At 52.8% G+C, this 138587-nt stretch overlaps 5 protein-coding genes across 8 annotated transcripts in view; 4 read left to right on the forward strand and 1 right to left on the reverse strand.

Moving 5' to 3' along the window:
- Nucleotides 1-7303, forward strand: part of SPATA2 (spermatogenesis associated 2) — a 7748-nt gene extending 445 nt beyond the window's left edge. The window contains exons 2-3 of the mRNA XM_064391086.1: nucleotides 1889-2326; nucleotides 3531-7303. Of these exons, the coding sequence (XP_064247156.1) occupies nucleotides 2009-2326; nucleotides 3531-4784 (1572 nt within the window). The 5' untranslated portion in view covers nucleotides 1889-2008 and the 3' untranslated portion in view covers nucleotides 4785-7303. The remainder of the gene's footprint in view (nucleotides 1-1888; nucleotides 2327-3530) is intronic.
- Nucleotides 7304-18513: 11210 nt separating this feature from the next.
- Nucleotides 18514-28351, forward strand: LOC135282103 (opsin-5-like). The gene is made up of 6 exons (XM_064391605.1): nucleotides 18514-18674; nucleotides 21990-22077; nucleotides 23394-23556; nucleotides 24022-24149; nucleotides 25837-26165; nucleotides 27320-28351. Exons 2-6 carry the CDS (start codon nucleotides 21990-21992, stop codon nucleotides 27812-27814), a joined length of 1203 nt encoding a protein of 400 aa, XP_064247675.1. The 5' UTR covers nucleotides 18514-18674; the 3' UTR covers nucleotides 27815-28351.
- Nucleotides 28352-32607: 4256 nt separating this feature from the next.
- On the reverse strand, nucleotides 32608-51004 carry SLC9A8 (solute carrier family 9 member A8). Of its 2 annotated transcripts, XM_064391300.1 has the most exons (16): nucleotides 50892-51004; nucleotides 50105-50283; nucleotides 49720-49800; nucleotides 45685-45743; nucleotides 44268-44351; nucleotides 43236-43337; nucleotides 42408-42442; nucleotides 41704-41847; nucleotides 40348-40486; nucleotides 39075-39180; nucleotides 38807-38923; nucleotides 38052-38134; nucleotides 36750-36861; nucleotides 36118-36338; nucleotides 35383-35529; nucleotides 32608-34069 (listed from the first exon to the last, which is right to left on the reverse strand). In XM_064391300.1, exons 1-16 carry the CDS (start codon nucleotides 50897-50899, stop codon nucleotides 33938-33940), a joined length of 1749 nt encoding a protein of 582 aa, XP_064247370.1. In that variant the 5' UTR covers nucleotides 50900-51004; the 3' UTR covers nucleotides 32608-33937. The 2 variants fall into 2 exon arrangements, with proteins under 2 accessions (XP_064247370.1, XP_064247371.1); XM_064391301.1 differs by lacking the exons at nucleotides 49720-49800; nucleotides 50105-50283; nucleotides 50892-51004 and adding an exon at nucleotides 47368-47458.
- Nucleotides 51005-69520: 18516 nt separating this feature from the next.
- Nucleotides 69521-102814, forward strand: B4GALT5 (beta-1,4-galactosyltransferase 5). Its single transcript, XM_064391355.1, has 9 exons — nucleotides 69521-69764; nucleotides 91746-91880; nucleotides 94295-94408; nucleotides 95157-95281; nucleotides 95685-95801; nucleotides 96497-96684; nucleotides 96900-97022; nucleotides 97970-98071; nucleotides 99886-102814. Exons 1-9 carry the CDS (start codon nucleotides 69638-69640, stop codon nucleotides 100031-100033), a joined length of 1179 nt encoding a protein of 392 aa, XP_064247425.1. The 5' UTR covers nucleotides 69521-69637; the 3' UTR covers nucleotides 100034-102814.
- Nucleotides 102815-118148: 15334 nt separating this feature from the next.
- Nucleotides 118149-138587, forward strand: part of KCNB1 (potassium voltage-gated channel subfamily B member 1) — a 99698-nt gene continuing 79259 nt past the window's right edge. For 2 of the 3 annotated variants that reach the window (XR_010348564.1, XM_064391999.1), the window contains exons 1-2: nucleotides 118460-118988; nucleotides 119777-120439. Coding sequence is in view for 2 of the 3 variants with exons in the window: in XM_064391999.1 (XP_064248069.1) it covers nucleotides 119873-120439 (567 nt within the window). In the remaining variant the exon portion in view is untranslated. Of the gene's footprint in view, nucleotides 118285-118459; nucleotides 118989-119776; nucleotides 120440-138587 lie in introns of those variants that run through there. The other variant, XM_064392000.1, reaches the window with a different exon arrangement.

Here is a 138587-nt window from a genome sequence, read left to right on the forward strand (position 1 = left end):
GGGAACGCTCCCTCGGCTCCACGGCCGGCGCTGGGCTCCGGTCAGCGGTTACCGGTCCCGCATCGCCGGGAAGCGTTGGCCCGGGGAGCACCCTGCAGCAGAGCGGCCTCGTTCCCTCGCGGGCTGCCAGCCGGAGCTGCTCACACCTATATTTATCCGTGCCTGCTCGCAGCGTGCGCTCTGCGGAGCCCGTAACCATGGATGTGCTGCTGGGTGGGCTGCCGGCAGGGGAGGCCGTGCTGCCCGCGGCTCCGTGCTGGAACGGCCCTGGCAGGGCTGCCAGGCTGGGCCCTGGCACTGTGTGCTGTGCCCTGGCAGGGCTGCCAGGCTGGGCCCTGGCACTGTGTGCTGTGCCCTGGCTCTCTGTGCTGTGCCCTGCAGCCCTGCCAGGCTGTGCCCTGGCACTGTGTGCCCTGCCCTGGCACTGTGTGCCCTGCCCTGGCACTGAGTGCTGTGCCCTGGCTCTGTGTGCCCTGCCCTGGCTCGGGTGCCAGGCACGGGGCACACTCAGGGCTGCAGGGGCTCTGGGAGCCTCGAGGGGCTCTCCTGCCCCCGGGGCTCCCTGGCCCTGCCGCGTGGCCAGGCGCTGTGTTGGTGGCTGTTGGCACTGGGCATGGCAGGGCTGTGGTGCTGCACGCAGCTCCTTGCCAGCACAGGATCACTCCGTGTCCTGGGGGTGTTCTGCTGACGTGCCAGACAAAGATCTCTCCCTGCAGTTCTCTTCTTGCCAAGGAACAGACTCTGCTGTCTCTGTCCACAGACTCCATCCTGCACAACTTGCGGAGGAACGTGGGGAGGGAAGGGGCTGCTCCTGGCCCTTATGCTCAGATGTTAATTTAGCACTGCACATTTCCTGTGATTCACAGCCTGTCTCTTGACAGGAGCGCGTGTGCCTTGCAGGAGAAGCTGAACTGCTTCTTAACTTTCCCCACTCGGGGCTGGCTCTGAGCACAGCCTTTCATCAAGGAATGCTAACTGCCAGCCTGCTGGCTTTGTTGTTTGTTTCCCTGGCCTCTTGGTTGCTGGTATTTTGTGTTTTGGCTCCTTTCCTTCAGTGGGGAAGTCATTTTCCTCTAACACGAGTGTTGATTGTTGTTCTAGCAGCTGCAGTTAATGCTGGGTGAGGAGTCTTTTCTGGAATGCTGTTTGACACTGACTGCATCTGAAACAGTGCACTGGCTTCTCCCAGCTCCTCTCCCCTCAGGTCAAGAGCTGCTTTGTCTTTCCATGTGGTAAAGGCTGTGGTCTGCTTTGTGATGGCAGGTTCCTGAGGCCTTGCAGATGGAGTCCTGGCCTGTGAATTGCCTTGGTTCTGGTAGAGCAGCGTTTGGGAGATTCATCACCAGCTATGTGAGCTCAGTGCCCTGAAACTGCAGATCAGGATACCCATAAAAACAGCTGTCCCTGCAAACACAGGGAATGGTTTTACCCAGTCCCATGACGCAGCTGAAGGTGGCAGGTGTAGCTTTCGTGCCAGAAGGATCCCAGTGGTGTTGGCAGCTGCCAGCTTTCACTGGAATTCGGGCTGTGCCTTGCAGCAGTCGGGAGTGGGTCCTCTGGAGGTGGCTGCAGAGCCACCTGGGGTACCAGCAGCAGGAGGGTCAGTGAGAATGCCTTTGCCTTTTGATTTCTGCCAATCAGCCTGCCCAGCCTAGGGACAGTCCTGTGCCACAAGAGGCGAGGGGGAAGAGCAGATGCTTTCACAGAATGGGCAGGGACCAGGAAAAGGAGCGGGGAGTGGCGCTGGAAAGCAGGACAGGGGCACTGCTGTGCCTTTCCAGAGTCCTGCAGAGGCTGTGGGGGAGCTGCAGCTCTGTGGGCTGGTACAGAGCCCCAGGGGCAGGCGTGGCTGGGTGTGCGCCCCGGGGTGACTTGTGTTTGTTTTCAGTCTTGATTCCAGGACAGCTGCCACTGCTGGAGATCCCTAACGCCGGATGCCAACCCGCTGCCAGGGCACCATGGAAGAGAGGAGCTAGCTGCCCCCAGCGCGAGGGAAAAGCTGATTTCAATGGATACAAAATATAAAGACGATTTATTTAGGAAGTATGTACAGTTCCACGAGTGCAAACTGAATGCCTCTGACAACAAGCAGCGTCCTATTAACGATGAGTACTTGCGAGTGGCAGCAGCAGCCTTACTCTGCCTTCCCAAAATTGATCCCTTTTATAGATTCCGGTTGATAAAATTTTATGAGATGGCAGAAAACTCACTGAGATCTGTGAAATCCTCAAGTTTACATTGTCTCCATAATGCATTCAACATGCTTGAGACAGTTGGAATTAATCTCTTTCTGTACCCCTGGAAAAAGGAGTTCAAAAACATTAAGGTAAGACTTTTTATGTAGCCATAGTGAGAACATGACTTATTTTTTCTTTCTGTGAAGGCATTTCATTTGTTTCTTTTAAAGACTTCTCTTTTTTCCATTTATAGCATTTTATATATATACATATAAATAACAGTAGGTAAACAGAAGGCATAGGAAAGTTCCCATGTAAAATAAGTGAAGTTTGTGCTGATGAGAGTATCCCAGAGCAGAAGTACGAGCACTTTCTGCAATTAGAATGTGTATAAAATCAGAGAAGAGCTTATTTAAGGTTGTTGTTCAGCCTCCCCTGCTGCACTGTTTTATTTCTACTTGGAGAGGCTTTCACTGTGGTGAGTGGTCAAGCTGGATTTAAGCTGACTGAGTTTGATTTGTCTAGCCACAGCTGTTACTGGACACAAGTATTAAACCAGGGCATGTGTTCAAGTGGATGCTCTGCTGAGGTTCCCACAAGTTGTATGATAATGGTGAAGGAACTTCTGCAAAGGAGGTGTTTTCAGGGTATCTTTGATCTGCTTGTCAGAGCTCAGTTCCTGATGGTGGTTTGTCTTTTGCCTGTGGTGAGCAGGCTGCTCCTGCCTGCACTCAGAACAGGCTGGAGTGGGCTAAGCACATCCCTCAGGTGTGCCAGATGCTGTGCCAGAAACTCATATCTCTGCTTTTGGGGCTCTTTTATTGAAGAGTTTTTTAATTAATATTAAATTAAATAAAGCTAACATTCAAAACTGTGTGGTAACAGCACAAAAAGAAGGGTGCACCTCAAGTATATTTAAAGCTGAATTGGGCTTTGGCACTCCTGCAGTAATTCTGAGTTCCTGTTAGCTGCAGCTTGTCCCTGTGTGGGGTAGTTCCCAAATCCTGGCCTTTTTGCCTTTCATGTAGACTTTCTGTAAATTGAAACATGTCCGGTATGCATTAAAGTTAATGTCAGAGCAGAGTGATTTAAATCACCAGGGAGGACATTATGCTAATCAGGATTTTAAATTGAATGAAAACTCTCCTACTTTGAATTTCCCTCATGTGGCATTTCCATCTGCTGAGCGGGAGGGATGCAGAAATGGAGCTCATCTTGCCAAGGCAGTTGCCTGTGTTCAGAGTCGTTATTGTTGTATTTAATTATATGGTCTCTGTCACTGAATTATCTGAACATCTAGTCCACCACTGAATGTGTAACCTAGTTTTCCTTTCGTTCCCCCGGGCCCCTCAGACCTACACTGGACCCTTTGTGTATTATGTGAAGGCTGCTCTGACGGAGGATGACGTGAGGCAGATTCTGAACTACATGGGCTACATCCAGGAGCTGGGGACCACGTTTAAGCTCAAAGAGCAGGTGGACGCCATCCAGGTGAAAATGATCGCGTTCGAGCTCTTCCTGGCCAAAGTGGAGTGCGAGCAGCTGCTGGAGATCCACCTGCAGGTGAAGGATAAGGGTTACTCGGAGGTGGACGTGGTGAAGGAGCGCCGCAGCAGCAGCGAGGACGCGCGGGGCTGCGCGGAGGCCATGCGGCGGCGCCTGGAGTGCAAGGAGAGCCTGAACGCCTCCATGGCGCGCATGGTGCTCCAGAAGTCCGCCAGCGAGCGCGCCTCCAAGGACTACTACAAGCCAAAGGTCAGCAAGCCTTCCAAGTCCGTGGACGCGTACGACAGTTACTGGGAGAGCAAGAAGCCGCCTCTGATGAGCTCGCTGAGCCTCAGGAAGGAGCCCATTCTGGTCGACGCGGAAGACGACATTAAAGATGAGATTATCCGTCCGTCGCCCTCTCTGCTCACCATGTCCAGCTCCCCACACGGGTGTTCGGATGAATACTTGCCACCTTCCTCTCATCACAATGGCATGCTAAGAACCAATGTCCCTTACAGCTCCTATTTTTCTGCTCAAGAGGACTTAGATTTATATACTGACCCTGATTCTAGAAGCGTGTTAAATTTTAAAAGACAAGACGCTATTAAGCCCGATGTATGGCTGCTAAAAAGCGATGCCAACCCTGTTTACCACAAACGCACCCACCTAGCCAAAGAGACAGCTTCCTCCAAGTGCCAGAACTGTGGCATACCCTGCGGCGCTTCCGTGTGCCAGAAGTGTGACAGCCTGTTCGGCTCGAGGCAGGAGTACCCGCCGGTGAAGCAGAGCTCCTACTCCATCAAAGCGCTCCCGAGCGACGCCTTGTCTCCTGCCTCGGCTCTGAGGGAGAAATCCCAGTACACGTCACAGACTCAGAGTCAAGACAGAGCTGCCCAGTTCGGCTCCAAGTCCAAGGCCTCGGGCAGCTCGCGCTGCGGCTTCTGCAACCGCTCGGGCGCGGCCAACACGTGCACCTTCTGCTCCAAGGTCTCGTGCGACTCCTGCCTCAGCGCCTACTACTACGACCCGTGCTGCAGGAAGAGCGACCTGCACCGGTTCCTGCCCAACAACCAGCTAAACTACAAATCATCCCAGCTGTCCCACGTGGTTTACAGATAGGCTGCGCCAGTCTCTTAGGGAAGGGAAGGGGGAGAGGAAAGGGCTATCCTAACTAATGTTCTGACTCCACACTGACCTCTTGCCAAAATCACACGTCCAGATATTTGGAACCATGGTTCAGTGATCAGGTGCCAGTTCTTGATTTTTGTGGCTTCACAGATGCTGCAGATCCATTCGATTTCATGCTGCTATAATTTAGGTAACTCCTAAACGAGCATTGCTTTTTCACTTACATGGGGGAGAAGAGCACATTTTTCCTTAAAACTTGGCAGCTGTTGTATTTTTAAAAAGTGACATCATACCTTCCTATTATATCATATCTTGGCCAAATAAAACCAGGCAGTATTTGAAAATAAAATCAGAGAATTAAGATTCTCGTTTTCTATGAGTGATGAAACCACTGCCAGTTTTTGATAAAGTATGACTTCAAAATGTGCAGGAAATATGAGAATGGCTTGTTTTGCCAACAAGGACTATTTTTTGATGTGTGTCTGCATTTCTTGATCTCCAAAATGCAAACACCATAACCTCTCTTCCTTTTGTCTTTGTTTCCTCCTTCTCCCCTTCTCTCTGGTTGTTTTTCTCGAGCTTACATAACCTGGATCTGGACAATATGTGCTTTATTTTCCATTGTTGCCAACATCATCCTTCTGGGTTTCACTGTATGGTATTTCAAAGAGGTGATCCTGTATCTGTGTCACTCAGATGATGCCTGGAGTGTTGTCCTCTCAGATGAGTGTCCATTTTCTTTCTGTTGCACATGGTTTAAGTACTGTTCTTTGTACTGTAAATAGGTGATTTGGAAACAGTTTATTTTTAATAAATATTTAAAATGTTGAGTTCTTAAAAGTGGTAGAATCATTATAACTATGAAGTCTCTCTGGGTTATTCGTTCAGGTGACTTTTTGTTTTTCCTTGTACTGTATTTCATAGCTTATTATAGCCACTGTGGCAGAATGATGTTCTTGGCTCTGATCAGTTCTTGGGTTTTAATCTGACATTTTTTTCCCTCTGATAAGGCTGGCGCTCATCTGAGTGGAGTCTTGTCTCAGAATTGCAGGATTTTGCTCTCAGTGCACGCTTTTCCTTTGTGGTTATGGGAATTGTAAGTATCAATGTTCTGCTTGCTCCCAAATTCACTGCCAGTCTGTCTGTAGTGTAGTCCAGCAAGTAAAGCACTGGCCTGGTTAAAACTCCGAGCTCATTTGTGACTCCTGTTCAAGTGACCCCGTCAGTTATGGGTGTGAATCAGATGAAAACCTGTGTCTCTTGCTGTAGCACTTGGGAAGCCTGGCTGAGAACCAGGACTGCCTTGTGCTGCCTCTGTACAGTCTGACCCCCAAACACCGCCTGGTTATGAATAGACTTTAGTTTTTTATTAAAAGAAAACCCCTAAGAATCCTCACTCCCTTATTCCAACTATAGCTAGTTAGCACAAAGTATCAGGCAACCTAATCTGATGTGCAGAATTAAATGTGTTTAAAATATCTGTAAAGAACTCTAGCTGAGATGTAAACTGTAGTCCACCTTGCACTGAAATGATTCACTTTGGGGTTTTTAATCACTGTTAGAGTCTAGGCTTCTCAACTCCAGTGTCCATCACTCCCTGTGTGACAGGAACATGCATGAATGATCCTTTGTCTTACATTTTTTGGGGTGGGGGGGCTTCAGGTAGGTAGAGGGGAAAATTACATAGGCTAGTGTTGTAAAATAGCTAAAATCATTTTAGCCATAACTGGGTGTCAGAAGCATTATGGAAATAAGATGAAACCTGGGTCTTACAGAGGGCTGAGAACAATAAGTTACTGTCCAGTTTGCACTAAGAAACAAAGTGAACAGAGTGTGTTGAACAATCAGGGAAATTCTGAATCAAGGGACTGCAGCTGAGCATCGTGTCAAGGGCAAGTACTGCCTTGCTGACCCTGAAGGTTGGGGTGAATATTGTTTAAGTGAATGATTTTAAGGTTTTCAATCTTGTATGTTTTTTATAAATATATATATATATAAATATGACACAAATGTAGATACATTATGTATATAGTGAAGAATTTAAAAACAATTTTACTATTAAAACGCAGTCTAAGGGTGGTTTTAATTTCGGTGGTTATTTGGGTTTTGTTCACCTTCTGCAGTTTCATGCCTGTTTGGCTGCTCTAGTGTATCTCCTAGTTCACCAGTTCAATTTCCATATGGCTCCTCACACTACAGTGAATAACTAAAACTGTGATGCCACGTAATTTTTATGGTGACCAGGGCAGGGGCTGTACCTGCTCTGAAAAAGAGAAGTCCTCTGTATATATGTCCTGGAATCCTGTAGTACAAACCTGTGTTGGATTGAAGTGATACCATGCTCTATTTTTGTGTATCTTACTGTATGAGGTTGCTGTGATTGATACAGTAAAATATATGCGAATTTAAAATGCAGGTGTTTTGCATCTGATTTGTTTAAATTAATTTATGTTTTGAAGGAATTTAAAAATAAAGAGGCCTTTAAGAAAAGGCTTCACTCTTTTCTTAAAGTGGCGTGTGCATGTGGCTGTCTGTTCAGGTGCGCTTGCATGCTCGTGGGCAGCCTGCAGAGCTGCTCACCCCAGCCCTGCTTGGTTTCCAGCCCCAGCAGCCTGCCTCAGTGCTCCTGCAGCACTCTGCACAGGCTCAGGTGGGGTGGCTGCAGGAGCTGGGGCCACGTGGAGCTGCTCCATGGATCCAGCCTTGGCTCTCGTGCTTGCCTGACGAGCTTCCCGAGCGAAGCTGCAGCTCCAGAGGAGGTGTGATACTGCTGGGGAACATTTGGCACTTGAATTAGGCCTCCTGGCTCCCTCTGCATCCTGCTAGCTCTGGAGCAGGATAACTCCTCAAGTTCCAAACTAGATCATCCTTTTGTTTGTTCCTTGTGTTAGAAAGCATGTCAGGTGAATGCTGAAGTGTTCTGCGAGTGCTTTATGCTCTGTTGTGGCTGCTGGAAGTACCAGGGAGGATTATAAAAATCAGGCTCCAGGTAACTCAAATATTCGTGCAGGAAATCTTGCCTCACGCCGTGATGCTTCTTGAGCTGACGTATTTCTGGTGCATATAGAACAAGGCTGTAAGCTGTGTTGCTGCCTGGCATCTCTGATTACAGACTCTAAGCTTGTTTGCTGCTTTGGCTTTCAACAGAAGCTTAAAGGTTCCATCCACGGTTAAGTAGTTTAGACTTGATGATTTGAACTGACAGCTCCTTGAAGTTATTTTCTGGAAGATGACTGTAGGTTACGAGCAGTTAGTGCCCATTGCTAACTATGCTGTAGAATGTTTATAGGTGAAGAGATTCACCTTTCCAGTATTTGTTTAGAAACAGGAGCTAATCTGAGCATGGTGGTAATTGATACACTGCCAGAGGCTGGGAGAAGAGCAGGAGGGACTCTGGATGTACCTGCTTGTGCTCTGAAATCAGAGGGAATTGGGCATTTTAGCATGATCATTACCATGGTATCTCAGCAGCAACTGGGCTGGGCTGCAAATGTCCCTGCTTGTTATTTCTGAAGGGTGTTCTGTGATTCCATCTGAAAAGCATGGAATGTGGCTGTGTTCGTCTAAGATTGTAATTTTCATTTTGATTTTCATTTTTACAGTTGATCATATTCCCCTGGGAAAGGTTTTCTGTGACTGTTCTTGCCAGTGTGAAAATGTAGGGTCAGGGGATCAGTAACTGAGCCGGTTTGTGGTTTTGTGCACCCTCTGTGAAAAACCAACTGGGAGCAACGTGGAAATGGAGAGGATGCAGCACATCTCCCAGCGAGGAAGGCAAGGGGTTAAGGCCCCTGATGGGCTGCCCTGCTCCTGCTGCCCTGGCAGAGCAGCAAAAGTCATCCTGACACCCAGCAGCCTCCCGTGCCAGGCACGGGCTTGCAATGAATGTGGAAAGGCTTTGTGCAGAAAAAAGGTGGACAGGTGAAATGTTCCAGATAAAAATGAAACAACCTGCTCTGATTTTTTCCCCCCTTAGCATCAAGAAGAAATTTCTCTTCCAGCATTCAGAGTCTGGGAGGCACTGAAGTGATTTTGCAGAGAACTTTACATGAGGTTAGAGATTGCTTTAATTATTGATGTTTCTTATTGATGAGATCTTTTCTGAGTGCTACAAATCCTGAATGTGAGTGATGGTGATTCTGGAGCTTCTGCTCTGGCTGGGCGTTATCATACACAGCTCCTGCTTTGAGATCAGGGTGTGAAATACCTTCTGACTTGGGCAATAGCTCCCATTTGTTCTTCCTGTCTTTTCTGGGCTCTGCACTGTGCAGGTCTCAGCACTGAAGGCAGTGTCAGAGTTCCAATGGCTGTAAGTGGTGCAGGAGCAGCCCTGGCAACTTGTGTGTGGCAGCTGCTTCTGCTGTTGTGGGTGTGGGGCTGTCATGCTTCCTGCTTTAGAAATCATTCTCATGATAGTCATACTGTTCTGAGATTTTTCATCATCAACCTGCTTTAAAAAAAGAAAAAGAAAAATCAACCCACAACTGCTCATCAACTCCTTAGAGAAAAATGCTGCTTTCTCCCAAAGTAAGTAAAATCTGCTCTGTAGCTTTGTGCCAAGGTGCTTGAATTTGACTGCCTTACCTGGAATTTTCCCAGCACCTTTCTACAGCTTGGCTGGCTGTGGTGAGCTGCCTTTGCTGCAGGAGCAGCCTCTGTGACTCCCCCATTGCAGGTGTGCAAACCCAGACACAGAAATGAGCTGTTCATGGGAAGACATGCTGCCTTCCAGCAAGTCTGGGGAGGAGCAGCCTCCTCAGGTCCCAGTGCACCAACGCTGGCTGGTGCACCCCTGCTGAACCTCCCCACAGGGCAGGCTGGGTCAGGGGAGGCCTCCTGCTCCTCTCCTGTGTGCCCGTGGCTGTGTGAATTCACTGCCCACAGCAGTGCCCACAGAAGGGCTCTATGGATTTACTGCCCACAGCAGTGCCTGGTGTGCCCATGGAAGGGCTCTATGGATTTACTGCCCACAGCTGGCACGGGCTGACTCAGTGGCAGAAGCAGAAGGGGACAAGGACAGCACCTGCCCCATCTCCTGTTCCAAGCCTTTTTCCTCAGCTCAGGGCCAGCCTTTGTGTCTTGAGGGCTCAGCACTGCTGTGAAACCCCTCCCAGGAGCTCAGTCACCCTTGGGAAGTGCTGGTGAAGGCTCATCTACTGGTCTTGGGATGTGCTCTGAGGGGACGCTGCCATTTCCAGCTCTTTCTGCTTTATACTTTGTTCCTGGCCCTCAAGCTGCAAACGCCTGTGGCATTGTTTGCCCTGGTATTAATGGAGATGTGCTCTCAGAGCTGTTCCCAGCCTGCTTTATGCTGGCTTTGGGCCACCTCAGCAGCAATCAGTGGGCTGTGTGCATATGTTCTGCTTCTCCTTTTTTGGGGAGAGTGGGGGAGAGGGGCTCAGCTCCCCACGCTCTGCCTCTCACTCCTGGAGAAGTAAAACCCCTCTCAGAGACCAAATTCTCATTCTTCAGAGCCCAAGGACAGAAGCTGCTCTGAGGGATGATCCCAATGACAGGAAGGAGAAGGAGGTGCCTGGTTCCTGCTCTGCTGGGGAGCTCCGTGCAGCAGCTGTGGATGGCACTGTGGGCTGGCCACTGCTGGCCACTGCTGGCCACTGCTAGTCACTGCTGGCCACTGATGGTCAGTGCTGGTCAGTGCTGGCCACTGCTGGCCACGGCTGGTCACTGCTGGTCACTGCTGGTCATTGCTGGTCCTTGCTGGCCACTGCTAGTCACTGATGGTCACTGCTGGTCAGTGCTGGCCACTGCTGGTCAGTGCTGGCCACTGCTGGTCAGTGCTGGTCGCTGCTGGTCACTGCTGGTCAGTGCTGGCCACTGCTGGTCAGTGCTGGCCACTGCTGGTCAGTGCTGGTCAGTGCTGGTCAGTGCTGGCCACTGCTGGTCACTGCTGGTCACTGCTGGTCAGTGCTGGTCACTGCTGGTCAGTGCTGGTCAGTGCTGGTGGCTGCCCGTGGCTGCCTTGTGCTGGGGCCAGAGCAGGGTGACCCTGGCTTGGGGCAGTCAGCTCAGGAGGAGAGGTGTGAACTGCTGCAGCAAACCCGGGGTGGGCGAGGCTGCAGGCACAGGGAGGAAGGGCAGGAAGGAGCTCAAGGAGGGAGAGGAAGAGGAGCATCCTCACACAGGAATGGTGTTTGCTGCTGTGCACCTTGTCACAGACCCTGCTTCCACGTAGGTGAGCTGGTGTTTTGTGTGCTGTGTTGATAAGGATCTCGGGGAACTTTGTGCTTGTTTCAGGGATGTTTCCTCGGCCTGCCCAGGCTCCCCTGCCCTGAGCAGTGCTGGAGTCAGTGGTGCCCCACAGCAGCAAAGGGACAGGCTGCAGGGGAGCTGTGAGCTGAGCAGAGGGTGCTGTTAGACTCTGGCACCCACTCCTGGCTCTGCAGTGGAGAATTCCAGCCTGGAACACAAAACCTCTTCATGCAAATCAGTCACAGAAATGGGACTTACAATGGGTCAGAGACCAAGTTTGGTCTGTGTGTGGTCCTTGTCCTGCCAGGGAGAGTTTTGCATCTTCAGAGACCAAACCTGAAAGGTCAGTCTCAGAAATCCCTTTTTCCCCTTTCTTACTCCTGCATTTCCATATTCAGGTGGAGAGTCACTGAGTCATGTGGAATGTGTTCTCTCCTCCCAGGACCATGGCTGGGCTCTGGAAGAGTCTGCCACGTGGAGCCTCCAAACCTCCCTTCGGCCTCCTCTAGGACTTCTGCCTCCTTCAGGAATCCAGGTCTGATTCACTTTCCTTTGTGCCTCGTAAAGTCTTGGACTACTTAGAGGCATATCAAAAATTAAAATAATCTCTTTTGACAGCATCGAAGCCTGTGGTGTTTGAATCTTTGATATGAAGATTTCTCCTGCTTGGAGAACAGCTCATTTTTAATGCTGTGAAATAGAGCATGATAACTGTGCTGCTGTCTGTACTACAGCGAGCCTTATGTGCTGCTTAATAAAATGGTGCTCCTCTCCAAGAGCTCTCTTTTGTAATGAAGGAAGGGGCAGTATTCAGATGTTGGTAACTCACACCAAAAAACTTTCTGCACAAATTTGTCTTTGGTGCAGATTTTCTGCCTGCAGCTGGTCCCTGCTCCAGTGCTCACAGCTTAAAATACAACCTGTTAAATATTGCAATGGCCCAGGTACCTCTGGGACCTATTTTCTGTCTGGTCTTGCTCTGCAGAGGGTTTGCAGTGCAATGAGAAGCTGAGGGAGAACTTTTGAGGTGTGCTGAAACACTGTGAGGTCTATGAACAAGACCTGGGGGAAAGAAAGATGGGAGACCCTGGGAAGCAAACGCAGCTGCAGGAGTGCAAAACCTACAGGATTTTGCCACTCTGTCAGCCAGGCAGGATCAAACAGAAACGTTCCTGCTGTAGTACAAACCCAGGCACAACCCCTGTCTCTGCCTCCTGGCTGCTCCTGGGTCTGCAGCTCAGATTGTAGACATCTTCTGGTACGTTTCAGAGCATGATGTAAAAATCCTTTCCCCTCCTTCACTGTACTTCCTGCTTTTCAACAGGCTCAAAGCCTCTTGGCAAAATCACTTTTACTGAGCACAAGCAGGATGCTCACACGTCTTTGAGTGAATGTGGATTTGACACTGATTTGATTCTGCTTTTTCTGCCTGAAGGTTTTCACTCGGGCTCTCCAGTGAAGGACATTATTTCCTCTGTGGAATATATTCCATATGACTAAATAATGGCCAGGGGCTGTGATTTTTGTGTCAGTGCTTGGCACTGTGGGTTTCTGCTCAGAAATCAGATGGATGTGTGAGAAGTGGTCCTAAAAACAAGCACTGCTTGTTCAGAGTGACAGGGTAAAATGAGCTGAGCAGGTATTTTTATTTCCATGGCACTTACAATTTGTCCTTTTTTCCCAACAAATTTGAAGTCGCAAGGAGGTTCATTCACTGTCAGCAGACACCTTCCCTGCCAGACTGGAAGTCTCGTCCCGGTTTCTCCGTTTCCTCCACGCTCTCCTGGAGCTGGCGAGGAGCAGCAGCTCAGCTGCAGAGTTCAGAGCTCCTCCTCGCCAGGAGCAGGAGCTGTCCCTGCAGCACGACAGCAGCCCTGCCCCACCAGGAGCTTGCTGCAGGGCAGCCTGGTTTCCAGCCCTGTGGGCCAAGGGCTCCCCTGCTGCCAGCAGGCAAAGGGGCTTCTAGCTGGGGCTGTGTTTGGGGAAAACATTCAATTCCAAACCTGCTTGGCACCCCCATGGAGGCACGCCCTGGGGTCACTGCCTCATTCCAAAAACAAAACAGAGGCAGGCTCCCAAACCTGCCAGGTTTGTGCTGGGGAGCGCCGACTGCACGTGCTTAAACCTGATCTGTGCAGCAGGGAGAGGAGCTGAGGGCACAGAATGCATGCCAGATAAAACCACGGTGTGGAAGGCTCATTTAAAACTGTCAGGCTGTGGAGTAAAGAAATGTGGGAAAGCAATTATACCAGTGCCAAGAAGGAGAATGAGTAGGAAGATAAGGGGAGAAAGTTATTGGCCTGACAGTCCTTCAGAGAAGAGGAGGAAAAATTGGCTTAAAAATTGAGCCTGATAATGGTGTCTGATTACTACACACAAAAGTGACTGTTCCTTGGAATACTAGTTTTATAACCTAATGCAGAAAAGCTAGGTAGCAGCAAAGAAAGTTGATAGATTTCAAAGGGAATATTAATTAGGAACAATTTGAAAGTCTAGCTAAAGACCTATTTAAATTGGTGCATTTTTAATGCAAATTAATCTTCCATAACTTGGAAATAAAATAATAAGATACAAAGTCTGAATGTGTTCAAAGAAAAGAACATTAGAAAAGAATAAACCAAAAATTAAAGGAATTCACTCGAGAGTATCAGGCATGCAGCCCTTCCCAGCAGTGCTGCTCTCAGGGCTGGGAACACCCAGAGCTGGGAGACAGGAGGGCTGGGTGCAGGTTCCTGTGTCTCTCCACGACGTTTTGAGCAAAACAGAGATTTTTGTAGTGTGTTTAGAGGGGGCACAGGCTGTGTGCAGCTCGGTACCAGAGGGGTTCTGTACTGGGAGGCTGTGGGGCTCGCAGTGCCAGCTCAGCTGGCTCCCTCTGCAGTGCCAGCTGAGCCCGGCTGGGGGCTGGTGGATCTGCACACGTGCAGAGGCTTGGCAGAAATTCAGACCTGCAGGGGCAATGGGACCTGTGCCTGGAGCGTGCCATCCTTTGGGGATTGCTGGGCACAGCAGGCAGCTGGGTGGTGTGATGTGGTGTGGTGTGGTGTGGTGTGGTGTGGTGTGGTGTGGTGTGGTGTGGCGTGGTGTGGTGTGGTGTGGTGTGGTGTGGTGTGGAGGAGGCAGCACAGTGCAAGCTGTGCTGTGCTGGGCTACAAAAGGCTGGGCTGGAAGCTCCTTGATCTGAGCACATCTTTCCTTTGGGATAACCTCTGGAACACGGGACCTTGCCCCACTCACAGCAGCCAGCCCTTGTCCCTGTCCTCGTCCTGGCTGTGAAAGCTGAGAGCTGTGGCAGCCTCCTCTGCAGGCTGTTTGCAGGAGCTGTCCTGTGTTTGCTGTGGGGGGATAACCCCAGGCTCTGTGGGTGCTGCTTGGAGTGCTGCCCTGCTGTATGTGGGGCTTACACCCGCTGCTCTCTGTGCTTTCAGCCAGGTGTCCACCAGCAGGGCTCGCCCTGACTGCCAGCACAGAGCCAGCTCCAGGACCTGCAGCCTGTCCCTCCACACATCTCCTGCTCCCCTCAGTCTGCTCCTGCAGGGCGAGGCTCCCTCCGTGCAGGGAGGGTGGAGAGGGAGCAGCCTGCTGGGCTGAGCTGGGTGGGATGCAGCCCCAGGGAGGCTTTGCAGGGCCCTGCCCGGCTGTGGAGCTGAGCAGGGCTGACTCAGCCTGGAGAGCATCCTGAAAGCCAAGGGTTAAGCTCTGGCCAGCTGGACTTTAGAGACAGGCAGCATTCAAAGCAGAGAGGACAAGTGGGATGTGAGAAGCCAGAATTTGCAGGCAGGGGGAATTGTGGGTGGCACTGAAAAGCCAAATACATGAACAGAAAGACATGTATTTAATATATATTTCCATTACAGTCACAAGCACAAATTGTGAGGGGGGAAGTGCATCTCGAGAGCAACATATGTGTTACCTCATGCCTCCTGCTAAGTATACAAGCATGGGAATAATGTCTATTTAACACAGGGCTGAAAGCTTGGTGTCCAGATGGTAGGAAGTTGGGCAACCGCCTGTGTAGCTTGAGTCTGTCCTACGTGAATGGCACCACCCAGCATTGTTTCTCACTAAATGCCACCCTTCAGATCCCTCCCTGACCCACCTGCAAAGATGCTGAGCTGCCCCTTCAGCACAGGAGTGCTCAGGAAATTATGGGTGTGTGAGCTCAGCTGGGCTAGGTGAGAATGCAGGGACGATAAAATGAGATGAGAACAGAAAGAGGTGGGAGAAACCTGGGCTGATAAAACCAGCCAGTGGGCCCAAACCTTGTCAGACAAGTGTGGGGTTTCTCCCTCCCCTTAAGGTCAGACACAGGAAGCATGGACACAGACACCTGTGAGTCACTTGAGAGTGAGGCACACGGGCTGATGGGTTGGATTAGCAGGTACAAAATGTGCCTGGGAGATACTGAAGGAGGAAATGTGACTGGCGTGCCAAAAAACCCATTGCATGCAGATTTCAGAGCTGTGCAATGAGCAGAACTCTACCCCACGGTGTGAAATAAACACCATTAATGCTGTGTGCAGGTGGGGAACAGAGGCCTGGGGAGGTGACAGGAATCATGAAAAGCACTGCAATAGGACTGGAAGTAATGCTTGCCAGATTAATTTCATTAGTGTGATGCACTGTGGCTGCTTTGGTACATCCCTGCTGCAGCCAAGTAACCAGAGGGTCCTGGGAGGGGAGGGAGGAGGCTTCACAGAGATCATACTCTGCATTCAGGCAATTGTTTTCAGAATCTTCCTCTGTGCCTATTTATGGTGATCATTTTTGTCTTAAATAAATAAATAAATCTGACCTAGTCCACCTTTCAATCTGCTGTGATTGAGGTCAAATCTTAGGAGCACGCTTTTAGGGAAATATTTCTGCCCTCATTGATTATGTCAAGCTCTGTCTGTTCCAAAGCTTAGGACACTGTCTGCTTTATGAATGCAATTGGAATTGGTGCTTTGAGCCTCTGCTGTCTCTTGGCTCTCTAGAATTAAATGCTCTCGTGGTCTGAGTGGAAGCCAGGAGTGGTACTGTGCAAGGCTTCAGCTGCAGCTGCCTGCCTGGGAGACCTCAAACTGATCTTCACAAGTTCTCTGCCACTGGGGACAGCAGCACTGTGCTCAGGTGCCCTGCTCACGCAGGAGGTGACTTGCAGAGCCTCTGCTGTGTTTAACCCCTTGGCCTCTCTGCAAGGGGCAAACCCCAGCCACGTGAGCAGAGTGCAAAGCCCCCTTCAGCCCCATCTGAGTGGTCAGCACAGACATTCCCTCGGGCTGCACCACGAGCAGTCTGTGAGCAGGTGAGTGATGGTTTAGGATGGCTTGTTTGGCCTCACAGGGCCTTTCCTGCCCCCACAAAGTGCTGACAGAGCAGTGAGTCCTCCTGGGGGCCTCAGCTGAAGTGTGTCCATTGTCCAGAGGGGTCTGGCTGCAGCTTGCTGCTGGCTGTGCACAAAGAGCACCAAACAAGGCAGAAGTGAGTCCTTACAAGGATGCTGGGCAGGATTCCCCCTTTGGTTCTGACTCTGGATGTGGCTGGCCAAGTGAGTGAGCACATCAGACCTTTCTGCCCCACGTGTGGTGGTTTGGTGCTGCCCTCTTGCTCTGTCTGAGCTGCCAGGGCTCTCCCCTCCCTGCACTGCCACTGCTGGCTGCCAGAGTGCTGCCAGCACTTCAGGGGGGGCTCCCAGGGAAGGCTCCTGTGTCTGGTGCTTTCTCAGAGGCAGAGGGGTAAGAGTTTCAGGTTTCTCCCACCATCTGGAGTTCAGAAATGCTAAGGAGCAGCTGGGCTGCACTGTCCCTTCCTCACCTGGTGCAGGAGTGACACCACATCCCCACGGAGCAGCTGGGGAGCAGGAGAGGCAGCCCTGGGGCAGAGCAGGGAGGTCTGGCATGGGCACCCCTCACCCCCCTGCCAGCTTCCCTTGGCTGAAGAAGAGTCCAGACACACATTTGGAAGAGCCACAGTAGTTTGATTTTGTTTGTTTCCATTTTCAAGTTCTTTGTAAGAAAAGGAGTCCATAATCTTAATTTCAGAGGTGGAATTTGGAATGCTTGCTCCTGGAACCTGGCATTGTTAAAGCAGATGTTCCAGCTGCTGAAAGGATGAAGAAGGGAGAACTTAGAAAACAAAATTAGTTGCTTGAGATAACAAAGACTACACCAGCATCTCCAGGATTCACAGCCAAGAATTATGCTTCAGGTCAGTTTTGGTTTCCAGAAGACAATCTGCTGGTTAACTCCCAGGTCAAAAGGACCCTTTGAAGACTCTCTGCCTTGACCATGCCATAAAAAGCAATGTTAAAAGGGTGGTGGGCCTGGGCTTGAGCACAGCTCTCTGTGTGCTCAGGCCTAAGAAGAAAAAGCTGCTCCATGGACAAGCAAGCGTGTAGAGTCTGGTTTCCTGCAGGTTTGGTTTCCTGTCCCATCACCTCCACAAGCCCTGGCTCCTCCATCTCTTCTGAGAAAACTCTTGCAGACATGAGGGGAAGCAGCAAACTGGGGTCTGTGTGTGCTCCATGGCATCTCCCCTGGCTTCCTCCCCTTCTCACACAGCTCCCCCGCCTCACAATCCAGAGCTCAATTATCCCAAAGGCTTCATTGCCTCTTCCCAGGCTGCGTGAGAAGGGTGCTGGATGCAGCGCTGCTGGGGAGCAGAGCTGCTCTTGGGGAAAGACACACTGGGAAGGAGGAGGGTTCCCAAGGACAGCTGTGCTAAAGCAGCAGTGCAGGGCTGCAGTGTGCCCACAAAGGGAAGGAGGAGGGTTCCCAAGGACAGCCGTGCTAAAGCAGCAGTGCAGGGCTGCAGCTGTGCCCACACTGGGAAGGAGGAGGGTTCCCAAGGACAGCCGTGCTAAAGCAGCAGTGCAGGGCTGCAGCTGTGCCCACAAAGGGAAGGCTGGTTCCCAAGGACAGCCGTGCTAAAGCAGCAGTGCAGGGCTGCAGTGTGCCCACAAAGGGCAGTAACGCTGGCAGTGCCATGGGGAGTGGAAAGTGCTGCTGCTCTTGTGTGAGATCCTAGATCCTGGGAACTCCCTGTCCCGTGGGGGACACTGAACATCTTCCTCAAGTCCCCTCCAGGTGAAAGGGAGAAAGTGGGGCACATTCCCTGGCCATGTTGGGATTTCTGGGTTAATTCTGGACATGTGCAGAGGCTGCACAGCGGGGCCTCAGACTTGGCTGGGACCTTTTGTATTTCTGGAACATAAACGACAAATAACTTTCAGTTTATAACAATCTCAGTATGCATCTATTTACATAGCTGGTGAGTCCATAAATTATTCTCTTTCACACATGTAGGTACACAAAGCTATTGATGTGCATCTCTCCAGCTTTGGATTTCCTTTCTGAAGCAAATTTAGGCACCTGGATCCAAGCTGACCAGTAGTCCTGGCAGTATTTGGAGCTCTAAAAATTAATATTAGGATTTTTATATCATTCCAATTTCTTCCTGGCAACCAGGGGAAAGCTCTTGGTGTGGAGGATATTAACAAAATTAAGTGATGGTTGTGACTCGTGTTCTGCCAAGCAGAGACAGATCAAATGCTTTGGGTGGAAACAAAACCCAGCTCCGACTGACAGCAGACTCAGTGCGACGATCCCCACGTCACTCTGAGCATGTCCCTGGAGCCCCTCAGAGCCCGCCAGGGTCCTGCCCGCCGGCCAGCCGGGTCTGCAGGGACAGGTGAGCCAGTGACCGGCCTGTTTTCCTCGGGGCACAGGAGGGGGGTGGCCAAGCAGGGTTAAAGCCAGCCCGGGAACGCTGAGGCCATGGAGAGCTCTTTAAAACACCCTCTCGGTGCCTCAGTTTCCCTTGCCGTGAAAACCGCGGCTCCAGGGTCGGTTATGGGGTCACCGGGCTGAGGGGCGGGCACGGGCGGCCGTGGAGGCGGTGTCCCCTGTCCCTCAGCCGGGACAGAGCGGGACAGAACGGGACAGAGCGGGACAGAGCAGTGCGGGAGGGACAGAGCGGGCCAGAGCGGGCCAGAGCGGGACAGAGCGGGACAGAGCGGGACAGAGCGGGACAGAGCGGGCCAGAGCGGGCCAGAGCGGGACAGAGCGGGACAGAGCAGTGCGGGAGGGACAGAGCGGGCAGGGAGGGACAGAGCGGGACAGAGCGGGCAGGGAGGGACAGAGCGGGACAGAGCGGGACAGAGCGGGCAGGGAGGGACAGAGCGAGCAGGGAGGGACAGAGCGGGCAGGGAGGGACAGAGCGGGCAGGGAGGGACAGAGCGGGACAGAGCGGGACAGAGCGGGCAGGGAGGGACAGAGCGGGACAGAGCGGGCAGGGAGGGACAGAGCGGGACAGAGCGGGACAGAGCGGGACAGAGCGGGACAGAGCGGGCAGGGAGGGACAGAGCGGGACAGAGCGGGACAGAGCGGGCAGGGAGGGACAGAGCGGGCAGGGAGGGACAGAGCGGGACAGAGCGGGACAGAGCGGGCAGGGAGGGACAGAGCGGGCAGGGAGGGACAGAGCGGGCAGGGAGGGACAGAGCGGGACAGAGCGGGACAGAGCGGGCAGGGAGGGACACAGAGCAGGCAGGGAGGGACAGCGCGGTGCGGACAGTTCAGCTCAGCTCAGCTCAGTTCAGTTCAGTTCAGTTCAGCTCAGCTCAGCTCAGCTCGGCTCAGCTCAGCTCGGCTCGGCTCAGCTCAGCTCAGCTCAGCTCGGCTCGGCTCAGTTCAGCTCAGCTCAGCTCAGCTCAGCTCGGCTCGGCTCAGCTCAGCTCGGCTCGGCTCAGCTCGGCTCGGCTCGGCTCAGCCCGGCTCAGCGCGGTGCCAGCGGAGCTGTCCGTCGCGGCGGTGCTGAGCGGTGGCGGAGCCGCGGCCCCGCGGAGCCCCGGTGAGTCCCTGGGCGGGGAGAGGAGCGGGCAGCGCCGGGGACTCCTCCGGGACCCGCACCCCGAGCGCTGCCCAGCTGTGCGCTCCTGCGCTCTGTGACTTTCTAAAGCCTGCGCTGTTTGCTAGGAAGGCAACAGTGCCTGAGCTTCCCTGTGCTGGGAATTGCAGAAATTGAATTCTGCCGTTGGCCATTGGAAGAGTCTGGGGTCAGGAGAGTTTCCAGGCTCATCAGGTTTCTTCCTCCGCTCCAAGGCAGACTCTGGCTTTGTAGCACGTCTGCTGAAGGAAAGCAGCTGTTCAAGTCTGGAGGAGAAAAGGGCAAAGCTGACAATCACACAAAATGAAAGCAGGGTTTTCCATGTAGAGTGCACGTGATCAGGCCAGCCCAGCCACGCCAGTGTCCTCCCAGGTGCCCGACACGGACACGGGGTGTAGGTTTGGGTCTGATTCTTCCTGTGAGCACGGCAATAAGGGCTGGGGTGCACAATACAAGGGCTTCCTGGTAATGTACCTCTGGCAGCAGCTGCTTGGAAAACTTCATCTCGTTTTGAAGTCTGATTAAATTGAGGGGAAAGGAGCTTTCACAGTCTGTCTCTTCTCAGAACAGAGTCTGAGCAATGGAGCTCAAATCAAATTCAGCAGCTCTGTGTGCCCAGAGACGACGTGGCTCAGCAGTTTGATGGGGAAGGGCTGCTCAGTGCTGGCTGTGCCCCTGAGGACAGTCTAGGCTGAATCCCCCCGAGGAGTCACAGATTTAGTCTTGACTGAGCACAGTCATGTGTTTGGAACATTTCTGAGTTGGACGGAAACTCCTGTAGCTGTTTCTGTCAGAAATCATTGTGGATGTGTTTGGTACCTGGGCTGATATTTCTGCAGTGTGTGACTCCCCACTAAAGGATGTGCCTGTGCAGGCATCCCCACCAAATGCTCACCTGAGGGAGCACCTTGATGGGAGGATCCCATTTATCATTTCCTTTTGGACACAGAAGGGATAGCTCTCCACATTTCTATAAAACTGATTCACTGTCTATGTGTCAGTGACATCAGCACATTGATCACAGCAAGAGATGCATTTTCATCAGTTCTGTATTAGAATGAGAGAGGTGTGCTTTACAGGCAGCTCAAGCACAGTCATAAAAACAGAGTTTATCATAAATAATATGTCAGAAATAGAAATTCCTCCCCTGTGATTATTGGTCCTTTTTGCCAGCCTGATCTCACAGGACACTTGCTCCCCTGGTGTATCCCTGCAGGATGGAGACCTGCCAGGGATCTGAAGGAAATCAAATCCTACAAGCTTTGCCAGTTCTCTCCTCTGCTGCATGTGTGCTGAGGAGCAGGAACAATCCCTTCCAGACTGTTTATGCTGGGCCTTGCCCTGTCTGGTCACCAGTGCAGCTGTGTGGCCACAGTCCCTCCTTTTTCCTGGCTCTGTGCTCTGAATGCACAGACGCTTTCCCAAAGCCTTGCAGAGGTGATGTGCACGTGCTGTGTTCAGCCTGGCTGCTTCCAAAGCTCCTGAGGAAGATCAGCTGTGGCCCTGGGGAGAACTGTGCATCATGAGAAATCCAGGAGTGACTTGCTCAGCTCTAAATGAAGGTTGTTTCCAATCAGGTTAATGAAGAACATCGTTCTCATGTCCAGAGTCACTTGGTCTGTACAGGGATATATAAATCCCCTATCCCTGTACACAGACACTCTGAAAAGCACAGGACAGTAAAAAAGATAATTTCCACTGGGCTGTGAAGAATTGAGCACCCAGGGTGGGAGGAGATGAGCCCAGAGCCCCCTTCCACCACTGGCCCTGTGTCCTGCTGCCACCCATCAGCCCTGGGGCTGCCAGCTGGGGTGTCCTGGGCTGCTCAAGCAGCCAGTCCCTGTGTCCCAACACGCCGTGCCTGCTGCAGTCACACAGGGCCAGGACTTGCCCAGAGAGCTGCCATGCAAAGGCTGGTGCTCATCAGTGAAAGGCTGAAGCAATGACAGCCACGTGGGGTTACCAGCCTGCTCCCACCCAGGCTGCTCAGTGCCACAGGCAGCGCTGGCCAGAGGATCCTGCTGGCCAGGCGTGTGTCACCGTGTCCTCTGGGGCACTCGGGCAGCTGGGCACTCCTCAGGCACAATTCACTCTCACCCCCATGTGTGTCTTGCTTTACAGATGGGGAACACGTCCAACACCTCAGTGTTCACCTCCACCTTATCGGAGACAGAAGATCTGATTTTTGGCACTCTCTATTTGATCTTTGGTAAGGAACGATGGCCTGTTGATCCCCATGTCCAGCTGCCTGCCAGAGACACTCAGGCCTTTTCAGTCACTGGTGCTTCCAGAAGTGTCCAGTCATTAGCAGATTAATCAAACTGACCCTTCCCATGTTACCCAAAAGTATGGTCTGGTGACTGCATTCCCCTCTCAGGTGAATTGCAAGTTCCTGTTATGGTTTTAAATATTTGAAAAGTTGAATAACTTTGAGGAACGTCCTGTTACTCCTACCACATCCACCTGAGGTGACACAGGCAAGGGCTCTGTTGGTGCCACCAGCTTCAGGTCCATTGAAGAGGATTTGGAGCTCGAGCTGGCCCTTGATTTCAGCATGAGCTGGAAAAGCTAATAAAGTGTACTTAGCACAGATGTGAGACTTGCTCTGTGGGAAAAATATCTTGTGAGGCTGGGAAGAAGGATAAACACCTCAATACTCTGCTCTCCAGTGACTCCAAAGCCTGCAGAGCTCTGGATTTGCCCAGATCCCACGTGGGAGTCCTGTTCCCTGAGGGGAACTCAGAGTTGGCCACTCAGTGGCTTTGGAAGTGGGTTCCTGCCATGAGATTTAATTTGCAGCCTAATCCATTAGGGAGGAACTCTTATCCTGCTCAACCTTCCCCAAAAGCAGCAAAGATTCCCCTTCTGAGGACACTGAAACCTCTTTTCCATGAAATCACAATTATGTAATGAAAAAGAGAAAGCCCTTATTATAAAACTTAAATCACCACTGTTGATTTAAATACATTAATAGCAAACAAAGAGCCTTCTTTTGTTTAGTCTGGATTTTCCTTGATCTTCATAATGCCTTTCTTCTTGTTTGTTTTGTTACCATGATGTGGGGCAGTGCAGACTCACAGGAGTGCCATTGCCAGGAAGGAATTGCGAAGGCCAAGGGGCCCGGCTCCCTGGCCCCACATCAGAGGAGCAGTCTCTCAGAGCTCCTGCTGTTTATCTAGCTGGAGGAAGTGCCCCTTGCTCCTCCAGCTGCAGCAAGGGACTGTGCCAGACCCTGCACCCCGAGCCTGCTGCAGTCTCATCCCATCTCTGCCCTCCCACCAAACGCCTCTGCAGGATCTCGGGGAGGGGAAGGGATCCGATCCAATGTAAAGGAGCTCCAGATGTGCTCACAGAGCTCTGTGGGTCCCGTGGGCCCCCCTGCTCAGCCCACCCCAGAGAGGGAAGCCTGGAGCCCTCTCCACTCTCTGCAGAATTCTGCGGTGTTTCCCTCCAAACATCTCAGGATGCTCCTGGTTCCTTTCCTGGCTCTGTCACACTCAGCACCATCCTCTGCCTCCTCCACAGGCGTCCTGTCCCTGTCTGGGAACTCACTGCTGCTGCTGGTGGCCCATCAGAAGAGGTCCCTGCTGAAACCTGCCGAGCTCTTCATCGTCAACCTGGCCATCAGTGACCTGAGCATGACGGTGACGCTCTTCCCGCTGGCCACCGCGTCCTTCTTTGCTCACAGGTACCTCGTGGGGCTGCCCTGCCCTGGCGTGCACTGTCTGCGGGCCAGGAGAGCCCTGGCAGGGGCACAGGGGCTCGGGGGGGCACACGGGAGCTCCCAGGCAGCCATCCCACAGCTCCTGCTTTGCTGCTCCCCGTCCCTGCAGCTCCTCACTGCAGAGGGGTCTGCTGGTGGGTGCCCAAGCTGGCACTGCAGTGCTGGCAGCTGCTGTGGGTCAGGGCAGCTCCTGCACGCCCAGCTCCACCCACGGGCACCTTCGGGGTGCTCAGGGAACAAATCAGGGCGAGGCCGTGCCCATATTTGCTGCTCGGGGCTGGCAGCGTGCAGCCCACTGGAACCTCCCTGCCCTGCCCAGCCCTGCCGCAGGACCGGGACCATCCTCGGGGAGACTCCCACACCGGAGAAGCCCAGAGCAGCCGCGGGCAGGCTGCCGGGGGGACGGGCTCACTGCCGGTGTCCTTGCAGGTGGCTCTTCGAGCAGGCGGTGTGCACGCTGTACGCCTTCTGCGGGCTCCTGCTCGGGCTGGGCAGCCTGGGCAGCCTGGCGGCGCTCAGCGCGGTCTGCTGCCTCAAGGTGTGCTACCCGGCCTACGGTACGTGCTGGGATGTGCTGCCCGATCCCCACCCTCCCTGCTAACACAGCCCTTCTCCTTTCATGAGCCCCCTCCACCTTTCAGGGAAAGCTCTGCCCCAGGGCAACCTATTCCCAGTCAATATTTTGTCACAGGATCGCAGAAACAAGTTTAGGCTGGAAAATGTCTTTAAGGTCGTTGCGTCCAGCTGTTACCGCAGCACTCCCAAGTCCAGCTCTAAACCATGTCCCAGTCTGTGTGGCTGTATTGCAGGTTTTTGAATGTCCATATAAGAGTTGAGCTTAGGCTAGAGCAGACTGCAGCTGGGAGCCACAAGCTCTGGCAGAGCAGCAAGAGCTGCTTTCCCTGGTGGGAGAGCCAGAGGCTTAATGTATTTCATTCACTGAAATAATTAATACAGGAGGGCTGGGGTTGCAGTGTCACAGCTCATGTCTGTAGCCCTGTTTTCACGTGCATGTCCTCCACAGAGCTAAGGTGAATGATTGCACTGCAGAGAGCCCCTGAGGAAGTGAGGGAGCCCATGGACGTTCCTTCCACAGCTCCTACTCCAATTTGGAGTCCTTAATTTCCTCAGCTCAGCTGCTAATCCTCCCTCTAGCATTTATCTTCAGAACAGACTTTCCATTAAAGACCAAAACCAGAAACAAAATGGGAAATCACACGTAGCAGTTTGGTTTGCAGACCAGCACCCCAGGGTCCCTCCTCTCCCCCTCTCCCCCCACTCACTGCCCATGTGCTCAGAGCCAGTGGCTGCTGCCGGCCACCAGTGTGTCCCCAGCAGCTCTCAGTGCCTCAGGGACAATGCTGGAGCAGAGTCACCTTGGTTTTGTGCCAGCACTACAGCTCAGGAGGTGGCTAAGAGGTGGGAGGAAAGATGGAGATGTAGGCTGGCTGTGGAAAGGCAGCCCAGGTGGCAGTGGCTTTTCCCTGCACAGCCTCTGCTCTTGATCAGCCAGTGCTTGGCAGCCTGGCACTGGGGCTCATCTACAGCCCAGCCCATCTTCTGTGAGGAAATGCAGAGTCACATTGTGCTCTTAGTTGCTTAGTTTCAAAGCAAAATGTAATCTCTATGTATGTCTGAAGATACAGCGCTTTATGGTGAGCTGTAAGATCAGAGAATTTGAGATTCGATGGGGGCTGGGACAAAAATGAAAACAAAACATCTCCCCCAGGGCTTCGCTGCAGGAAGGGAAAAGTCCCTCAGGTGGCAGGGTCAGGGTGGCCTGGAGGGGCCCTGGCAGTGGGCACAGATACCCTGGCAGTGCCCATGAGCACAGAAACCCTGGCTATGAGCCCAGGATCCCTGGCAGTGCCCATGAGCCCAGGATCCCTGGCAGTGCCCATGAGCCCAGGAGCCCTGGCAGTGGGCACAGGAGCCCTGGCAGTGCCCATGAGCACAGGAGCCCTGGCAGTGCCCATGAGCACAGGAGCTCCAGCAGTGCTCATGAGCCCAGGAGCCCTGGCTATGAGCCCAGAAGCCCTGGCAGTGAGCACAGGAGCCCTGGCTATGAGCCCAGAAGCCCTGGCTATGAGCCCAGGAGCCTGGGCATTGCTCCGCAGCCCCGAGGGGAGCACGCCCAGCCCATGCCAGACCCCATTGCCTCGCCGGGCTCCCGTGCCAGGCCGGGGCTGTGGGTGAGCTCCCTGCGCGCTGCCCCACGCCCTGTGAGCGCTCCCCTCGCCGCAGGGAGCAGGTTCTCGCGGGGCCACGCCGCGGGGCTGCTGCTGGCCCTGTGGCTGTACGCCCTGGCCTTCGCCGGCGCGCCGCTGGCCCGCTGGGGCAGCTACGGCCCCGAGCCCTACGGGACAGCCTGCTGCCTCTCCTGGGAGGCCTCCGGCCGCGCCGCCACGCTCTACATCCTCGCCCTCCTCATCTGCTGCTACCTGCTGCCCTGCCTGCTCATCCTGGCCTCCTACGCGCTCATCCTCTGGACGGTGTGGGCCTCGCGGAGAGCCGTGAGGCAGCACACGTGCCCCCGGCGCGGGGCCCGCGGCCCACACGGGCTGCTGCTCAGGGTACGGGAAATGGGAACGGGGCTGCTGCTCAGGGTACGGGGAAATGGGAACGGGGCTGCTGCTCAGGGTACGGGGAAATGGGAACGGGGCTGCTGCTCAGGGTACGGGGAAAATGGGGAACGGGGCTGCTGCTCAGGGTACGGGGAAATGGGGAACGGGGCTGCTGCTCAGGGTACAGGGAAATGGGGAACGGGGCTGCTGCTCAGGGTACGGGAACACGGGGAACACGGGGAACAGGGAAACACAGGGAATGGGGCTGCTCCTCAGGGTACAGGGAACATGGGGCTGCTCCTCAAGGAACAGGGTAATGGGGGCTGTTCCTCAAAGAACAGGGGAATGGGGCTGCTGGTCAAGGTGCCAGGAGCTGGGGGCTGTGGGGTCTCGGGGTGCCCTGCCCAGCCCACTGCCCATGGGCAGGTGAGCAGCAGGGCCCCTCCTGCTGTTCCTGAGGAATTCTCCAGGTGTTTGTGTCAGTGTGGGTAACAACACATTGCTCCTCATTTAAAGTCATCAGGTGGAGGAGTTTTCATCTTAAATTACATTGGTAAAGATCATAAAGGAGCTTGCATGAGTCATTGTTCCCCAGACTACAAGCTAATACTATAATTTACCAAGAATATGTAAAAAACCCCGAATAACCTTTAAAAAACACAGTATGAAAGAAAACAACTTGCAAGCTTGGCTTCAAAGGAAACATCCACATCCATGCAGGGGAGGGGGGCTGAGCACAGCCCATTTCCAGGCCTCCCAAGCCACGCAGGTTGCAGGAGGGATTTGCAGTGCTGCCAAAAGCTGTTGGGGTCCGATGTTGAGCCGGTCCTGCCAGGTCACTGGTCCTTTGTGCCCACCTGGCTGAGGCCATTCCTGAGTTCCCCAGGTGGGACAGGGTGTGAGTGGCCTGAAGCAGGAGCAGGTCTATGCACGGGCTGTGCTGGGTTGCTGCCCTGCTCTCCCACATTCCAGTGCAGGTCCAGAAGGCTGAGCACCTTTCCCTGGGGCTGTGAGGGCTGCTCAGGGTCTGCTGCATGTGGCTGGGTTTGGGGGTGTCGGTGTCCCCCGAGTGCTCAGGGTCTGCTGCATGTGGCTGGGTTTGGGGGTGTCGGTGTCCCCCGAGTGCTCAGGAGGCTCACGGTGCTGCTCTGCTCCTTCTGCAGCTGAGCATGGCCGTGTGCCTGGGGTTCCTGGCTGCCTGGACTCCCTACGCCGTGCTGGCGCTGTGGGCGCTGCTCGGGGACACCAGCCAGCTGCCAGCGCTGGCCTTCGTGCTCCCAGCTGTCCTTGCCAAGTCCTCGACGCTCTACAACCCGCTGGTGTACCTGCTGCTCAAGCCCAGCTTCCACGAGCTCCTGGCCAAGGACAGGGCGCCGCTGCAGGCCCTGCTCACCCTCCTGTGCTGCGGCTGCCGGGGCACCGCGCTCCAGCCGCTCCCGGCCGCGGGCTGCAGGGGCTGCAGGGAGGTTTTTGAGGGCTCCAGCGGCTGCCCCAGGTGCCACGCTCCTGCCCAGCTGCCCGGCGGGGCCGCGGGGCAGCCGGGGCTCGGCAGGACGGTGCAGCTGGTGGTGCTGCTCGCACGGAGCCGGTCAGGCCCGGGCACTGCCAGCGTGGCACGGGAGGCCCTGCCCTCGGCCACGGCCAAGGAGCTGCTCTGAGCCCAGCCCTGCCCAGCTGTGTCCAGCAGAGCGCTGGAACACAAACCCAAACGCAGCATCCTCTCACCCCGTGCCCCGCGGGGCCCGACGTTCCACACCCGCAGTGACCAGATGTCAGACCAACCCCTCCGAAGTGACATGAAGACGTCAGACCAACCCCTGGCTCCTGCAGCTCCGAGCCTGGTGTTTGCACTCGCAAGAACAAGAACAAAACCAGACCCCAGTGCCTGAGATGTGCCCAGGGTGCAGCCCAGGTTACAGCCTCTCCTGCACTTTGCTCTCTGGGCCCTTGGCCTTTGTTTTTCCAACCTGGTGCTCTGATGGCCAAGTAGGAACTTGGTTGTCTTAAAAATCGTGCCTGGCAGGGCGGGCTGGGGGCCAGGAGGCCCCAAGGGGAATCTACCTCCAGTGCCAGCTCCTGCAGCCCCCACTGCCACCTCCTGTCCTGCTGGGGAGGGCACCGTCCACACAGCTACCTCACCTGGGGTGAGGAAGCACCTGGTGCAGAGCCACCCACAGCATAACCCCACCTGGAAAGATCCTGTGGCCCGTCCCCAGCCCTCCGGGACAGAGGCCATCACGCAGGGTCCCCAGTGACCATCCCTCGTGTTCCAGCTGTCAGTTCTAAAGTAAATCCACTCATGCAAAACCAGCGTCCGACTCAGCTCCGTGTTGGTGGCTGCACTCCAGGATAACGGGGATGCGGATGGGGATGGTGCAGAGCGTGCCCGGGCTGGGTGCCAGGGGCCAGCAGGCAGAGAGGGGCACAGCCCACGGGCTGGGCACGGGCACCTGGCAGCAGCAAACCTGCTCTGCCCGGCAGCCAGGCCGGGGGTAGGGTCACAAAACACACTGTGCCCGGCAGCAACGGGACCCTGCCACGGCCCTGCGTGTGCCCTGGGCCATCCTGGGCCACCCCGGGCCACCCCGGGCCACCCCGGGCCATCCCGGGCCATCCTGGGCCGCCCCGGGCCACCCTGCTGCTGCCCGTGGAGAGGAGCCTCCAGGAAGGGAGCGGGCCGATTTAGGACACAAACACGAAGGGCTGCTGCCATCTCCTGGGGGTTCTCAGGGCATGGCCTCGGGATGGACAGGGACCGAGGGGTGGCCAGCCAGGCTGGGCACGGGGCTGTGCCAGGCCTGGGGACAGAGCACGGGGTCCCTGCTCCTCCTGCCAGCCCCCCCGGCCGACGGCTTTGGCCCCTGCTGCCTAAAACTCCGGTGGTCCAGGGATCATCTGAAGAAGACAGGGAGAAAGATAATGACCTGCCAATCGCTCAGGTCCTTTATTAGCCCAGAAAACCTCCAGATCAGTGTTTTCATGTCACAGGTCGGTGTGAGCATGCCCAACACTGAGAGCCCCAGTGCTGGGGGGTTTAATCTCCATTCCCAGACATGCCAAGGGCAGAGGAGCTGCAGCCCCCCAGCCAACCCCAACCAGGCCAAACAGCCAGTGCAGGGCCTGGCACTGCCCAGGCTGGCTCCATCCCGGGGGGCATGGCACAGCTGGGGCCGTGTCCCCAGCTGGGAATGGTGCTGGCAGCTGCCTCCAGTTACTGAGGATTAGGGACAACCCCTCTTTAGGGCAGCTCCCCTGGGCTGAGCCTGAGAAGAGGTGGTGGCTTCACCCTCGAGCTGAGGCCAGCAGGGTTTGGAAGGGGGTTCCTGCTTGCAAGAACCAATTTCCTTGGGTTTGGTCCTGCTGCAGTTCTGCAGTGCTGCATTGCTGCTCGGTGAGAGCCTGGGCCTGGAGCAGGAATGGAGCCAGGGCTGCCTTGGGGGGGTTTGGTGCCTGGGGGCTGCACTGTGGGTGCTGCATTTCCCACTCTGTGCCCACTCGGGAGTCTGAGGGCACAGCTACAATGCCAAGGTGGCAGGGACACCCTCTGTCCTAGGAAAGGAAAAATGGGGAATAAGGTGACTGTTAAGGAAAGTCAGCAAAATCATACATGAATGTGAAAACTGAACAGAGCAGAAATTTCTTGCTGTGGTTCTGTGTAGGTTAATGTGTAGTTTGAGGGAAAGTGAAGCTTTAACTCTGAGTTGTGCAAATGTGGTGATATTTTAGTGCAGTTGCTTTTTAAATAGCTCCCCCACCCCCATTGCTCCAGCTTCATTGCCTCAGATGATTTAATTCCTTCTGCCTGTGGTGGGTGATTGAAGGTAAAAATGCTTCCAGTTGGGGCTCTCAGCTCCTTTCCTGGTGCTGTTCTAGCCCTGGGGCAGGGCTGGGGGCAGGACCAGCCTCCCCAGCAGCTCTGTGCTCCAGCAGGACCCCAAAGCTCCAGTCTGGAGGGTGAAGCCCTGATGGAAATCCCACCAGCTCAAACCAGAGCTGCCCCCAGTGATGCCCAGGGAGGCTTTGCAGTCAGGCCCTTCTGTACCTCCAGAACTGGCTGCTGCACGAAGCTGAGGGTGGCCCTGCTCCTGCTCTGTGTCCCCTCCTGTGGCCTCAGCCTGTGCCACTGAGCCTTCAGTGCGGTCCCAGAGCTGGAAACCTCCCCTCAGGTGGGAGCTCACCCATGGGGAAAAGCCAAAAGGTGTTCAATCAGCACAGTCAGAGCTCTGCTCTGGCTTCCCAACGGCTGAGCTCCTGAAGGGCAGGTGAGGACTCCTGGCGGTGGCAGCTTTGGAAGCAGCCCGGAGGTGCTCTGGTGTGCAAAGGAGCACCTCTGCAGCCTGGGGGATCAGCCAGAGCTCACCCAGCAGCAGCACCGGGGCTCTGCAGGCAGCAGCCCCTGCTTCAGCTGCTGGGGTGCTTAGCTGAGAACGTTAAGGAATCAAGTTCACTCTTGCACAGGTTTGCAGGTGACATCAAGTTAGGATGGAGGAGCTAACTTGTGGAAAGAGAGTTAGGGTTTAATATTGGTCTGATAAAATAGGAAATTATATAAAGTAACTGCCAGAAATATCAATAAAGAATAATTTTATTTTTTAAGCATATTAAGTGAACAACTCCAAACGGAGAAATGACTGACAGAAAAGCCATTGTATTGATAAATGAATATAAGCATTGGGCACTGTGGTAAAAGCTTCTTTTGGTTCCTAAATGAGGGAGTTAGCTTTGCTCTCTCAGAATACACACGTAATTCCAAGTTTTAATAAGCGCAATATTATGTTAAGTTTCAGAGTAGCTGGTTTTCAGCCCAGCCATCCCCAGTGCCTTCACCGGGCTGGCCCAGAGCGATCCCGGCGCGCTGCCGCCCGCGGCCGCCAGAGGGCGGCGGAGAGCAGCGCACCTGGGGGGGAACGGAGCACCTGGGGGGGAACGGGGCACCTGGGGGAGAACAGAGCACCTGGGGGAGAACAGAGCACCTGGGGGGGAACGGGGCACCTGGGGGGGAACGGAGCACCTGGGGGGGAACGGGGCACCTGGGGGAGAACGGGGCACCTGGGGGAGAACGGGGCACCTGGGGGGGAACGGGGCACCTGGGGGAGAACAGAGCACCTGGGGGAGAACAGAGCACCTGGGGGAGAACAGAGCACCTGGGGGGGAACAGAGCACCTGGGGGAGAACGGGGCACCTGGGGGGGAACAGAGCACCTGGGGGAGAACGGGGCACCTGGGGGGGAACAGAGCACCTGGGGGAGAACGGGGCACCTGGGGGAGAGCGGGGCACCTGGGGGGGAACGGGGCACCTGGGGGAGAACGGGGCACCTGGGGGGGAACGGGGCACCTGGGGGGGAACGGGGCACCTGGGGGGGAACGGGGCACCTGGGGGGGAACAGAGCACCTGGGGGGGAACAGAGCACCTGGTGGAGAACAGAGCACCTGGGGGGGAACGGGGCACCTGGGGGAGAACGGGGCACCTGGAGGGGAACGGGGCACCTGGAGGGGAACGGGGCACCTGGTGGAGAACAGAGCACCTGGGGGGGAACGGGGCACCTGGGGGAGAACGGGGCACCTGGGGGGGAACGGGGCACCTGGGGGGGAACAGAGCACCTGGGGGGGAACAGAGCACCTGGTGGAGAACAGAGCACCTGGGGGGGAACGGGGCACCTGGGGGAGAACGGGGCACCTGGAGGGGAACGGGGCACCTGGAGGGGAACGGGGCACCTGGGGGGGAACGGGGCACCTGGGGGAGAACAGAGCACCTGGTGGAGAACAGAGCACCTGGGGGGGAACGGGGCACCTGGGGGGGAACAGAGCACCTGGTGGAGAACAGAGCACCTGGGGGGGAACGGGGCACCTGGGGGGGAACAGAGCACCTGGGGGGGAACGGGGCACCTGGGGGGGAACGGGGCACCTGGGGGGGAACGGGGCACCTGGGGGGGAACAGAGCACCTGGGGGAGAACAGAGCACCTGGGGGGGAACGGGGCACCTGGGGGGGAACGGGGCACCTGGGGGAGAACAGCGCACCTGGAGGGGAACAGCACACCTGGTGGCGGGGGTGGCACCACCAGGCCTCGCGTCGGGAACCACCGGGGGCCACGGCCCTCTGGTACATCAGTGGGACAGAGGCAGTGTGGCACCCCCGGAGGAACAGCAGCTCCACCACTGAACACCCGAGGAGCTCTCAGGGACCTTCCAGCAGCTCCTGGGCGTGAAGGTGAGAAAGGCAGTAGGAGTGATGGGTAACTGAAGTTGAATGCAGGCTGCTGGGGTCTAGAGGGTGACAAAAGGGTGATGTGCACAGATCCCCCAAGGATGAAATGGCACCGATGGCTTTCACAGCCTGCTCAGCCCCAGCTGTGTGTCCCAGCCCCAGGACAGCGAGGCCCCTTCCACAGGCAGGGGAAGGGCAGCAGGGGACAAGATGTGGTATTTTGAAAAACTGCTCGGACAACAGATGCAGGATTTTGAATACATTCTTGAACTTTTATTCTCTCGGTAGGTAAGCAGTGGATTAAAAAAATCAGTAGCAAAACCAGACCAAAACAAAGTCTCCTGTCTTCAGAACCAAACACGCACGTTTGCATGTCAGAGGTGGGTGCTGAACTGTAATTCACATCCTGACAGTGGATATGCAAACCACCACGGAGGAATTTGGCAGTGGGAGCAAACTGCTGCATGTGTCACCATGGCAAATGTGCAACAAACACGTTCAGGTGTTGGCAAGGCTGAGCAAACACTGGGCCATGGAGAACAAATGCAGGGGTAACAGATTCTGAAACAGCGTAAGCAGAAGAGAAAAATGGGACAGCTTAATGGAGGCTGTTTGGCACTTCCCAGCAGAGGCTGCTTCAGCCACGTGCAGTATTAATCCTTCTGTACCTGGATTAGATTTTGTAGGCTCTTTTTCCTTATGTATGTCCTGCTTTTGCTTCCACTGAAGCTTAAAAATTCCACAGGTGAATTCTGGAGTGTTAGGGACACTTCATAAATTAGGCAAAACAGAAGCTGCTCTTTTCTAAGATTTGAAGCCAAAGTGCCAGCAAGGAGCAATTGCCAATTATAGAAACCCAACTGCAACTGGCTTTAGCCAAAGAAAGGAAACTACAATTTCAAACGCAGTTCTGTGCTGTCACAGACCCCCACTTCCCCAAAACCATGCTATAATCAGTACTGTGGATCAGATCCCTTACTATAAAAACCAGAAAATCCCATAGAACAGAAATCAAGGATTTCTTAAGTGACAAAACTACATTCTCAGAGGTGATTCCCTGTATGTGCAACATCTGCTCTTGTCAAGGTATGCATCTTTTCTGGGTTCAAAATGTGCAAATTCCATAAATTATGTTTTTTCCAGTCAGATTCCCTTACTAGTGCTGAAACGAATTCACAGTATAAACTGTCAAGACTCTTCATGCTGTGAATGAATATATTTATATATATATATAAAAGGTAAAGTGCAATTTGTTGTTTTGCAGAGCCACAGACGGGCCCTGTACTGCAGCGTGTGGTCGCAGCAGGTTTTGGGATGGGAAGAAGCCCATCCTCATTGACAATGTCATCATTTCATGGCAGATGGTTCTGCTCTCCAACGGGCTGCCTGCAATTTGCTGTGCAGTGCAGTCTGAGCAAAAGGTTCTCCCTTCAGCCCCCCGGCGTCCCACCCTTGAGGGTTTCCCCCCCTGGGCAGCGGCAGCAGAGCTGTGGGTTCACCTGCACAGGGAGCAGAGGGGCAGGCCCAGCCTGGCTCAGCAGCTGCCCTGCAGTGTGGGCCCTGGCAGGCCCTGAGCTCAGCGTGGCCCGGCCCCGCTCTGCTGCAGCAGCTCCTGCTCGTCGTCCTCGGAGCCCGAGGGGCCCTGGCGCACCTCCTCGTACCACTTGTTGGTCAGGGTCTTCATCTGGATGCGCCCATCGTGCAGGTCCTGGCAAAGCAGAGCACAGCACTGGCCCCTGCTGCTGCACCAGCCTGTGCCAGGGCAGCTCACACCCCTCAGGAAAGCATCTGCCCTGCCCCGTGAGCACGCTCTGCTTCCCAGCAGAGAACACTGCTCAGGGGCTCAGTCAGGAATTACTGCTACACACGACAGCTCTGGTGATGGGTGTGTTTACCTGTGCTCTCTACACAGTCCTGACAGTTCTGGTGATGGGTGTGTTTACCTGTGCTCTCTACACAGTCCTGACAGCTCTGGTGATGGGTGTGTTTACCTGTGCTCTCTACACAGTCCTGACAGTTCTGGTGATGGGTGTGTTTACCTGTGCTCTCCAGACAGTCCTGCTCTGTGTGTTTCAACAATCCCAATGCTGTCTGCAGGGCCTGGCTTTGTCTCTCCCCCTCGTGCTCCCAGGGACACTGGGATGCTTGTGGCCTGCCACGGTGATTCACATGCTTGTTTTTCCAGCCTTTGGCTGCAATCTGGATGGCAGCCTGTGCTTTTGGCTACCAGCTACGAATCAGATGCTTACTTTGGTTTCTTGATTCCTTTCTGGTTTTGCAATAAATGACTTTAGTTTTTGTAGGAAAGTGCTGAAATGGTACTTTTGAAAAGTACAAAACAAGAGGAAAAACAGTACTTTTGAGCAGGCTAGGAAGATGGAATGTGCACTAACACAAAATTATCAACTCCACAGCCAAAATGCTTCCATGGGAAATTGGAAAAACAGTGAATTCTGTGACTAAGTAGCCTCAGATTTCTGAAGCATGGGAGTGAAAAAGGCACAGTATTTACACCTTGGGGCCACTCAGTGTTAAGTTACTGTCAGGTGATGTTCTGCATGTACAGCCTCAGAGCCCTGTCTCTGAAAGTGAACAGTCTGGAAAGCACACGGTGCAGTGCCCATGTCCAAGACAGAAACTGCACTCTGCAGCCACAGCACAGCTCCAGAAGGCACAGGACCACTGACAGTAGGAGGCAGGAACTGTGTGTGACAGCACTTTAAAAACTCTGCCCGAGTGGCAGCAGCAGCAGCCAGTGACTCCTGATGCCCTTCATGGCTCCCTGCACGATGAAGGGCGAGTTCAGCAAACCCACACACCCGGTTTAACTGGGGGAGCTCTGAGATGCTCATTTAACCCACCTTACAGAGCAGCTGCTCATTACAGCTGCTCTCTCTATGCATGAGCAATACACAGATGTCCCTCTGTCCCCACACAAGTCATGTGCACCATGAGCCCTGTGTGGTACTGAGGACAACCAACTCGACCAGTTTCTTTCTTCAAGAAAATAAGAAGACTTACTTCTTGTGTGAGTCTTCTGGTGAAGAAAGGATTCAAGTACTCCACATCGAGCCGCATAAACCCTTTGAGGTTCTGGCGTTTTATGTACTGGGCTTCGTATTCCTCCTCTGTGAGCTCTGACAAATGCTCAGATTCTATAGTGTTTCCCTAGGAAAATCACAAAGATCAGAACAACCCAAGAGAAGTGGCAGTCATCCCACTTCCCTGCTCTGTGGTCTCCCTTGCCACAACCAGTTGTGGCTTTTGGCTTTGTCAGATCTCTTGCTTTGCCAGAAATTGCTTTAAAATAAAGTCCAGTCAGAGGGGGCTATTGTTATGACCTTCTCATGGCCTTTGAGTTTTCCAAAATAATTTCCATCTGCCTTTTATGATTCATTTTCATCTCACCCTGTACCAACTACTTTCTCTCTGGGTATGACTCAATACTCTATTATCTGCTTTATGCTTTTCCAGGGATTACTTTAATTTATATAGATCAGCCTGTAATTGGATTGAATTAAGAGATTATTTCTCCACCCCTTGTCCAAACACATATTTTGTATAAACACTAACCAGACTCTGGCTTTGGGATATTTTAAAATTATATTGCTTGGCTTTGTCCTATTACCTTGGCTTTTTCTACTGCCTTCACCTTACTTTTTAATAAAAAATCATGTGCTAGTCCTGAAAAATGTCTGAACTGAAAAAAAACCCCACCAAACCCCAGTGGTGCTCTGAATGAACCCCCAAACCAACCATCTTCTCTGTCTTGCTAAGGTTGACGTCCTTCTTGCTCCTCTTGCGCGGTTTGGAGTCCTCGATGTCCACGAGCCTGATGAGGGGCATGGTCCCCCCTCCCAGCAGCAGGATGGTGAACAGCACGATGATGATGGTCGTGGTGCCGATCAGCTGCCGCTTCTCCATGGGCTCCAGGCCCAGGTGGAGGCTGAGGGCATAGGGAATGGCACCACGTAATCCTGGGGGAGAGAACGGGGCAGCGAGGGAGAGTCAGCCACACCTGAGCACCCAGCAGCAACCCTGCACCCTCAAAGGGCCTTTGCAGCCCTGTGCCATGCCCATTATCTGCCCCTTGGCTGCCCCCTAAACAAGTCTGTGCATTTCAGACACTGCTGCTCAAACTGGGAAGCTGCTGGGCTAGAGAGACAAGCAGCCTCCATGCAGAAAAGCTCTCGTGGGGCTCACCAGAGCAACTCCAGCACAAAGGGGAAAGAAAGAGAACATTTCCTTGCACTTGGGTTTCAGAACAGCGCAAATGTTCAGCTGAGTTTTGCTCAACCAATGAGAAACCCGTTCATCCTCAAGTGGGCCACACAATGAAAAAGAAAAACTATTTTTTCTGGTTCTCAGTATTCTGAGCTTTAACTTACCACTGAACCACATGATAAACATCATTTTGGGAGTGATTTTATGATCACGGAAAAAGTTGAGTAGGTAGGAAAGTGGAAAAATATTCACCGCTCTACCAAAGAGAACCAGCACCTGAAAAACAGAAATAAAAGCAAAAGACCATTTGATGTGTTACATCCACGAGGCCCCAGTTGCAGCTGCTTTTACAGGGCAAGGTGAATATGCTGGTTTTGCTCACAGGCAAGTGTGCTGCTCCATGAACAGAGAGAAACGCCTCAGCACAGGGCATTGTGGAATTTTGCTCCTGAAACATTGTGTCTGCTTAACTGAAACTAAATCAGACCTGTCACTGATGGAGACCAAGTTGCTTTACTTACAATAAATAAATGGAGCCCAGGAGACATTCCAGGGAGACCAAGAAGTACTTTGGGTAAAAGTGCTCCTCAGTTCAGCTCCTGTAATCATTCCCTTGGTGCAGCAGCCAAGAGGCAATAAGGTATTTCTATTGTCTCCCTGTGGCCCAGTTGCTCAGAAAGGCCAGGAGCCAAACAAATAGCACGTCAGCCTGTTTCTCAACACATCCCTGGGTATGGCTGTAAAACATACCCCACACTGAGGCAACACTTTTGAGAGCAGAAAAGGAAAAAAAGGGGACTATTGATTTAATGTCAAACAATTAACAAACACAGAGAAAACTTTAACTCAGAAAAAGGCAAGGTTTTCTCAGAGCATTGTTTTTAAGCTCCACTACAAACAGACCTTGATAAGGTAAATATCCTAGACTTAGTCAGCAGGATCCTTGAAGGGCTGTGCTGTTTTCTTTTGTGAATCACCCCAAAATTACACAATTTGCATTACGCCTGAGAGAGCAATGCCACAGAAGGAAGTGTCACACCTTAGATATATATTAGCCAGGGAAGCTGTGTGCAATGCAGGCAGAGCAGCTCCCTGTGCTGATATCCCTGTCTGGGGAAGCTGCAGATAACAATCCTCTCCTTGAACTGAAAGGCCAGTGCACACTGCAGTACACAGCTGGAAATGGACCCACACTGCCCTCCCTGCATCCTGCAAAAGGCAACACACTGCTCATGCTGACATTAAACCATTATAATGGCAGCAGGTGGAGGCAAGCCCCATGTGAAATGTAATCCACAGTCACTGCACTAAATGCTGAAATGGGTTTAAAGACAAAAGGAGTCAGAATTTTTTATAAAAACCGAAAAATCATAACAATTATTCTAAAGTCTTTTAACTGTAAGGTGTTTCCCCCTCCCAATACCAAAAATGCATCTAAAAAGATATGGAAGGAAGTAAATACCTACTATGCACCAGATGACAAAGGACATTTCAAACTTGTGAGGAAAACTAAAAATTGACAGGCCAAGAAATGCAAAAACACACGTTTCTGAAAAAGAGAAATCACATTTAAATAAACAATTCTAGAAAACCTTTTGCACTCCTGTTATTAATTACTACATAAAATGGGATTTCCTGACCAAACCCTGGAGAGCTGCTGGTGCTCACGAAGGAGTGGTTAAGTGCAGCAAAGCCACTCCCTGCCACACTGCATCCTCCTGCAAACAATACAGAATTCACTCATGGCAGCCCCCAGAAATCAGGGACATTTTTGTAATGCTGGAACATGTAATTTCTTCAAAGGTTTGGTTTGCAAAAGGAACTGGAAAGGTTCTAGGACTGAGCTGCTTGTACCACTACTCCCAAAAACCTCCATATGTGAAGCTACTGGTTTTGCAAGTAGCTTTTTATATAAAAATGTTTATATTAAAAAATACCACTCAGAGATCTCTGTGTGACCATCAATCTTATGGCAAATCTTAGCAGGAGCCTGCAGGATGGGAGAGAGATTTACTGCATGTTTTATCCAGTGTGGCAGGAAAGGTGACTTTTGAGTGCCTTGCAGCCTCCACACCCGGGAATTCTTCTCTTAAAGACAAGCACCACGGACACACAAATGCCTGGATGCAAATTCACCCCTCTGCTGCTCCCAGCAGAGTCACTGCTCCATGCAAGTGACATTTTAAACTTCAGTACTGGATTTAAAGCAGGCTGCACCTACCACACATGAAAGCAACAGTTCTGAGTGTCTGCTGCATCAGGATCTGTGTCACTGGGGACAGGTTGTGGTGTGTGTAGTGAGACATCACGATGCCAGAGAACAGGATTGCCATGATACCTGTGGGCAAGAACGTGGCAGTCAACAGAACACTGCAAGGATTCACTGCTGAGACCCTCCAGAGTCATCTCCTCACAAGGCAAAACCTGCTTCTACAGCAAGACAAGTATTCTAACATATCAGTGTGCTCAGAACTCATTTTACTACTCACCTGAGAGTGAGATCCCTTCTGCAAGTCCATAAGGAAGGTAAGCAAAGATAATCATCATGCCAAATTCTAGGGAAGGTGTCTTCCTTAAATCAATGTGCTTTAGTACGTACACAAGGAAATGTTATGGAAAAAGTACATTAAAAAATAAATCAAAGAAATATTTTGATGTGTTCATTCCGTTACAAAACAGTGATTATGCTTAATGTACTTCTCTACTGAATAGCCAATAAAATCTACATATTGGCCTTCAACTCAAGTATGCAAAGATTAGTAATTTCTTATGAGAGGAATGTTTCTTAGAGAAGCTACTGCTGGTAGAAGTCTGTCAGAAGACAGAGCTAGAGACAAAAAAAGATCTCTTATTGATGTGCCTCTACAGTACTGATAAAAACAGGTAAATGAAATACTTTTGAGGCACAGGTAACTGTAAAGGGCAAACAAGCTGCTTTTCTCTTGCACTTAGTATAATTTATATATGAGTCAAAGAAGTGTTGAACATCTGTCTCCCTCTTTTGTTGTGATGTATGGGGCAATTTCAAAGTTTGCTGAATGAGGCTGATGAACCAAAAGGGGAAATAAGTCTGTATTTAATCAAACATTCTCTTCCTGTTGTTTACCAACAAAGTGTTTGGCAGTGTCCCAGCTGACACAAGTACAGCTGTACAGCCCAGAGCTCACAGTGAAGTCAGAGCTAGCATTAAACAAGCCCAAAGAGTCACAAAGGTGTCTGGGCTACAGCAAACAGCTTTCCTGATCTCAGCAGAGCAGCTCCTGCCTTGTTTAGCAACCAATTCATGGAAGAGGCAAAACAGAACCCAGGGTAAATCCAACCAGAACAGTGTCTGCATTCAGCTGCCTGCACATGATCCATAGGGACAAATGAGCTGGGCTGACTCAAAGGCCCCAGGGAAAAGCAGCTTTTTTTTCCCTTTTAATTAACTGTTTTATGTATGTAAAAAAGAAGCCATATGCTTGTTAAAATGGATTGGTATTGAAATGGAATTAATATATTTTGAATTTACAAAACAATTACCATATCTTATAACACTCCAATGCACATAAGCTATTATACAACATTTCAGACCTTAATTATGTTCATAAAAATTTGATTCCACTTTTAATACACTTCCTTGTACACTAACATAAAACCAAAATAATGTCTAATAAGAAATATCCTCTATGAAATGCTGGAGAAGATGGGAAGAAAAATACTACTAGAATGTTGCAGCTCACCAATGTATACATATACATCACCAAAATTAAAAAAGGATATTAATGCAGAAATAAGACCAGTAAGTGTGCCAAGTGCTGCAGAGCCAAAGAACATCTTGAGAAAGTATCCCAGTGCCTGTAGGAAGGTTTGCCATCCACTTACATCTGACATATTTTCCCTTGTCAAACCTTCTGCTGTGCTAGATACAATTAAAAGAAATAAAAAGGAATGGTTATACATTCTAAGCCTAGATCCAAAAATATCAAACATCTTTTGAGCATAACAACAAAAAAGACTCCCATTTCTTTGTTGCTACCACTCTTAAAAGGCTTTTACTGTGATATATATAACAGGAGGAATGTCAAAAGACGTTAAATCAAGCCTCAGTGTAATCCCCAAAGGGAAACCTAATTCTGCTAAAAATCCAGCACTGCTCCTCTGAAGGATCCCAGAATGGCGTAAATAGGCTAAGCTGATGGCCAGTGTCTGAAAACAAGGTTCAAACTTTGAGAAGGAAAAGAAAACACAATTTACAGTGGTGAAAACTCATGTGATCCTCTGAGAAGAATAAATGAACAGGAAGAACTCATCAAATATTTAGGTGTGGATGAGAGACAAGAAGGTCACTGAAGGAAAACAAAGCAGCTCTTAACAGGAAAGGGGAGAAACCTCTTTGAATTTCAGGAATATCGTTCATGAAAATTCTGTGCAAAGAACACACAGATTCTAGCTCGTGTTTCTTTTGGCTGCTTTTAGCCTTCAGTATCTTCCCTGAAAGCACCACAACTGTAATCAAAGCAATTAATGCATTAGAAAATTACTCTGACTTCACTACCTGCTCGGCACAGCTGTTCCTTCCATACATTCACAGTCACATCTATTGGCTTCAGCAATAAGATGAAGATCTATCTATCCATTCTTTACTCTTTCAGCCCCAAAGCATTATCATAGGCAAAAGATAAGGATCCTGGATGTTCCTCTTCCTGCAGCCCCAACATAAACACAACCCCACTGGACATGCTGGATTCTCCCCAGTGGCACTCTGGGCACAAGCCAAGGGCAGACACAGCAGCTCTGGGAGGGTGAATATTGCTGTGCCTGACAGGTGACATGGGGGGCTCCTGCTGCCAGCACCCTCCGACGGAGAGAGAGGTCATGAATGGAATCAGAAAGAATCAATTCTCCACGGACTGAGACAAGGCACTGAGGCAGGGCAATGAGGCATTTACTGTCCCCTGCCCCTGCAGGTCATGGTGTGGATTGCTTCTGACACAGAAGCAGCACACAAGACTCAGCCTCACACCTGAAACACACAGTGTGCTCCAAAGGAAGATGGAAGAACAACTGTATAGAAAAACCTAACAGAAAATGATGTAGTTTCTGTTTGCATAATCACTGAGGGTCCAATGCACTTACTTGGTCAGGACAATTGAGACTGCATCGTTGAGAATACTTTCTCCAAAAACCAACATGTTAAGCACAGGATCCACATTAAGGGCATTGAAAATGGCAATAGTAGCCACGGGGTCAACTGCAGATATTAAAGAGCCGAATGCAAAACTGGGAGAACACAAAAGAGGAAACGAGATGAAAGAAAAACATCTACCTAGTAACTTACAACAGTAACAAAGCCCATTTGTGCTACAGTTTCTACACAGTGATAAACAAGTACTTTCTTTCCAGTCACAAGAACTTGGCCGCTTGCCAAGTTCTTGAAAAATTTACATTATTGATGCTGAAAAGTTTATTCTGTCTTTTAAGAGAGGAAGTGGACAAGGAAGTTATACCCTTATCACAAATATTAATAATACCAACTAATCAAGGTTTACAAATCTTACAGCTTGGTTAAAACACCCAGTATATCTCTAAAGAAATCACTGAGCACAGAACAGAATAGACTAGAATGAAAAAGAATGGAATACAATACAACACTGTTTGGAAATTTGGGTGTTATAGGGTATAGAAGTGTTCCATCTATTTCTTAGTTTCATATACAGTGTTGAATCTCAGCAGTCTGAACACTGACCAAAAGAGATGGCCAACTGTAGTGCATTTCCCACCTGCAGCTATCCTGAAGAAAGCTTTATTTCATATACTAGACCACTTCCCCAGGAGCTTACCTGTCTGTCATGTTGAGTTTATAAATTACATCAGCCTGAAAGAATAGGTAGAACATAATCACAATTAACTGTGGTGTTCTTCTGTTCTTAAAAACCAAATATTCATCAAATCCCAAGTTCATTATTAAGAAAAATTCACAGTAGTGATGCTGTCCAGTTTAACACTGCCCTCCAACAGTAATCTACTGCCACAATTCTGGTCACCCAAGATCAGGGAACTAGAGCAGAGTCAGCTGAGCAGAGTAACCAAGACATTCAGAGCAAGAGAAATCTGAGTGGCAAAGAGGAAAATATAGAATGCTTGGCCTTCCAGAATGAAGTCTGAGAGAAAAGATAAATATCTGTGTCTACATGTAACCAATGGGAAACACGAATTCACAGAAGCAAAAAAATATAAAAATATTGTAGAGTATAAGATGGCTCTAGAGAACACAGGCTTTGGAACAGCCTTCCAACACCAAGTCTGGGAAGTTAGAAAAAGTAAAAGTCAAGTCTTAATTGCTTTTCCCATGACACATGCTGTGTCACAGAGTGGCTCAGGTTGGGAGGGACCCCTGAGGTCACCACCCCACCCCTCCTGCTGCCCAGGGCCCTTGGGACACGTCACCAGGACCGTGTCCAGAGAGCTCTTGAGTACTCCCAGGAGGGAGGCTCCAGGGCCTCTCCAGCAATATCCATGGAAGGGAGCATAACACTGCCTTTGTGAGAGCAGAGAACTGCACCTTGTGACCCAGGAACTCACTTTCACTCTGTTTGTCTGCTCTTGAAAAAGGGACTTTCAAACAACAAGCCAGATAAACTTAAGTGCTTCAAAGCAGTAATTCTTACCCGGCCCAGGAAATAGATTCCTCCACCTACAATGAAAGCTGAGATTGCAGTGCCAAACACTGAGAACAGAATGATGGAACCAATGTTCTGAAAAAAATTACCCTGGAACACAGCAATAAAATAAGTAAATTAGTACAAATGGCCTGAGGGAAGACTCATGTTTGGGTTTCCATTTAATTAGATTCTAACTCACAACTGGGTTTCTGATTAGAAAGGCTCAGTTTGGTTCCAGGTACCCCAGGATACACATCCACACCATCTGCCTAGAGAGACTGCTGCTCTCCTGAGGACAACAGCAATTCCTCTGATTCCCAGGACTGATTCCCAGTCTGGCTCCATAACAAGAACCCAATCCTCAGGCAAACAGCTGGATATTCACCAGCACTTAGACATATTCCCCACCTGGCAAAAGTGCAAGTTAATCCCTCTGCTGGAGACAGGGCACGTGAAAAAGGCTTGTACACTTCCCAGTTGCTAGCCCACTGTTTGTGATTTTGTATGAAAAGGTCTGCAGTGCTGATAGCAGCTCCTGGTGCCACCATGGCCACTCCTCCCTGTCCTGCAGCACAGCTGGAGCAGAAGGGCTGCACTAGGGAGCACCAAAGCCCCTCAGCCAGGACAAGAGCTGTGAGAAATGCCCATGGAAACACGGGCCCCAGGCAAGGGTCACAACCTCACACACATTTTCCTCTTCTTTAGCTGTGGAGTGACCCCACTTTCCCAGTTCTGATCTCACACCTTCCCACTACTCCTCCTTCACAGCAGCCCTTGTACAGCTCTGTGAGGTAAGAAAGCTCTCCAGCCAAGGAAAACCTCGTCTGTGCTGTAGCTGACACCTTGCCAGCACTCAGGTATCAGCTACACCCCCTGCACTCTGGGTTGAAGAGGTTTAAATTTTGCACTCTCAATTCCCTAATGATTAATATAATGGAATTTAATGCAATTATCCTAAGCTTCACGGAGATAACTAAAAGCAGAATCTGTTCCAAACAAAACCTCAACATCCAAAATGAGTGTCTGGCAGGGACTGACCTTGTGCAGTGAATACCCAGATTCAAATATAATAGGTGGAAGCAAAAGCAGAAAAAACATATTTGGACGAAACATTTCTTCTTCCTGAAAAAAAAATCATTATAATTTCAGGGATATCATCATTATTGAAATAACATCAAATCTTCCAAAAGAAAAACTATAAAGCTATTAAAAAATAATGACGGGAAATGAAAAATCTTTCTCCCTTCTTATGATGAAGTCAAAGACTGAAGAACAGTAGACTATTCCAGGGCTGCTACTTCTATTGTTCTTTCTCAACCCAGTGATACAAAACTAGGAGTTATTTATTTTAAATTACTGTCTCCAAAAAAGCCGCATAGAAAACAGGTTATTTATGGTAAAGGAAAAATCTTCCTGGTTCCACGAGAAGTATTCCCACTTTATCTGAGAGTCTGGAAATCTGTAAGGACTGCCAAGGAACCGTGACCCCTTGGCCACTGTTTGAACAGAACAGCTTCACTGGGACCAAGCAGTTTCACTGGAAAACTCATCACCTGACAAGAAAATCACATCATCAGCCCAGGGCCCTGCAGGTGACCAGCTCAGGTGACACACCACCTGAGGGGCCTGAGGCTGGGATCTTCTCAGCAAATGTGATCTCTGCCTGACTTGAATGGCTCTGTTCTGATGGCTCCTTTTTGCCATCACAGTGATATAAATGGAACCCACATGAGGTAAGATGCTATTTTTTTGTGTCCTCAGTCTTTGTCACTTATCTCATCCCCTGGCTAACACTGCTCATGCTGCACCCCCAGCCTGGCACCCTGGTTTTCTGCTGGCAGAGTAGGCACAGAAGGCAAATGAAGCCCAGCTGAGGGGCCAGTCTCTTTACCCACCTGTTTCCTGCTCCTGGTCACGTAGGAACTGTCACCTCCACAAACACCCATTAACTTGTTTAAACCCAGGGTAAACAGCTGATGGACTGTTCTGTTCTAACACCAGCTTTCAAAACAGAGGTACTCATCTCTTTAAAGTCTCATGCCTGCTTGCACCAGTAATAATCATCTTAAAGGATTTGGGGGGCTTAGAAAACAAAACTCATCCTTTGGACTGCAAGGCTGCAGCGTGCACGCAGAGCCTGTGAGTCAACACGGCCTGCTCCTGTCAGCACAGCCACTGCACCTGAACAAACCCACGGGGCTGAGCCACTGCACTCCACAAAAGCCCCTGAAACCAGAGCTGACAAGGAACTGAGAACAATGGAAAGGAAGGACTGTGTTTGTACTGCATGGAAGCAGAGGAAAATGAAACATGAGGACTCTATCAGCTGTGCTAGCCAAGAACTACCACAAGCACAAGGTCTTGGTGGTGAACCTGAATGAACAAGTATTACAAAGCCTTTTTCGTAAGACTTAGGGATTTTTCTACAATTAAAAATTAATTGTTACAACTATACCTTCCAGTTGGCCAGCTTTTGAGCCTCTATGATTTTTATAAAAGCTCCCATAAGGATACCTAGGAGAGAATAAGAAAACATTCTGAAATAGCAACAAAATGTGTCACTGTTTATCAGCTCTGCAAGTTTTAGAAGTGAAAACAAGGCAAAACATAGCGCAGCAAGTTAGTTTCATTCCTAAACCATGAAAACACTGAGTGGTTTTGGGTTTAATCCCCAAATACCCAGTTTCCAATATGTTACATAACTGCAGAGCTTCCCTGCACAACAGATTGTCTCCTGGGATATCCCAGCTCCAAACAGAACTACTGAGAGTGTGATGCTCACTGGTTCAGAAAGATAACAGGCTTAACTACTCAAAAACACATCTAAGCTGCACTCAAACGAAATTTCACCTTTCTTGCTGAAGAATCAGGAAGTTATGAGTTAGGCATCTGTGCTTCATGTCACTTCAATATTATTTGCAGTTAAAGCAGCTTAAATGAAATCAGTCTTCTCCACAGAAGTGAATTTTGTTTGAATGAAATCACAGCACTTTCTGGCAATGAAGAAGGCAACAAACTCTGACCAGGGTGGAGATCCTGTCAGAACTATTTTCCAAATGAATTACGCACTGTTTAAGTCATGTAGAAATAATGTGAATACAGAAGATAGAATTTTATCAAGGCTGCTGCAAACTCAGTGGTTAAAGGTTACACCACTCTTTCCTCCCACATATATCTTCAAACACAAAACTGTAACAAGATTTCTTCTGGAAGACATGAAGATAACCCATGAACTGCCATTAATTGTTTTCAAGTAGTTATAGGGAATTTGTCTTCAGCCAGATTTCAGATCTGTGCTTCTGCATAGTTGTGTTTTATAATTTGCAGAATGGAGACTTCACAGTCAAACACTGGGACAGAAGCCAAATACTCCAAATGAAAGGTACAGAGTGTCTGAGAAGCCTGAAGTATGCCTTCCTGTAACTCATTTTAAGTGTCCTTTTCTGTAACTCATGAGACCTCCTCTCATGCTGTAGCTAACAAAAGAGTCTCACAAACAGAATCACATGGATTACTGCTGATGGATGTGTCACACACACAAAGCCATGAGGCCTAAGCCTTCCTTTATACAAAAATCTGGGAAGGCATCAGTCCCAGAGGGTAGAAATAATTGTTCCATCAAATGGTTTCTATGGAAAGGAAAACATAAATGAAAGAACATCAAAGGTCTGCTGCCCCTTGAAGGACAGAATGCAGACACAGCCACTCACATGCCACATACATTTACAAACTACTCTTTCTTTATTACTAAATTAATGAATGCAGGTCTAGATCAGCTGTTTCTACTAAATCAGACAGGTCAGTTTTGTCAAGGGGCTCATTAGAAGAGTAAGTCTGTAACAGTTAATCTATACTTCCTTTTTTTTGAAAATTTTATAGGCATTTTCTTATTGCAACTAACCTTTTGTTTTCCTGAGAACATGTTAAAACTCAGTAACAAATCAAAGAGAAAAAACACTTTTGGAAACTATTTTTACCAACAAAATTCCAGCAACTTATAAGGATGAGGATCAAAACCCAGCCTCAGAGAATGCACTCCCACCCTGTCCATCAGGAGAGACACACCCTCTAGAAAACATAAACCAGAAACTTCCGAGCAGCTTAGACAATGGGAGGAAAACACTTGTGAAAATCATACCTCTCTTCTCTGCTGCCACTTTTATTAGCCTTCAATAACTTCCTGAGAGGATTTACTTAATTTACAAGTCTAAACAGGACACACCTCACTTCTGGCACTGCTGGCAGAACTGGATACTTGAAGCTCAAGCTGTGCTCTTGCAGCTGTGCAGAGCATTACCAGGACTGAGCTGGCAGCTGCAGGGATCACACAGGTGCTGCACTGTCACAGGGCTCAGAGTACTGCAAACATCACTGAGCCTACAAACTAACTCCATAAGGCTGGAATGACACAGGACATCAGTTACCCGGGCTGCTCCTGGCTCTAACACCCTGCTGACTCACAGCAATTGCAGCTGCTGCTCTCCCATCCCTCACTGGGGACAGACTGCTGAGGTCCACCCCAAAGCCCAGCTGAGCACTGCCTGCACAGCCTCTGAGCAGAACACAAGAGATGCAGCACTGCTCCTCCTGACCCACCCTGAGAGCAGCAGCACAGCTTTCCTGTTCCTTGAACGGGATTTTGTTGGGGCTCACAGGAGCACAGCACACACCAATAGTAAATCCAACAGCTAAAACCCTTCTCCTGCAGCTGAGATGCCAGTAACAAGGAACAGAAAGAGGAGAATGTCTGTGCCTCTGCTGCTCTGCACAGCTCAGCAGGGACACAAGCTGGCCCAACACTTCTGCTCTGCGCTGCCCAGGATACACAGAATGATTGCAAAACAATCCAAAACTATGCCAGCAAGAGTAATCACTATACTGCTGCATTTTATATTGGGGATTATGTTTAAATTTAGATTAGCTGTTTAACAGCCATGGTAAGTAACCTGATCTGAAACAAATTAACACCCTGTACTTGGGGTTTTGTGTAGAAAGGAGGAGGATACTGAAGGGACAGTGATGTCCTTTTGGCACCTTTCAGGACACTGAGAGATACACCCACAAGACATCTCACCTGTCCACAGCAATAATGCAAGGAGGGAGGGAAAGAGTGGTGTGTCAGCAGTGAGCCAAGCACTGGGTGGTTCCTGTGAGGATGACAACGTGAGCCAGGACGAGCTGCAGCAGCTCTGATCCGCGTCAGCTCAGAACCATAAAGGCACAAAACTCTGATGGATGATGCTGCTACAAAGATCAGGGGTGTGTGCAGCACCAGCACCGGATCCTCACCCACCTGTTTGTTTTTCTGTTGAACAGAAATACTGAAACTCACTTAGGGCTTTGCAAGTAAATGCTGCTTGAAGCTCCAAAATCTGCCATGTGAGAAACATGATGTGGTCTCCAGCACACACAGTTATCTACAAATCCAGGGAGTCACCCTGCTGGAAAACATGCTTCTCTTTCTGCCAAGTAACAGCTCTAAGCTTTTCTCAATCTAGCACCCAAGACGCAAGGAGATCCCTGCTTTCCAGGAATCATAACTTGCTGACAAGCACCAAGAAGCTCGCTTGCTCCAGCTGAGAAACTGTGTAAAAATACAGTTAAGAAATAGGAGAGAAGGTACCAGCCTAGCACAAAATCAAAAACCCTACCTGCTCAACCAATAATACAGTCCTTTGAGCTGCCTCGGGATTATAACTAAGCACCTGTCTTCTTCTTGTATTTTTAGAACAACTGTCAGTGAAAGTATCATCAGAAAGAGAAGCAAAAATATCACAGAATCTTGCAGACAAGTCACAGCTGAAAAACTGGTGCTGGAAACACTCAGACCAGGTTCTTTAAAATCAGACTGAAGTAGACAAAATAAGGAATGTATTGTGCCTGATTTGCTCCTCAATTACAAATTTATAAATCAGGAGAAACAGCATTACAAATAAATTAAATTACCCTGGCATAAAACTATAGGCTCAGAAATACTCCAAATTTATTCCAAATTAAGTACACATTTGATCTCCACGAAGGGTGACACTCTTGTAACGCTAGCCATAGGAAGAGCTCCTGTATGGTACTTCTGGGACAGCTCAGGATCTGGCAGTCCAGGTGAGTTTTTGGGACAGTTGCAGCTACATTAAAATCCCAAATTCAGACATAAATCTGCTAACATCAATATAAACACATGTACCACCTCAAAGGCTGGAGCCTCACGAGCAGGGAGTGCTGCACATCTTGTCCTCCCTGAGGATGCAAACCAAAGTGCTCAGGCAGTGACATCCCCACAGGTGTCATTTTGCTGGGCCAGTCTCTGCGTGTGTGCTCACTTCTGTATTTCTTCAATCAATTTAGCTCTGTGAATTACTTGTTTTCTTCACTGCATCCAGTCTGCCGTGTCTCCAGTGATGGCTGACACACACCACAGCATTATCTCCAGTGCACACTACTGACAGGCCCTGGATGAGCACAAATCCAGCATTAAAATGTCATGGCTACTCACCTAAGGAAACAACAGCCACGCTCTCTGGTAAGAAATGAAGCCGGTATTCTATCAGTAAATGCACCAATATGATGCAAATAGCTGTGAAGGGGAAAGAATGGAGATTCAGGACTGTTGGAAAATAGTAAAATATACCTTAAAGTAGTATTTTTAAAATACACAAGCAAACTTCTCCTAATGATTCAGTAGACTTCACTTTGGCAAAAAACCAAGAAGCATCAGTGTAAGCAGTGGCTTCCATCACCATAAATGTCACAAATCCCTGTGCCTCTGCAAAATCCCACTTCTCAGACAGAACCAGGGGAGAAATAAAGCACTCTGGCCAATGTCCTCATACACAGACTACACTTAGCAGAGATTAACAGCCTTTCAGTTCATCATTCACCTATGACAAGAAGACTAAAAAAAATCGTCATGCCACTGGACTGCTCCTCTTGCTGTGCCTGGACGCCAGTCTGAACGGGAAGGATGGGCTTGGGAGGCGTGGGTGCCACCAGCTTGGTCGTGGCAGCCAGCAGAGTGTGGAGCGTGGCATTGATGACTTCATGGGTGGCATTTGCAGACCTGGCAGGACAACATAATAGTATGTGATGATACTGGACAATATAATATGATATGATATAATGATACTGGATAACATAATATGAGTATACTGGATAATATAATATAATATAATATAATATAATATAATATAATATAATATAATATAATATGATACAATATAAGTATACTGGATAATATAATATAATGACAGTGGATGGGAGCAGCAGGACAAAGCCCACCAGAGATGAGCACACACCACCCCACCCCAGAGCAGGCTGAACTCCCGGCCCCGGTGACCAGCTCCTTGCGGCGCTGTTCCCAAAGCAGTGTGATCGGACACGCTGGAAGCTCCTGTGCACGGAGCCGGCAATTGCTGCACAGGCTGACACCGAGGGCACGGGAACAGCCCCGGTGTGCACGGGACCAGCCCCGCTGCCGGTCCCGGCGCCGCCGGCACCACGGCCCATGCCCGCCGTCTCCATCCCCGAGCCCTGGGCACCGCGCGGGGCCCTCGGGCCGCCCGCACCGCACCGCGAGCCGCTGCTGACGGACAGGCACCCCCGGCACGGCACGGCGCGGCACACGGCCGTGGCCCGCAGCCCCGGGCCGCCCCGCCGCCCCGCACTCACTCCGCCATGTTGCCGGGCTCGCGCTCCCACGGCGCCGCCGCTTCCGGCGCTCGGGCGGGCACGTCCGGCCGCGCGCGGCGGCGGCGGAACGGCGGCGGGCGCGCGCCACCGGCGCCTCGCGTGACAGCGGGCCGGCGGCGCCGGGGGCGCCCCCTGCCGGCGGGGGCAGCGGCTGCCATCGCCCCTTGTCCTCAGAGCCACCATCGTGTCCTGTCCTCAGAGCCACCATCGTGTCCTGTCCCTCAGAGCTGCCGTGTCCTGTCCTCAGAGCCACCATCGCCCCTTGTCCTCAGAGCCACCATCGTGTTCTGTCCCTCAGAGCCGCCATCGCCCCTTGTACTCAGAGCTTCCATCGTGTCCTGTCCTCAGAGCCGCCATCGTGTTCTGTCCTCAGAGCCACCATCGCCCCTTGTCCTCAGAGCCACCATCGTGTCCTGTCCCTCAGAGCCGCCATCGCCCCTTGTACTCAGAGCTTCCATCGTGTCCTGTCCTCAGAGCCACCATCGTGTCCTGTCCTCAGAGCCGCCATCGTGTCCTGTCCTCAGAGCCGCCATCGCCCCTTGTCCTCAGAGCCACCATCGTGTCCTGTCCTCAGAGCCGCCATCGTGTCCTGTCCCTCAGAGCCGCCATCGTGTTCTGTCCTCAGAGCCACCATCGCCCCTTGTCCTCAGAGCCACCATCACTCCCTGTCCCTCAGAGCCACCATCGTGTCCTGTCCCTCAGAGCCACCATCGTGTCCTGTCCCTCAGAGCCACCATCGCCCCCTGTCTTCAGGGCCACCACTGTGTTCTGTCCCTCAGAACTGCCCTCGTTCCTTGTCCCTACAGCCACCATCTTGTCCTATCCCTTAGAGCTGCCATCACTCCCTGTCCTCAGAGCCACCATCACCCCTTTTCTTCACAGCCGCCATCGTGTCCTGTCCCTCAGAGCCAGCACTGCTCCCCGTCCCCATCCCCACAGCTGCCATCGTGTCCTGTCCCTCAGAGCCAGCACTGCTCCCCGTCCCCAGAGCCACGGCTGCGCTCAGGGTGGCCCAGGCTGGCTCCCAGGCTGCTGTGGCACCAGGGTGACATGCCTGCCAAGTGTGCTGCAGCGCCGTGCCAGGCCTGCTCTGCTGTGCCCGGGCAGAAGCGGATCCTCCTGTTCCAATCTGACACGTTCACCTGCAGCTCCCGGAACCCTTCCTGCTGGCTGAGCTCACCTGTGCAGGGCACAGCAGGTCCACAGCTCCCACCCAGCCACAGCCTGGCCCTGCAGCACCAACAACTGACACGTCCCACTGAGCTGAATCAGAAAGCCACTGCCTCAAAACCAGAATAAAAATGCACTTGAATTCAAATAGCAGTGAGTAATTAATTAGCAATTTCAATCAGCAAATTACAATAAAATTTAGACCAGCTTTATCTGGTCTAAGTTCAAATGCCCTCCTGGCCCAGGCTGCTGCTGGGGTTGGGTCTCTAAAGTCTCCTGTGCATCCTGGAAAATAAGGCTAATTAGCACCTTTCTGCTTACAAAATTGAGGATATCCACCCACCCATCCATCCATCCATCCATCCATCCATCCATCCATCCATCCAGTGCAAGTTTGAGATGCTGGGCTGGCAGGGACATGGCACAGTGTACAACAGCATCACATGCATTTCTTTGATTTCTGGTTTGACTAGCTCAGGAAATAAAAGGGGAGCTGTAAAATACACTTGTTGGGTACCTCAGGTTGTTTAAAAGGCCCTCTGAAATATCAGCTGTGAACTTAATCAAATGAAATTTCAGATTTATGACACTGACACTCATTTACTTAAAAGTGAAAGCCATCTGAGTAGGTATGAACATGCCTGAATTGTAAAACCCAGTGACTAGGACAGTAGCCGTTCCTCTCCGTGTTACTGGCAGGGCAGAGCTGGAGAATGTCTGGTTTCATGTTGACAGACTGAACCTACACCTCCTGTGCTCATCTGATGTGGTTTTGTTGTGACCTACTTAGATAGTCTTACCATAGTTCTGACCAAGGGTTTTTTTCCACACTGGCTAATTTCTGATGATCTGCAGTTTGCTAATCCCGTCTGCTTTAACCCATTCTCTGCATCCCAGCAGCATTTGGGACAGAGTGCGTGGCTTCAGCCGAGGCACAGCTCAGGGGGTGATTCAGAGCTCACAGGTGCCAGTGAAAAATGAGACTGGCACTTTCCAAAGCGGTGCAAGCTGATTTCCAGAGAGATGTGCACATCTTCCTCCACTTGGAAACAATGGGACTGCAGGCCTCCAACACGTCAGAAACTCAGGCACTTCTGCTTTTTGATCTCGGTTTTCATTATACACTGGAGTAGAGATTTTGAACAACAATTCATCCATAAATAATGAAGCTTGATCCAGAATGAGATGCACTTAAGCTGATGAAACACAAGAAATTTCCTTGTGAATACTGTCTTCCTTTTTTCTGTGAAAATTCAGAGTTTGCCAAGGATGGCTGGAAGTGGCTGGTCACTAAAAGGTGAATCATCAGTGTTTCCCTTGAGAATGCCTCTAAGAAGAAATTAGTCTTCCGCAAACTTGCATGGTCTTAGCTCATAATAACTTTTGGAGGTTTTGTTTGCTTTTCTGGGAAGAACAATGAAAAAGCCAGAAGTTCTGTTGACAGGGATTGAGAGAGAGTCAGTGTGATTGTGGCAGAGAGGGACAGCGGGGGCCATGTGCCTCTCTCCTCTGTGCAGTACGCCTCGTGCTCTGGGTCACAGGACAGCAAGAAGCTCCCCAGCTGTGTAGCCCAGTCCTCTTTGGCAGGTCATTATCCTGTCCTCCTAAAAATCAGAGAAAAATATCATTGAAAGCACCTCTGGAGAGCTCCAGCCCATCCTCTGTTTAGAGCAGGTCCAGATTCAAGGTCAGAGGAGGTTGCTTGGGGTCTTGTCCAGAAAAATTTTGAAAATGTCTGAGGAATGGAATGTCTCTATGGATGGAGCTGCTCTGGGAGACCTGTCCTCATGCTGCACCACTCTCAGGGTGAAGAACCCTTTCTGTTGTGCAGCTGGGAGCCCCTCAGTTGCACTTCATAGCTGGTGCCATGGCAGGTGTCTGCTCCTCTTCCCTTACAGCTGTGCCCACACTGATCTGAGGCAGGAGTAGCTGGGTCCATTCCTGGTGCTTTAAAATCCAGTCAGACAACGGTGGAAAAGTCAGCTGATCAGGGAAAAGGGCATGGCTGGAGTCCTGTGTGATCTTCACCAGTGGCGAAGAGCTCCTGCCCTTGTCACCACAGCAATGTTCAGTTCTGTAGCAGGCCGGTGCAGAACAAGGAAAATCTTAAAACTCTCTTTCCTAGTCATGTGAATTGTGTTTGGCATAATGAGTAGATCATCTGGCCTAAGAAAGAAGGCCAGAAATTGTACTGGTTTGCTTTTTCTTTGCTATTTCTTTGCTTCTATTTTGTTTGGGGTTTTTTTGGTTTGGCCTTGGCCTCAGCCTCATTTTTTGGGTTGTTTTTGTTCGTTGAATCTTTCAACTGGTGTGATCAGAAAGCTCCGCACTTGTTTTGCTTTACTGGCCTTCTAGCTGTCATGTGTTTTTAATCATGAGGGACTGGTGCAGAAAAGGGATGAGTACAGATGTAAGTCTTCAGGAGGTGACTGACCTTGTCCTCACTGTGCCTGCTGGCCCTGGCCAAAAGGAAACCACAGATGGGGTTTGGGAGCCATGGGAAGGATTCAGGAAGGGATGTGGAAGGGAGGAAGATTTAGCCAGGAAAGCAGAGGCCTGGCAACATAAACACAAACCCAGGACTGAACCTCCCAAAGGCCAGGATGTAAAGGGAAAAAAAAAAAAAACAGGAAAAGGGAAAAGGGTAGGTGGAGAACAAGGGTCCCAGGGAGCATCAGAGGGGGGAGCATCAGAGCAGCTGGTGGCAACAAGAGCTGCTGGGCCAGGCTACTGTGTGAGATCAGGAAATTGCAGCAAGCACACGTAGCAGTCGGTCAGCTACTCTGAACTGTCTTCTTCCCACTACGTTGCAGTGCTGCACACACACATGCTCAGCACAGCACACTGTGGGTGAAGCAATCACAGGTGATACCAAATTATAACGTCTCGAGTGTTCTGTGTGAAGAGATGGTGATTTTCATGTCTCATCTCTGACTCATCAGCAGGAAATACCACTGCTTGTTTGACCTGTTGTTTCCAGTGAGAGGGGCCAGTCGTGTTACTGCCACTGAGGTAACCGAGCCAAACACCACTCCAGCATCACGGCGCACTTGCTGTTTCAAGGACTTGGTCACAAGGAAAGTAGTAATTTCGGCAGGAGGCTGTTCAGGCTGCTTCTCACTTGTGGTTTTCTGATGCACAGCTACTGAGCATCTGTTGATTAATGCATGCACTGAATGTTGCTTTTAATAGATCACAGGAATTTCACAGTTGTTTAAGCTCATCTAAGATGATGTGGCTGTAGGTAACATAGTGTTTAATTTTAATTCTTAAATTATGCAGAGCAGCCTAAATAGATAGCTGTGTAGAACATCCAGGACAGGCACAGATGCATTAGTGACCAGCAGTAACCTTGTGCTGGAAATGTTGGGGAAGGTGCTAATTTACAGCCTAGGACTTTGTTCTTGCTCAGGAGTGAAGTCTGTCAGCTCTAAAGGCCAAGGGCATGCCAGATTTACTCTAGGGAGTTGGTTTAGCTCTTGCGACAGTCTTTGGCCTTGAAGACATGTGGGTTTGCCTTTTGGATTATCCTCAAACACGGTGATCTCAGGCACGTTGAAGTCACCCTTGAGTCAATTCTCTCTGGACCAGTGCTGAACTTCTTCTGCAGTGGGGTGCAGCAACAGTGGGAGGAGGTGGCCAGATGTGGGGAAGGTGGAAGTGCTTCGACCAGATTTACTGTAGAACTATCCTACAAGTGTTTAAACACATCAGTTCCCTTCCAAGCTTGGATTCATAGTAAAGATAAAATATTTCCTGGGTTGTGGAGAGTGATTCAGCTCTAAACTTACCTGAAGCCAGATCCCAATTCTGGCATGGAAAATAGTATAGGCCAAAATGAGCCAGTGTTTTCAAAGACAAAATCAGCAATACTGAGAACACCAAGATCAGCAGAGGCCTTAAAATGTCCATATCTGTGGGCTGCATGTGAGGAAGGAATGCCTATGGCTATGGCACCACAGTACCAGCAGGGCTTACAAAAGAGCTGCCTTTTGGGGCTTCAGCATGACCCAGGATTGGCCCATTACAGCTGCTGAAGGTCTTGGCAGGCTGGCATGTGGGTGCTGGAGAGCTGCATTGGCCGGAGAACAACCTCTGTGCAAATGGATCATCTCCTCTCACTCTGTCTGGGACTGAAAAAGAGAGAACTGGTGGTACTTTCACAGGGCAGATGAATGATCTTTGTTATTAAACTCGGGACATTTCTTTATTACACAGGTGAAGGTTCAGCTGCCACTAAGGAGGCAGGGAAAGCATCAGCATATGATTTGCTTTATTGCTTTGGGATAGATGTGAGAGATTCTCTTAGGCTGACTAAGAAATGCTTTTAGACCCTTCTTAGACCCCAGTGTATAAAGTATTAGAAAATACTTTTAGACCCTTCACTGTACGGAGTTGTTTTTCCATTTCTTTAAGTGCCCTAGCATGTACAACATTTTGTTCTCCTGTTCTCTAGCTATGTGCAGTAGGCATATGCCTGGGTGCATATATATACACACACTTGCATGTATAAACATAAATAAATACATAGGCAGGCAAATTCCAGGCACTAGTTCTCGACAGATAATCTCTCTCCTGTTGCTTTGTTATCTGTTGTTTGAAACTATTGGATGCTTGGCTTGTTTGCTTTTCATTGCATGTTTAGTCTGGTTTTGACATGCTCAATCTGGAGGTTGTCCAGGAGGAAGCAGTGACAATGGGAATCACATTGCGTGGCTGCAGCCAGTGCCCAGCAAGATGTGCTGCTGTAGCCAGGCACCAAAGGCTGTGATTCACCTGAAACGCAAAGGAGATCAGCTCTTGGAAACAGGGACCCAAAGGGCACTGGAGGGAGTGTCCCCAGGGACTCTGCCACGTCACCTGCTGGCACTGATGGCTGAGTGGCTCAATGCACAGGCTGGGGAGAGTGAGCTCCTCTGTTGCCTTGGGTGGGCATGGGGTGCAGAGCACCTCGCTGAGGAGTGATGCCAACTTCTCCAGCCCTGATTGCTTTTCAGGGAAATGCAGCTCTCCTGACCCCAACCTCAGGTCTTCACTTTTGGCAGCAGAGGTTTGTTCATGCTGGCTTGTGCCCTGCCACACACCAACAACTGCTCTGCCAGACACAGGACTGTCCCCATGCACAGAGCTCGCTGGTTTACCAACAGACAGGCTCTGCTGGCTGCATGGTTCAGGCGCTGACAGGTATGGCCAGGAGGTGCTACCCCAGAGACAGGACATAGAGGAATTTTCCTTTCTTGCTTTTGGTTTTAAACACTGAATTTTTTTGACTGTGAACTCAGGCATTTCATGAATTTCAGAGCTGGTGCTGTGCGTGACTCATCGAGTCCCCTCTCCCAGCAGTGTGTGATGGGCCTTCTGTCTCACGACGTGACTCTCCCAGCACAAATGGGCTATGTTTAGTGACAGGCTTCGGCAGGAGGCTCTTGCTGTTTTACAAATGCCTAAACTGAGGCACAGAGAGGCTGGAGAAACGGGCCCAGAACAGACAGCAAGTCAACGGGTGAGCTGGGAAGCATCTCACAGGGTCTCTTCCACCTGCTTTCTGACCAACACTTTATCTTGAATCCAAACACACTGGGGAAACCTGCTCCCACTTTTTTACCCCAGTCTCCCAGTAAAGAGGTTTCTGTTTGTTTACAGACAAAGTGAGCATGGCTCTCACTGACACCACTTACTTATCTGCCCATTCTGTGCCCTGCAGGCAGCCAGCCAGCCCAGCACGGGGCAGCTCCACGCTCCTGTCTCCTGCCAATCCCAGGGACACAGCCACACTGCACAGGCCAGGGGGTACTGCAGGCCCCGAGTCTTCTTCCCAGCAGTGGCCAAGGGCTTCTGCATGCTCACCACATGAGATGTGAGAAGGCAGTGATGACTAAGTACCATCCTTTTCCATTTCTTCCTGAATGTCTTCCTCAAGCCAATCTACTTTCTTTTTCAAAGAGCTGTTCAATGCTTCATTCAAACCAGCACTGCAAGTTTGAGCCTCCCCCACCCTGCCCCAGGTGTGGTTTCTGGAGTGTATTTATGTATTTGGTGCATGTGTATCCATCCCAGAATTTGATGGCACATTGCATGTATGTGTGTGTGTAGGGGAATGACAGGGAAAGAAGACAAGAGCAATGGAAAGCATCATTTTTAAATTAAGAAAAAAAAAAAAAAAAAAAGAAGAATGGAACAATCAATTATGGCCAGGCCAGAATTAGAATTTAAACAACCAAGTGTCCCCCTTTCCCATACCCAAAGCCAGTAGAGGCTGTAAAGAGGCCTCTGAGGAGGCAAAGGGCAGGGTAAGTCTGGCTCCCAAAAGCCTCTCCAGCTGCTCCTCAGTATATAAAAATCATGGAAACTTCTAGCATCTGCAGCTTCCTCTGGCAGTCCCCACTGGACTGTGAGCACAGCCACCTCCTTTTCTGTTTGGGACCTGGTTGCCACCAGATTCCTTGGACACGGGCCCATGTGCTGCAGGGAGCTGTGAGTGGTGTGTCCACGTTTGCCCTTGGTGGGCAGGCGGCAGCTGCTGCCCAACAGGAGCCATTCGTCAGTGGGAGGTGAAACCCCAACACCATCTGCAGAAAGCCTGGCCCGGCCTGAGCCCTGCCTGCCTCCCTGCACAGCTCACCTCCTCCTGGCCTGCCCTCTGCCCGGCCTTCCTTCGAATGCTGAACACCTGTTTGTTAAGGGCAGGGTTCAGTATTCTCTGGATTACATTCTTTTGGTCTATAAATTAAAAGTTCTTCCTCTTTCCTTATTACAGACTATCCTGAAAGCCCTTCTGTCAATGGGAATTAACAAATCTTTATGACAACTCTGATAAACAGAGTGTTTGGTTAGCTGGATTACTTTTACTGGTGCCAGCTGCAAATGAGTCCAAGTATCTGTTGTACTGGTGAGGTGCATCTGCTGTGACATGTCTACAAACAAATGGCAATTGGAAAAGAAAGCAACTGTACAAAACTGCATTTCTCACTCAGGCAGTAGCCTGGAGCTGCTGGGCACTCCCAGGACTTGTCACCTCTCGCTCACACAAGCATTTTGCTCTCAAGCTGCCTCCAGAATTTCCAGCCCTCACGGGAGGAAATGCGGGACCCTTCCAAGAAGGATGCTGTCTTCTCTGCCCTTTGCCAGTAATGGGACGACTGGCAAAGGCAGCTGGGACACAGGGAGGCACGTGGGGTGGCACCCCAAAGTGTGTGCCAGTGTGCACACGTATTTCCCAGCTGCTCTTTCTGGCCTCCAGCCTGCTCTGCTCGGTAGCCCTTGCTGCAGCTAGCCAGACACCTCTGCCCAGAGCCATTTAGCAGATTGTTGGGAATACAATCAGGAGGACCTGGAATTTTTGGGAGGCTCCATTACCTTGTCCATGGTGCCTCTGCTGGGAGAGAGAAGTTTCACAGCTGAAATTATGTAAGTATTCTGTTCAGTACCCAGAAAAGTCAGCAGAGAGAAAAATAATCACCTGAAAGTTCTGCTCGGCCTGGTGCACCACACTCTCTCACATCTCCTTCCTGTCAGAGGCTGCTGCTGGTGGTCTTTATGGGCATTCTCTGAAGTGTAAGAAGCAAAAGAATGTTCTCCTGCTTCTGTTATCTCTGCAATCCCTCATCAGGACAGCAATTGCTTTGTTGATAAAACACAGCTCCTGTTCACACCTACTTCACAAATCACTTTTGACACAAAACATGCAGGACCTGTAGACGCAGAGTGAGTCCCCTCCCAGGGCTCTGGGGCCTCTCTCACCCTGGATGGAGAGCATGGCTTCTCCATCCTGAAGCATAGATGAGGGGACAAATGCAGATTTTAGAGAGGTAAAGTGGAAAAGCAACAATAACAAAGATTTAATGCCACACAAGCGATAACTATCTCATAGGAAAAAGGGGATATATTATGAAAGCAAGAAAAGACAATGGAAGGAAAGCTATCGAGCTGTGGTGGGCTGGTAAATACTCAGGCAAGTGTTCACTCCCCTCCAGTCAGATGGGGAGAAGATCAGAAGGACAAAAGTGAGAAAGAAGGAATCTGCTGGGACAGTGGCAGTTTAGTAAGTGAAGCAGAGCTGTACACGCAAGAAAGCAAGATAAGGAATTCAGTCACCACTTTGCATCAGCAGGCGGGTGTTGGGCCTTTCCTAGGGAAGCTCATAAATGTTACTTGGGAAGACAAACACCATAACCTTGAACATCTCTTTCCTCATCCTGCCCCTGAGCTTTTATTGCTGAGCACGACGTCCAGCAGTGTGGAATATCCTTTTGGTCACTCAGGGTCAGCTGTGTCCCCCCCAAGTCTCTCACCTCCCCAGCCTACTCACTGTGGGGGCAGAGTGTGAAAAAGAAAAGGCCTTGATGCTGTGCCCGCCCTGCTGGACAGTGGGTAAAGCACTGGGTGTTACCAGGGTTGATTTTGTCCAAACGACAATCCACAGCACCTGACCAGTGCCACTGAAGAAACTCCACTCCTCCCCAGCCAGAGCCAGTCTGGCAGTGCTGGAGAAGAGCCTGCTGAGAAAAGACCAAAAGTTAAGGGCAAGGGAATTATTTCTTTCCTTGGCGAGGCAATTTTCCTTGGATACTCCTGTCTCTCCAAGAAGAGATGACTCTTTTGATAGACCCAGCTGCTCCTTCACCTACCCAGCCGTGGTACACAGGCTGCAGTGGGTGCACTGCCCACTCCTGCAGTGCTGCTGCCCATGGCTGATCCCAGCTGTGAGGAAGGATGAAGCTGTAACCAGCAGCTCCCCCTGCTCCCCAAGGGCCAGGTCTTCTGCTCATACTCCAATTAATTTCAGGTCTGAAAAAGGGTTGCATAGTCTCAGAGTTTCAACGGGGACATATAGCATCACATCCCTCTGTCCCAGGAAAGCAGTGATGGCTCAAAGTGAGCCGTGCTATTCTAAACCCAGAAATCTGCAGCAGCAGGGGAAAACGTTAACAAAAAGGTGTTTGTTTAAAATACCCTTACAAACTAAACAGCTTAAATCCAGGTTGTGTACAATGAACTGCACACTGTGAAAAAGATTTTTCTTGGTTTGTCTGAGAAAAATATGCTGATGGCAAGGCCAGGCCTGGTTTGTTGTTGTAACTAGGCACCGTTCTTAGCAAACTGGGCTGCTAGCCTCAGTCGGCCATTGTGAATAACAAATGGAGATTGCATAAGAAGAGAAACTCTTCGAACCTGGCTGAAACCAGCTGGTCATGCAGGGAGCACCCTCACCCTGCTGATTCATGGGGTGGTGGCTGTTTGGGGACACAGCAGTTAGGGCCAGCAGACCCATTAGGTGACCTTCGCTGGCCACCTCTGTATCACAGGCCAGTATTATCCTCTGTGAAACCCTGTAATGAGCCCCACAGCTTGTATTTCAGGATGTGTGGCTGACACTTAAATTCCATGGAATTACACTGCTTCAGTTGGGTGACAGCAAGGTATAACATAAACCTATCACTTCCACTTCTGCTCTTACAAAATTCAGCCTGACTTTCAATTGGAATATTTCAGGCTGCAGTTATGTGGTCACTCAGGTTGTGTGTAAGAAGCAAGTACGAGTTCTGGTGTCCTGGACAAATTCCAGTTTAGGTGATCCTATTCTGCTTCACCACAGCTTCCCACCACTGCTGTGTTGTCTGGTGATGCTCTGCCTTTTCTGCCCTGCCCCACATCTCAGGGTTATTCTGCACTGTCAGCTGCAGACCCTGCTGTGGCTTGGGTGGAGATTCCAAGATTCCCAGAGGAAATACCAGAGCAGGGTCAGCCTGATTGTGGACTGCAGCTCCTGTTCCTCTTCCAATGGCACAAACAACCCTGTCACACTGGGTCCATGGTGTCCCCTGAGAAATGTTCTCCCTCTTTCAAGCCCACCTTGACACAGCTGCTGTCTTTCCCTGCAGGGAACAGAACTGCTGCTGTCCTGTGTGGGGGCTGGTGCCTTTCTTTGTGGCTTTCCTGGGCAGATGGTTTGTACAGGCTCAGCAAATCCACCACGCTCAAAAGGTGCTGACCCATCACACGCACACAGCTGCACTGCACCTCCACAGTAAACCTGATGCTTCCAGAAGGTGCTGGTCTTGCAGCACATGGACTATGCAGCAGACAGAAAAACACTGTTCTTCCTGACTTTGCTGTGTGGCAACACAGCAGGGGCTGCTGTACAGCACTGCTGGCCAGCCTGCACACCCCTGGCTGCTGCAAATCTCTCTTCTCCCCAAGTACAACATCTTGGCTGAAAAAGAGCAGGTATCTGGGGAAAGGCAGGCAGGCAGCAAACTCGTCTTCAGGGACAGCTGCAGTTGTGAAATAAGTTGTTTCCAGATGCCTTATGATCCTTGCAGTGAGGGCATTAAATCAATACCTATTTCACTCCTATAGGCAGGGTCCTGCTTATGTCAACAGCTGATACTTGACAGCATTAAGTAATTGCCAAAGTGAACTGCCCTGCGGAGTGAGATATTCCATGGAGAAAAGATCTGTTTAGATCAGATTGTTGTGACTGAAGCCGGATAACCTGTGAGGCCACTTGAGAGACACTTTGCACTTGAATTCTGGAGAAAGAAGGACAAGAGATTCGTGCATGGCCTTGTGTGAAGATCGCTGGAGCGATGTTTCTGGAGCATTTTCCAGAATCAGTGCTGACACGACAGGGTGTGAGCGGTGGTGTGGGTGCAGCAGCGTGCAGGTGTGTGCCCTGCCCTTGGTGGCAGTCACTGGCCTTGCATTGCTGAAATCACTAATTTGCTTTCTTTTGGTCAGCAAGTCAAGCCAGCGGCTGGGAGCAGGCAGTGCTCAGTGCCTCGAGCCCCAAGGGCCAGGGGCAGTCTGTGTGCAGAGTTTGCAGCCCCGGATTCAGAGTCCTGCTGCTTTGGCTGTTACACACAATCCCACATTCAAAGCCTGAGCTTCCCCTTCTGCTCCATGCTGGGGAATTTCTGGTTGTTAATTTTGCAGAGGCACCCAGCAAAGCTGGGTAATGCAGAGAAGCAGCCTCAGACTGCCTGAGTGTGGAGGAAGTTACACATTTGGCATTTGAGAAAATGTATGCAAATAGCTTTTCCAAGGCATTCTCGTCACCATCCACGTTTAAGGCAATTAAACCTCCCTCAGAGCAAGACTTCCATGCAATAAACATTATACAGCACCTCACCAGTCTCCAGCACAGCCAAATAAATAATTGAAGACAGTGATTCTGAGCTCTGAACTGTTGTTCCCTAGATGAGGAATAATTCAGCTGCAGCAGCAAGAGCAGCAGCTGTTTTTAGAGCTGGTGAAGGTCTCTTTAGCTTGACTTCACCTTTCCTGCTCACAGTCACACTCACTTCTGCAAAGATTTGAGAGTCAGATATTTATAGAGGGTAGCAGGAGTCCCAGAGCAAATGGGATCAGAATCAAGCATGACAGGAAATCATTAGGATTTCCTCAGAATACAATAAATACAGTAAAGGTGCAAATGCTTCTTCGGGGAAAGGTAAGGGCACATGGCACAAACGGTGCCAGTGCCAAAAGCAGGCGGTAATTAGCCCAGGGGAGAGGGAATCCAAACGGGCAGTGGTGCTGGTTCCAGCAGGGCTCTCAGAGGCTGAGCTGCTCCCAAACCTTGATTCAGCACATGCCTAACCCCTGCAGGGGTCGGTGACTGTTCTGCAGGTACTGAGTGCTCTGGCAGATTGCAGCGGAGCAGAGGAAAGGGATGCTTGCTGCAGCCCAGCTCGCCGTGTGTGGATGTTACCCTGCTCGTGCCAGCTCCACATCACTGCTCTGGCTGAGGAAAATGCCCAGAGCTGTGCCCAGGAGCCCCTGCCGGGCTGAGCCAGCTCCTGCAGCAGGCACTGCCCAGGGAGGGCTGCAGAGCCAGAGCTTTGAGGCAAGCAGGGAGAGCTTCCCAGCCCCGTGCTTGTCATGGGACACTGTGACATGGGCACCTGGAAACAAATGCTCAAGCTCCTGCTGGCTCTGGGGGCCAGGCAAGCCTCCCCTCTCTCATCTGACCAAGATGATCAGAAAGCACTCTGTGCCATGTTCACTGCACGGCTTCTGAGTGACAAATCCAAAAACAGAGCCCGACCTTGCTACAATTTTAAGAGAAATGAAAGGCTGCACATGTTTTAAGGAAGTCCTACAAGCCCTTTCCTTGTGCATCAAAGGGCAATGACTACAGAGGCAGTGACTGGGTGGTCAAGAGGTTCATCTCTTTGCCTTTCTAATTAAATATTTATTCCAGTTAATCAAAATCCAAGTTAAGAAGAAGATTAAGGTGGCTGGAAGGCTTCATACTTTATTCCAGCAACATACCCAGATATATCAACAGGATTAATTGTGATTTTTGTGTGTGGCTGAAAGCACAAGGATGGATCCAGAAGAGAGCCATTTAGTGTGATCACCTGGGCAACTTGCCACTGGTCAGCGATTGAGCAGAAATGGTTAAAACCTCATCTGTAGTATTGAAGGAAATGGGCTTTTTTTTTTTTCCCTTTTTTTTTTTCTTCACCATCATACTTAATGTGACCACGGAAGGTTCTTATTCACCATACAACTGTTTTCCCCTCTTGGGAATCCAATTAAGCTATTGGCCTTTGTGAATTAATTTTGCATTATGTAATTATGAGTTAATAGAAAGCAATTTCTTCTGAAATGTTCTTTTGTTCCTGGTGTCCTTGTCCCCAGATTTCTGGAAGGCAGTTGTATTTCTACATGGTGTGAAGTTGTGAAGTCAGGTGGCTTCAAGAGAGGCAGAATTTCATCCTTCATCACTTTCTGGCCTCTGCTGCTAGTTTTGAAATCCAGCTGTGTGCCTGAATATTGCAGATGTTTTTCCATCCTTGTCCCCTGGCAGGAATTAGGCAGGGTTTCACCTCTGCCTGCATTGCCTTTTCATCTGGTTTTGCCTGATGTCCTTGCAATCCTTCACAGACCAGGGAAGAGCAGCATTCTTTCATCTGCTCCACAAACAGGCTGGCCCCAGTGGAGAGCTTTCTGGATTCTCCCCTTGACCTCCAGTTGTACTGGAAATAGCCTGTTTATTTTCTGACTCTTAGGCAGTCTGGGCTGTTTGGCAGTAGTTTACCCCAGCTATTGCCATAGCCCTTTGACAGGGAGTTTTTGAAACAGTATTTTAAAATCTGAATTACACAATATTTTATCTCATCAGCTGAAATTTCCTTCCTTGGGAAGTTTTGGGAAGTACGGCCTGCTGTATTCCCTTGACTGAATATTTAGATCTCAAAGGCATTTTATGAGTCTTTCCCCAAGTCCACGTTGACTGGGACAGCTGATCAACCTTCAGTGGTGGGCTGATGCAACAAAATAATTTGAATCTCTGCAATGTGTCAGGAGAAGATAAACATTTTAGCCTATTTCTCTGATGAGAGCTACCTTCCAAGTGAACGTGCAAAATGGTTTCTGTGGATATTGCCTCCTTTTGGGAGCTATGACACATTGTTGACTCTGGCAGAATGAGTCATCCCATGGTTAGGCACATGTACAGGTGCTACTAAGATCAGAGCCCTAGCAGCCTTGTTAGAAAGTGCAGTGGGTGGCATAATCTGAGAACTGGTCTAGAGCACTCCTGCGTGCAAGGAGCACCTTGCAGCATTCAGTGGAGTTTTTCCATCTTAACAAACAAATACTTGCTTTTGGTTTTCTCTCTGCCACTGCCAGTGCTCAGCAATGTGAGATTAAATAAAGCATCCGTGGGTGGCAGTGGTCTGATACCCAGCTGAAAATGCCAGGGCCACTTAGGTATGCTCTTATTGCCAAATTAAGTACACACCCTGTTGTGTCTTTCTGAAAACCTGCTGCATCAATAATTATGTATCTGATCTGGTGCATAGCATATGCTGAGGATTTATGGCATACGCTGGGGCTGTGGGTGTACATGTAAAAAATATTTACATTCCTACTGTGCATGTGTCCTCTGCGTCCTGCTCCTGCTCAGAGCCTGGGATGGCACTGTGCTGTCTTTAAATGGAGCTGGAGCAAGCCCTGTGTGCAGAGAGATGTTTAGTACAACACAGAGGGAGCACATTGCTTCTGCAAGGCTGAGAGCTGGTCAGCAGCCAGTCCACCCCAAGTTTGTCTGTCTCTGAGAGACGTGGCTCAGGTTCCCACTTCCCTCATAACCTCCTGGCAGCAGAAACTCCAGGGAAGAGCTGAAGCAAGCTGCATTGCTGAGCAGCTGGAGGGCTGACACGGTGCGATGCTGACTGTCCTCACCTTTACAAATGGAGGCGTTTTCTTAATCACAGCATGAAGTCTGTTCTGGAAAGTCTCTGCCATTGGGGCTGAAAGGGCCAGAAGTCCCAAAGTCCATGAAAAATACTGCAAAATGCTGGCCAGGGTGGTGACATCCTTGCTATGGCCTGTCCTTCCCTGCAGTGGCAGAACAAAGATATCTGCCCGGATTAACTAGTCCACATCGAGTATGGAAAGCGACCGTAAGAGAAGTGCAGCTGGAGTGAAGCATCCCTTTAATGATGGTTTCAGACTCCAAACCTGGGTGTGACGTGCTCCAAGCAGTCCTGTTACCTCCCCTGGGGTCAGCTCCGGTGAGGCTTTGCTGCTGACCCTGCCAGGCAGTGCTCCCCAGCTCTGAGGCCCTTGGCAGCATGTGGCATGGCCCAGCTGAGGGCAAGGACCTCGGGGCACCTCCTGGGCAGGTGGGTTTGCTCCGTGCAGGGTGCCAGGCAGCCCCAGCCTCCCTCTCCCGCGGCTGTGGCGTGGCTGGGTGCAGGATCTGACGTGGCAGACCTCAGCCCAGCCGTGCCATGGCCAGGGTCCAGCGGGTGGGTGGTGGCAGCTGCCCCTCACACGCAGCACTGCAGGGGCTGTGTCCCTGCTGCTGGCAATGTGAGCTCCAGCCTCCCCAGACCACGCCTGGGGCAGGGGTGTCCCCTGGGGCACCCGAGCCATCAAAACTGCTGTCCCTCCAGATACAAAATGTTTTTTGTGTGGATACGTGCTCCAAGGGTGCAGCTACAACTCGGGAGGGCAGGCGCACCGGCAGGACCCGTCCCTCCATTCCTGCTCATGGCCCCGCACTAACAGACCCTGCCTTTCCCTCGAGGCTGTCGGCAAAGCTGCTCACAGAAACCCACCTTAAAGTGGCTCAGGCACCATGGGCTCCTTAAACTCGGCAGAAGGTGGGGCTTTGCTGCTCCCCCCAGCTGGGAGGGCTGCAGAGGCCAGTGCAGAGCCAGGGCTCCCCAGCACGAGCGAGCCACGCGCTGCTGTGACAGCCCCACTTGGCAGTGCTCCCACCCGAGTCCCAGCCTGGCCTGTGGAATGACCCGAGACTTTGAAACCTCTCGTCCTGTTCAGTGTCAGGTTTTTTATTGGAAAAGGGTGATGAGTGGGAGGATGGCTCTGTCTGATGTTCCAAATCCCTTAGCTGGGATGCAGTGGAGGGGCAGGGAGGGACAAGAGGGAAGAGACTAAGCAAAATAAAAGGGTCAGAGTGAAGTGGGTTGACTGGAGCCTGGGGAGGGAGGGAGATGGGAGGTGAGTCAGAGCGGGGCAGGCATGTCCCAGTGTGGCTCCAAGGCTTCTCTGGCTTCACTTGTCTGTGACAGTCCCCACTGCGGCAGCCCAGGCCTGGGAGCGAGTTCCTGGGTGGCTCCTCCAGCAATGTCATTGCTAATTAAATATCTTCTAAAGGTTAGATTATTGGTTGCGACGATGTCTCACCTTTGACCATGTCTGCATCAAACAAATCATAAACCAACCAAGAAATCTTCTTGCATTTCCTTGCCCAAGGCATCCTTTGAGGAGTTGGCTAAACGCTATTTTGTTATTTTGTGGACAGCAAATCCAGCTGCCACTTGGCCATGCAGTTCTGCTGAAGTACTGTGGACTATCAGAAGTTAATAGGGCTCGGATTTAATTTGTTTCAGTGCAGGGGGTGATGGAGTGGCAATCCTGGAAAACAAGAACAAGTACCAGTTTCCTCATTCCTGAAGTTCATTCAGCCTCTCCAGGGAAATCCCTGTTTTCCTCCTCAGCATCCTTCTATGACTTGGCACATGAAGGAAATTAATGCCATACCTTTTAATGAGAAATTTCTACTTTTCTGCTAAACTCCCCTCTTTTTTAACTATTTCCTCGCTCCACTGAGACTCTGTATCTAAGAGAAGATTGCTTGTGTCCCATTTGTTGAATGTGGGAACTGTTTTCTTTATTTACCCTTACTGCATCCAGGCTGGAAGGGGGGCTAGTTCTTCCAGGGTTTGCTGTGACTCACAGCCATACCTGGAGAATCCTCTATCCCAGTGTCTGGCACCAGGCTGGCACAGGGCTGGTGCAAGGCACTGCCCTGCCCACAGCCCGCTGTCACTGTGTTGTGGGGTCAGAGTTTGGGTTGAGCAATGCCTCGCTCCTTGCCTGGGAGAGACTCATCCCCGGGACACGTGTCGGGAGGGATATACAGGGCATGTCCTGGCAGATGGCCCGTCCCATCTCCTACCCCACAGCCCATCATTCCCGGGTGTGCTGCTGCCTTTGCTGCCCACCCAGTGGCAGCTGGTCACGTCTGGCCCACAGCCTCGCTTCCTGCCCAGAGCTTTGGCTTGGTTTTCTCAGCACTATCTGTTGGTGAAATAAGAATTGTCTCTCCTTCCAGCCTCCCCTGAGCAAAGTCTCCATCATAAAGGAGGCAAAGCCCAGTCCTCTCTGGGCTGGGCTGGGCTCCATCTGCTCTGCAGCTACTTCCGGCTCCCTCACTAAGGACGGTGTTCCTGGGCTCCCATATTTTCATTCTCAGGCATCTCCATATCTGCTTCCAACTCCTCCTACACACATCAGGGGAGCTGCCCACAAATGTGTGCAAAACTACTTAATTACTCTGTAAGCCACTGGGCTGCTGGTTGCTGGTAGCGCTGATGACTGCGCTGACCGTGATGACTTCACCTCCCTCCCTTCCACACATCGGTGTCCATCACCTTCCCTCTGGCTCCCTGCACTTGCTCGCACACACCCTGCTGCTCGATGGGCCCCTGCTCTCCTGGGGCTGTGTCCCAGGTGCACGGCTGGCTGTCCCCGGAGCACGGCTGGCTGCCCTGAGCCATTGATGAATGCCCCAGGGCCATGGCTGGGCGTCCTGGATGGCTTCGCTGGGCCCAGGGCCGGCTGCCTCGGCCACTTCTGAGTGTCTTGGGGCCGCTGCTGGGTGTCCCTTGGCCGCTGCTGGGTGTCCTGGGCCACTGCTGGGTGTCCTGGGCCGCTGCAGTCTGTCTCAGGGCCATTGTCCGGGGCCCGGAGCCGCTGCCCAGCGCGCTGGGGCTAACGCCGGGCATCCCAGGAGCATCACTGGCACAGGGCCGGTGCCCGGAGCTCCCTGCCCGCTGCCCCGGGACCACGGGCGCTGCGCGGGGCGGGTCAGCCGGGAGCCGCCGGTGCGGCGGGGCCGAGCCCGCCCCGCCGGCCGCCCCGCCCCGGCCCGCCCCGCCGCGGCACATTCATGCGGCGGCGCTGGGCGCGGGCGGCGGCTCGGAGCGGCCCCGGCGCGGCGCCTCCCGCCGGGCCTCGGCGCATGTGAGCGGCGGCGGCGGCAGCAGGGCGGCGGCGGCGCCGCATCGGCCATGCGGTGGCCCCGCGGCCCCCGCGGCGCCTGGCGGCTGCTGCCCCGGCGCTCGCTGCTGGCCGCGCTCTTCCTCTTCTCGCTCTCCTCCTCCTTCCTCTACTTCGTCTATGTGGCGCCGGGCATCGGTAAGCGGCGGGCCGGGCCCGGGGCGGGGGCGCACGGGCAGGGGCGCGGGCGCACCGGCTGCCGCTGGAAACGCTGAGTAATCCGCGCCCGGCCGGCCCGGGGGCCGCGGCATCCCCGGCGAGGGGCGGCCCGGGCCCGGCGCTCCGGCTGCGGCTCCGCCGAGCCCGGGGCTGGGCAGCGCGTCCCCATCTCCCGCCGCGGCCGCAGGAGGAGGCGCTGGCCCCGGCGTGCCCGGCGCTCCCGGGCGGGCTGCGCTCCCGGGCCGCGGGGCCGAGCGGCGCCGGTGCCAGCCACAACGGGGGGCAGCGAGCCCGCTGCTGCCGGCTGCCCGCCCCGGAGTTTGTTTTGAAGCAGTGGAGTGTTGTCCGAGTGCTTGTGATCTGAACGTGCTCCCTCGCGGAAATCCTACTCTGATTGTCAAGTGGGAAGATGAGAAGTGTATATTTTAGAAGGAGAGTGACTCGTTCCTGTGTTCCGTGTCATAGCTCCGTGGGGAGCTGGAGAAGCCGTGTGTCAATATGGCCAGCACCCGGTGCTGGTGGGGCTGTCTGTCCATCTCCTCTGAGATACGGGAAGGCTTGTGCCCGGAAAGCATCTGTTCACTTCATACCGTGTATCTCGTTTCTGCAAGGAGCCAAGGCTCGTGGTTTGGCCTTCAACCAAACTTTGGCAACAATTTATTTCTATAGAAACAGCCCTTTCCAAAGAAATAGGGAGTTTCTCCTTGAAATATCATTGGTGTTGCTCATGCCATTCCTATCTTGGACATCCCAAGGAGATCTCTGTGTGCTTTCAAGGTGACTTCCGTGGGTTTTTATTTACAAGTGATGTCCCGTGGCTGCCTCTGGGCTTTGGGAGCCTTTCCCAGGGCTGAGTAGGTCTTGGCTGGTGTGTGAAGCTCTGCTTGTGTCCTGGGCTCATCCCAAGTGAGGCTGTGCGTGCTGAGCCTTGCCATGGTGGCCCAGGGCTCTGCTGTCCCTGTGGGCAGCCCCCCGGGCTCCTGGCCACTGTCCCACAGGCTGGCCAGGGCCACCGAGCCCCCGGCTGGCCTCATGTGAGGGTGGATTCACATGGGTGGGACGGGAGGCACAGCCACCCCTGCTCCCCCTGGGCACAGCCTGGCTCGTCCTGTTCACCCTGAGTGGCCCCAAGACACTCAGGGGGCCCCTGGCTCTCTGTCCAGGGCATCCTGCAGCCCTTTGTGGGGCAGGCGCAGGGAATGGCGTGGCTGTGGATGAGCTTCCCAGCCCCAGGTGGAATTACACTTTAAAAAGGAAAGTTCTCTTGTAAGGATGTTTTTTTTTCCTTTTTTTAGAGTATTCTGATTGATTTCATGTTACTGCTGCATGGTCACCAGTCTTAGAGGTGGTGTAGGGTATAAATATATTTAAGGTTAGTTCTGTGCCAGAGGCTTTTCTCTGTGTGGATCTCAGATAAAGTGGTAATGTCCTACCCAATGTTCTTCCCATCTGTGATGCCCAAAGAGGAGGCAGGGAGGTGTTAGTGGTCCCTGTCCCTACCCACCCATGGATGTCAGTGATGTTCTGAGTCATCTTCTCATCAGGTGACAGAAGATCTGCTTCTTTTTTTTTTTTTTTTAATTTCCTTCCTCTTTCAGCCAAAAATGTTTCCTCATGGAAGCCCAGCCCAGTATTCCTGGGATGCTGGGCTAATCCTCTCAGCACTTGGAGGGAGTTTGTTTTCAGGCTGCAGGGCTGAGGAGAGGCTTGGGAGAAGAGTGAGTGAGATAGGAGATGGGCAGAGCTGGGGATTTGAGTAAATGGACCATGTGCAGGTGATGGAAAGACGCTGTCAGCAGAGGGTTCTGGGACATTTGTCCTTCCTGCTGCTGCCTCAGTGCATGCAGTGGGGCTGGGCTGCTCTTCTGTGGCCACTGAAGGGCCTGGGGAAACTTCTGTCCCGAGACCATCCCTTGTAGGGCGTGCTGAGGAGGTGGCCAAAGAAGGACTCGCAGGTCATTGGCTGAACCACGGGCAGGGAAGTGATTAATCCAGTGAAGAATCAATTCCTTGGTTGTACCTCAACTGAAAAGAAGAAAACCCAAATGAATGAGACCTGAAGCTGCAAGTGAGCTTGAACCAGCTGGAGCCTGGAAGGGCTTTTGTCTGCCTGGTGCCACAGGCTGCTGGGAAGGGTCTGCTGCAGCCAGCTCTGCTCGTGGGGGTCAGCCTGCCCTGCCTGGGCAGCGCCAGTCCCTGTGGGCTGGGCATGGCCCTGTGGCAGGGTGTGCTGTCACCGTGGTGGGAGCCTGTCCCCCAGCCCCGTGTTTGTGGGGGAACATTTCCCCGGCGCTGCCGAGGCGTGTTGTGTTCAAGCAGTTGTGCGCCAGTGCCAGGAGAAAACTGGGACAGTTGCACTTCTGGGTGCTGTCTCAGCGCATTGGTGTGGAGCTGGCATGCCTGTCAGCTGGAAAAGCTGGATAACTGTTCCTGGTGTCCTTTGGAGATGGGAAGGGGACCCCCAAGCTGGGTTCTGAGTTGCCTGCCCAGGGCTGTCCTGCTACCTGACTGACCGTGGTGTTTGGCTCCTCACAGCCCAGGTAACCCAGCAGTCTGCTCCAGACGGAAATGCAGGAAGAAATTTATGTTTACTGTCAGCAAATAACCATGCTTGGCTCCTTCAGGGAGTCCAGGGCTTTTGGGCCTTACATTTGTGTTGTGCCTGGACCTACATGATGCCCAAGGTAGCTCCTCGTTTCTGTTCTTCACCAAGGTTTCCTCCTGAGGAACTGAAACCTTGTGGCCTCAAGTTTGCGCAGAGCGATCCAATGTAAACAGCCAGTGCCACCTCCTTCCCAGCTCTCACATCCAATTCCCGTCTGTCCTCCCCACACACCGCCCTGCCAGCTCCATCCCCGGGCTCCCACCTTGCCAGGTGAGGTGCCAGGGCCAGCCATGGCACAGGCACAGCCGGCTCTCCTTGGCCTCCAGCTGCTCCCGGCGCTGGCCGGCTCCCGCTGCCTGTGTGGGTCTGTCTCTTGGTGGCCATTGTGTGCAGGATGAGGTGGCCAATTGTTCTGCAGCCGGGGCACAGTGGGGCTGCAGGCTGCAGGAGCTGCCCGTGTCCACGGGGCCCCGCTGCCAGAGAGGCCCTGCAGGCAGCAGGTACGTGGGGTGCTCGTGTGGCTGAGGAGGGGTCACTTGTGCTCGCTGCTGGCTCAGAGATCCTGGGGCCAGCAGGGCACAGGGCTGCAGGGCAGGCTGGGCTTTCACTGCAGCAGCCACACTGGCCTCCTCTTGGAAAAAACAGCTTGGCACTGGGCAAACAGTTCTGGCCTCTTATGGAGGTCAGGGGCCAGCTCGACAGGTTATTTTGTAGGGCTTGTTCTTGGCACTGAGGCTCCTGCCCTCCTGGGACAGCTGCCCTCTGTGCCTGTCGCCTTCCCCAGATGGGATGTGGACAAATGGGCTCGCCAGAGTCACTGTCCATGCCCAGACCCCAGTGTTGGAGCAAGGATGGTGTGGGCGCAAAGAGTGTGCTGGCTTGGAGGTGGAGCACCTCGAGAAGCTATTTCATCCTACCCTGTGCTTCTGAATTCATCCCTGGGATGTGGGGTCATCCCTGCGTGTCCTGTTTTCACATGGTGGTCGTTCATACAAGTGTCTGGTTTTATTCTCTTTGAACAGGGCCTAGGAAATTAAGGGAATTTCCTCCTGCAGCTGAAAGCAATAATGCTTTTTCAAGCTGCAAGTCATTTCATCTTGATACCTCCAACTGCAACAGTGGGAACTTCTCTGACCTTGGACTTGGTCCTGGTGTAGAGGGTGGCTGCTGCATGGCTGGGGGGTTGGCAGGGCCTTCCCTGGTGCTCAGGTAGCAGCTCTTGGCTTTTCCTTTGTCTCGATGGATGTTGGAGCCTCTTTATTTAATTTTATTTTTTTAAATTTTGATTTCCCCAGGAGTCATACTTGGTTGGATCTGATGCAGGAAAATAATGTAGAGAATTTAAATTATTGGGTGAAAGATTGTAACCTTTGAGAGAGAGCTGTAATTCAGTCTGCCTTTACTTCCTCCAAACTTATCAGGAATTGCTCCCAACTGGTCATACAGGGCATGAAGTATCACCATCAGCCCTGAATTGCATTTATGGTGCAAGAACTTGATTTTGATAGGCAGGAGTGCTTTGAAGCACTGTTCTGTCAGGCTGTGTGTGGGTGACCAGCAGAGCAGTGCTGTGGGACCAGCAGCTGCCTCGGGACAGCTTGTTTGTCACTTTTGGGACAACATTGTGTCACCAGAGGTGGCTGATCCAGCTTGCTCGTTTAATGCATCAGCCTGGCAGATCTTGGCACAGAGGAGTTCTGGGGGGGAAAATGGCAAAAGATTTTGGTACTGCCAGCTTGTCCCAGCTGGAGAGACTGGGCTGAGTTGCCCGTGGTGGTGAGGGACAGAGGAAGAGTGGGGGATGGCAGGGGGATGGCACTGTGGGGATGTGGGGCTGGGGGGTCCCAGCGGGGCAGCTGTGTGGGGGAGAGGGCTGTGCTGCTTCACTGCTGAGGGGATGTGGGCAGCAGGAGCCTGGGCAGAGCCAGCTGTGAGGGCAGGGCAGGGTCCTGAGCCGGGGCAGCGCTCACGGGGGGCTCTGAGCCCAGGACACTGGTGAGCCCCCGTGGCAGGGCTGGGTGCAGGTGCCCTCTGGGGTTGCTGCAGCATGCTGGGTGCCTGGACGCTGTCTGAGCAGGGACAGAGGGGGAAGGTGCAGCTTGGAATAATGACATGAGGTTTGTGCTGTCCCAGCCCTGGCTCTCATCTCCAGGTGTTCCCCGGGCAGCAGGAGCAGCGTGGTGTCTTGCTGTGGAACACGGCAGCACTGCCCTCCTTCACCCTCCCCTGCCCAAAAGATGTGCCAAGCAGCATTTCACAACCTGAGGAGAGAGCAGCCTGGTTGCACAGCGTATGCCACAGAGGATATTGCAGTCACTGGATCTGACAGTGACTGGGGGTAGTAAGAAATCCTCAAGTGCTTCTTGGTACAAGAACTTGGGATCTCCTGTGCTCTGAGCAGAAGGAGACTGCTGGCAGCTGTGGGCAATCGTTCCCTTGGCAGCACCACGTCCTTCCAGCAAGGAGGCTGCTACAAGGCAGGGCTGGGATGGGGGGCAGCCCTGTTCCCCCCGGCTGCTCCTGCCGTGCGCCCAGGATGCCGGTGGTGCGGTGTTGGTTGGAGACCACCTCTTGCTCAGGGCTAACAAATTACAAGGTACCTTTGAGGGCAGATGAACTGCTGGGTTTTCTTTGCCTGTAAGCACCTGTGCTGTTTGTCAGGCACATCTGGTTTGGGTTATTTTGCTGGTGGCTCTCTGGGTGTTGCAACTGCAGAGTATGTGGAGAGTTCATGTTTCATCCATGTATCTCTGGAAGCCTGGCTTGTGGAAGCTGATTGGCAGACACAAAAGCTTCCAGGTACTGGTTCATTCCAGCCAATTGAGTGCTTCAAAACCTCGATAATCTGTAGCAGAGCAGACCTTAAAGCAAAGCCACCCATGCTGTCAGCCCAGGAGACAATGGTCTTCATGGCTTTGGGAGGCCAAGGGGAGCCAGGGCTTCAGCAGGCACTCAGCCCTTCAGGTGGTGCTGGCTCTGGTGGAGATGAGGGCTCTGGCACTGCTGCTTTATTTCCTGAGCTGATCCTCTGCCTCTCTTCCAGGTGGACTCATTAATTGCATTAACTCAGGCAGCATCTGCTCTGCAGGGTACGAGGAACGCCCCTGGGGACCAGTGCAGGGAAGGGAGATGAGCGGTGTGGGGAGCTCTGTGTTTGCACTCGATCCCATTTGAATGCTGTTACAATTGGCAGATTTAAATATCCAAGCACGTGGAGTCTTTAAACACTGAATTTTAACTGAATTTCTGGGGAACCTCACAAGGGTGGTGGCATGGCTGGTGTGCTCTGCAGGGCCCTGTGGCAGCACTGAGGGGTGAGGGCTCTGCAAGAGGAGCTGGTCTGCAGCTGCACAGGGCAAGAAAAGCCTTCCCTGAACAGCTTTATTTTTAAAACATCATTGTCACAATACAATGTGTGTATTTTCTTTGACAAAACCTTTGCTGGGTTATTTTAGTAAAGTTTATTTCCATACAGGCTTTTTCTTCTCCATTGCATTCAGACTCTTCTGGCTGTGGTTTTGGCTGGCAGCATTTTGAACATGGATGCTTTAGGGTGGTTAATGTGTGTTTGGAGCTTTTCTAGCACTAGCTCTAAATACCACTGGGATTAGTCCTGTTTGGAGAGATGGAGGGGAAAATGTATAGTGGACTGTGCTGTTGAAATGCAAGATAAGCCCAAATCAGAAATTTTTGAGAGATGTTGGTGGGAGTGGTTTCTTGGGGAATGTGAAAGAGATAACGTTAAAACCAGCAGGGCTTTCAGCATTACCCTGGAGCTGCTCTTATTTTGAAAAGAAAGGTGGATTGGAAAGCTGAGGGTGATGTCAGTGCCCGCAGGAGAAGAGCCCTTGGCCATCCTCAGCTGCTGCTTGGAAGGGTCCCAGGGGTGACAGTGGATGGCACGTGTGGCCCTCGTCCCAGTGGGAAGCGTCCTTGAGGGATGCTGCATATGGCGTGGAGTGCGATGGGCAGGGCCAGGGGTCCTTTTCTCCTTGTAAAAGGAATTTCCTGGTGCGTGCTGCTCTTGTCAAGTGGAGGAGGGACCTGGGGGGAGGCGTGCTCGGGGGATCCGCGGTGCTTTGTGGTGACTGTGGGTGTTTCTGGCAAAGGCACAGGCTACAGTGCCCCTTATTTGACGCTTTGCTTTCTCAAGGCACATAAACGTGTCTGCAGGGGTGTGAGAAGCTCGCTTTGAGCTCCTGGCTGCCTGGGGAGGTGATGGGTCCCTGCCTGCTGGCTGGGGCTCTAGCTGGAAGCGTGTGGTGACGTTGTGTGTGCCTTCCTAAAGGTCACTTTCCTAGGCTTTTGTTTGAGGTGCAAAACCAACAGGTTCTGCCCTTTGTACGCCTGCAGTTGTCTGTGGCATCCGTGGGCTGGCACAAACCTCTCCAGAGCCCTTGCCCTGAGCAGGGCTTTCCCCCTGGGGCCCCTCTGGATGCTGTTGGGGATCTGGCCAGCCCCCTTCAGCAAGGGCACCAAGCTGGGGTGTCCTGCCTGTCCCCCAGTGCTTGTGGCAGGGAAGGGGCTGCTTCCAGGGGATGTGAGTTCAGATAGGACCTTGGATTTTTCCTGTGGTTTGTGCCTCAGTCTCCCTTGCTTGGTGGGAGCCTGTGCTGGTTTTCCTGCTGGTTTTCCTGCTGGTTTCCTGCTCCAATGGGCAGGCCCATGCCCGTGTGATGGTTGGGCTGTGTGTGGGACAGCTCCTGTGAAGCTGTTCCCTCCCTGTGCCTTTCTGCCCTGAGAGGTAAAGGCTGGGAACTGTTTGTGGATGGAGGATGCCACTGCACACATGATGGAAGAGAGGAAATACAGGCAAAACAGCCACTGCATGCTGTGGGCTGGGCTGTGGTGTGAGCACTTCGACCAGAGCTTGTTTGTGCGTCTGGAGAATTTTATGGCAAAATAATTGATTGGCTTTATTGAATGTTATTGCCCTACAAATTGTCAAAGGAGACTCCTGGAGCGTGGTGCTGTGTAGCCACCTCCCTTGCTTGGGGAGCCTGGGGCCCGGGCTGGGCTGGGGGCTGAGCTGTGCTCATCCCTGCCAGGAGGCTCCTGAGTGGGGCTCGGGGGCTTCCCTGCGCTGCCAGCACAGGCTGGGCAGGGCCGTGGGATGCCTGTGACACAGAATAGACACTCCTGACTGACGGTGTCTCCCCACAGCAGCAGGCTGGGAGCGAGGGATTTGGGTGGGAAGTGGAGAAGATGGCTACGTGAATGTTAATGTTTATAAATTACCTCAAAAAAAAAAACCAAACCAAACTGTACAAAGCAGCTGGAATAGGAGAGGAAAGCAAACACTGCAGTGCACCAGGTAGTCAAGTGCAAACAGATATTTTTTCCCTCGCTACCTGGCAGGAAAGGAAGGCATTTCAGTGCCTGCCTTTGGGCTGTGCTCGGAGCCCTGGGCGCTCCTGACACGGCTGCTCCGGCCAGCAGGGCTGGGATGCACGGGGGAGGCTGTGGGGAGTCAGCAGGCGTGCACAGAGCCCAGGTAAATGAAAATCAGCTGCTGGCAGGGCGGCGTGCCACGGCAGGAGAGCCCGAGCTGCCGTGCCAGGGCTCACGGGGCTCTGCACAGGGCTGCAGCAGGGACAGCACCACGGATCTTCAGCTCCTGTCAGCAAACACGGGCTTCCCCCGGAGCTGGGGACCCTGCAGGGGCACAGGCTGGCCCCCACTCCCGCAGGAATGTGAAATGCTTCCACACATGCAGCTCGCTCTTATTCTGCAGTCATTTTTTTTTCCCTCCTCAGTGTTTTTCCAACTCATGTCTTGCTGCCAGAGTCCATATTAATAATGCATGACTTTTTTTTTTTTATGGTGCTTCCTTCCCAGCGTCCCTTTCAGCTGCTGAGTCAGAGAAGATTGTTATAGCAGCAACCTCTGAAGCAGTGAAATGCCCCTGCAGTGCTCAACTGCTGTCATTTATCATCCCAGCTCCTCTGCGGGCAGCCTGCTCCCTTGCCCGGCTTGGGGGGAGGATCCCCGTGCCAAAAACCTGATTCCTGTTACACCAGCTGGGGACTGGCGAGCTGAGCTCTGCTCAGCCTTCCTGGCTAGTGCTTGGTGGGAGCAGATATTGCCTCTCTTGGCTGCTTGTTGTTGTTTGAAATCCTGTGAAGTTTGTTCCTGATCTGCCTGAAACTGTGTTTTGGGATTGTGCCCAAGACTTTTCTTTTTTTGTTTTTCCCCCCTTATTATTTTTTTAAATTTTCTTCCTCCTCCCTGCACTCCCCTCAAGATCTATGCCTGGACTTTTTGGGGTAATTGGGATGACAGAAGCCATATAATGTGTTAATAGGGTTAAATTAGCTTAAAATCTTTCCAGGCGCTGTTGAAACATGCCTGGCTGCTGCAGGAAGCATTGGAGTTGCTCATGCAGCGTGGAACAGAGATCTGCAGGGTCCTGCCTGCAGGCTGTGACCAGCCCCAAGGGGTCACCTGCATGCAGGTCCAAAACCTGGAGGGAAACAGGGAACTGGGCTTCTGCAGACTTAAGAGACAGCTCCACTGAGTCTCGGGAGCAGATCTCTGCTGTGCCTGCACAGCTTTGGGTGGGAGTGGTGTGTCCTGAGCCCCAGTGCTGGGAGCAGCATCCCCGTGGTGTTCCCCTGCTCAGTGCTCTGCCTCAGTGGCCTCTGAAGGACTCACCTGGAGGTATTATCCCAGAGCCGTGCAGGAGAGGCATGGGGCTCGCCTGGGGAGGAGGGTTTCCTTTTGCCAGACTTCCCAAGCCACCCCTTCCCCGTGTCCTGCTGTTGGGGACAGTGCCAGCGTGTGTGCCCCCACAGCTCTGGGTGCAGAGGGCTGTGGGAGCAGCAGGCAGTGCTTTCCCTGCTTTCTCAGCTGGAGGAGCTGCCAGAGCAGGTGTGGGTGTGAGGCTGATGTCCCGGCTGCGCAGCTGCATCTCACCTGGGCCAGGCTCCTGGCTGGCAGGGCAGTCCTTGCCCTTGTGGTGTGTTCCCCCTCAGCACCATCCTGTTCTGCTGAGGCTCTCCAGTGCTGGGCTACTGATTCATTCCTCCCGAGGAAGGAAAAACTGCTGTGGTGTGAAATTCCCCCAAAGCTGCAGCGCATCCTCCTTCCCTGCTGCAGCCTGGCTCCCTGTGAAGGATCAGTGATTTCTCTTTTCCTTTTTTATTTTTTTAAGGGTTTTGCTGGTTTTTGGGTGCCCAGTGCCCTGGGGCAGCCTCCCTGTACGTGCCAGCTGGGAGTGTGCAAGTGCCTTCCGTGGTGCTTTCTGCATGCTGCAGGGAGGCTTGGCAGAAGGATCCCCTGCACTGGAGCCCAAGGGGCTTGCTGGAGCAGCCTTGCTGTGGTCCCCAGCTGCCCCAGTGCTGCTGCCTGCCCAGGACGTGCCCCGAGGGACACCTTGACACTGCACAGCCCCTCTTGCTCCGCGGTGACACACAGTGCCACCCACACTGGTGAGACGAGCAACTCGCTGCTCGGCTAACAAGATTTAGCTGGATTATGCTATGTATTTAATCAAGGGCTAAGCTGATTGCCTTATTTGGAATGGATCAAAGCCCTTGGAAATGCCAGCCTGGAGACCAGCTATGGAGTGGGAATGTGCTCACCCTGTGCCTGTGTGGTGAGCCGTGCTTTCGAAGAAGCTGGAGGTTCAGCAGGCAGGTTTGACAGCAGCAGTGACCAAGTGCAAAACCAGATTGGAGAAGTCTGAGGTGGTGGGGAGGTAGGTGTGTGAGAATGTTGTTAGTCATTGACCATCACGGAGTGTTTAGGGGAAAAGGCTTCCTTTTCTAGCTTTCAGGTTGAAACCATGTTTCCAGATAGATGAAGCTTCGTGCTGGCAGCCGAGTGAGATGCTCTGCTGTTTGTCAGTCAGGCTTCCACCTTCTAGAAAAGCAGCTGTGCCTCTTGTGAGCTTGTGTGGCTCTGCACTGGAGACCAGACTCCCTGTTTATCACACGGGGAGCCCCACATCTCCCTGCAGTGGCTCTCAGCAGCGCTGGAGCTCACAGGGCCTCTTCTCCCTTGTCCTGGCCCCCATGCAGCGCTGCCCTGGGACCTGCAGGGCTTTGGCAGCAGAGGAGCTGGTGCTGGTTGTGGAGCAGCCAGGCAGAGCCAAGCAGAGGCTGCCAGCCCAGAGGCACTCGCTCCTGGCTGTGCAGAGGTTCAGAGCTGTCTCTATAGGCAGGTGTTAAAAGTGTAAAATTACTTTCCAGTTAAGAGCTGTTGTCACTGTCCAAGGTGTGTGGTGTCCCTTTCCTGCAGGGCTGGGGTTTTTGCCACGAGAGGGGTGCTGGGGCTCTGGGCTGCCCTGTCTCTGTCTCTGTGAGCATGCTCTGCCCCGCTTCACCTGCGGGCAGTGAGATGGTCCACTTGAGCAAGATGCTGCAAATGCGCTGGTTATTCAAATCACCTTCTCTTTTTCTGAAAAGGGGAAGTTTGTTCTAGGAACCAAGCCCTGTCTTGCTGCCATTTGATGCAAGCATGGCAAGCATAGGTCACAGCTCTCCTGCTCTGTGAGTGACTGTGGGAACTGCCTGTAGAACTGAAAATACCCCAACCAAAAGGCTTGGCTGGAGGGGTGTGGGCAGCTTCTGCTTTGAGGTGAATCAGGCTGCTCTCAGGCAGCAGCAGGTGCTCCCCACAGCATCACTGCGCCTTCCTTTTGCATAAAGCAGCTCTGGGGCTTTGCAAGCATCTCTCCCCTCTGCCTCTCAGACCTCCTTGGTTTTGCCTCCTTGCCAGCTGCAGGATTAACCCTGGAGCAGTGCAGGGACATGCTCTGCCACATCCTGCCTGTGCTCTGGGCCCCTTGTCCTGGCTGCCCCTCTCTCCCGGGTGTTGCCTGAGCCCTGGTGTGGGGCTGGCAGAGCATCTGGTGTGACAGCCAGGTGTAAAACATCCCATGTTCAATTATTGCCAACCAATCTGCCCAGACCCATTGTGCATCTTCCTGCCCTAACTCGTGTGTGCAGTTACAGGAGAGGATTGGTCGAGCATCCCTGTGTGTTCCGAGGGCCTGGGCAGGTGTGTCAGTGTGCAGTCACCCCTTCAGCCTGGCATTCAGGTGTCTGGGGCTGTACCCCGTGCTCTGGCAGCTCCTGGGCTGCAGCAGCAGGGTCCCTGCTGGTACCTGGCCCTGTGAGGCAGCTCCAGGGCTGCTGGCTCTGTGCGTCGGGCTGGGAAGGGCCGAAGGGCAGGAGCAGATGGAGGGAGCTGTGCAGGGAGGGGGTGGGGGCTGCCCAGCTTCAGGGTGCTCTAGGTTAACCCTGCTTTCACCTCATTAAAACAGAAAGCGCCTGCCAACACAGTAGTTGTTGGTTTGCTGCTGCCCTGCAGAAGGCTGGGGGCAGAGCAGGGCTCACGGGAGCTGCTGACACTGACCCTGTGCCCACACTGCCCTCCCCCAGCTGCCTCCCTCCGCACGTGGGGTGTCCACGCTGGCTGGGGAGGGGTCACAGATCCCCAGACATCCCGGGGTGCTGCCACAGAGCAGCATGGCCATCTAGGGGAGGATGGCCTTTAGCTGTAATGGCCCGGGGAAGCAAACACAACCTGCACAAACTGGGTAGCTTGAGTGGGTAAATGGGTGTAACCTAAAATCTCCTTATCCACAGTGGAGGGAATGCTGGTGCCTTGGCAGGGAGGAGCAAGGGGGGATGCTGCATTGCTGTGGTCTCAGCCATGCCCGGTGAGCTGGAGGTGCCCATGTGGGCAGGGTCTGTGAGATACCAGCCCAGCTCCTGGCTGAGGCCCCTCGGGGCTGCCCTGGCCACAGCAGTCCTGCCCTCTCTGCCTGCTCAGCCCTCCTGTTCCACCTGGGAGCCCTGGCCTCCCATTCCCCATGTGTTTAATTTTTCCCAGGTAGCTGTATGTCTGACTCATATTTGCAGAGCTCAGTTTCTGCCTGCAGACAGGCTGGAATTGATTAGTTTATTATTTTTCCCCCCTCTGCCTTGTTGCACACATCGATGGGAGAGTGGTCAGAACCCTTGGCAGACACTCAAGTCTCTTAAGGAAGCCTAAGTTGCTGCTGTGTGCAAGGAGCTTAAAGGTGTTTCAGTGGGAGAGAGGGAAGGAGGAAAAGGATGTTTGCTGTTCCCTCATGTGCCCCTGTGTGTGCTCATCCCTTCTGCAATGTGTGGTGCTGGTGGCCCGGGGCAGGAGGGGGCAGCGGTGGCTGCTCCTGCCCACAGAGGGACAGGCAGGACATTTAGTGCCAGCGCCCCATCTCCCCAGGCTGATCACACACACCTCTGCTGCAGTTGCCTCAGGTCGTTGCTGTTTGTGCAGACCCAGCAGAGCCTGGTGGGCCACGAGCCTCCCGTCCCTCGGTCGCTGACCCCTGCTTGCAGCTCGGGGCTGGGGAAGTGCCGATCCCTTGCTCAGCTGGCTGCCTCAATAGCCTTGTGGCTGCTTATCTGGATTAATGTGTAACTTAATGGCAGTGCTGAGGCACAGCTCTGGTGCTGTGGTACAGGGTGGTGCAGATCTGCTCCCTGATTCCCCCTGCCCGTGATAAGGTTCAGGGTTTGCTGTGCCTGGCACCGCTGGTGAAGGCTGGCCGTGTCTGGAAGGAGGGAAGGGCAGTGCTGGGGGCGAGCCACGAGGGTCTGCTCCTGAAGGGCACAGGCCTGGGGGGTGATGGAGGGAAGGGTTGTCTCTTTACCCCTGTTCATGGCATCCCAAACAGACTCATGGCATTGCTTTTCTGCTGACACATAGGAAGGCGTCACACAGGCTGGGATTTGATGGGCAGTCTCTTAGGTGTTAAATAAGTTCATAGATAGAGGGATGATTTTTTTCCAGTGAAGTCATTCCCTGCACTGATAATGGAATCAGTTAATTTATTTACAGCAGCTGTGTTACCAGTTTGCTTGTTAGGCGGAAGAAAGTCGTATAAAAATGTTGTGTATTCCAAGGTTGCATAGCTCACAACAAAGCTAATAAATGTCTTGAGACATCAGAGTTCTTACAAAATCCCATAGGTAATGGTTTGTGTGTTGGAAGTTCAAAGTTGCACCCTCTCTCTGATAGCTTTTTTGCTGCTAATAAAACACAGCAGCTGGAGAGGCCATTCAGTGTTGCCTTTAATTATTGCAGACAAGAACAACTCTGTAATCTGACTGTGGAGGCAAAGCTGCTGTGGGTTTTAAATGGCACTGCATGGTGAGAGTACCCTTGGCAGGGAGCTCTGAGCTGCTGCCTTTGAAAATCTCGGACAACAATCATCCCACATGATTGAAGAATTCCAGCTTGAAGGATTTTCTAGGGGTTGAAAGGGCTGGCAAGCCAGGCAGATGCATAGTGTGGAGGTGGGGCTGTGGCTGTTCTCCTTCCCTGGCTGGGAATGCTGCTTTCCCAGGACCTGGCAATGTGCAGAAGAGAAACCACAGCAGGGACAATCTCGAGGTGTTGCTACTGAGGGATCCCTCCTTGGTCTCCGTGGCGCAAATCGCGTTTGCTGCAAAGCAACCTTTGAGGCAGCTCGGGATGCTTTATTCTCACGTGCCATTGCAGAGATGAGCCTGTCTCTGGGCCTTTTAGCCCGGTGAGAGTGGAAACAGCAGGTTCCTGCCAGGCCAGAGGCCACAGCTGCTGGAGGTGTCCTGCAGGGCAGTGCTGGGTGTGCCTGGGCAGGGTGTCACTCTCTGCCCTGGCTGTGCCCCTCCCTGGCGGCTGCTGGGTGCCCCCACCTGCCCTGGGACGCGTGATCGTGGGCCAGCTGGGCTGGGAGCAGGGCTTTCCCCAAGCTGGCTTTTTCAGACGATGTAAATAGGACATGCTGGACCGTGCTCCAGCCATAAATGGCAGCGGGAGATGTGCCGTGGAGCGGGGAGCACCCGCTGTGCTGGATGCTGCAGCCAGCAGAGCCCTGCCCTGCCCCGTGTGAGGATGGGAGAGCAGAGCCCTGCCCCGTGTGAGGATGGGAGAGCAGAGCCCTGCCCCGTGTGAGGATGGGAGAGCAGAGCCCTGCCCCGTGTGAGGATGGGAGAGCAGAGCCCTGCCCTATGTCAGGATGGGAGAGCAGAGCCCTGCCCCGTGTGAGGATGGGAGAGCAGAGCCCTGCCCCGTGTGAGGATGGGAGAGCAGAGCCCTGCCCTATGTCAGGATGGATGAGCAGGGCCCTGCCCTGCCCCTGTGCCTCTCCTGGCAGCCCTGCCCTGCCCCTGTGCCTCTCCTGGCAGCCCTGCCCTGCCCCTGTGCCTCTCCTGGCAGCCCGGGCCAGCCTGGTGTGACCGGCAAAGCGCTGGCCTGGAAGAGCCTCTCGGACCCCCTTGGAAGGGCTCCCTTGCAGCAGGCATGAGGCTGTACATGTGATAACCCTTTTTGTTCAGCCACGCTGAACTTGTAAAACATGCTTGAAAAATCAGGTCTTTGGTTTTTTTGGGGGGGGAATAGCCAAAACAACAGAACCTGTTCTCTTTTTCTCCATTAAAGTCAGGGTGTTAAAAGTCCAGACAGTGCAGTTTGCAGCATGTGAACTGAGTCAGTAGATCCGTTATTCTTAAGTTGTTTTTTAACAGTTTCCAATGGGTACTCTCCAATGGGTATCATCTCCTAATTTGGAAGACTAACAAATCAATGATTTCAAAAATCCGTTTAACTGGTGTTTGATGTATATGGAAACTTTAAATCCAAATCCCACCTGTCTCCTGTTCTCTGCTGAGGTCTGGCTGCATTCTAGATTGCTTCCAGCCGGGGAAGGACAGCCCTGGTGGAGCTCCCTGTTGCCTGCATTTCCTCGGCAGCACCACTCCACGTGTCCCCATTTTCCTGCATGTCCTGTGACTGCCTGTTTGAGCAGGATGCCAGGCTGGTGCAGGGCCTGCCTGCAGCAGAGGATTTCCTTTGTCTCCTGCAGCTGTGCCAGTTCCCATGGCCCAGGGGATGAGGAGCTGTCCCGAGCAGCCCATGTCCTTCCCTGCCCTCCTGCTTCAAGGACAGCACTCGGGAGGATCTGCCTGGTTTTTCCTCTCCCTCGCTTGGCCAAACATTCACTTAATTCTTATTTATTATTTTTCTTAACGAAAGCTCTCCCTCTGTTCATCCTGATCCTCCATGAGCACTGGGCTCAGGCCCTGGCATTCCTGACGCCTGCAGAGGGTGTCCAGGAGGCAGGAATTCCCCCCCCTTTGTCTCCTAATGAACCGAAGGAACAAACGCTGGGCTGTAAGTGTTTGGAAGCGTGGATGTTTGCTGTGGCAGCAGCAGCCGGCGCTGCCAGCCCCGAGGCCGGGTCGGGTGGGTGTCGGGGATGCTGCAGGGCTGTGGTTGCTCCTTGTGCCTGCTGCAGGGCTGTGGTTGCTCCTTGTGCCTGCTGCAGGGCTGTGGTTGCTCCTTGTGCCTGCTGCAGGGCTGTGGTTGCTCCTTGTGCCTGCTGCAGGGCTGTGGTTGCTCCTTGTGCCTGCTGCAGAGCTGTGGTTGCTCCTTGTGCCTGCTGCAGGGCTGTGGTTGCTCCTTTGTGCACGGCCGTGGCTGGGCTCTGCTCTGCCCGCACGGGAACGCGCTGCTGGCGATGCTCTGCAGCTCCTGGGCAGCCTCTGTGCAGCTCCTGGGCAGCCTCTGTGCTCCTGGAGAAGGGACACTGGCTGGAGGGGGGCACGGAGGGATGGGAAACCAACAGGACACGCAGTCATGTGCAACCACATCTCCCGAATGGCAATTACAGTGGGAGAGTCCGAGTCTCTCGAGGAAGGGTAATGTTTAACTTGGGCAGAGCTTGCTGTGCTCTGTGCCCCAGCCTGCACGTGTCACTGTGCCCTTCCAGGGAGGAGCTGCAGCGCAGGCCTGGATTGCTCTCGGGATTTGCGCTGCCCAGTGTGATTTTACAGCCATCCCTGGCGTTTCTGCCCCTTGCACAGGTAAACTGTGTGCTCCTGGCTTTCCCCTGCTGGCACTGCCCTTGTGGCCGGGGGCTCAGCCCCCTGCCCCCTCGCCTGCTGCTGGGCTGCAGAGCCCCCTCCACGGCTGCTTTGGTGCTGTGGATGTTTGATGAGCTCCCTTGGCCTTCTGGGTTTCCCCATTGTGCAGAGCAGGTCGTGCTCCTCTTGCTGGGTGTCCTGAAGCAGTGCAGTGGCACAAACACCTTGGTGCAGGCAGCGGTGGGAGTGCAAGTGGAAGTTGCCACCTTAAATGTGTGCATGAAAAATTCAGAGTCTCAGTATAATATGGATTTTCCTCCCCTTGCTGAGGCTTCCCCAGGGTCATTTTTGTGTAAGACAGTTCAGGTAGAAATTTCCCATATCCAGGTTTTGACTGAGTGTCACTTTAGCCTCCCATCTTCTGCTTGCTGTGTGCACGTGCAAGCTGCCAACTTGCCAATTTTGGGAACAAGTGGTTTGTAATTACCAGCTCAGTGCTGCTGCTGCACTGTTAATTCTTAGACCATTTAATGTATCAAATTATTCCTTCCTGTGCTATTTAGAGGCAAAGGGCTAAGTAACAGTGATGGCATTAATATTAAATTCTCTAAAACTAATAGGAACCTCTTATTTAATTGTTCTGGCACTCAGCATGTCTGGGGAATACAGTGCCACTGGAAAGCTAATGGAGACAGAGGTCTCGTGGTGTATTAACACTGGGATGCTGCTACTTTTCCTAGTTGGGTTATTTATGAGTTAAGACTATCATAACTGTCTATCAGTGCCTTAGAGGCTTAGTTTGATTAAACCCCTTTATGTTGCTAATGCTAATGGAGCTGGATTGATGCTGGGGATCTGCAGGGAGAGCTTAGCAAAAGGCTTAACACAGACATGACTCTGCTGGTTTTGCTGTCCCTGGCCCTGCGGGAGGTGTCTGCAGCGGGCAGGACCTGCCAGCCCTGGCAGGGTGACCTGCCACCCACCCACTGCTGCAGGACCCTCACCCCTTCAAGGTGCAGCTGCATCTCCCACGTGAGGTGTGCCTTGAGCTCTGCTGGGCACCTTGTGCCCACTCCAACATCTGGTAGAGTGCTCAGCAGGAGTTCTCTGGTGGTGTGTTGGTTTGCGACTGGGCTGTTGGAAATGGGGGCTGGCAGGGATTGTCCTTGCTGGTACAGGGCTCCAGGTGCTGGCAGGAGAAGGCTGCACGTAGCAGTGAGACCATGATGAGCTCAAAGAGCCCCGCTGTGCTTCTGCACAGATGCACTAATGAATGGGAAAATGCTGAATGTGACAGAAAGCCCTAAATCTCAAAGCAGAGGAAGGCTGGCTCCTTCCTCAGGAAAGCCTGGCTGCCGTGCTGGGCACTGATACTGCTGCAGGCATGCAGGGCTGCTGTGAGACCTTGGCCCCTCTTCCTGCCTGGGCTGTCTGTCCCAGCTGGGGCTCCCCGCTGTCCCTGCAGGGGGATGCTGTGGGAAGGTCCCTTCTGCAGGCCATGGAAGTGTGTCAGGGTCAGGAGTGGGATGTGTCAGGTCTGTCCCTGTCCTGTGTCAGTGGCTGGCATAGATGACAGTCAGCCCTCTTCCGAATCAGCTCCCAAGCTGCAAATTACCCTGTTGCCTCTTCTAGTATGTATCATCATGATGAAACTAATTTTCCATGGGAGAGTCAGCTGTTTCTTGATTAGAAGTGCTCCGAAAATACTATCAGAGAAATGATTACAGGAAGACTTCAGTGCTCATTTATGTAATTGGGCTTTACTTCCCTGGCTGAAGTTGTTGCATCCACTCCTGGCTTGAGTGAGCACTTGCTCTCCCAGTTTGCTTGTGAGCAGAGAGGTTAGGGTGCAGCATGCCAAGGGGTGCCATGCCCTGGGGTGCAGCCCTGTGCCTCTGTTCCAGCTGGTGACAAGCTGTCATGTTTTTTCCGTGTGTTTAAATCACAGCAGGGCTGACTCGTCCTTTCATGAGCCAACAAGAATAATCTTCAGGCGGTTATTTGGGCAAATAGTTTCTTAAATTCTGCTTGTTTTCTGGGTGGGGAGTGAGGGTTTGCTGGAAATGAGTAGAAGAAGGGACAGCTCCCTGCCGTCCTGTCCCTGAGGCAGCAGCCAGGCTGCTGTCGCTCCGTGCCCCTGCTCTGCAGTGCCGCATGCTCAGAGGGCAGAGAGGCAGAAGGCCGATGTAATTTTCGAGATCATCCTGTGTGATGAGATTAGCAGTATATCACAACAGGGAGAATTGCTTTCCGGCTGAGCCACGGTTCAGGCCAAGCCCACCACGAGCCTGTGTCTGCAGCAGGGGATGCTCGGGGGTGATGGGCATCTGCTCTGGGAAACGCCGCTGGGCACAGGGGCCCTGGGCTCTGTACGGTCGGCCAGGTCAGGCTTAATAAATTTAAAACATGGCTAATTTCCTCATCAAAAGGGCAGTAAAAGGAGGAGGAGTGAGATTTGAGCTCGGTACAGCGATTCCCAAATGCTGGTGCAGCCCCAGCCCTGGCCACAGCAGCCCCTGGAGCTAATCTAAGCACCGCGTGTGCACAGGGAGTGAAATGTTTACAATAACATGCTTTAAATCCGATTTTCTGACCTGAAAGAATTGCGTGTTCTGGATAAACACAGTGTTTGTGAAGCTTATCTCATGCAGCAGTTTGTTTTGGGGGTAGGAGAAGGGGCTCTGGTCCCTGGTCACGGGGGGCTGTTGACGTTGGGTGTGTGTTGATGGCACACCATCCTTGGCCAGGTATCTCCTTAATCATCTGCTTAAAGGGGTTAATATGTGAAAAGGCAACTGCTGCCTGCCACAAAGGCGGTGTTGTTCGTGCCCTGCTCCCCTGGGACGGGGGCTGCTGTGGCAGTGTCTCAGGATGCCCGCTGCAGCTCGTCATGTGGCTGTGGCGAGCCCTGCTCCGTCTGCCGCCGGGGAGGGAACAAACGGCGCTTTCACTGCGCCCGGCCAGCCTCCCTCTTCCTCACACAGCCAGGGATGGCACGCTCATTTGTCTCTCCCGTTCCTTCATGCTTCACCAAACCCGGATCTGCTTTACGCAGCAAGCAGAAGCACAATGAAGTAGAAAGTGAAATTACTGGATCAGCATCAGCGCGTTGTTTTTCACCGCTGCCCCAGCTCCGTGTGGGCTGGAAGATGCAGACTGGCTGCTCCTTCCTGCAGCAGAGCCCTGCTCTGTGCAGAGGAGAGAAGCTGTGCCTGGCTCCTGAGTAGGCTTTGTGTTTTTGGGAGGGCTGTCCGTGCTTGAGGGCGGCGCTGGGGCTGTGTGCCGCTGGCAGCCCGTGCCCTGCCGCGCTGGCCCGGCTCTGGGGACGCTGTTCCACGGCTGCTGCTGCCTCCTGGCAGGGCCTGGTGCCAGCAGCGGGTGGATGCTGTCACTGGGGCATGGCCTTGGGGCCCAGGTGCCCCGAGCACCAGCCCTTGCTGTGGCACACCCGAGGCAGGGCTGTGACTGGGCTGACAAGGTGAAGGAAAGGCTTGTGTTCCTCTGGGAGACCTGGGGCTGCCCCGTGCATCCTGCCCTGCACCCCAGGGCTCTGACAGCCTGGCTGCATCAGCACTGCTCACTGCTGACCCCAGACAGCCCACTCCTCATAAATCCTGGTGGGCAGCTGCTGGCAGAGCTGGGGCTGTGCTGGGCAGGGATGCTGGGGCTGCACTGCTGGTGCTGGGAGGTGATGCCGTTTGATGCCGAATCCTGAAATGATGGATGTCAACTTAAGAAGGTTTTGGGGCTTGGGTGTAAGGCTTTGCGTGCAGAATTTCAGCTACTTCTGTTTCTGGCCTGTGGTGCTGTATCAAAACACCAGCTTTTCCTTGAGCCTTATCCCTGGGCATCAGTTAGAGCAAATTCCCTGTGTTTCTGAGGAGGAGCAGCACTTGGTACCCCTTGCTGTCATTGCAGCAGGGGTGCCTTGCTGAGAAACTGCACCAGAGCTCACAGTGAAGCTGTAGCTGCCACCAGCTGACCTGGTGGTCACTCTGGTTCCAGAGCTGGCCCAGAACAGGTGGTGAGCCAAGAGGGTTTGAGCTTTGTCTGAGCCAGCTCCTCTCATTGCTGCTGTAGCTGCTGGCTTAAGGTGCCATCACTGGCCCGACTGCAAGGGGAGGGAGGGGCTGGAAATGGCCATGGAAAATTGCATTTCAAGACGTTTAGTTGCCAAGCACTTCATGCAGTTGACCCCCTTCTTTCTGCAAATCCAGTGTTTCCCCATGGCTCACAGACAGCTGGGCATGGGCAGCAGCCAGGCAGGGCCTTGGGCTCTGGGCATGACATGGGGCTCCGTCCCCCTTTCAAATATTTACTTTACTGTGTGAAAACAAAGTACAGTTGGGACTGGGAAACGTGTCTGGGCAGCCTTTCTGGAGCTGCCTGAGTGTGTGGGTGCAGGAGGGGGCGGCCCGTGGGGGTGCAGGGGCTGTACCCGGGGTGGGACCCCGCTCTCCGGTGGCTATACTCAGCCTGTGCTCCTGGTGGCTCCAGCCCTGACTGTGCCCTCCTGGTGCTGGGAGCTGCTGGTTTGGGCTGTGACATGCCTGCTGTACAGATGACCTGTCTGGTATGGGTGTTTCCTGGTGACATTGCATCAGCTGCTGCCCTCCTCTGAGCAGGGTCTCTGTGGTTTCCTTGGCCCAGTGCCCTCTTTATTCCTCCTGGATATCTTTTGACCTGGTTTTTTAATTACTAGTGCAGAATAGGCCTTCTAGGTTGCCCCTTCTCAGTGTCTTCATTCAGGAGTTTGTTTTCCACTTCATTCTCAACCCTCAAACTACACCAAGAGGGCTGTGGTGCTGGTGAGGGGTGCTGTGCAGGGTGGCTGTGCTGCTGGCCCTGTGGTGGCTGTCCTGCTCTGGGGACACAGGGCTGTGCTTGCTGCTGTTTGCTTTGGGGGCTGGTCCTGCCAGCTGGGTGTCAGCTGGAGCTGAAACCTAATCAGGCTCAGCCTGAGCTGTGCCAGGGCACGGGGTCAGCAGGAGAGGAGAGGGGAGGGGGAAGAAACGTGGCTGGGGGGCTGCCCTGGGGACCCAGGGCTTGTGCTGCTGCCTGCCCGGGGGTGTGACATGCTGGGGGCTCAGAGCCTGGATGGGGATGCTTCTGGGGTGCCCGTTGGGTGCCTCTGCCAGGCGAGTGCCAGCCCTCAGTGCAGGCACACGGCTGGGTTTCCTGTTATAATGATATTTCCTAATTAAACTTCCCTAATTAAGCAGCCAAACGTGCTGCTGGTTAAGCTGCAGTGCTGCCTCACAGCCTGGCAGTCAGGTTTGGCCAGGTACATCCCCCTTGCCACCCAGCCAGGTTCCCAAACGTGCCCTACACCTCCAGTGCCCCGTTCCCTGCCCTTCCCAGCTCTGCCGGGCACCCACGGCACGTGCAGCCCAGGATCCCTCTGGCAGGAGGGAGCTCAAAGCCAGCAGGAGGCTGGGAGCGCTCCCAAAAGACCCGGGTTTCTTTTCCCTACAGAAGCTGATGGAAGTATTCCTTTTTCTTCCTGCCTTGCAGTGAACACCTACCTCTTCATGATGCAAGCCCAGGGCATCATGATCCGTGAGAACATGCGAACTATAGGAGCTCAGGTGTACGAGCAGGTGGTCCGCAGTGCCTATGCCAAGAGGAACAGCAGCGTCAACGACTCAGGTATTTCTTGAATAACTGTCATTTTGATTCAAGGTCCCATTCTCGTTGAAAATTAAGTGGAAGGCATTAATTTATACTGGTAAATGCAGGGTGGAACCTTTGATTAATTGTCTGCAGCTTTTATTTTTATATATAAAAATATGTATGTAACATAAAAATACCCTATACAAATAGAAATACTGTCAAAATATAAAAAATTATATATATTTATTTATATACGTAAAAAGTTCAAATGCTTCTAACTTGTATAAGGGGTGAAAATCTTGAAAGGTCTGAAGTGATGCAAAGTGATGGGATTGGAGCTGAAAACCTCTTTGCTTTCCAGGAATTCAACTCGTAGCTTCAACCAGTCTGAGGGTAAACACTTTCAGATTCAGTGCAAGGATCAGGTTTCATATTTAAAAAATCCCTTCCCAGGCGTGCGCCTGCGCCGAGCCCTGGCTGTGGGCACGTGGGGCAGCCTGTGCCCGTGAGCTCCACTCTTCCCTGCAGTGTGAGCCGAGGTGCCCTGGCTGGGGATGTGCCACGAATCAGCTCCTGAACCCGGGCAGGGTGCGGGGAGCCCTCCCAGCCCCCTCACCCCCACACACCCGAGCAGGGGGGTTCTGCTGTGCTTCGGTGTGTGCAGGGGGGCAGAGCTGCCCCTGGCCCTGCGTGAGGCGTTGCTGCAGGGCTGGTGACACCCAGCCTGTCCCTTCCCTGCTGGCACTGTTGGCATCAGGCTGGTGTGGGAGCCGGGCTTCAGCAGCAGGGGCTGACAGAGTTGTACAAGGCAAGATCATTTTCTCATTAGCAGAAGTATGAGCCGTGTCCTGGCTGCCCAGCCTGCTGGGGCGCAGCCCTGAGTGCAGCTGTGCCCTGGCTGGGGATGGCACGGGAGGGGAATTATCGACTTGCACAGGAGATGAACACCCGGGTCACCTCCTGTGCTGCACGGAGCCAGCCAGGGCAGCCACCCCGGGCTATTTCCAGACTGGAAACATCAAGTAAAACAGAGGCAGGGTGAGGAAGTGGCTGATCCCCTGAAGGGAGGAGGGTTAGATGCTCCATTGCTGCTGCCTGAGGTGGTGAGAGCCTTCATCCTGCTGGGGCTCTGGCCTGGGGGGCTTGAAGTGATCCAGGAACCTGTGTCCTCCTGCAGCAGGGGCTCACTGGTGACCACAGTGCCACCAGTGCTTCTGCTGCCATTCTGGGCTTTGCTTGAGCCCCGTGCCAGTCCCAGCAGGCACGTGGGGACACTGTCCCTCCCCAGGAGCCCCAGCCACGAGGACAGTTTCAGCTCACACAGGCACTGAGCACCGTCCTGGGGCAACTTCCCTGGCAGGCAGGTCACAGCAGAGGCAGCATGGGTGGTGGTGATGTCTGGAAGGCTCTTGGTGCTCTGGCCACGAGGACTGCATTAACCCTGGGGTCAGAGCCTCCCCTCCCTGAGAGATGTTGGGTGTCACTGCCTGGGTGGCATTGTCCCCACGCGCTGTGGGCAGTGAGGCTGTGTGACAGGAGAGAGAGGAAACCCAGCAAAAAAGGCAGCCCTTGGTGCAAAAGAGAGCAGCTGAGCTTCACTGTGGGCAGGGACCTGGGCTGAGTACTGCGGGTGTGCTCTGGTAATGGGAGTTTACAGGGAAAACTGCTTTTGGAAATTTGGAACAGTATCAAGCATCCAAAGTAACATCTATCCTACTTGAAAAGCCCTTAGGTTCTGTGTACAGCCCATCTTGAGTTTTGAGATAGTTTGGATCCTGTTTAATTGTGTGATAAACAATGTTACTGACATGATGTTACCTACCAGCACCGCTCAGCAAATGGCTTGTTGGGGTGGAAACCTTCAGGCATCTCCAGCTGCAGCAGCTGCAGGTGCTGCCCAGGTTCAAGGTGTGGGGAATGGGAGGTGCTGGGCCCTGCCGGAGCTCGGGGCCCCTGAGGGAACTCTGTGTGTCATCTGACAGTTTCTATTGATCTTTGAGGAGGATCCAGGCAGGATTGCCCTGTGTAGGATACTGCACTGGGAGTCCCAGCTGGCATTGGGACTTGCCTCTGTCCTGCTGGGAAAGGACCTGCAGGAGGAGCACATCCCTCGTGCTGTGCCAGGGCCCCTCAGGGACACGGCACTGGTAGCTTTTCCTTTCAAGAGCCACGTGCTCCTTTGTGATTCCTTAAGGCAGTGCTCAGAATTCCTCCTTTGGCCAGAAAATGCAAATAGGGCTTCTGCAGGCACCTGTCCCAGGAGGGGATGAGCACCCCATGGGTTGCAAGGCTAGAGCGCATTCCACAGGGGCCACAGCCATGCTGCTGGGGACATCCTCAGCTGTGGCTGACTTTGGACTCTGCTCACAGTGGCCTGGGGAGGTGGCTGGAATAACAGATCTATAGCTCAGGTGAAAACTTCTTTTTTTTTCTTTTTTTTTCCCTTCCAGATTATCCTCTTGATCTGAGCCACAATGACACCTTTCTGCAAGCCACAACGTTTCTTCCTGAAGACTTTACCTACTTCCCCAACAATACCTGTCCTGAGAGGCTCCCTTCTATGAGTGAGTAGCATCCTGTGCCCCTCTCCTGCTCGCCATGTGGAGGGCACACAGTGGCATTCCCAGTTTCCCCAGCACTGCACCTTTCCCTGCCAGGCACCTAGGCATGAATGGGAGCACTGTTCAGAGCCAGCTCCCTCCTGGGAAATCATTGTTTACCCACCCTCAGGAATTAATCCCTGCTGTGTCGGAGGCATGTCTCCCTGCTGAAGTAGGAGCCCATTGCCTGGCAAGCACAAACAAAAGAGGGATTGTGTGCTGGGAGCCGGTGGAAAGACTCTGGCAGCCCTTTTCCAGGGGCAGGGACGGCGGGTGGCTCCCTTGTGCCTCGGCAGTGCTGCCAGCCCAGCCCCGAGCTGTGCCAGGGCTGCGGTGGGAGATGGGCTGGACCCCCCAGGGGAGCTGCAGCTGGGAGAAATGCTTCCTCCAAAGCTGCCCTCAGGGGGAAAACTGGGCTCCTGAGGGCCAATGCTTCCAAAGGGGAGAATGCTCTCTGCTGAGGTGGGGTTTGGTCTGCTGGAAACACACAGGGAGGAGCAGAGGGTGCCCCTGGCCTGGGGCTCTCATGGAGAAAAGCATCCCACAGCAGCCCCAAAGGCTGAGGAGGCCAGGGTGTTACACCAGCAGCATTTCCTGGCTGCTTTTGCTGGAGAAAGGAAGCTGAGTGCTGGGGACGGAGGGCAGGGACGCAGCAGAGTGCTGCCCCAGCACCGCAGCAGGTGCTCACGCCTCTGCTTCTCCTGCTCTGCAGAGGGCCCCATTGATGTAAATATGAGCGAGATCACCATGGAGGACATCCACCAGTTCTTCTCTAAAGACCCTTCCATCAAGCTGGGAGGGCACTGGAAGCCGAGTGACTGCCAGCCTCGCTGGAAGGTAACTGGAGCTGGGCAGCCCCTGTGCTGCCCCTGGGGGCACGGGGAGCCCTGAGGGCCGCGGGGAGGTGTTCATGTGTGCTGCACCTTCAGGGCAAGGATGGGAGGGAGTGCAGTGCCCAGGGAAGTCACTATGGAGTCAAGGGCTGCTTTAGTGTCCCCAGTGCTGGGCAGAGAGGACATGGGGGCACTGCAGGTCTCCCTTCCGCTTGAGGTGACATCGAATTTTTCCCAAGCAACAATTCCTCAAAAAGTGAATGGGAGATCCATGTTTTGGGAGTTGGGAGGGTCTCAGGCTGCTCTGCATGGGAGAGCTGAGAGTGCTTGGTCAGTGCTGCTGCTGCTCCCATATCCCCCCCAGCCAGCCCGGGGCCAGCGCAGTGAGGGCCTGTCTCTCTCCTCAGGTGGCGATCCTGATCCCATTCCGCAACCGCTACGAGCATCTGCCCGTGCTCTTCCGCCACCTCATCCCCATGCTGCAGCGGCAGCGCTTGCAGTTCGCCTTCTACGTCGTGGAGCAGGTGAGGGAGCCTGGGGCAGGCACTGTCCCTGCCAGGTCACCCCTCTGGCGTGCCAGCTGTGGCTCCTGGTGCAGTGCCTGAGTTGTCCCGCTCTGTCCAGACGTGGCACAGCTAAGAGGTTACTGCTGCCCAGGAATTACTGGTTTCAGATGAAAAGCAGAAACTGGGGATTTGTGTTGTTGTTTTATTTTTTAAATTCTGTTTCGTAGGAGTTATCTTTTAAAAAAAGATAACTGTATTTGCAGTTCAGACAGTGCTGCAGGTTTTCTGCATATCCCTGCAGTAGTTCCAGGCCGCATCCCCTGGGACAGGAATGGCCTGACCAGAGTCAGGCATCTCATGTAGAACATGACTGTCATTTCATGTGTACCTGAACCTCTCACTTAAGCTGTTTGGCTTCATCCACCCAGGAAATGTGCCTCCATATTTAGCTCTAGCTAAAACAGATTGATCAAAATTAGGTTTTTTTTCAAGCGTTTGAGCAACAAGGCTTCAGCGTCTTTATTTTTACTCCTGCATTGTAAATTGAATATTTCAGTGTTGGTTGATCTCACTGGTCTGCTCCAATTCATCACTTCTTTCACGGTGCCTGTATGGGAGCTGGTTGCCCTCTGCAGTTTTCTGGACAGGGCTGAGAACACACACAGAGCAGAGCTGCAGGGGCTCCTCTTGAGAAGGAACTTTCTCCCTGCCAGGCTGGAAACCAACCCTTCAACCGTGCCATGCTCTTCAACGTTGGCTTTCGGGAAGCAATGAAGGACTTGGACTGGGACTGCCTCATCTTCCACGACGTGGACCACATACCAGAGAACGACCGTAACTATTATGGGTGTGGACAGATGCCCAGGCACTTTGCAGCCAAGCTGGATAAGTACATGTACCTGTAAGCACTCTTCTTCCTCCCTGCTGCCACAGCTGCTGAGAACACACTGTTAGATTTATTTCTTTTTAATGCAGAGAGTGAGTCTGGGTTTTTTCTCAGGCTTTGTGCAAAGGGAGCAGGAGAGGGAATGCCAGAGAGCGTCCTCAGGGCTTGGGCTTCCCCACGGGAGGGGGGAGAGCCCGTGGGCTCTGCCCTGACCCTTCTCTCCTGCTCAGGCTCCCGTACAACGAGTTCTTCGGGGGGGTGAGCGGCCTGACTGTCGAGCAGTTCCAGAAGATCAACGGGTTCCCCAACGCCTTCTGGGGCTGGGGTGGCGAGGATGACGACCTCTGGAACAGGTACGGGCTCCGCGGGCCCGGTGGTGGAGGGTGAGCTGAGTCTGGCACGCGCTCGGGGGGGACAGTGCCACCCTGGACACGGGTGCTGGGCTCACTGTGCTGCCTGCCCTGGGCTGTGCTGGCTCCATGGGGCTGCTCCAGCCCGCATGGGCAGTGTGTGGGGAGCAGAGGAGGGCTGCCTGGGGGCTGCTGGCTCTGTGCAGTGTCCCACACTGCTGCCTGGGGGCTGCTGGCTCTGTGCAGTGTCCCACACTGCTGCCTGGGGGCTGCTGGCTCTGGGCAGTGTCCCACACTGCTGCCTGGGGGCTGCTGGCTCTGGGCAGTGTCCCACACTGCTGCCTGGGGGCTGCTGGCTCTGGGCAGTGTCCCACACTGCTGCCTGGGGGCTGCTGGCTCTGTGCAGTGTCCCACACTGCTGCCTGGGGGCTGCTGGCTCTGTGCAGTGTCTGTGCTGCCTGGGGGCTGCTGGCTCCGTGCACACTGGTGTCCCACACTGCTGCCTGGGGGCTGCTGGCTCTGGGCAGTGTCCCACACTGCTGCCTGGGGGCTGCTGGCTCTGTGCAGTGTCCCACACTGCTGCCTGGGGGCTGCTGGCTCTGTGCAGTGTCTGTGCTGCCTGGGGGCTGCTGGCTCCGTGCACACTGGTGTCCCACACTGCTGCCTGGGGGCTGCTGGCTCTGGGCAGTGTCCCACACTGCTGCCTGGGGGCTGCTGGCTCTGTGCACACTGGTGTCCCACACTGCTGGCTGCTCAGGGCTGTGTGATGTTCCCCAGCCCAGGGCAGCAGGAGGTTTGTGTGGCTGCTCTGTGGGTGGGAAGGGAAGGCTGAGCCATGGCCAGAGCCCCAGGAGGTCTGACTGCAGCTCTGGAAGCTCTGCCAGCACAGCAAACACAACGGGTGATTATCTTTTGTTTATTTTATTTTATTTCTCCCCTTTCTAATGCAGAGTACAGTATGCAGGCTACTCGGTGACTCGACCAGAAGGAGACACAGGGAAATACAAATCAATTCCCCACCATCATCGGGGAGAAGTGCAGTTCCTAGGAAGGCAAGTAAATTTTTTAAAGAATCCTAAAGCTTTTCACAGAGTCTGTACCACATAGGAGGTTCCCTGCAGCTGTTTGGGGGCAGTAAGAGCCTGAACTCTTGAAGGAAGCTAACTGCAGGGAGATGGAGGCAGAGCCAGGATTCCTCCATCCCCACCTTTCATCCCTGCATGGGGGGTCCTTGCTGTGTGGCTGCTCAGATGCTGTTCTGCCATCCAGAAGAGGGGATTGGCAGGCTCAGGGCTGTCCTTATCTCCAGAGCAATGTTCAGCAGTGGCCCCTGCTGGGTGTCAGAGAAGCTCTGATGCTTCTGGAAGAGCCTGAGCTCAGTGTGAAGGGGGCATGGCTCAGCCTGCAGGAGCACAGAGCAGGCCTGGCCTGCAGGGTGCTGCTAAAGCTTCAGGTGTCCCTGCAGCACTCACAAAGTCCAGCAGCAACACCCTCTCCTTTCTTGTTTCTGATTCTTGGCCCCAAGCTGGGGTGGGTGCACAGAGCCCTGAGCTGGGGGTTTGCTCTCTTGTGAGGCTGCAGACATCCATCAGGAGTGGCAGCTGTCCCCTGGACCCAAGGAGGACAAGTGCTGTGTGAGCATTTTTCTCAAGATAAATCTCCCCTGGAGCTCTCCAGGACGGCTCCAGCCCCTCAGTCCCAGAGCCAGGGCTGTTTCAGAGAGTACCCAGGCTGACTGCTTTTGCCTGATGACCACAGTGGAATTTGAGTCTTTTGAAAACTGTGCAACAGAAAACCAGAGAGATACATCTTTCACAAACAGCTTCAGGAATTAACACTTGTAGCTGAGGAGCTGCTGGACAAGCAGTGCAAGCTCTGGTCTGCACAGGGGCTGTAGGCTGCTGCTGCAGAGGTTTGAGCTGTCTGTTGGTCTTCTTGTGCAGAAGACTCATTTTTGGGGGGTTTCCAATTGGGTTTCCATCTTTAGCCCTACTTTTCATTTCTCTGTTGGACAGAACGCAGCCAGTCAGAGATGCTTCTCTTACTTTTGAAAAAGAGAAGTTGCTTTTGGTTTGAAAACCTATATTTAGTCAAACCAGTGAAGCATGGCAGGCTGATAATGCCATGGGACTGAGCTCTGGTTCCTGGTACTTCCCTCTTTGTTCTCACCCAGCACCTTCCCCTGCCTCATGGCACAGCCCTTGCCTGCTCCCTTCTCTGTCCCCAGGTCTTAGCCCAGCTCCCACTCGCCCTGGGGGCTCCAGCCCCCAGCACTGTGCTGAGGGAGTCACAGTCCTGCTGAGATATTTCTGCCAGTTTTCCCCTCACAGCCCTCCTCCTTCTATTTCCTCATGCTTGAGGCTGGTTTTGTGCACCAGCTGCAGTTTCCTTCCCCATACCTCCATTCTGCTGGTTTTACTTCCTCGCCCCCATCCCTCAGACTGAAGCCATTCAGTTCTGTTCTTGTTCATGTCTGGTTTCATAGAAGTGGTGAGGACCACATCACCCCTCAGCTGCATCTCTCCAGGAAGGTGGGCTTGGCAGGACCCCCAGGCTCAGCCCCCTCCTGGGAGTGGGACCTGCAGGCTTTGGGCAGGTGCCACAGGTCCTTTTGGCAGCTGAATGCTTGCTGGTGGCACAGTGAGCATTTTGCCCTTTATTTATTCCTTTTCTGGAATTTTCTGGTATTTACTCACACAGGGTATTTGAATGTGATGGTTGCCTTCATCAAGGACTCGGAAGTGTGTTGTTTTGTAGCTGCCCCTGGGCCTGGCTCTTTGAAAGGTGTTCTGGTGGCCCTGGGAGGAGGTTGCAGGTGCTGTGAGATCCGTGGAAGTGACTCTGGCCTCTGGTTCTCGTTGCACAGGTACGCCTTGCTGAGGAAGTCAAAAGAAAGGCAAGCCCTGGACGGCCTCAATAACTTGAACTACTTTCCAAACGTCACATATGACGCCTTGTATAAGAACATCACTGTTAACCTGACACCGGAGCTGGCTCTGGTGACCGAATATTAAGAGCAGAAATAACTTTGCTCTGCCCTCCACCAAGAAAGCACCACGCTAGACTTTCTTTTCCAAGGGTTATTGAGGACAAGCAACACTTTGTGTAATGAAGGATCACAGTATTTTGGAGAATGAGGCTGAAGGTGCACGCACAAATTGCCCTAGCTGTACCAATCCAGACCATACCTGGGCAGCGAGCTCAGCAGTCTCTTTATTTTTTCTGCCACTTTCTTTCTGGGTTTCAGGACAACAGTTCGACCTGCTGCTCTCGTCTCCACATTCCTCCTCTAGCAATCTCTGGCACTGGGACTCTCCTCAGATGTGCTTTCCCCTCCGGGAAGCGGCTCAGCTGAGGGACTCTGGCTTCTTGACAGTGAACATCCTGAGCAATTTGGTTGGCAACTGCCCTGGTGGGAGATCAGACGATTTCTGATGCCATTCTTCTATGTCTGTGCGGTTTTTTAAATGACCTGCTTGAAGTACATACAACAGAATCGCTTCTTAAAGAAGTGTAAGTGTAAATATGCTGTGTAAATCGCCCCTTTTTATTTTTCTCCTATGGTTCAAGTCCAAGTGAGAGGTTTACATACGGTCACTCATTTTAGTCCTGAGTTCTGAAAACACTTGTGTGAGCATCGCTGTACTTGTGCAAGGTGTTCCCTTTTAAGCCAGTGAGACTGCTCACATGATTCCAGCGGGGCATGTGCACAAATGTTTGTGGGCCAGAGCCCAGAACCTTCCAGGGCAGTGGGTGAGAAATACAGCCAGGTCACCACTCATTCCAGAAACCGCAGGGCTGGCTTGTTCCAGGGAGGGTGAGGAAATGGGAATATTTCTTACAAACCCTCCCTTTTCTGTCACTTTTGCAATGTGATGTGCAAATAAGTCCAAAGGCTGTGTGGAAGGCAGTCCTGTGGCTGTGGCTGTGCCCCACTGACAGCAGGGCCAAGGTCCCCGGGCTGGGATGGAGCCACTGCTCCCACGTGAGCCCTCCCTGCACAGCAGCACTTGCCCTCCCTCTGGAACGTGCTGGAACGGTTTGGGAGGTTGGTTTAGTTTGTATTTATCCTGTAAACCCAGGGGTGCTGTCAGAGGCCCCCCTCGGTACCTGGCAGCACTGGCATGGGCACAGCCGGTGGCACGGGGTCACAGCTCAGTGAGAGACACGAAGGACAGGGGAAGTATGAGGACTGGGAGCCAGAGCTTGGTCTGACGGCCCATCCAGCTATCCAGTGTCATCCCTCCTTTCTTCACAGCTGCCGTGGGCAGGCTGGCCTGCGGGCCCTGTCCCCACGGGCACAGTCCAGCCCTTGCACAGCACTGACACCACCACTCTCACTGGACCTCTCTGACCTAAAAGTAAATACATTGGGTGTTGGTTTTAGTTTGTATTTCCACACAACAAGGGCGGGTACTTGACCTCCGAAGGACTTTAACTCTTTTCATTGCATTGTTTGCCTTCAGTTCCTTGACTTCTCCTGGTTTACACTGTTTTCTCAGTTCCGTGGACGTATGATCCCCATACGCATCTGTGGTGGGTGTGACTGCCCAGGGCATTCCTAACCTGTATCCAGAAAACGTTAGTTTAGAAAACACAAGTTTTGTGTAGATCTTATCGGCCGGCATGAGAGGACAGCGAGCCTGCCCTTGAAAAGCGCTGATGAGTTTGTAACTAAGTTTTAAAGTCTCTGAACTTACACGTGCTTTAAACTGGCTTCCCGAGGGGATTCAGCCTGGTTATTTATAGGCAGAGGTGAGGATTTGCTTTTTCCGGCGCATACAGCAATAAAGACTTTTGCTTTGGAGTCTTGATCTGTAATTCACGTGGACCCTTTCCGGGTGTTGAACCCGCATTGCCCTGCCCCTCTTTTCTTTCATCTTGAGACCTTGCTAGGAACCTGTCTTTGTTTAATGGTGCTTCAAACAAGGAATGTATTTCAACCAGTCCAAGTTCACTACCCCGGAATCATGCATGTGTGTGTGAGTAAGTGTTGAACTACCTTAGTTGGGATCCCCAGCCTTCCATGTCCCTGCCACCCGGCGCCCCTGGTGTGGAACAAAAGCCGTTACCTCTGCTCAGAACTGCACTCTGCGGCTGGCACAGAAGGGTCCATCCCCAGCAGCATCCCATCCTTCCTTCTAACCACGTCGAGTTTTTTTTTTTCCCTTTTTAAAATGTGGATTATCTGAAAATGTGCACTGTTAATCTTATCAGCTATGTCAAATACTGTATAGTAAATGTAACTGTTAAAAACATACTGTCAAGCGCATGTGCTGTTATGGTGTAAAAATTCTTGTATTAAGGAGAACTTGTACATATTCTGGCAGCTGGAGTTCGACAAGGCCACTCGTTTGCCCCTTCCACGTCAGCACCCTCAGTCAGCCCTGCTGGAGGGCAGGTCCTGTGCGATGCTGATTTATTTTTTTTTTAATGAGCCATGTGGGTTTTATTTGCAAAACTATTTATTGACAGTCAATTCTTCGTAAAGCTCTGCTTCTCTAAGGGAGGTACTGTCTGAGCATCGGCCGCGCACTTCAGGCCCCTCACCATCAGAAGTGGCTTTAAACTCAAGCAGCTCTCCAACATCATGGCTTTTGAGCTTACTGTTATGTTTTTAAGAGGTGCCAGGGGGACGTTTTTGCACTGAAGATTAGTGTTTTACAACACACACACACTTCTCAGCAAAGCAATCCTTTGTGTCATTACATTTATTTACCCATGTGTTTGTACATTTTTGTATTTGTTAATTTATGAATGATTTTTTCAGTAAAAAATACATATCCAAGAACAGAGATTGCAGTGCTTTGCTTTTATTTTAAACAGGAGGCTGGGGTGTGCTTTTTTAGTAGGTCTGTAAGCCCAGAGGGGTAAGTGCCAGTGAGAGTTTGAGTCAGTAAGGGTGAGCCCTTGATGCTAAAAGCTGGTTAGAAATTTCTCATTAGGACTGGCCAGAAATAAATTGAGTGTGAGATGTGAACTTAAAAACCCAAACTCTTCCTGATGTGTTGGTGCCTAAGCCTTTTTTCCAAGCATCTGCTTCAGTGTAGTTCTGATGGAGGGGTTGGCTGCCTTGGGGTGTTAGGAAGGCACTTGGCTGAAGGTGGTGCAGGACTGGTGGTAATTGAATTTTTGAACAACAAACCCAGGCAGACAGACAAGCTTCCTTGCAGCAGCTTTAAAATATCTTTCTCCTGCTCTGCAGCATACAGGCACGCTAGAATAAATAGCTGGCGGCCCTGGGTTGCTCCAAGCCTTGCCTTTTTTTAGCTCTCCGTCTTCTGGGAAGCTTCCTCCCGCCCGCGGCGCTGGGCTGGAGCCCGGGGGTGCCAGGCTGCTGCCAGCCCCTGCCGCTGCCTGCCCGGGCTGCCCCAGCGCCCGCGGGGCTCTGCGGAGCCGGCAGCTCCTGCCCTGCCTGGGGAGCCCGTGGCGCTGCGGGGGTGCCCGGCTCCGGGGGTACCCTATTCCAGGGGTACCCAGCTCCGGGGATGCCCAGCTGCGGGGGTACCCTATTCCAGGGGTACCCTATTCCAGGGGTACCCAGCTCCGGGGGTTTCTCTGCCCCTGTGGCCCCACAGCGGCTGGGGGAGATGGGTGCCCCTGGACAAGGCTGGGATTGTGCCGATGCGGGAAGGGAAGGGCAGGGAAGCCCCAGCCCGAGTCCCAGGGGTGCATGGGACCCCTCGCTGGGTCAGGAGCGGGGAGCAGAGCCCCTTTGGGTGCGCTGTGCCTCGGGCAGGGCACGGCAGGGCACGGGCACCGCTGCCCCGGCAGGGCCGAGCCTCGGCCTCCCGGGGAGAGCGTTCCTGGGCGGGCTGAGAGCAGCTCAGCCTTCTGCGCTGCAGCATCCCCAGCTCTGCAGTGTGCAAAACCCCAGCCTGACAGAAAACCCACCGCCAAAGAGGGGCTTCTCCCTCTTCCCTGCTGTCCTCATGGCCAGTACCGACAGCAGCAGAAGGGGACAGCAGTACCTGGTGCCACCCGGGGGAGCAGGAGCACACGCTCCCCCGTGGGCAGCCTCGGCTGGCCCCTTGCCCCGCTGGCACCCCCGGGAAGGGCCACGCTGTCCGAGGCAGGCAGGCCAAGCTGCCCAGCCGGGGAGAGCGCGGACTCGGCTGGGAAATCCTCTCCGCCAGCACGGACAGCCTGAGGCCGCGGATGCCCGGGACCCCTGTGCAGCCCCCGCACGGCTGGGGCCGCGGCTGCCCTGCCCGGCAGCTCTGTGCCCGCAGACCCACGGCCACGGTGGCACAGGCTCGGTGCCCGCTGTGTCTGGGCAGGCCCGCAGCGCCGGGGCCGCAGCGTGCCCTTTGCACGGGACGGGCTGCAGAGCCGGCAGCCAGGCTGAGCCCGGGCAGCCAGGCTGAGCCCCGGGCAGCCAGGCTGAGCCCCGGGCAGCCAGGCTGAGCCCCGGGCAGCCAGGCTGAGCCCGGGCAGCCAGGAACCCCCGGCAGCCAGGCTGAGCCCGGGCAGCCAGGCTGAGCCCCGGCAGCCAGGCTGAGCCCGGGCAGCCAGGCTGAGCCCCGGCAGCCAGGCTGAGCCCCGGGCAGCCAGGAACCCCCGGCAGCCAGGAACCCCCGGCAGCCAGGCTGAGCCCCGGGCAGCCAGGAACCCCCGGCAGCCAGGCTGAGCCCGGGCAGCCAGGCTGAGCCCCGGGCAGCCAGGCTGAGCCCCGGCAGCCAGGCTGAGCCCCGGCAGCCAGGCTGAGCCCCGGGCAGCCAGGCTGAGCCCCGGGCAGCCAGGCTGAGCCCCGGGCAGCCAGGCTGAGCCCCGGCAGCCAGGCTGAGCCCCGGCAGCCAGGCTGAGCCCCGGCAGCCAGGAACCCCCGGCAGCCAGGCTGAGCCCCGGGCAGCCAGGCTGAGCCCCGGGCAGCCAGGCTGAGCCCCGGCAGCCAGGCTGAGCCCCGAGCCCAGCACCTCACAAAGCACAGCCATGCAGGATTGAGAGCCGCCGCTGCGGCTGGAAACCTTTCCCGGGTGAGCGAGCGGAGGGGCCTGGAGACGGCCAGGGCTGGGGCTCCCGGGGGACGCGGTGACACGGATGTTCACGGAGCTCGCTGCCCTGGGGCCGGGCTTTGGGGCCGGGCCGGGCTTTGGGGCCGGGCTTTGGGGCCGGGCCGGGCTGGGCCGGGCTTTGGGGCCGGGCCGGGCCGGGCCGGGCTTTGGGGCCGGGTTTTGGGGCCGGGCCGGGCTTTGGGGCCGGGCTTTGGGGCCGGGCTTTGGGGCCGGGCTTTGGGGCCGGGCTTTGGGGCCGGCCGGGCACACAGCGCTCCCACAGCGATCTCTGGCGGTGCCGGGAGGAGCGGCCCCGGCCCCGGCCCGGCTGCGGGGCTGCCACGCGTGTCCGTGCCCGTGCCCGTGTCCCTGACTCCCCGTGTCCTGTGTCCCTGTGTCCCTGTATCCCCGTGGTGTCCCACCTGCGGGGCTGCCACGCCGTGTCCCCACCGACACACGGCACCCCCGGCCCTCTCCTGGAGAACACGGAATTTCTCCTTGCTTTGGGTCCAGTTCTTCCCGGAGGGGAGGAACCCCAGTTTCTCAGGGATACCGAGTGCAGAGGGAAAGCGAAGCCCCCCGTGCCCAGGGGAAGCAGCTGGGGGCTTTTCCTTGGCCCTGAGGGCAGCCCTGTGACACGAGCTCAGTCCCCTGGCTGAGCTGGCCCTGCTCTCACAGCTGTCACCTTCTGCCAAGAAACCATTGTAACTGGTTTCCAGCTGTTTAATTCTCCTGCCCAGTAAAGAGCCCCCTTCTCACTGCCCCTTCACACAGCCGGTCTGGGTCTGCTGCGAGTTTTCTTGCTCCCTGACCAAACCAGGCAGAGTTCTGAGCTGCAGAGAGCTCAGATCTGTCCTGAGATTGTGTTTTATGTTTGTGCTACTTTAACCTTCTGTTTAGTCCTTTTCTCTGTTATTATTTGTCAACCTTTTTCTTCTTTTAAACAATGTCAAAGCTTTGTTTTAAAGGAAAAAAGGTAGGTTTGTTGGTTTGGGGTTTTTTGGGTTTTTTTTTTTTTGGTTTTTTTTTTCGTTTGTTTGGTTTTGGGTTTTGTGGTTTTTTTTTTTTTTTTAAGCTTGAACAATTTTGAGCTCCCCTATTTTCCTTCCCTGCCTGTGGCCCAAAAGCCAGGTATTGGACTGCACAGAAGGAGGTTGGGATGTCAGCTGGGACAAGCTGGGAAGGCATTTGGAAAAGCAGACAGGTGTTTCTGCATATCCCACCACTCTATCTTTAGAGGTTTTTTCCACAGTGGGAAGTTTGTTGGGAGTTATGTGTCTCAGAAAACCAACGTGTCTTGAAGGCTTAAGTCACTCATCCCTGCTCCCAAACCCCGTGCAAGGCAGTGGCAGCAGCTGCTCCCCTGGGAGCATCTCCCGTGTCCCACCAGCTGTGGTTTGGGATGTGGTGAATTTTCAGACTTGATGCTGCAGACCTTTCAAGCTCTCCCTCCTCCTGAGACTCTGCAGTCCATGTTTGTCTCCCACATCCACGAGCAAGGTCTGCCTGTGGTTTGTGCTGTTGGATTCCCTCTGCCCTCGTGGATCTGCCATGTGGGAGCTGGACCATGTGAATGAGTTCTTTGGGTTTTTCATGTTCTTATTTGGTAAACTTGGGTTCCTGTTCTGGGAAACTCATCCCAGTGCTCCACACGGTCTGTGGATATAAATCTGCTCTGAACTCATGCTTCTTGCCAACATTTTTCAAACCAGATACTGAACAAGAGAGGGTTTTAGTTAACATAAACCAGAGGCAATTTATGATGACAAAGTATTGCAAAATGTGTGAGAGAAGAGACGAGCTGCTGAAATGTTTGGCTAAAGTGGAGTGAAGGAGTGGAATGTTTTTCTTTGTTGGTGGCGTCCCCGGGGCCGCTGGGCAGGGTGAGGAGGCTGCACATCCCCAGCTCCCTCTGCCAGCGCCGGGGTGCTCTGGGGAGCACGGAGCCCGCACTGCCCAGCAGCCCCTGCCTCTGCAGCTCGGCTGCTGCTCTGTTGCGGGGTTTGGGGTTCTGCTCTCTTTTCCTGCGTGCACCCAGCGCTGCAGAGCCCGCTGTGGCTGCGGCTGGGAGCGCTCACTGAGCGCTGCTGTCCTGGCTGCTCCCCCCGGCCCGGGGCAATGCTTCCTCCTGCCGGGGCTGGAGGGACTGCGCTTGGAGAAGGACTTGATGGAGCCCGGGCTCTGCTGGGGGGCTCGGCTCTCAGATGTCACGGGGTTTGACATCAGCGTGGTCGAACACACACAGATCTCTTAAACGTTCTCTGCTTTTTTAAAGTGGAGCAGCTGCGGGTTAGCGGGGAAGCCGCCCTGCTGCGGGTGGGAATTAGCCTTTTCCCTCTGCTCCCTTGTGCCCCGAGCTGGCTCCCGGGCAGAGCCCAGCGTGGCAATAGGTGGCACTGCTGGCACGGGCTGGAGCCGAGCGTGCCCGCCGCGGGTGCCAGCGCAGCGCCCGTGCCGGGGCGAGCCGCTGCCAGCCGGCTGCAGAGGCACTCCGTGTCCGCACCTGGTCCTGGCTTCACGCGGGGACAAGGAAGCGGCTCTGGACAGCTCCATCTGAAAAGGCAGAGCAGCAGAGCAGCGGGGAGACAGCCTCGGTACCTGCTGCTCGGGCTGGGCTCCCGCTGCACCGGCCTTGCCCGGGGCAGAGCCACGGACCAGCTGGGACTGCACCGAGCCAGCGATCCGGGAAACGAGGGAGAGCACGGCTGCCGGCAGGGCTGTTAGCAAGGAAACATTGAACCCTTTGCAATATCTGCACTCTGCTTGTCCAGCCTCGTAACATCCCTGTTGGCTGGGGAGAACTGCTGCTGGGAGCTGAGTCTGCATGGCACTGGCTCTCCAGCGCTTCATTCTCGGAGCTTGGCCTCAGCAAATGCTTCTCCCCAGGGCTGCAGAGGGGATGAACACACACTCCCATCACAAGGCAGACTTTCTCGCTTGTTTGCAGCCCTGAGGTTTGCTGGGTGTGATCTAGAGAGAGATAAGAGCTGCTTTATTCTCTCTGATGCATGACCAAGTCAGCTCGTTTCCAACATGAATGATTAAAGACCCACGTGCATTTGTAATGACCATATTCTAATTAAAAAGCAACCCCTCTTCGAAAATTTGGGCAGCTATAGTGACATTGTGCTAACCAAAAAATAATTAATTATTTATATGGAGTTCTCTGGTCTTTAAATTACTTGGGTTTAATGTACTGCAAAGGCACTTGTATCAATAACAGGGCTATTTTGCTTCCACTTAATCATCACAATTTTATTTATTTATTTATTACCAAGAACAAAAATACCCAAGCTGGTCCATTTGATACTTTGCTGCACCATTGCTGGCTGCTTTTCCTCCCAGTCTTGCATTGCAGTGGCTGTGGGTTTGCTGTTGAGAGGCTCTGCCACAGCCCTTTGAAGGCCTTGGAGCCTCGTGTGAACCAGGATGGTTCCATCACCCCGTGCCTTTGTCACCACGGTGGTGCTGTCCCTGACCCCTGTGCTCACTCCAGTGCTCACCTCTGAGCAGCTCCGGGTCCTTTCGGGTGTTTATTTTTAGGGTAACATAGGCTTTGTGTTTTTCTGGCTTCTCCTGTTTCTCCAGAGTTTCCTTCAGCCGTGGCAGCAGTTCAAGGTGAGCTGGAAGGGGTGACTGAAGCAGAGGACACGCTGCAAAGCTGGTGTGTGGCTGTAGCTGGATGGTGCAGCGGTTCTGGCCTGGGGCTCCTCTTCTGCCTCTTCTTGTTACCAACAACTCTTCTGTTTCTCTTTTTTTCAATAATCAATTTTTAATTTTTTAAAAAATATTTGCCATTCAAAGCAGTTGGGATTCCAGCTGCCCTGCTGCTTAGCAGGCTCCCCACTGAGGCTGGCTGGCATGCTGGTGTTACTGCGCTTTAATTCCAGAACAGACAGGACTGTCCAGCAGAAGCAGCTTTGGAAACGAGGAACTGATGGGCTGCAGGAAGTTGCTGTTGCATTGCTGCCATTTCTAAGAGGGGGGTCAATAGATTAATAACAGGATTTGCTGGTTAAAGGTAAAGGAGATCACTGAGAAGACGTGGAGCAGAGACCCCTTGAGTGCTGCTGCTGAGACTGAGCTCCCAGGCTGGCGTGGCCAGGCTGAGAACTGCTGAGTGTGTGACACGAGGTGGGCCCAGGGGACACTGCAAACCTCAGGTACCTTCTGAAACACCAGCCTAACTCTGGGCACTGCAGCCAAGATGACTCCACTGCTCCAGGGGTGTGCAGTGGCAATCACAGAGCAATCACAGCATGGCAGGAAGGGAGGTGGAGGTGCACCCTAATCCATCCTCCTGTACCAAGCCAGGATCAATACGTCTAGACCATCCTGACAGGTGCTTAAGGATCTTTTTCTTGAAAGCCCTAATGGTGTCTCCACTCCCTATTCTCCTTGGGCACACTACCCCAGGACTTTACCCTTTTTTCCCAACAGTCATCCTCATTCTCCCATCCTACCATATTTTGTCCAATTCCCAGCAGACAAGGAACACAAACCATGGCTCTCTTCTACAGAGGACTTTTATGAACAGAAAAGTGTTACCCCATCTCTGCTCTGCCTTCTGTCTCCATGAGTTGACCATCTTCCTCCACCTGCGCTCAGAGGCTGTGCTCCACGTCTCTGGTCACTCCTTTTGCTGCCCTCTGGGCTCTCGCCAGCTGGGGCCTGACTCCCTTGGTGAGCAGTGCCCAAACTTGGCTGCAGGAGTCCAGCCGAGGCGGTGGTAGCAGGGCATGTGTCTCACACACAGCTTTTCTGTTTATGAATTCCAGCATGATAGCTGCAAAAAAAAAAAGCAAACAATGTCCTGGTAGCCCTTGAGATTTGGACATGGTGGAGATGAGGACCATATAAGTACATAGATGGATGCGTGGATGAAATGCAGACTTGCACCAGCCAGGCAAAGGAGTGGGGCAGCGTGGCTGCGGTGTGAGCCCGGAGTGGCCTGAGCTGAGGGAGCAGGGTCATCCCACCCCCAAGGCACACAGCAGCCCCGGGGCTGCCCCTGGCACACAGCAGCTGGGTTTGCCATGCCGGGGCTCCCTGGAGCTGAGAGGGGCTGGCCCTCCCTGCCGCTGGAGCTGGGTTTTGGTGCTGCATCCACAGGCAGTCATCAAAGCCACTCTCGCTCGTTTCCACTCCCGGAGGGAAAGGCTCTCTGTGAGAAGATGAGTTGCACATTTCCCCCCTCCCCTTCAGCCCAAGCTGTGCGTGATGCAAAGTTGGGCTCTGCAGAGGATGGCAGGGAGGCGTCGAGGAGCCCGCGGTGGTGGCTGGAATTCCTGTTGCCATAACAACCCAGTGCAGCCCTTAAAAATAGAGCCGGTTTTACCCCAGAGCCCCGCTCGGTCCTTCCTTCTGTAGCTCAGAGCAGGCGGGCTTTGCTCCCTCCTTGCTGCCCCCCCTGGAACCCCAAAGGTCGGAAATGGGGGCACCCCGCAGCAGTGTGGGGTGTGTGGGCTCAGGAGACCCTCTGACACGACCTGGGGGCTCTGCTCCATTCACAGCTTTGGTGTGTGGGGCCCAAATTCTGCTCTGGCCCGGTGAACATCCTCGGGGAGGCTGGATGAAAGGAGACGTCCCCTGGAGGAGGAAAAACATTTAACTGCTGGAGCAGCTGTGCTGTGGGGTGGGAGGGTACCGGGTGCAGCCGGGCACAGGGCAGCTCTCCTGGCAGGGATGGCCCAAAGCCAGCCAGGGATGTCCTAAGCCAGCCCAGGGATGTCCTAATCCAGCCCAGGGATGTCCCAAATCCATCCCAGGGATGTCCTAATCCAGCACAGAGATGGTCCCAGATCCAGCCCAGCGAGGTCGCAAATCCAGCCCAGGGATGTCCTAAATCCCCCAGGGATGGTCCCGAATCCAGCCCAGGAATGGTCCCAGATCCAGCCCAGGAATGTCCCAAATCCAGCCCAGGAATGGTCCCAGTTCCAGCTCAGGGATGTCCTAATCCAGCCCAGGAATGGTGCCAAATCCAGCCCAGGAATGGTCCCAGTTCCAGCCCAGGGATGTCCTAATCCAGCCCAGGGATGTCCCAAATCCAGCCCAGGGATGTCCCAAATCCAGCCCAGGAATGGTCCCAAATCCAGCCCAGGAATGGTCCCAGTTTCAGCCCAAGTCCCTTAGCCTGAGAGAAAGGTCATCACATGGAAAATTTACCGTGTGCCTTTGGTATCTCTAGTGTATGATTTCACTGCAAAACCATCTGTTATGTTTATGTTTATTGCCCAGCAAATTGTGTAGATGCTTTTAGAAGTTCTTGTTTATCTATTTAATTAAAAATTGGGTTTTATACCATGGATCAGGAGGAGCCCTAAACTGCAGGAATTATTTATTGGTGCAATACAGTAGGAGATCTCCCAGAATCCTGGCTCTACTCTGTTGGTTTCATTATGGTGGTGTAGCCGAAGTAATTTAATTCTCTTAGTTTGTAAGAAGGATACTTGGATTGCAAGACAAAGCTGCTGTTTGGTATGAAATGCTAAAATTAAGGTTTCCCATAAAATCCTAATTCCTCTCCCTTGTTAATCTACAGAGAAGTGCAACCTGCAAATGTCAGATGAAACCCTTATTCTTTACCATCTCCAATAACATCTTATCCCTCTTAATATTGTGTAATTTTCTCCTGCTTGAGTCACGGAAAGTAGCTAAAGTTCCTGAAATGGTCTTTCATTCCTTCTAGAGACCAAAAAAATGGTGGAAAATTCCAACCTGAGCGTTTTTGGCTTTGGCAGAGGTACAGGTAACTGAATACAGATCACCCTGGGCAGGTCAGGCAGGAGCCCCCAGAGCAGCAATAGGAGCAGCTCTTCTGACTCCTTTATCCCCTCAGAGGTGTTTTCCTTCTGTTGACCTCTTCTGAACCAGATGTGAAAGACATTAGGCCATAAATCTTGGGGTTTGAGAAGGAAAGACACCACTTTGGGATATCACAGCCCAAAAAAGGCATCGGGGTTCAATATCTAGTGAGCATTGAGTAAAACAGCAAGGACTTGCTTTCCATCACCTGGCTGTCATCTCCCACCTCTTTCTTGAGAATTGTTACTTTTTAACCCAGGCAATGCATTGACCAGGGCCTTGGGGGATGAATTGGTAGAAGAAGTTGCAGTCCAGCCCGCCCTTGTTTGTATCAGTTTTGTACCTTGGGACCTTGGGGCTGTGTCTGAGGGTCTGAGGGGCTGTGTGTGCTCTGCAGTGGAGCTGGGCACTGGGGATGGGCTCATGATGGAGCTGAACTCACCCTGGAGATGTTTCAAGGGAAAACCACTGTCAGAATCGGAGGGCTGCAATTGACTTTGTTCCAGTGGCACAGGGGCACTGAGGGCTGGGTCTCTGCTGTGATTATGGGGTGCACAGGTGCCCTGCCTGGAGGGTTCCTCTCCTCTGGGGCAGCTCTCCAGCTGCTCGGTGCTGACACAGCCTCCTGCTCTCTGGAGAGCTCCTTCAGGATCCAGGAACACTGCCTTCAAACCTGGAGACTGTGAGCAGGCTGAAGGATTTGTTTGTATCTACAAAGTCACCCCCTGAATGTACTTTAGTCCATATTAGGGCTGGAGCATCACATTTCTCCTGATCAAGCAAATGATTGGGAGGTTTGGTTTCAAATTGCACTGCAAAGACTTGTAAAGCAAACCACGGAAGTTCCTGGGTGGCTCCCCAGACAATGCTGCTTGTTTGTGCTTGTTCCTATCCTAATTAAACTTTTTCCACAGGGAAACTCTAGTTTTAGTCAATTTTTTTTTTTTTTTGCAAAATTGAACTGTTCATTTTTGGTTTACTAAATTGAAATCCACAAAGACAGCTGATTTAAGAACAGATACTGAGACCTGTTGTTCGCATTGTTGAGTCTGACTTTTTACAATGCATCCTCATTGAATTCTCTTGTCTGCAGGAGTTCTGGGGCTTTTAGCTGCTTTAAATGCAAAAGCAGCTGCTGGGACCATGGGCATTCAGTCCCAGAGGTGGCACACTCCCCGAAGTTCAGCCCCTGAGACTCGCTCAGCCTCCTCACTGCTGCCATCCAGCTCCCTTCCTCCTCCCCTCTGGAAGTGGGAATGGCTTGTGCAGCCGCGTGTAGCACCCCAAAAGTCAATTCACATCTTATCAGGACTTTTACTGCAGGAAGTTGAAAAACACCCCTGCAGGACCAACAGCTTCAGGCGAGGAAGAAATCGTAGCTGCTTTATGGAGCCTGAGATCTCCTGGGATGGAACTCGTGCTGTCTGCTGATCAGAAGAGCTGATTGCTCATGGCCCCCTCTGCCCAGCCCTCCCCCAGTGCAAGGGGTGGGCAGGGTGGGCAGGCAGGGAGCACCCACACACGCTGACCTGAGGAGGAGGCTTGGATGTGCTGCTGAGCAGAGGTATTTAATGACCCTCCTCACTGATTTTGGTGGAGAACCACCTGCACTCTTTGTGTGCAAGGGAAGAAGAGACTGAAGAGCAGCTGTGAGGAGGAGAGCCAGGGAGGGCTGGGGGTTCTTCAGCCCTCTGGGTTTTGTGCAAGACTGTGGCTGACCTGTGTGAACGAGCCAGAAAACACAGACAGGGTGAGGGAGTTGAAGAAAACGGGGGAGAACGTGTCCAGGTGTGCTCCCACAGGCAGGGCCAGGGGGTGTCAGGGGGGCAGAGATCCCCACTGCAGCTGTGGCCCCCGAGCAGAGCAGGACAGGGGTCGGAGGGAGCTGACAGGCAGCAGAGGTGTCGCAGCTCCGGGCTCTGGGATGCCCGGGGGCACAGGGGTGGGGCACAGCCTCACTGCCTCCTCGGTCCGGGCTCTGCCTCCTTCTGGGACCCACAGGAGCTGCAGCTCAGCTGGAAATGCAGCCTACGCTTGAACTTGAAAGGCCATCAAAGTATTTTGCAGAACAGCTGTGAAATACTGAAATGGGTCTTGCTTTTCAAACATGATGGTTATTGTCAAGTTTGGGAGTTTGCTGGATTTCCTGATTTAATGGGGCTTAACAGCTTGAATTGAGGCACTTTTAAATTTTGCATTACGTTGGCTGTTGTTAATTGTTGTTAATATTTAATGAACAGAAAAAGACAAAGGTAGATAGCTGATAACTCTTCTAAAATAAAAATCACAATTATTATAATCCTGAGGAATCTTTGTATTGTTGTTAGGTACCTGACAACTCTCTTAAAATAAAAATCTCTATTATGACAGTTGTGGGGAATATTTGCATTGGTGTTACTTCAGGTACTGGAGGGACAGAACATAAAGGCTGTGAGAAGGGAGAGCTGGCCCAGATAAAAGGGGCTGCTTTTTTCTGAAAGGCCTGAAACTTTTTTCAAGGCCTGCCTATTTTCTACCAGTTTCCCATAAAAGATGAGCCATAAAAAGCTTAACCTGTAGGAAACTCCCACCAGCTTGATTCTCACCCCCATGTGCAGTTCTCATAAAAGCTTCTCCCACTGGTGGCAACAGCCTCTGTCAGTGGTAACAGGGTCAAGGCAAACAGTCTTGGTAGCAATCACTAATGGACATCTCCTCAGATTTAAAGTACACTTAGCTGCTCATTCATCCCCCATCCATGGTGCCCATCTCTCAGGCTGAAAGGGAATGTTATGGTACTTTCTTCCCAGGACCCATGTGAGACTGCTCTCTGACTGCATATCCACTTTTAGGATCCTCATATGCAAGGGCAGAGCAATTCTTGTTCTCATTATCCTCAGGAAACTCTCTGCGCTCCAGGACATTCAGCTGATGGCATTTTTCCAGCCTTAGACCACGAAGCAGATTTTGTCTGTGGCCGAGTTCAGTGTTTGCTTTGCTTTGCTGAGCCCTCAGCCTGTGTTTGTACAAGAGCAGCTGGGCAGACCATGGGTCAGGGGTGGAAATCAGGGGGTGGGACAGGAGTCAATCCTAGCAGGAACATGTTCAGGTCACAGCTCCTTTATTGCCACCTCCCCACCTCAGGGAGCTCTGCTCCCAGGTTCAGGTGGAAGCCCTTTGGGAGGGGACCTGACTCCCCTTGCCCTGCTGTGAAGACTGTGAGAGTCTCCTGCCTATGAATTCCTGGGAATGCTGCTGCCCCATGTCCTGGACCCTGGCTCTCCCAGGCATTGTTGATAGGTAGGAGAACATTCCTCAGGTCCTTTTGCAAGTTCCCAAGCAGATGGGTGACAGGGGCACATCAACTCACTGGGGGCTTTCCATTCCTCAAGCAGCAGGAATATGGTTTTTTCCTTTCCAATCTGTATTTTTCAGAAATCTGTATTTTTCCTTCCCAAAGCAATTGTATTTGGTCTCAAACCTGCTGTGAACAAGACAGACACAGCCAGGGGTGATGTTTCACACACCTTAGGGGATGGGCTGGTGCTTCCATGGCTCCCCGTGCCCCCAGAGTCATCCTCATCCAGGAAAGAGGAGAGGCAGGTGTGACAGAGCCGTCCCTGGACGAGGAGCCAGGGGCCAGAGCCTGTGGTCAGTGAGCTCAGCCAGAGACTGAACAGACGCACGGGAGGAGGAAATGCACATCCCGAGGAGGGCAGAGAGCTGGTGCCATGGGGTCGGCCCCGAGGGCTCTGTGGGAGCCTGAACCAGAATTCCCTGATAACCAATGTGCTCAGGTGTGTCTCCTGCCCTCCTCCGGAGCGCTGCCAGGTGAGCAGGGCTCAGCTCTGCCAGCCCCTCCTCGGGGCAGCAGGGAGGGAAGCCAGCAGAACGAGGGGGTTTGGGCCACCCCTGGGACTTCAAAATGCATCCAAAAAGTTTAGACAAGCTGAAAACTTCAACTCTTTATCTTTCTTTAAGGTTCATTTCTGGATCGTGTTTTGCTGTCTGCTTCCAGTATTTCCCCCCGGTATTCCAGCATTTCCAGGCTCCTGGGCTCTCAGTAGCACAAGCACTATCTATCTCAGTTCTTTTTGCACTTTTCAACACTTGTTATGGATCTCTGCCAAGGAACCTGATAATTTTTTTCCCATTTAAGGGAAAGAATTTTGGGCTGTAAAAGAAAATCTCCGTTGTACCTAAAGTGTTTCCAGTCTGGAAAGAAAATCCCTGGAAACTGAGGGAAGTCTTAAAGGGACATAATAGGAAACACTCTGCAACAGAGGCAGTTTATTGTGCGTGATTGCCTTTCCCACTCCCTAGAACAGGCACAAGGCCCTTGGGCTGCAAGAACAACATGGGTTAGTGTTACCTCTTAGGGCTCGTTTCAGAATGTGAAACTCAGCAATGGGGAGCCAGCCAAAACTCGGGGGCCACCAAAGCTGCTGCTCCCCTCTCTGTGGGGACCCTGTGACCCACAGCCAGCGCTGTGACGGGCTGGGCCCAGGATTGCAGAGGGCCAGGAGCCTCCCTTTTCTCACAGCCCTTTGCTTTCCTGCCAGCAGGAAAATGAAGCAAACCAGCCTTCCCTCTTGCCCACAGGATGCACAGGAAGATGCCAGACTGTCCCATGGTGCAGGTGTTTGGGAAGACGCGATGCTTTCCTTATGCAGGCAGAGGAGTCACTGCAGATCAGCAGAGGGATATTTACTTCCACATTTAGGCTCAGCCTATTTCCCTTTCATGATGCAGCTCAACAAACACTGCCTTACAGACCTGCTCTGCCTGGCAGTGAAATCCAGATATGCCTGTGCCACTGAATGCAGGCCCAGGAGAACATATCTTTGCTGTGCTCTGCATATTTCCCCTGAGGTACTGGGGGTTCAAGGTGTTTCCTTGTCAATAACGCTGTAATACCCGGAGAGAAACAGGGTTTGCACAAACTGCATCCAAACATTTGGCTGGCTCCACAGGCTGGGGAAATAACAAACCATAAATTAAGTTTGCAAAGCTCAGAGTACAAAAATATCAATTGAAATGTGTATCCAAACCAAGAGTGGGTGAAATAACCTTGGAGAAGAGCGAGCTGGATGCACATTTCTGCATCTTCAGGCCTGCACTGCCCCTCGCTGACAAACTCTTCGTGTGGGACAAGAAATGCTGCAGGGAACAGATGTCCTGGGGGTGGAAACATCCTCTCCTCTCCCCAGACTCGTGGATCACCCCAGGCAGAGCCAGCTGGAGGGACTGCCCGGGGCAGGGCTCCCCTCCCAGCTTCCCCAGTGCCGTTTGCAGCGCTGGCCAGAGCAGCAGTGGAAGGGGAGCTGCTGGCACTGGAGAGCCTGTGCCGCCCCTGCTCGTGCCCCCTTCCAGGGCTGCTGCTCCAGCCTGGGGCACAACACGTGCGTGGCAGTGGCAGGGGAGCCCGTGTGGTGCAGGAAGGGACAAATGCCCTGCTAAGAAAGCCAAGGTGCCTCTCCCCCAGTGGTTTAAGTGGTGAATCTGACGCATCTCCCCGCATTAGGCTGCTTGTCATTTCCCCTCCCAGCATCACGAGGGGAGATAATGTGCCCAGGAGGTCAGTGCTGACAAACCTCTGCTCTCCTGTGGCACCTGCCTGCTGGAACTTTCAAAGCATTTTATAATCACTACCACACTGAGCTTCCTAGCCCTGATCAGGGGTTTTGTCTCTGTTGTAAGGGAAGTAAAATCGGGTGTGGAGGTGGAATGATGATACAGCAACAGGACAGTTTAAGTGCTCTCAATATTGCCCTGATGTCTGTCCTGTATTGGAAGTATTCATGGGGTAGGAGGAGCTACTTCACTGCAGGGGCCCTGGGCTGGGATTAAGCTGGTCAACAGGTTTTATTCCCAATTATTACTTCCACCCCTTTCTGGGAGATCTTGCTTTTCTATTTCTTAATTTCCCCTTCTCCATAAGGAAGGTAGTGACCAACTCCTTGTAAGAAATTCCTAAACATACAGCTGATATACAGTTGTGTGGAGTACCGGACAAAAGCACTGTTTGGGATTTCAGAAAACGACCTCTCGGGAAGATGCAGGCATTCAAACACCAAATGTAACAGTCTAGCACTGGCACTGAGAACACTGGGCATCAGGAGCCAGGCACGGGCGAGGGAAGCATAGACAATGGGGAAAGCAGCACTGGGGGTCACTTTCCCTAGTTAATTACATAGAATCAGACACCGGGCTCCAATTTCAGGAACTGTCACCAGAGTCCAGGAGCCCTGAGCAATCAAGGCAAGAGAAGGGCAGAGCGGTGTACGCCTCGTGCACAGTCCAAACAGGTGAACTGCATTAAGCGACACTAATTTGTACTAATGGAGCTCCAGGCTGCTGCTGAGGGCCATTTCCCCTGGTGGGAGTGAAGGAAGGAGACAAGAGGGACAGCCTGCCAGAGGAATACTTCGATTGCCGCGCTGTTGCCTGGAAAGTCGACGTTCTGTCTATTTCTGCTGTGTTTTCAGGTTAGTAAACGCTGCTTTCCGTTATATTTATAGTCCTAATCGGCAGCAGCGATCCCCTGCCATTCCTCCTTTCTGTTTCTGCAAATATCCATCGCGGGCTCGCCGCTCCGGCGAGGGGCGGCCGGGCCGGGGGCGCGGGCCGGGCTCGCCCCACAGCCGGGGCGATGAGCCGCCCGCGAGCCCCGCTGCTCCGGCCCGGCCCGGCCCGGCCCAGCTCGGCTCGGCACCGCCTGGCAGGGGCCGCCGGGCGCGCTCGGCTCCTCGCCTTGCTGCCGGCACGGCACGGAGGGCCCGGGCGGAGCTGCAATGCTGGGCTCCGGCTCACGGTGGAGCTGCCCGGCCCCGGCCCCGACCCCTCCGGAGCCGCGGGCTGCACTTGTTGATCCGCGGGCCGCGGCAGCGGCGGGCAGCGCCGGAGCGGCCCTGGGTGCCGGCCCGGGCCCCGCGCCGGGCGCCGGCCGCGCCTGGCAGTGAGCAGCCGCAGCCCAGGGAAGGCCTTGGGAAGCTTCCTGCCGACGGAGCCGATCCGTCTCGCTCGGCTTCCCCTCCCCCTGGGCGCCGCGGGCAGCCGGGAGCGCCGCCGCCATCCTGCGCCTCCGGCTGCCCGGGGGGGATGCGAGCGGGGCCGCCCCTGCCGCCCGCCCCGCCGCAGCATGTAGCCGCCCTCGGCCCCGCGCCGCCTCGCCGGGAGCCCGCAGGAGCAGGTAGGTGAGGGCTGGGCTCGGGCCGGGCCGCGGCAGCCGCGGGGCTCCGGCTGCGGGGCCGGGGGAGCGGGCCGGCCGAGCCCCGAGCCGTGCCGGCTGCGCGCGGGGGAGCCGCGGCTCTCCGCGCCGGGTTTCTCTCCGTGCCATCTTGTGTAAGCAACAGTGCTCGGGGCTCTCAGGAGCCGCCCGGCTCCCGGAGGCAGGCTCGGGCATTTTTCTTATTCCTCTTTTCGTTGCTTTCCCGGTTATGCAGAGGCCGGTGCGGGGGGCTCGGGGGGCGTCCCTGGGCAGCCCAGAGAGGCAGAGCTGTAAATCCTCCCTTTTCCCTGCCCCAGCCCTTTCCCCGGGAAATCTCCCAGGCTGGAGTTACTGGAAGCCTCCGCAGCCTGCGCGGCCGGGCAGGGCGGGGGTACCCTGGGGCCGCTGGGCTGGCCCGGGGGACCCGCGGGGCCGGGCGCTCCGCGATGGGAGCCCGGGGCCGGCGCCTCCCGGGGCGCATCGCCGAGCGCTGCCCGGGGCAGCCCCGCGCCCGACCCGGCACCGGAGAGGCTCTCGGCGCCGTGCCCGAGCCCCGCAGCCCTGCCGGGCCGGGGCGGGGGGACCCCCGGCCGCCGCCCGGGGGAGCTCGGCGGCAGCGGCCGCACGTGGAGCGGGCCGGGCTCGGGGCCGCGCTCGGGGCCGCGCTCGGGGCCGGGCTCGGTTCAGCACCGGCGGGCGGACAGCGCCGCCGCCCCCCCGCGGGCTGGCGGGGGCGGCGGGCGGGGACCCACGCGCGGCCTCTCTTGCAGCTCCGGGCCATGGAGGGCAGCGAGAGGTGAGCAGAGCCGGCCCCGCGCCCTGCCCCGCGCCGCTCCGCGCCGCGGCCAGCCCGACGGGGACCCGCGATGCCGCTGGGCATGAATAAGCATGGATCTCGCTCTACTACCTCTTTGCCTCCGGACCCCACCGAGATCGTCAGGAGCAAGGCCTGCTCCCGAAGGGTCAAGCTCAACGTGGGGGGGCTGGCCCACGAGGTTCTCTGGCGGACCTTGGACAGGTTGCCGCGGACCAGGCTGGGTAAGCTCAGAGACTGCAACACGCACGACTCCCTCATGGAGATCTGCGACGACTACAACCTGGAGGAGAACGAGTACTTCTTCGACAGGCATCCCGGGGCATTCACCTCTATCTTGAACTTCTATCGCACCGGCAAGCTGCACATGATGGAGGAGATGTGCGCCTTGTCCTTCAGCCAGGAGCTGGACTACTGGGGGGTGGACGAGATCTACCTGGAGTCCTGCTGCCAGGCCCGCTACCACCAGAAGAAAGAGCAGATGAATGAGGAGCTGAAGAGAGAAGCAGAGACCCTGAGGGAAAGGGAAGGGGAGGAATTCGATAACACTTGCTGTGCTGAGAAAAGGAAAAAGCTCTGGGACCTCCTGGAGAAGCCCAACTCCTCCGTAGCGGCCAAGGTAAGCGTTCCACGCCTCTGTCGTCCACTGGCTCGTGCCTGGTGATGCTTACCCGAGGTGCTGCCCTTGCTTTAGAGTCTGGGCACTTGTGGCTGGATGGATGCTGTGAGCAAAGGGGAGGAAGGCCTCTCATATACGAATGAATTTCAATGGTTTTTGGGTGTTTTTTGGTAGTTTGGAAGGGATGTGGTTTGAGCGTCCCTGGGGCAGCCCGGGCTGCTCAGTGTGGGAGAAGCTGAGCAGTGGCTCAGCGTGCAAAGATTGCTCTGGCTGGACATTTTAGACTCGTTACCCACTGTGTTGATGCAGTTTGTAACAGAGATTTATTTGGGCCTAGAACGTGTGAGTCTTCTGCTGCTTAACCAAATTGGCTTTCAAGAAGCCACTTCTGCTTGAGCTCCTAGACCCAAGTGCAGTGAGGAAATCATGCCTTCCATTCCAGGGCTTAATTGAATTCTTTTTTGTAGTGAAATGTTTCTCCTAGTTATTTGCATCACGCACTCCTAGGCTGCGTGTCTGCTGAAGCTGCTGTTTGAATTCCATCCTTTACCGGATTCCAGCCTTTTTTAAGTCTTGCATATGCAAGTGATGCAGCTCTGTCAATAGCTGAAGTGCTGCTTACTCTGAAGCTGGTTCCAGTGGACAGATCTACTTGAAGGCATTTTGAAGATAAGATCCATGTTGGGAGAAACCAGTGTCAGAGTTGGCTCTGATAATTTAGCTACCTCATGTTAGTCACATTTTCTTTAGTGAGGAAAATCTCTGCGAACACAGTGATTCAGTAACCATGGGGACAAAAGTGAAGGGGGAGAGGTTGAAAACTGTGGGATGAATAACTGAAAAGCATGAGAGACTGAGCAGTAGGGACCAAAACTTGAATTTTCTATATACCCACGTCCTCACTGTATGGCAGAGAAGCCACAAGAAGCCCTGGCTACCTCATTAATGCATCTCTCTGTACAAACACCTGCAGACCTCGGCTCCATCCCTTAGAAGTCTGGCTGGGATGGGCTACTCGTGAAAACAGACTTCTTTACCTCTTTTTTTCTCTTCTCAAATGCTGCACATCATGAACCAAGAGCATGTATGAAACTTTTGGGAAGGGATTTCATGAGGTGTGGGTTGGCTCAGCCTGGCATGGGAAGGGGAGGCATGGTCTGCCTGCTGAACCCATTATCACTTTTTTAATGTCAAACAGAGCCCCAGAGTGCCTCTATCTCTCCAGTGGCACAGATGACACCGTGATGAACACATTAATAATTTATAAGGCTCCTTTGGCACAGTCCTGGAATCCTGAAACACAGGCCCCAGGCTTTGCTGTCTGTGGCACTGACTCAAAATCCATTAGAGACTGTTGATGTTCATGATTTATGGTATATGAGCAAGGGTCATTCTTGCCAAATAAGTGTCTTTTGTGATTTATAAATGAAATACTCTAGCTTCATTTTCTGAGAAAATTCTCGGAGTAAGTGCACCCGGCATTGCAGCTCTGGATTAATTGAGAGGGAATGGTAATGCATCATTACCCTTAGCATTTAAAGCTGCCATTCTGTGCCTTCATTACTGCAATGAAAGTGATGCTGTGTGTTCTCAAATCCCAACTATTCCAGCAGTTCCCAAACACAGATTCCCACTCATTTCATGTGTTAGCAGGGCAAACAGGCCTGGTGAACAATTAGCTTAGCAGGCAGGGACAGCAGTTCTGCTAAGCCTGTTCTTTATCCGATTTGCTCCCTGCTGGTGGATTGCCTTTCCCTCGTGCCAGGGTATGCCCTTAGCTTTGATCACCTGCCCGAGCATTCAATGCAGTATTGAACAGGTTGGACTCACCCTTGGAGGAAGGACGGGGCAGAGGCACTTGGCAGGCTGGCCCGTTATCTGAGCGGTGCAGCTGTGCCCAGGCTGCCTCGCAGGGACTGTGCTGGGTCTGAGCCCCTGCCTGGCGGCTCCTGGCCAGCTTTCCCCGCTGGCTGCTCAGTGCAGCACTCCTGCAGAGGCCACGGGCCCCAGGAGCTTCTGTCACCTCTCCTGAAGCCAGACTCCTGCTTTGCCAGGGCTGTGAGCTCAAACTGTTCCTGTGGAAAGGGAACAAAGTAAACTGTTGTGAGCTGTAATGTCACGCAAGGTCCCAAAACTGCTGCTGGGGAAATCTGAACTACTCTTGTTTATTATTTCTCTTCAGACTTGTTCTACTCAGTGCAAAGGGTTTTCATGCAGCAGATACAAGATACCCTCATGTTCTCTTTAAGAAGTCCAGAAAATGGGTACAGGTGCAGGTTCCCCCCAAGCCAAACCAGGGTTTTGGCTGTCAGCATTGCCTGTATTTTAACATTTTCTGCACAGCACTTCACCTCATCCCTCCATGCCAATTTACTCATGGGTTATACTGGGATCAGTTCAACAGACAGAGTTGATTTTTATTTGCTTTGTTTTCAGGGATTTGCCTTTTTTTTATCCTTGGATGCTTTTTGTTAGTTTTCGTTTTTATGGATTTTACTTTTATTATTTATTTAAATGGGACAATATGTGGCATGCCCAGGTTGTAAAATAGTATTCAAATAAGAGTGGAAGTATCCCCCAGACCTTAGTTTTTGTTGCTTTCTTATCCCCTGGAGATTTACCTGTATCTTCTGATTACTCTGTCTGGTTTTTGAACCAACCGTCGTGGCCAGCAGGGTCTCATTTGTGTGCGAGGCTTCTCCCTGTAGTGACTGGAGAGAGCCCTCCTGGATTTTCCATTTCCCACTCCTTGAGAGGCCCCAGGTTTGCAGAGGAGGCGCTGGGGCCGCTGTGCCCCTGCTGTCCCCCCTCAGCAGCAGCAGAGGGGACAGTGCTGCTGTCCCTGGGGCACAGCCTGTCCCTCTGTCCCCCTGGGAGGGTCAGAGCCCCAGCACGGCTCCGGGGCAGGCAGGCTCCCAGTGCCCAGGCTGGTTTCAGCTCACCCCGTGCCTGGGGATGCTCAGGGCTGCCCTGCACTCTCCTGCCCGGGGGAAACCCTGTGCACAGAATGCAGCACTCGAGGGACTTGCCTCTGTCAAATGAAAAAAAGTACCAGGCAGTTATTAAATAAAACTGTGTTCATCTCCTCCTAACCTTAGCATATATTTTGGAGGATCTGATTCTCCCATTTCCTGTGGTTATTTTCCCTGAGAAACGTTCACTGCAGGCTTTGTGGATGCTTTCTCCTCTTCCTGCAATCACTGTTTTTGCATGTTCATGCTTATTTTTATCATTCTCCCAGTCTATCTTAATAGTTTGGTGGTTGATTCTTGGCTTTGTTTTTTAAATAGTATTCTTCGTGTGCTTTGGTGTACTCACAACATCCATTTTTAACCACAGAGGACTCTGGTGCTCGCTTCTGTCATGGTTTACTCTAGAAGCTGACGAGGTGCAGATATTTTCTGGAGTAGCTCTCACACTTTGTTGCACGGCAGTTTTCCTTTCATCAGGAAAGAAAGGCTCTCCAGAAGCCAGGCAGAGCTGCTGCTTTTCCTCGGGCGCAGTGTCCATGCCAGGGCAGTAGTGGTTAGCACAGCTCCAGTGTTCTGGTTTGGGCTTTTAATCCTAATTGCTCCTTCCCTGCCAAGGCTGAGCTTGGGCAGCTGGTTCCTGTCCCCCTCAGCCCAGATACCAGTCCTGGCTTGCCAAAGTCCCCTCTGAAGCTGCTGCTTTCCACTAACCAAGGCTAGCTGGGATCCATGGGTCACTCACCTGCCTGGCCCTTGGGAGAACCAGCCTAGCTGTAATTCCAGCCAGGCTTCATGTGCTGTCCTGAAAAATAAAAGACTGCAGTTGTTCGAGCTCTCCAGTACAAACAAATAACAAATTAGCCCAACTCAACATCTCAGATTAACACCTATGGTCCTGGAAATTCTCTGATCACCTGGGCCTTCCCAGCAGCTCTGCAAGAACATTGCCCTTTTTGCTTCTTAAGAGGAAAGCATTTCTTTTCCTCCTTTAGTCCTTACAAATGATTTCCCGATCAATATTTGAGCAATTAGTGTTGCATGGGGTGTGGGGGGGAAGTCTGCTCGTCTTACAGACTCCTCTGCATGTGCTGGTTTCATCTATTTTTCTCTTGCTGTCCTGAAGGCTGAGAAAAACACGATGACATCACCCACTTTGCAAAAAGCTTCTCTGCATATCTGCATGTCAAGTAGGATGTGCACTTCCTTTCCTCCTCGCTGCCTCCACTTCCCACTTGTCCCTGTCCTGTTGGGAGCTCAGCTGCAGTGATCCCTCCCTTCTGACAGGCTATTTCTCATCTTTTCCCCTGCTCCTGCTATGCCTTTGCCAGTGCAATAATATCACATTTATCCTTGAAAACATGCAACTCCAATTCGGTAATCTCATTATGCATGCCTCTACATTCCTTGAACAGCTTTTCTCTGCTGCCCACTGCTCTCTGCTGCTAATCTCTGGATGCATTGCTTAGGGACTGGGGAGGATGCTCTGTAAGCTCTTTTCTTATTATTGTTGATAGTAGTGACAAAATAAGAATGATAAAAGCCTCTTGGAGATGCATTTGCTACATCTAGAGCGTTCTTCCCCCACATGGGCTTTCTATTCCTGGCCCTCCCTTATGGTGTGCAGTTTTCATTCATCTCTAAACCTGCCTGAATTTAGCATTTGGCAGAGGAAACCCCTCTCCTGAATCGCAGGGGTCGCATCTTAGCCGTGTCCTGTCTGTCTCCAAAGGTCCCATCTCAGAGCAGATGCTGACTTTGACTATTAAAGGCAGACTGCCCATATTTTGCCTCCATCTGTAACTTTTTTTAGTGTGATGCAGTTACTGCCTTGGCTTTTTTGCTATATATAGGAGACTTTTTCCCTTCATCCAAAATGAACTCCTATCTTCAGAGATCCTCAAAAGCAGAGTCTCATTCCAAAGCCTGTCCCCTGGGTTCAGGGATTCGCCACTTTGGTCTGTAGCTTATCCCTGGGCTTCTAGCACAGCCCTGTCCTGTGGACACACGAGTGATTTCTGTTCTGGATCAATCTCTTTTCATCCTGCAGCTGCTTTCTGGGTCTTGTCCTTCCAGTGGACTTAAATCTTTTGTCTGGGGAGCCCTAATTCCTATGTTTAGCTCCCTGCAATGTCCTCTGTGTCTGTCTCACTGGTGGGCCTGCCCCCAGTGCTTGCTGTGCTCCCAGTTCCCAGAACTCCTCTCCAGGATAGCCCCACGAATCCCCAGCTGGGGGAGAAGACCCCCAGCCACACCCCAGCAGAGCTGCCAGCTTGGCAGCTGTGTCCTGTGATTCTGTCCTGGCTCTGAAGAGACCTGCTGGGACAGGGTGCATCTGCCCAGGGTAAGCTTGTGCTGAGCTCTCCAGGTGGGATCCTCGCCTCTCAGAGGGGATGCTCTCCCCAGAGCTCTTGTTTCAGCCCATGGCTCCAGGCAGGCAGTTGCCTGGCTCTCCTTGTGGTTTGGGATGGTTTGGGTTCAGCTGTTTCCCATCCAAGCCTGCAGCTCTGTGGTCTCTAGAGAATTCTGTCAAAGGAGAGTTAATTGCTGGACCTTGTATTTTGTTTGAGGCACTTGCCATCCAGCCCGTGGAGTACCAGTGTGCATGAACATGTGTATGTTGGCACGCTGCTGCAGTTTTAACTTCTCTGTAACTCCCTGCTAGGGGAGCCTGGAGTGGGTTTGTGGTCCTGCCTGAGCATCCACATCCACGAGAGCCTGCCTGCCTCTGGAGGGAAGTGAAAGCTTACGTGCTTGGGCTGAATTCCTTGGAGGACGTGTGCTATAGAAGTATAGCTGATGCTATTTTTAAAGCACCAGCTCTCATTTGTACCTTTGGAAAAAATCTCAGAGAAATTAATTCCTCTTGCTGCTCAGTGTTCTCCCATCCTGTTCAGCCTGAGAGCAGACAGGGTTTGAGGCGCCAACATCACCACTCAAAAAGTAGAAAATGTTGCAACAATGGAAAATTCCTGTTTTGTTCAGCTGTAACTGCAGAGGTTTAGTAATAATGGGATTCAGAAGAAAGTGCAGGGCCCACCCCCCTGGAGCTGCTGGTGTGGTGTAACGTGCTCAGTGTGCAGGGGTGGCTTTGAGTGAAGCTGCACGGGGCCAGCCCTGCCCTGACCAGCACAGTGTCCAGGGCTGCCTCTGCAGAGGCACTCCAGAGCTCCGTGGAAAAATCCATTCTTCTCTCAACTCTTCTTGCACAGTGGATAAATATCCTTGCTGTCACAGTCTTCCCTTTACCCATTTGTCCAATCACAATTTCCTTCTGATTTCTCATTATGTGAATGCCCCCATGGAGAGGAATAACCCAATGTTACTTTTACAACAAGAGCGTTGCTGTTTGTCATTGCTAATGGCAAAATATTTATGTCAAAGAGAGTTCACAGCTGATCACTTAGTCCTTACAGTAAACACAGTCTCTGTATTTACTCTGTGGAGAGGCCTGGCAGCAGCAGAAGCACAACTGGATTTGAGCAAGGCTTTAACATCAGCCTTCTCTCAAGAAGCTCAGCACCCATATAGTGGTGCTGAGGCACACGAGGATCAGATGTGCTGGGAGGTGTGTGCTTTGGCTCCTAGACCAGCCAGAGGCTCAGCTCCCTCCTGGCTGGGCTGCTTTCCCAGGGCTGCCCCAGGCTGAGCTGCCCTGCTGGGGCAGAGCTCTGGGCAGGGCAGAATGGGCTCCACGCTGCTCAGCCAGGCACTCAGGGGCTGGGGGCAGCTCCCTGCACACACCCACTGCCCAAGCTGGCCCAGCCCTGGCACTCTCCATCCTCAGGCTGACCTAGCCCTGAGTTCAGTCCCTGGGGCAGCAGCCTCGTGTTTCCCTCCTGGCATTCCCAGTTCCTCAGTCCACCAACCATAAACCTTGCAGAGAGCTTCCCCCTGAGCTGGCCTGCTCTCTGCTTTCTCCCCACTGTCCTCGCTTCTCTTTTGGCCTCTCCTGTCTCCTACACAGCCTGGCACCTGCTGAACATGTTTGCAAGAATGCCTTGGTGAGGTCTTGTTGTGATTTCTAATGAGAAATTCCACCCTTTTGTGTAGGGACAGCCTGGAAGAGGGCTGAGGTAAGCACTGTGCCTTGGTGCCTGGCCCCTCCCCAGGCACCAGATTCCCAAGCAGATTTATTTCCTAGGTCCCCAATAACACCAGCAGCCCCAGTCCTGCTTCTGTGGAGGGTAAAACTCCCCGTGAATGTATTGGGAACAGATAAGTATTATAATGTCTGTGCTCATCAAGCAAAGCTCTCAAAGGGCTTTGAACAGATGGATTAGTTAAGGCCAGGACAAACCTGTGATATATGTATTATCCCCATCTTAAAGTGAGGAGGTGAGCAGTGCCCAAGGTCAGTGAGGAAGGCTGGGCAGGGCTGGGGGGACCCTGGCTTCCCTGTCCCCGTGTCCCAGGACATTTCCATGGTCTAGATGAGCTCCCCGTGGGCCCTGGCACTGCCCACCAGGGGATCCTGCAGAGGGAAGGGGCTGGCAGCCCTCTGACAGTTTGTCCCAGGGGTGGGAGAGAGAAAACAGCCCACTTGTTGTTCAAGGCATTCCCCCTGGAAGGAGCCCAGCCTGCAGGGAAGGGGCTGGAAACCTTTGTCAGGTTTGAGGGATGGCTGCTTACAGACAAGCAGCAGGTTCTCCTCTGGTCTAAGGCAGAAGGTCTGTACTGGGGTGTCCTGTGCAGCTCTGGCTCCAGTGTTTTGAGCAGCAAGGGAGTGAAGATGCCAGAGAAACACACAGAGAAACCTGAGGTGTGAAACGCTCGAGTCAGTCACAGTCCATACCTGCTGCCCTGCACACTGGGATGGATGAACCCACCTTAAACCTGCCCTTCATGTGGGGATTGCTTTCCACCAGTCTTAGCCTCTATGAGGAAGGTATTGATTTTCAGTTAAGGGCTGATCTGTGCAACCAGCTCTGTTCTGAGCACAGCACATGCAATGAGTGACCCAAGGGTTACTCAACAGGAGCAGTGTCTCCTCAGATACCCAGCTGCCTCTTTGGTAGAAACAGAGCCCAGAGCACGGCCTTGGGTAGCCTGGGAGCTGCTTCCAGCCTGGCCTGGAAGATGGATTTGCATTTTTTGGTGTGCTCCCCATTGACAGGTCTCTCCCAGTCCCACAGTGATTCCTGTGAGGCTGTGCTGAGGGCTGCAGTTATTCTGCTCTGGTGATGTGGGCTCTTGGTGCAGGGCTGTGTTTGGTTTGTGACCCTTCCCTGAGCTGCTGGCAGTGCAGGGGGAAGGTGGCCTTAGCTCAGCACTCGGGCTCTTGGTTGTGTGTTTGGGCAAGAGAAATGAACAGCAAAGCCAAAACCAAGCACTTGGTGTTCAACTAGCATTGATAACATCCATCAGGTATCTGTCTAAACTGATTAAAAACCTACATCCCTAGCAAAAGCTGGTGAACAGTCAAAGCAAATTGAAGGAACAATTTATTTTAAAGTTCTTTTTTTCTGCTGTGTATAATCAGTTCCTGTTATAATGAGTTGAACTTACTCAATACTGTTTGGACTAGGATTTGTGCAGAGTCTCTAGCCAAAAGCACAGATTAGTTTTATTTTATTTAAGTCCATTTGCTCTTGTTCATTTTTGAACAAAATGGAGCTGTAAATCTCATTTGCAGTACATAAACAGCATAAACACCAGAAATGCTCTCTCATTGGTACTGATAGGCAAAATGCTTCTAAGCATGATTATGCTTACCAAATGTTCAGATTCAAGATTCCTTGTGGGTATCTCTCTAAAAAACCCTCATTTTGCTAAAAATGGTGTGAGCAAAGAGATCTGTTGCAGTGCCACCACTTAAAATCCCTTGTAGGGGCAGGAACCACAGTGAGCCCCCTTCCCATGGCAGGGAATCTTTTCCGTGTGCCAGCTGAGCTCTGCTTGGGTGGTTCAGTAGCATCCAATGGCAGCATGAGCAGGAAAGGAAAGGTGCAGTGGCACAGGGCGCCAGGAGCAGCAGCTCCTGAGGACCCTCCTGTGTCGCTGTGTCTGCTCCTCTCCTGTCCTTCTCTGCAGTGGTTTGCTGTCTGTCCGTCCCTGGTGTGTTTGTCCTCCCACGGCCCTGTCAGTGTGATTGTCCTGGTTTGTTTGGAGAGGGTGCAGAGGCTTCTCAGGGTCTGTGACGGAGAAAGGGGCAGAGCTGTAATTCTCCCCTAATCTCTGGGCCCCCTTTCCCTGGGGCAGCTGGATCCCAGCCATAAGTGTTCAAGCAGCAGCTGGAATACATGAGAGCTGACCCCTTCTGTGGAACTGCCCAGGAATCCATCTGAGACTGGGTTTCTTTGTATTTCTGGGAATCAGGCTTGTGTCTGGCACATTCTCAGCTCTGAAAAACTTGGTTCACAGCTGTGATTCTTCTGTTTGTTTGAAAATGTCCATCTCTTGCTCTGCACGCTTCACTGCTCCTGCAGTGCATGCTTTTGTCAACCATAGTGACCACACATTAAACAAACTCTCTGCTCCTTGTAATTGGTGCATTTGAGCACTTCCACTGTTAGCAACGTCTGCATATCCCTGCACTTCTCCATAACTGGCTACTCTCAAGCCCATGGATTCCTCCAGTGTCGGGGCTGACGAGGAGTGAACTCACTCCTCAGGCAGTGTTTGCTGTCTGCCTTCCTGGTGGAATAAAGAGCTCTCACTCCTTGTTTACTTACTCCCGAATTTTTTGGGAAATCTGTCCTTCATAGCATAAAAGTTGAATCTTTTTAGAAAATAAAAGGATAAAAAAAAAGAAGCGTTGTCTTCCCTCCTGTCAATGTGCCAGAAGTTTATTAATAATACATAATAATTATATGTTGCGTTTCCTAGCTGCTTTCATGTGAGGATCTAAAAGTGCTTCACAAACATTAATTAAGTAATCCTCACGCCTGCCTGGTGCAGTAACTCTTGCTATCAATCTGCACTGAAATATGACAATGCAGAAGACACAGTAAATAAGAAACTCTCCCAGAGGCAGGCAAGAGCGCAGCTGGTGTGGAAAGGCAAAGCAGGCTGGAGCAGATCCACCGCTCTGTGGCTGGACTTTGTGTGAATCCAGCAGTTTCCCTGCACTGGTGCTGTTCCCTCTGGGGCGCTGGACGCAGGCTGGACACAGCAGATAGGAGATTTTCCTGACCCATGCAGAATTTTCTCTGCTGGCAAGAGGAAAGTTGTGATTGGCAGCAGACCCTGTGTCCTGGTTGAGAGCAGCAGAGCTGGTGGCAGCAGCTCTCTGAAGCAATGGCATTGACTGATCCTTGCTCCAGGAGAGCCTCTGTTTGTTACCCTGGGCAGGAGGCTCCAGCAGGTGCATGCAGTGCCCACAAAGGGTCTCTTTAACCCCCAGGTTTCATGGTGTCCCCACGTCATGTTGCTCCTGCTCTCCTGCTCACAGACCTCAGGAAGTGCTGCACAGGTGGGCTGCAGAGCTCACCCTGGTTCTTTCCTCTCAGGGCTTGGTCTGAACTGCTTGAGCACCTCTGTCTCGTTACCCCGACTGGCATCCCTTGGGAGCAGTTTTTGTTAGGGCAGAGCAGAGATGAAAGGTGAATGAACACTGGTGCTGTGCCAGCAAATGCCCCCAGTCTGCAGCTGTAGCTCCCTGTGCCCACTGCCAGGGTGCTGGGCTGGACTGGGCTGGTCCCACACAGTTCTGCTCTGCCTCTGACCCTGCCCAGGTGAGAGTCTGACTGAGCCCAGCTGAGAGGAGCCTTGGGAAGCTGCTGCCTGCTCCTGGGAGGCAGCTGGGCTGGGACTGCCCTGGGAAGGACCTGCCAGGTTTTGGGGTGCATGCAGAGAGGTGCTGTCAGTGTTGGGAGGGGCCCTGGGCCATTTCCCAGGAGTGCTGAACACCCTGTGGCACCACGAGAGCTCTCAGGTACATCAAACTTTAATTTCTCCTCAGGGAGGAGATGTCCAGTGGCATGACTGGCATTTACTTTGGGTTTGTTTTGGTGAAGAGGTGGGCTTGGTAACTCCAGGTATATTGGATCCTACTTACTGCTATTTTGATCCTCAAGGTAAATTTGAGGCAGATGAAGTGTAGTCTAGGAATTGTGATTAATTCCTGCTGGTCAGAGCCCTAGTAGCCCTGTCTTGGCCAAAGCAGGTGTTGTCAAAGGGAGTTTTTGAGGGCCACAAGCCTGGTGCATCCTTCATGCCAGCCAAGGTGCTGACAGACCCAGCACTGGCTGTGTGTGTTCTCACCCCTCCTGACTCCAGGCTTCATCTGTGGTTCAGCAGGACAGGACACTGCTGGCTGTCCTGGTCAGGAGATATTTGAGATATTCCCCCAAACATAAGATGTGCTGCATTCTAGAGCACATCAGGTATCAGAGTGCATTTTGATAATTGACGTGTTTGTGTTCTCTGTGTGTGTTTACACACAATGTTATTCTATAGGTGTAACTTTAGACTTCCTGCAATCCCTGGGAATGGTCTCATTTAACATCTGCAGCCCAGGCCAAAGCTCCAGCACATGTCTGCTCAAATATCAGCTTTCCATCATGCTAGCAGGTGCATTGGGGTCTTGGCCTCTCTTTTCTCTCTGCTGAGCACTGGGGCAGGTGCAATTGCATTATTCTTGCATGTTCATCAAGCTAATGAACACATTTGATGAAGTTTTTGGCTATGAATGAATGGCCAGGAATGAAACCCACTTGACTTAATAGTTATTTTTAAAGATGCTCTTAAGAGCTTCTGTAAAGTGGCTGTGAAATACATCTTAGTTTGCACAGTCTTCTGGAAAATTTGCTTCATGGTCCAGATAACTTGAGCATGGCAATGCCACTTCCAGGAGTTATAGATGTAATTAATTTAATCCATAAACTCTTTGTAGGAAGTTCTGTCTTTTTGTTCTGCGTTTATATAGCACTAAGTACAACAGGGTCTTGACTCACAGCTCATGTATGCTGCCCCAAAAAGAGCAATAAATATGTTTTACAGAGAAGGCAAGAGCTGCTGTGGAGAGGTGTGGGACGAGCCTCGCTGATGGCATCAGCAGCCTGGCCTGGCTGCCCGGGGGCAGGAGGAGCCTCCCTGGGCTGGGGTCTGTGTCCAGCAGGTCCGAGCTGGGGCCTGGGCAGGGCTGTCCCGGGCAGGGAGGGGCAGAGCAGGCTCTGCTGCCCCTGCTGCCCCTGCCCCAGGGCCCTGGCAGCCCAGCCGGGCGCTGTGACCCCTCCTGGTCCTGGCTGAGGGGTGCAAGGCAAGGGGGCTGTGCCACAGCTGCGGGGATTTCTAAGTCAGGAACCTGTGAGTGTGTCTTGAAGTTCATACAAGCAATTATGTAATCTGTGTGTGTAAAAGCAGGATGATTGTGAGTTGTGTGAGGTGCAGCTGTGTGTGGAATTGGTCAGCAAAACAGAACATTCTGTTAGTAATTCGTTATCCTGAGAGAAACTACATCTCTTCCCAAATTTATTCTTTTTTTCTTTTCCACCAGGTCCTTAAGCAGTTCATATCTTTGCTATCTCATTGTCACTTATTCCCTATATTATCACCTACCTGTTGGAATAATTCTTTTCCTTCCCATTTGCCAGGGGAATAAGCCAAAGGCTCCCTCTTCCTGCTCACAAAAATGAACTTTAATACAGAAGTACATTGGAACCCCCTGTTAAAAAGGCTGCTTCTTTCAGTAAAAGCCCTTCACCACTGGCCTCCTTGCTGCTGTCTTTCCCAGGCTGTTTCTGGTGGCTCCAGTAGCTCTGTGTGCTTGAGCTCAGCTCTGGTTTGCCTCCCCCTGCCCTGCCCAGAGGAGGGAGGGGACAGCCCGTGGGCAGTGCTGTGGCTGCTCCTGGCACCTCTGGGCATGGCTTTGCTCTGACTTTGCTGCACCAGCTCCAAGAGGGGATTTTCAGTCTCTTGCCCTCAGACCAACATCTGCAAAAATCTCTTTTTGCTTTTGAGAGGTTGAAGATCTGTCTTTGCTTCTCGCACCCTGGTGTGGTTGGGGCAGTCCTTTGGGCAGCACTGCTTTGCCTGTGCCTGTCATCAGAGCCCGAATTCAGGGGCACACCAAGGCCAGGCTGTGTTCTCTGCCCTGCTGGCACAGCACCGTTCCTGCCTGTGCCCCTCAGAAGGAGCACAAATAAGGCTGGGTTGGCCAATTGTCTCCTTTCTGACCGAGTATCCTCGGTGGTCAACAGCTCATGATCGATCCTAAATGTCTCCTCTTTTCCTCTCAGGCTGAGTCCCTAAACTGTTGGGATGTGTGAATATGCTTTAAGCAAAGCACCATCCCTGTGCCAAAGAACAGAGCAACTGTGGCAAGGCTCCAGCCTTTGCACCTGTTCTGGTTTGCTCTTTGTGTGAAGTGCTGCATAATTGTCTTCTTCATTAGCTGCCTGCTGAATTCTGCTTTGCGAGGGATTAAAAACTCCAATGAATATGGATTATTTCAAATGTTTTCCTTTGGGACACAGTACTGAATGAAGATTTTTGGAGCTGTGTGTTTGTGTAATAGCAAGGGATGGAAGATGCCTTCCCCCAGCCTTTTCCAAAGTTACCTCTTCAGAGCAGGTGTCAGACAGAGCTGATGTCCCCTCTGTGCCTCTGGGCACGCACAGGGCTCTGATCAGCTCACCCTGCAGCTGGACCTGCCCTCAGGCAAAACCAAACCCTGGCTAGGAGCGGGAAGCTTCAGCACACACAAAACCAGTATGTGAGTGATCTCCTCAAAGTCAACAAGCCTCAAGCAGCCTCAAGCAGCTTCCATGTAGCAAAGAGGGAGCAGGTTATGGTGCAGGACCCCTTTCACCGAAGAAGCCAGAAGCACATGCTGATGAAGTTTCTACAAAAATAGGGACATTTTCCTCCTCCAGTTACAATTTTTGAGTGCTTCAGGTTAATGTGACATCTGCAACAGCCAAGAAGCCTACAGAGATTTGTTTCTGTGGCACAGATGTTTAACAATCCAAATTTTATTTTCTGTCTGTTTGGACACTTTCTTGTCATCTGCTTTTTGTGCCTGTAACTGTGACAGTGCTGGGCTCAGGAGCTGTGAGAAAGTCCTGACACAGGGAAGGAAACCTGGTTTTTTCTCTAATTCAGCAATCAGTCTGCCACCACACTTTCAGCTCAAGTCTTTCCTCCTCCCTGGTGAAAGCAACATTTGATTTTCTCTCCTACTGGCATTGCAGAGCCAGTCTCATTGCAAGGGAGGGGGGTGAACTTCTTTTTGACCTCACTGGGAGATATCCTCCCAAAGTGCACGGCACGGCCCCTCTCCCCTGCCCCTGCCCAGAAGGGAACAGCCAGGCCCTTCTCTCCAGGCCATAAATCTCAGCCCTTCACTGCTCTGCAAGGGTACTCTTCCTCTCCAGGTGAAGAATCACATGGCCATAAAATTTAGTAATGTAAACAAGGCAGACGTGGTCAGAATCCTATTTGGACAGATTTATAGCCTGACTGTGGAGCAGCAACCTTGCCTGGGCTCTGTGCCAGCAGTAATTAATATGCATCCTGGGCTGTGTTTTCCTTCTGGACAGTGTCCTTCTGCATGCTTGTGTGTTGGACTGGAAGCACAAGAGCCTGCTGTCTGCTGAGAGACTGTCCTGGGGAGCTGGAAAGCTGTGGCCCTGCAGGTTGTGTGGAAGGGAGGGAGAGTGGACAGCCAGGTTTGGAGAGCAGCACCTCCCCGGCACGTGTGAGGCCTCCAGGTAGCTGGCACTGAGCCTTTGTGCAGGGATGGTCACAAAGCCAGCTGAAGTGTGCCACGTTTCTGCCTGCACTCAGGTGAAGAGGTGCTGGAGAAACCCTCTCTGTTGACACTGAACAGCTCTCTGCTCTCTGTGCCGTGGTTGTGGGAGGCTGTGGTTGTGCTCAGCTGCACATACCTACACTAAAGCTTTGCACACAATTTCCCTGCTGCTTACTTGTTCCAGTCTAATTGATTCAGCCCAACATGTCCACGTAGGCTTCACTCAGCGAGTGCTTCCACGGGGTCTGTACGTCCCCCAAAGCTGTGCTGGGCTCTGCTGAGGAGAGCTGGGTGTGCACTGGCACTGCCTGGAGTCTGCCATGGCCCAGAGGAGCCAAGGTGTCTGTCACAGGGATGTATCCCCAGTAAACCCTCCTAGCAGCAGCAGGGTCCCATCCTGCTCTGCCCCAGGCTGGCAGGAGATCAGATGAGGGTGGATCAGGTTGCCTCAGTATTTACCTCCTGTCCTGAAATGCTGGGTGAAGCCACCATTTTATTTTCTTATCTTATGGCTTTCTTGGAGCAGCACTGGTGTCCTTTGCTCTCCTCCTCTTCCAGGTGTTCCCACCCAGAGGTGCCACAGGAGGTGCCACCTCTCCAAGCTGCCCAGACTTGCCATTTTCCAGCCTTTGCTCTCAGGCCATCTCTTGGGTATTCATTTGCAACTCCCCACTTCAAAAACATTGAAAAGTAATGAAGGAATTAAAGAAAAATGCAGAGAGGGTAGAGAAACAGACCCATTTTATGGGTCATTCCAGTGCCATTCCCAGCGCTGGAATTGAGCACAGATTTTCAGCTTGGGCCCTCACTCACATATGAAATCCATTCTCATTATCACCCTTGGAGTGAATCCTTCCCTTTCTCACAGTGCTCATGTATGGGGGACTTTGGGCATTGTGAGCCCTCAGCCTCTGTTGGTAGGATCACAATACAAAATTTGTCTCTAATTAATGACCAATGACCTCGTGCCATTCAAGACTATCTGGCAAGTGGTGAGCAGAAGATGCTGGCACATTAAAATCTGTCGCTGTCAGGATCTGAGTTTGAAGCAAGCCCTGTTGCATTGCTGGGTTGTTTGTCCTCTCATTAATGAGATTTCTCTGCCCTTTCTGTCTCGTTTGGCAAACACAGTGCTGGTCAGCCAGCAATCCTAGAAATGCAGTCCTTAACAACCAAACCAGTGTGGTTTCCCTCGCCCAGTGCTCGGTGTGCAGCTGTGGTGTTTTGCCAGCAGCAAGTGGCTGCTGCAGCCCGGGCAGGGAGAGGGGCTCGGGGCCCTGCCGAGCCAGGGCTGGTGGGGCTGGTGGGGCCAGGGCCAGGCTGTGCCTCCAGCAGCTCCCAGGGACTGCCCAGGGGCTGTTTCTGTGTGTGTGGGACAGTTCAGTGCTCACGTGTGTGTTTGAAGCCCTGGAGACTGGGCTGCCAAGGCTGTGCCTCTCTGTGGTCGAGGCACTCTCACTGGATGGAAGGCTCAGGCAGCAAAAGATTCCGTGCTCTGCGACCCACTGCACATCATCCCAAAATACTCGGCCAGGGGCAGTTTTACAGCATCTGTACAGGCCAAATTACTTCTTTGTAAAGAAGCAGATTAGGTGAAAGGACTGGTTTTCTGATTGATGACTTAAGCTGTATTGACCAAGTGACAGCCACTCTGAAAGGCTGGTTGCCATGGGATTGCCTGATACCTTCAGGGGGAAAAAAGGGAAATAAAAATAGTTTCTTTGGGTTCAGCAGTTGATGGTGCAGCAGGCTTGATGGCAGGGCTTGTGCTCTGGTCTGGTTTGTACTTTCCCTGCTGCTGACAGAGCTCTCTGGTGGTCTGTGAGATTTCAGGGCAGGTGGGGAGAGGCAGGTGGGCACTGGGGGCTCCGGAGCGCCGTGCCCATCAACAGCACTCCCATCTGGGAAAGGCCTGAGGAAGCTGTGCACTGACGGAGCCTCCATGCCTTCACCCCCACAGTGCCAGCATTTCTGCAGGGCTTGGACTGAGCCTTAGCTGGACTCTGTGCAGGAAGGGCACCAGGTTCTCTCAGCTCTCCTGGGCAGCCCCACCAGGGCTCCTCACCCGATTCCCAGAGCAGCTGGGGTCACTGCGTGGTCCCGCACAGGCAGCAGGGCTCCTGAGCCTTTGGAAAGATGCACAGATGTGGGGAATGGCAGGTTACTGCTCTTTGAGGTGAGCAATGCACACTACATTCAAAATGACCAAAGCGGTCTAAATATAGAGATAAGAGCAGGGCTGTAGTTGAGATTTCTGAGCAAATGCTTCCCCCACTGCTGGGGGAAGGCTATAAGGGTGCTTAAACTGTCAAATTTGCTCTCTTTAGATTTGTTGAATGATACAAGGAGGTTTGTGTGGAAGGTGTTCATATTAGCAGCACTAACAATGCTGAAGGCCAGAGGAACGTGGGGGTGTTACCTGTGGGGTCCATCTTCAGTGTAGATCAGCAGACTTCTAAAACTCTTCCCACTCCCCTCTTGTCCCCTTCCCATTATCAACATTCAGGGAGATTCCTGGGAAAGGAGTTCTCTTAAAATTTCATGCTCTCATGTATGTACAAACCATTCCTGGGGCTTGCACCATTGCAGAGAGATGTGGAGTCATCAGGAAGACAGATGCTAAAGGTTCCTGAGCTTCTCAGAGGAGAGCTGCTCACTGACTGCAGGACAGGGGTGTGCAGGAGGATTAGCACTCAATAAATCCATCACAGGAGTACCACGATGTTATTACTTGGGTTTGGAATATCCTGAAATATCTCCCCACCTTGGCAATTTTGCATCATTGATGTACTCTCAGCTGGATAATATCACTTTCTAGAAATGGATCAGATAAACTGAGCAGTTTTAAGAGTGTCTGTCTCTATTATTCATATATTTCTTCAATTTGGATTCCAGGAGAAATAATAATATTCTCTAGGGGCGCCATTCATTCATACGTTCACAACACAGCCCCAGCTGCAAGCCCCAATAAAACACAACGCTCTTAATTAACAACCTCAGGGAGCATGGCATCAGGCAGCTACTACCAGCACCTTAGAACAAAGTACACTTGGAACCAGGTGCAGCTATTTACCAAAAGCTTCCAGAAAGCCAGCAGTAAAACTGTTTGTTTTTCCAGCACATGTTGTGCACTCACTGTTATTTCTCTAGATGGAAGAAGCAATCTGAGACACTAAAAATACACACCTTAGACCAACAGAGCTGTAAAATGATGCTAAATAAACAATAACTCGGGGAAATCTTCCTCATTACAGTTTTATCTTCTGGGAGAGGCAGAAGAGGTTATGGGGCAGGAGTTTATTTAAAGGGGGGCACTGGGCAGTGCTTGGGGATGTCCCTTAGCAGAGAGGACAGCCAGGGGGACACAGCAGGACAGCTGCCTTGGGAGCTCTCTGCTGTGGGATGTGAGCTATGAAATCTGTCCTTTGAGATGAGCTCAGCTTCCAGAGCAGCCACAGAGGAGGTGCAGTTTGTGTTTTCCCCTGGG

This window comes from Passer domesticus, chromosome 16, assembly GCF_036417665.1.
Source record: "Passer domesticus isolate bPasDom1 chromosome 16, bPasDom1.hap1, whole genome shotgun sequence".
NCBI lineage: Eukaryota > Metazoa > Chordata > Aves > Passeriformes > Passeridae > Passer > Passer domesticus.

What these genes read in the sequence shown, in the direction of transcription:
- LOC135282103 (XM_064391605.1), top strand. Translation starts at nt 21,990, where the DNA reads ATGGGGAACACGTCCAACACCTCAGTGTTCACCTCCACCTTATCGGAG. An exon ending in GCGTCCTTCTTTGCTCACAG is followed by an intron (nt 23,557 to 24,021) that starts GTACCTCGTGGG and finishes GTGTCCTTGCAG; the next exon opens with GTGGCTCTTCGAGCAGGCGG. An exon ending in GGTGTGCTACCCGGCCTACG is followed by an intron (nt 24,150 to 25,836) that starts GTACGTGCTGGG and finishes CCCTCGCCGCAG; the next exon opens with GGAGCAGGTTCTCGCGGGGC.
- SLC9A8 (XM_064391300.1), bottom strand. An exon ending in CTGGGTATTCACTGCACAAG is followed by an intron (nt 43,338 to 44,267) that starts GTCAGTCCCTGC and finishes GCTGTGTTCCAG; the next exon opens with GGTAATTTTTTTCAGAACAT. An exon ending in GAATCTATTTCCTGGGCCGG is followed by an intron (nt 42,443 to 43,235) that starts GTAAGAATTACT and finishes CTATTCTTTCAG; the next exon opens with GCTGATGTAATTTATAAACT.
- B4GALT5 (XM_064391355.1), top strand. Translation starts at nt 69,638, where the DNA reads ATGCGGTGGCCCCGCGGCCCCCGCGGCGCCTGGCGGCTGCTGCCCCGG. An exon ending in CTGGATAAGTACATGTACCT is followed by an intron (nt 96,685 to 96,899) that starts GTAAGCACTCTT and finishes TCTCCTGCTCAG; the next exon opens with GCTCCCGTACAACGAGTTCT. An exon ending in GAAGTGCAGTTCCTAGGAAG is followed by an intron (nt 98,072 to 99,885) that starts GCAAGTAAATTT and finishes CTCGTTGCACAG; the next exon opens with GTACGCCTTGCTGAGGAAGT.